The 144179-nt window shown below is 40.8% G+C and overlaps 1 protein-coding gene across 1 annotated transcript; it reads right to left on the bottom strand.

Annotated features, from left to right (window-relative positions):
• Positions 1-74427: 74427 nt before the first annotated feature.
• On the bottom strand, positions 74428-142539 carry SEC11A (SEC11 homolog A, signal peptidase complex subunit). The gene is made up of 6 exons (XM_089655278.1): positions 142426-142539; positions 120212-120321; positions 105451-105600; positions 104839-104958; positions 79772-79829; positions 74428-78210 (listed from the first exon to the last, which is right to left on the bottom strand). Exons 1-6 carry the CDS (start codon positions 142474-142476, stop codon positions 78160-78162), a joined length of 540 nt encoding a protein of 179 aa, XP_089511404.1. The 5' UTR covers positions 142477-142539; the 3' UTR covers positions 74428-78159.
• Between the last annotated feature and the right edge of the window lie 1640 nt (positions 142540-144179).

The following is a 144179-nucleotide window of genomic DNA, read 5'->3' as shown; positions in this document are numbered from 1 at the left end:
ATACAGATGTTTTTATTCGGAAACAGATACAATGTTTCAACCGCTGTAAATGTGAAAGTCAGAGAACTGTCAGAAATAGAGGAGCTCTGCAGATACACTTTTTGCCGGTTTGGAATTATTCTTATTTTCATCCTACTTCTTCTTCTTCTTCTTCTTCTTCTTCTTCATCCTCATCCTCAGAAGAAGAAGAAGAGGATGAGGATGAGGATGAAGAAGAAGAAGAAGAAGTAGGATGAAAATAAGAAGAATTCCAAGCCGGCAAAAAGTGTATCTGCAGAGCTCCTCTAAGTGTATCTGCAGAATAGAGGAGCTCTGCAGATACACTTTTTGCCGGCTTGGAATTCTTCTTATTTTCATCCTACTTCTTCTTCTTCTTCTTCTTCCTCTTCATCCTCATCCTCATCCTCTTCTTCTTCTTCTGAGGATGAGGATGAAGAAGAAGAAGAAGAAGAAGAAGAAGTAGGATGAAAATAAGAATTCCAAGCCGGCAAAAAGTGTATCTGCAGAGCTCCTCTATTCTGCAGATACACTTAGAGGAGCTCTGCAGATACACTTTTTGCCGGCTTGGAATTCTTCTTATTTTCATCCTACTTCTTCTTCTTCTTCATCCTCATCCTCAGAAGAAGAGGATGAGGATGAGGATGAAGAAGAAGAAGAAGAAGTAGGATGAAAATAAGAAGAATTCCAAGCCGGCAAAAAGTGTATCTGCAGAGCTCCGCTAAGTGTATCTGCAGAGCTCCGCTATTTCTGACAGTTCTGTGACATTCCCTCCATACAGCGGTTGAAACATTGTCTCTATTTGTTTCCATTTATGGAAACAAATAGATACAATGTTTCAACCGCTGTATGGAGGGAATGTCACAGAACTGTCAGAAATAGCCTATTTCTGACAGTTCTGTGACATTCACTCCATACACTGGTTGAAACATTGTATCTATTTGTTTCCATAAATGGAAACAAATAGATACAATGTTTCAACCGCTGTATGGAGGGAATGTCACAGAACTGTCAGAAATAGCGGAGCTCTGCAGATACACTTAGCGAAGCTCTGCAGATAGATACAGCGGTTGAAACATAGGCTATGTTTCAACCGCTGTATGGAGTGAATGTCAGAGAACTGTCAGAAATAGCCTATTTCTGACAGTTCTCTGACATTCACTCCATACAGCGGTTGAAACATAGCCTATGTTTCAACCGCTGTATCTATCTGCAGAGCTCCACTAAGTGTATCTGCAGAGCTCCGATATTTCTGACAGTTCTGTGACATTCCCTCCATACAGCGGTTGAAACATTGTATCTATTTGTTTCCATTTATGGAAACAAATAGATACAATGTTTCAACCGCTGTATGGAGGGAATGTCACAGAACTGTCAGAAATAGGCTATTTCTGACAGTTCTGTGACATTCCCTCTATACAGCGGTTGAAACATTGTATCTATTTGTTTCCTTCTCCTTCTTCTCATCCTTCTCCTTCTCCTTCTTCTCATCCTTCTCCTTCTCCTTCTTCTCATCCTTCTTCTCATCCTTCTCCTTCTTCTCATCCTTCTCCTTCTTCTCATCCTTCTCCTTCTCCTTCTTCTCATCCTTCTTCTCATCCTTCTCCTCCTTCTTCTCATCCTTCTCCTTCTTCTCATCCTTCTCCTTCTCCTTCTTCTCATCATCCTTCTCCTTCTCCTTCTTCTCATCCTTCTCCTTCTTCTCATCCTTCTCCTTCTCCTTCTTCTCATCCTTCTCCTTCTTCTCATCCTTCTCCTTCTCCTTCTTCTCATCCTTCTCCTTCTTCTCATCCTTCTCCTTCTCCTTCTTCTCATCCTTCTCCTTCTTCTCATCCTTCTCCTTCTCCTTCTTCTCATCCTTCTCCTTCTCCTTCTTCTCATCCTTCTCCTTCTCCTTCTTCTCATCCTTCTCCTTCTTCTCATCCTTCTCCTTCTCCTTCTTCTCATCCTTCTCCTTCTCCATCTTCTCATCCTTCTCCTTCTCCTTCTTCTCATCCTTCTTCTTCTCCTTCTCCTTCTTCTCATCCTTCTCCTTCTTCTCATCCTTCTCCTTCTTCTCATCCTTCTCCTTCTCCTTCTTCTCATCCTTCTCCTTCTTCTCATCCTTCTCCTTCTCCTTCTTCTCATCCTTCTCCTTCTTCTCATCCTTCTCCTTCTCCTTCTCCTTCCTCATCTCCAAGGGCATTTAAATTAAAGGTACAGTGTTCTGCACTAATTTAAAGGCTCTCTGAAGCCTAGAAACCCTTTTAATAAGTTAAATTCGTAGCGAATTAATTCGCATCGTATCGAATTTCTTCCTCAAATTCGGCGAATCAGCCGAATCGAATTTTTGAATAATTCGCTCATCTCTAATTACCATACCCAATACACTCTCATAGTGAATAATAGTGATCAGTCTCTGTGTTCAAGACAGTCCACTTCCATTTTTTAAATGGTGTTGTGATTCAACCTTCCACTGGTGAACATGTGTCTTGCTGCACATACATGTGAAAATTACTCCACAGCAGTGCACCACCACTTGTATCCACTTCCTTTTACTACCACACCATGACCCACCTTGCGTTTAGGGTCAGAAAGCGAGTTCCCAGATATTGGGTAATAGAAAATATCGCAGATCCTCACTGCGTCCTCTATTCTACTCCTGATGAACTCACAGACTGGATCTCTGCACTGGATCTCCTAGGTCCCCGCAATAGGCACGCTGCTTGCTAGTTCTGCCACATTGGTTAAAGGTTGTCAGCCATCCCTATTAGGCACAATGCTCCGGATGGCAAAGGCACATTTCTCTTGGGTCTGATGGAGTGTACTCTGAGTGTACAGTACTGGTCCCGGCCCCAGCACTGCTCTCCCTGTACTATCATCTTCCCTCTGACCCACAACCACATTATTCTTCACTTCTGTAGTATAGCCTGTGACTTAGTTTAAGAGCAAAGTCTCTGACTGTCACTGAGAAATCTCTTCAGGAGTAATTCCCCACAGTGACCACACTGGCCCCATACCTGCGGCTTCACAGCATCCCAATGGCAACTGCCAAATACCAGTCCCAGGCATTCAGCCATTGCTGCGCAGCGCTAGACTCCCTTGTGACAGTAGCTGCACTCCAGGGTCTGTCAGTAACAGGGGCGGACTGACAACTCATGGGGTCCCCGGGCAATAGGGGATCATGGGGCCCCTGTGTCCTTGCCCAAACTCAAAAAAGCCTATGAAAAAGGTACCAGGGGCATCTCATGGGGCCCCCTACTGACCCTGGGCCCTCGGGCAGTGTCCGAGTTTCCAAATGGTCAGTCACAGAAAGTCCCAGCATCCATGTATAACAGTCTGTGCTCACAAGGCCCTTGCTGCAGATCACCTTCCACTGTGATACCAGATAGGATCTGTAGACATCCCTCTCAGTCAGCTCTCAAGAGCACCCTGGGTTTCAACATTCTGGCTCTCGGGCCGCCCACCCAAGGCCTCCTGGCAGCTTCAGCCAGGGTGAAAACCGCCTCCCCTGGCTGGAACTCCCTTCTCACAGGAAGAGCTGTCATGAAGTTGACAGTTCTCTTGTACCATCAAGCAAATGAAGATGTGTCAAGTTATGAGAGCCAAGATATCATCTTGCTCATGAACTGAAATCTGCCGAAACAGGACTTGCAAATATTCTTAATTTTTCACCTTACTTTCACCTCTTTATCTTTCTGTTGCTTGTTGTCTCTTTGTTTCTTTATATTATCTTTTTTATTAAATATTTTATTTGCACCATTTTGACCTTTTCATTATTAAACCCTATTTTGAAAAGTGTTAAAATTGTGTCTAAGGCTCTAATGCAAACTAAAAGAATCCCTGTCTCTTGAAGAGGGCTGTTATATGATAAATCTCTGAATATACCTGTCTGTGGTGGCAGTGTGTGTGTGCACATGTTTATTTTAAAAGCATAATTGTTCTTACTAATCTTGTGACATTTTCCTGATTTTTGGTAAAAGCAGGTGGTGGCATTTTAAAGAGTTAATTTCTTAGTTAACTTAACCCAGTGACAATCGCTCTCAGGCTGCTGGCACCTAGATTGTGGTCCTACAAGCTGGAGATTCTTTGTGCAGGATGAGGCTGAGAGTGGTATTGTTATTTAAGTGATAGTGTGATGTGAAGTAGACCAGTCTTTTATCACCGGTTGGTGAAAAGGGCAGTGGTCTGACACAGCGTTCGTCACAGTGACAGCATAGTGCTCACGCAGCTGGGTGCAAGTTGAGTTATAGCATGGCATAGTAGAGGTTGGGAGACAGAGCGAATACAGTGTTCCCTCCATTCTCTTATCACCATATGTTGGCTGTGGCAAATTATACGTTGAACTTTGACTCATCTGGACTGGTTTACTCATCTTTACCAGTACAATACACAGACAAACTCCCAATTAAGGCTATGCTCTAGATCAGATGTCAACAACCCGTTGATTGGGGTCTACCTGTCAACCACAGAAAGGTGACAGGTAGACCGTGAACAGTTCCCTTCTACCCCCTTTCCCCCAGCCTCCTCTGCTGCTGCTGTCAATCTCAGTGCACAGTGGAGAGCGGAAGACAGCACAGCTCAGGACGGAGGGTGAGAGGAGGAGCTGGCCAAATTAACTTTTCATATTAACCCGCATGTGATTGGTTGCTAGGTCCTATCAACCAGTTATTAGCTTGGTAATGTGAAAAGTTCATTTGTCCAGCTCCTTCTCCCACCCTCCTTCCTGAGCTGTGCTGTCTTCCACACTGAGAATGACAGCAGCAGTAGAGGAGGCTTTGGGAAAGGGGTGCAGAAGACATTGCTGGGGGGGGGGGATGGGGTACAGAGGTAACTGCTATGGGGGAAAGGGGTCAAGAAGACATTGCTGGGGGGGTCCAGAAGTCACTGCTATGGGAGAAAGGGGGGGAGAGGACACTATTGGGGGGAGGTGATTTGCAGAGGACACTGCTATGGGTAGGGCCACCCCCATAGCAGTGTCCTCTACCGCCCTTCACATCACCCCCCCCACAATAGTGTCCTCTGCCCCCCTTTACCCAATAGCAGCGACCTCTGGCCCCCTTCTCCTCCCCCCAGCAATGTCCTCTGCCCCCCTTTTCCTCAAAGTAGTGACCTCTAGCCCCCCTCCCCCCCACCAGCAGCCCCCCTTCCCTCCCATTAACAGGTATTTTAAAAATCTGTATTCCCAGCAAATGGCTGGGGATCAGGATTTTTCTGCGCCCCCTCCCCCCCCGCCGGTGCCCTAAGGCAGCTGCCTAAGCAGCCTTACGATGTCACCCAGCCTGCGGCTGCTTAGACAGCCGCCTTAGGGCACCAGGGTAGCTAGGGGGCAGGAAAATCCCAATCCCCAACCACTTGCTGGGAATACAGATCTTTTAAATACTTGCCTTCTGATGATCCCCTTTATTGTCCTCCTGGAGCAGCTGAAAGCTAGCATCTCCTCCTCGCCCTCCCACCAGCGTATAGCTGTGCAGGAGAAAAATCCGGGAGATTGGTTCCAGTAAAGCCCCCCCCCCTTCCCCGCTGCCTGTCCCATCCTTTTTCCTCTTTTTTTCTGCTGCCTGATCCCTCCCCCAAGTGCTCCTCTTTCAACAGGGATCCTAAAGAAATTGTGAAAAATATTTAAAAATAAAAATGTAAAAATAAAAACTACTGACACCATCCACTGCCCTACTGACATCAACCTCTGGCCTACTGACACTGTCCACTGTTTTACTGACACCATCTCCTGCTCTACTGACTGACAACAACCTCTGCCTTACTGACACCGTCCAATGCCCTTCGGACTGACAACATCCTCTGCTCTACTGACACCATCCACTGCTCTACTGACTGAAAACAACCTCTGCCCTACTGACACCGTCCACTGCCCTATTAACTGACACTGTCCATTTTTAAGGTAGGCTACATTTGTATTTTTACAGTAACATTTGTTTATTATATTTTTCTACATTTTCCTTTCTAATTAGTTAGGCCTTGCTAGTTATTTTTTTGTTTTTGTTTAATGGCGCTGAACCCCGGTGATCTTTGATCTCTTTCATGTTGTTCAGGTAGATCTCCACTTCTCAAAGGTTGCCTACCCCTGATATACATAAATTAATATTAGCATGTATAACAAAAGACAGGTGAATAAAGCGATCAGAAATTCAATATGTTCATAGTCCTTTCTAAACATACAGTATATATATCCAGTAATCTTCATATGTTCCACCTCCACCAAATACGAAGAAAATAAACCACCAAACTGTGCTCAAGTGAATAAATCACTCTCCAGACCAAAATGAACACTTTAAGGCTAGGTTCACATCTGTGCGGGTTGTACCACTGCGGATCTGCACAGAAATCCGTGCAGCCGCACCACCCGCACAGAGGAATGTGGACCTGCGGGAGGGTGCCATTAATTCTAATGGCATGCCGCCCGCACTAAAAATTGCAACTGTACTGGAAACCTCAGTTCCCGTGTGGGCTGTGTTTTCCGAAGAAGTGCAGGGACTTCTTCCCTGTGTGTCCTGGGGAACGGGAGTCCATCCAAATGAATGGGTTCTCGTGCCCGCTCAAAATGCGAACCGCGCGGCCGCAGATATGTGAACCAGAGGTCAAAGAAGGTCATCATGTGCTTGATTGCTTTAAGAAGCTACACAGCTCCCACCAGGGTAGACAGTGTGTATCCTATTGAGGCTCCTCCACTCCACCATAGAAACCAAAGGAAAAACTAATATCATGCAGTGTGTTTATTAAAACCAATGTTGACAGATAGGTTAAAATTACATTCACATTTAAAAGTGCCTAGTTTGACAAAGTATATTCCACTTGTAATATTGCTCAAAGAAACTGCCACTCCACTCCTGCGCTGGAGCCAGTGTGTGTTCCAATTACTGGATCTGCGGGACTGGAAGTAACATGACCGGAAGTTATGCCTCGACGTATGTTTCATCAAGTGACGTCATCAGGATGTGATCCTGGTCACCATTGTAAAGGAAATTTGTAAATTCTGTATAAAATTGTATTCTATTTTGCATGCTTTGCCTATGTATTGTACACTGCACTCATTTTGCACACGGCACTTATAATGTTTTCTTTACATGTTTGCATTCTTTCAAATCCTGATTAGAAATTAGCCTGCCTATGTAACGCTCTCGTTGCCATTAAAGTACAATCGTGATATTAATGTGATACCTACGTAATCATGTATATAAAAAAAATCTTCAAATGTGCTGAATAAACAGAATAGTTATTTGGAAAGATGCTGAGAGAATCTTTTTGTGTCTGTTCCCTACTGCAGTAGTTATGAATTTGGAACCAATAATTAATATGAGGATAGGAGTTGCTATCTATAACATTTTCATTAATAATGTCCAGAATACCATATTGTTGAAGCCTTATATAGTTCATGGAGTCCCTCTCCAGGGTCAGATGGAGAGGCACTATTTAATTCATTTTTAATGTTCAAAGCAAACTCACCTACCCATGTCTCCATCCCTTTATTATGCTGAGAAATCACTTAGAAAAACACCCCCTAGCATTTCTGGCCATGACCATCTTGAGTAATGACTGAGATGATTCATGTAGCAATTACTTCCTTGAATCCATCTGCCCTTACCTATATACATACAGGCAGGAGGATGTGCTTACCTGAGGAAGCCCTTTCTCCTCTCCTGAAGACTCCTGGGATGTATGACATCATTTGCCTAGGCGTCGAAACTAGGAAGTAACTAAAGAAATGTAAAAAAAAAAATTAAAAAGTAAATATATACTTTACTTTACTAATACTAGCAGCATAAGCATTACAAATTGTCAATGCAGATTGAGAGAGTTAAGTTCCACTTTAAGCTTATTTAAATATTCACAAACCAGAACCTTGCATTACTTTTGTTACCCGAATTACTGTAATAACTTGGACTATAATAGGGGAAAATATACATTTCCTTGAACAGTAGCAAGATCTAGCATGCTTAAAAATGCCACTGAATACAAGCACTTTAATTATTGTTATGTTCTCATTTTCAGTTTTTTGGTATCTCCTATAGAACACAATTATCACTCATGGTACTTTGATCAGTTGCATGGAAATAGAAAAAAGATCATACATGTCCAGTCTTATTCATAACCTGATATATAAAGACACATATTTCAAACATAGTTTTGTTTTTTTCACATTACTTTATTTTAGGTGTAGTCATTTACTAGGTTATACCTTCTATGCAGCTAGTCTGTATGGAGATCAATTGCTTACACTGTAAGGCCAGATTGTGCAGATAAATCTACTAGTCAATAGGCTGAACCAAACAGTAACAATTACTAAAATGTTGAAAAACAAATGGTAACCATACGAAAGGATTTCCCTATATGATATGGGTTCAGCAATACTAATGTATAATAATGCAGAAGTCAAAATATCCCTTCATAACAGAGGTAGTCTGAAACTGAGAAGGGCTACAAAATTCTCAATTTGTTTTTTTATAAAACAATCTGAAAAGGGACATGTATTTCACTTCTAGAAACATTTTAGATTGTTATGGCACCAGTATTGTTTCATAGGGTATACAAATAATATGCTTAGTGATAATAATAAATAATATTCTTATTCCCCAAATAATGTATATCAATCATAAAGTCCTGTATCCAAAAGTCCAAAAGTTTGTAAAACCAAAGTCCCCTTCAAACAAAAATTATGTCCAAAAATTGTCCAAGAATGGTGATAAATTCTTCAAAATTTTGTAAAAGCTTGATTTACCTCAAAATAAAACAAAAATAGAAACCACATAGTGCATTATCCTTAGTGTATTAATAACATATAACTCATCCAGTGATAATTCACCAAAGTGAAACAGAAACGTGTAAACAGCAAACGTGTGCCAATACACTATGTATAGTGAAAAGCTGTGTAGGTGAATCACTCTTTAAAGTGCTTATAACACACACATAAATCACGTCTACTGCAGTAAGGAGTGAATACCCTTACCAATGTGTTTATCATTTAAGGCTTTAGATAAACATCCCCAAGTAGGCTGTATGATGGGACGAGTAATATTCTGCCAGTATCCTCACTTTCACCTCCTCATAATCCAATGTGGATCCATCCACACTATTTCCTCAGACCAATTCCATCATAACCGCCATCCCGATAACGATATATATATATACACACATAAAGAGATATATAGTATAATACCGCTACACATTCGGATCACAAATTTTATTGGTGCTGCTTACAATGTAAAATCTTTCTCATCGCATGTTTTCAAAGTATGAAAAACCTGAATGCCGTCCGTCCAGGAGAGTCCAAACCGCTGCAAACAGTCTTACTTCCACTCTCTAAGATGGCCGCCGCTTCACTTCCGGTTTCTCGTTTGCGTCTGACGTCACTTCCCTCTGACGCGTTTCGTCATTGGACGTAATCATAAAGGGTTTGTGATCCGAATGTGTAGCGGTATTATACTATATATCTCTTTATGTGTGTATATATATATATCGTTATCGGGATGGCGGTTATGATGGAATTGGTCTGAGGAAATAGTGTGGATGGATCCACATTGGATTATGAGGAGGTGAAAGTGAGGATACTTGCAGAATATTACTCGTCCCATCATACAGCCTACTTGGGGATGTTTATCTAAAGCCTTAAATGATAAACACATTGGTAAGGGTATTCACTCCTTACTGCAGTAGACGTGATTTATGTGTGTGTTATAAGCACTTTAAAGAGTGATTCACCTACACAGCTTTTCACTATACATAGTGTATTGGCACACGTTTGCTGTTTACACGTTTCTGTTTCACTTTGGTGAATTATCACTGGATGAGTTATATGTTATTAATACACTAAGGATAATGCACTATGTGGTTTCTATTTTTGTTTTATTTTGAGGTAAATCAAGCTTTTACAAAATTTTGAAGAATTTATCACCATTCTTGGACAATTTTTGGACATAATTTTTGTTTGAAGGGGACTTTGGTTTTACAAACTTTTGGACTTTTGGATACAGGACTTTATGATTGATATACATTATTTGGGGAATAAGAATATTATTTATTATTATCACTAAGCATATTATTTGTATATTGTGTACACCTCTAAGGGTAGGGGTGAAGTGTGCTGACACGGGATATTTTGGGTAGAGTGATTTATTAATAATATTATTGTTTCATAGGGGTTTATTTACTAAAGCTGGAGAGTGCAAAATCAGGCTCACTTCTGCATAGAAACCAATCAGCTTCTAACCTCAGCTTGTTTAATGAAGCTTTGACAATAAAACCTGGAAGCTGATTGGCTTCTATGCAGAAGTGAGCCTGATTTTGCACTCTCCAGCTTTAGTAAATGAACCCCATAGTCTTTTACTTGTATCCATCATAACAAAAAGTAAATACACTAAATGTTCAACATTTATGCCCTTTTCACACTTATTCTTAGACCATTGCCGTATGTTACATTGATATGGTATGGACACATGACATTTATTTATTTATTTTAGAAAGAGACTTAATAATTTGGATCCTCTTACTGAAGTCTAATTATCAGTGTGAACAAGGAACAAGATGGTAGGAAATGAAAGACCAAACCCCAAAGGTCATGTGCTAAAAAGCAAGGTCTGCTTATTAAGTGTTCTTAACCACTTACTGTTATCTCACATATATATTCTTATTATTATAGCCAAATTTACCACCCTAACTCCTCCCACAGTTTTTACACTACATAGACAGTAATATATGGAAAAGTGCGGATTGTTCCCGATTGGTGTGCTATTACTTTGTGGAACGTTTCGCCGAATGGTTCACAAAATATCAGCGTTTTTGTGGTGAAATTGGTCCCATAGGAATGAATGGTGGAATGTTCACAACTAGAGTGGGAGCTGACAAAACCTAGAGTGTGAGCTGAAAAATCAGGACATGATTTCTAAACTGCCATCACTCCCTCATTTTCAAGCCCACCTACACAAATCTTATATTAAAACGATCAGCTATCCCTGCTGCCACTAAAAATGTCCATGGCTAAGCCATAGTCCTGATAGTTTTCACAATATGACCATTTGTATGCAACTCATGCCGCCCATTGACATTCATTGAAACTCCACTCTAGCCACCTCAAATTTTAAGGGAAATCTATAAACTGCGACTGTGCCTTCATTTTTAATATTTCAGAGACATACTATGCATCAACATGTAGGTCTGGGTCTTGTGATTCTCACAATATAAAGCTCTTCAGTGTAGGATTTATAATTTTTAAACTACAACCGTTTGAAGATGGCAACCGCCAGTGAAGTGAGCAAGTTGGAGCAGTTTGCTTTTAACCGCTCTTCTCTGCCCTTGCTGTAGAGTGAGTTGCCAGGAACCCAGGTGTGTGAGCAGGCAGCAGAGTGGAGGCAAGAACACTTCACACAATTTCCCCAGAAATTGTAGCTTTTCTAGTTTAGTTAGAACCTCTAGCTCCCTTTCAAACTGCCTCAATAAAGTGACCCCATCACTCTAGGGTCAAAACTAAAAGAAGACATACTTGTAAAATTAGAGGCCATATGTATACTTTTCCAGCAGCATATGTTTTGGCACACCACTGGTTCACTGCCTGGTCAGTGTAGGTATGCTGTAGGTATGGGTGTGTGCAATTCCTTGCTTTGCAGGTGCATGCTGTGGCTCCCCATTTTGGCACATCTACTTTCTGCAGGATATATAAGCCAATGGGAAGAACCATTGTGTGTGGTGGTGGTGGAGGGGACAAGTATTTGACCCACTTCTTCTGAATCTGATCCCTTCAAAAGAAGTCCAGAAGTGACGAAACGCGTCAGCAGACATGACGTCTGATGTAATGGCACAAACCGGAAGTGGCAGAGCGACCATCTTGACTATTGGAAATAGCATTATAAACGTTCCAGGAAGCTGCTCTGGCTATGTCATGGGAATATGCGGCTGACAGATGAGATCCCAATGTAAGATTTAAATAAATGTTTATGCTCTTTTGATGCCACACTACATGGCTTCCTTTTTCTATTTATGAGGATGAGGAGATATTAGATGTTTGCTTAAAAGGGGAACCCCACCTGTATATACTGGAGTGAGAGTCCAGGAAGTAACTGCAACATTGGAGTGAGAGTCCAGGGTTACTACCTCCAACAAGGCTTGTGATTACTCTGAGAGGGTAATGCTTTTCGGCTATAGAAGTGTTCAAGAAGAGTGCACTATTTATATATTTATGTAATTTATTTTATTTATATTTTGTTGTGAGTTTTTATTTTATTCTATTTATTTATTTTCTTATTTATTTATTTTACAGTGTACACTGATTTTTCACATTTATTTATTTTTGGTGTACATGGAGTAATTTCACGATTCACGTGTTGCTCACGATTTGAATCTTTTTTATTTTGGCACCTTTTTGGGTGAGGTATATACTTATTATTTGGTAAAGTATATACCAGTTGTTATTTAAGGTAATGCACTATGTAGTTTTCCATTTATTTGAGGTACACACTTTATCTGGATTTGTGTGGAGGTGCAAGTTGGACACGGAAAAGTAAAATACATATATTTTTGTGGACTTTAATATATATATTTTTTGTGGATTATATATATATTTTTTGTGGACATTTTTTGGACTTTATTTAAATATAGATTGGCATAAAAAAGGTTTTGTTAATTTTTCACTTTCAGGGGTGAAAGTGTGACTTTTTGGGGGATTTTTTTAGTTTTACACAGTTTGAAGTGGATTATAATTATCATTGTGGATAACGAAATTAGATATACATCTGTAATGATGACCTCAGAGATAAAACAAACAAATGTGTTCTGCACCAAAAGAACTCTCCTTCCTTCATAAAGTGTAAAATAATAGTATCCTATATATATTCAAATCAACAGCCGCCTCCTTATAAACCCTGAAAAAAACTTTTATCAAACCAGAAAAATATTTCAGTTTGTAGAGGGGCTGTGATTCCTTTAAAAATAAACAGATAAAACACCCAGTGCAAAAACAAACATAAAAGGTGCCCAAAAATAAATAAACTGACTATAGTTACCCGGTCCTCTGACACATCACATTCAGAACGTCACTTGGCGTCTGACATCACTTTAGGTTGACTTGTAACCACACGTCTGATGCATTTCACCCTTCCAGAAGGGCTGAAGTAACTGAGAAAAATTTTCCCATGAACAAATTTGGCATAAGTCAGTCATTAGATCGACATCTGTCAAGTGGGAGTGGCCATATATAAATCAAAATTAGTCTGGTCCCTGCTGAACCTGCTGAATTTTGATCCTCTTAGGCTAGCTTAAGACACCTTATACACATTTTTGGCTGTCCTAAGAACACAACATTCTAAGTAATGAGTTTGAGTTTGTTTTACCAATCATTTTATATGCGGTTTCCGTAAACACAAAACAGTAGTGATGCTTTCACCATGCTTTATCCTTAGGGATCACAACATTATTCTGGCCTAAACTGGAAATCCCATCAGGATGCAGAATTAATTCATTCATAAGAATGACTAGGCTTCCTAGGGTCCCTGTGCATGTACAAATTCCAGGATAATTGCTTTAGAGATTAAACGGAATATAATCATTGCTAATATATGACGTGTATATAGAGACAGAATACCTGAGATAATTACAAACATGTTCAAACTAATAATTAATGTACCTCAATAGAGGTAAATTAAGCATTTATATAATGTGCAGATGTTACTAAACAAAACGGGACAGATGGCCTATAATAAACACATTTATAATGATATTATGTCCACATGAATAGATGGTATGGAGAGCAATTGTCATGGCTTGCTGGAAAGACTTCAAACACAAGAGTTACTATAATTAAAAATAATAAAATCTTAGGAAAAACTGAAAAATGTAGATTTATTCCTCGGTGAACCATCTAATGAAAGATTTATGAAATGACTGTTTTATTGCTTATAGCTACAATAGCAGGTACACGTTGTACATACAATAGTTGTAAATATTTTATTGTCTAACAAAAATAAATCTGTACAAAACAAAAACCTACAGCAAAATACACGCTGAAAATGATTATATGTGAATTGTTTTACTAACCAGAAGATTTGCAATGCATTACATCCAGTATTGTAATTTACAAACCTCTGCCACAATGCATAGGTAGCACTTTTTTCCAGGTTCATCTTTTCAGCTTCTAATATTATCTCTTGGCTTTGGTCCTTGAACGATACTTCACTGCTGATTCATTTATCAGTGGACAGGCATGTGACAGAAGAAGATGCAGAGTTTAAATAAAGTCCAAACAAAGCAAATAAAGTCCAGCTCCATGATCTATTTTGTTGATTTCAAGGAAAACCTTAGTGAAAATCAAAGGAGCATCCACAGCCTCTTTGGATAAACCACTAGAACATAGAGGCAGGCAAACAAGACAAAATAATAAACCAAAGAGCTTGAGGGTTCCCAATAGCATTGGGATTAGCCAGTCTATATGTCAACCATTGTGAAGAAAATGGCAGTCACAATAAGCATTATGGCATAGACAAAGTTTTTATTATGCATCCATCACAGCCAATGATCACATTAAAAACCACTAAAAATCCAGGAACGCATGGGATACAAGAACCCCCACTTATATATTCATCAGTGTGGTAGTAAGGCTGTGTGAAAGGGACGACAAATTATGTTGCTCATGTAGTGGTGATCCGATGTTCATCAGTATGGCAAAAGAACTGTAAAAAAGTGATGTCTAGGTGTCTAGGTGTACCGCTCATGTAGCGCTGATTACATGAGGCTGGAACCTGTGCAGGCGCCCTGGGGCTGGCGATCGTGCACACCGGAAGAGACACACAAGATGCAATCAATGTCCTTGTCCAGGGACGCTGCAAGAAGCTGAACTGGAATTGTTCTTTGGCCTCCGGAATCTACATCAGAGATCCAAGATGGCGGGGATGTTGCTATGACAATGCGTTTTGCACGTATGCGCTTTATCCAGTCATGGAAAATTCTATGAGTAAGCTCCTAATGGAGTAAAATGCATAAGAGGAGCAGGTGGGTCATGGTGTGTATCGGATAACACCAATACTTTTATTTTGGGCTTTTAGAAGTTGAGCAGCTCCACTTTTGCTTTCTGTTGGACGTGTTGTTGATGCTAATGATAGGGCCCCTAGTTTTTAGCGGAGGCCACATTGAGACAGTGCAAATGACATTCTGCCTGCTGTTCCTCTCCCCTCTCTCTTTTGCAGGTTTCCATGTGAGATTGCAGCATGCAGAGCTGCCCAGCAATGGATTTCTTTTTAGTTGGATTTGGTGGACAGTTACAGCATATAAAAAGTGCTGCTTCAGCAGATGCCTGAGGAGGACAGAGCAGCCAAAGGAGGAGGGATGATCTGCAGCTCCTTAGCTGCCACTGCTACTGTAATTATGATGTGATCCCTGAACAAAGCTTTGGAGCCATTCTGAAGATCTTTGGTGTGCTGATGACATACTTCTTGCTCAGTTGCCAGGCAGTCACTAACCTAAATACTTTGTGTCCCAGTCCCAAACCAAGCACACAAAAGCAAAGGAAGATTAATGTCAGAACTCTTTATTTGCATTCATGTTTCAGGGCTTTGACATAGAGAGTAATCAAGTCTTTAGATCAGCATGTCAGCTAAGCAACTAGCATTTTGATTAGAAGAGGTCAACAGTGGTAGTCTGTGTATATTCTCAGTACATATGTTCTTTGAACCATTAACAGTTCACTAGCATGTGTGGGTATGTAAAGGGTCACAAATAAAACAAGTTACTACAAAATTCTAACCTTAATTCAAATGCACCTTACAATCCCAGAATTTATTTTGCAGTGGGTCTTGTCTTAAGTGCTGTGGTCAGGATTCCATTAGAAACTTCTCAGTCACCCAGGAACTCTGGTCAAGCAATAGTTTTAAGGCAGAAGATAATAGGGAGGCATTTCCCTGGGGTTTGCTGTGACATTGCTGGTACATCATATTTGTATAATGAAATTAGTCTCTATATTAGGTGTTAGATGACAATTATGTAACTGTAACTAGTGTCACAGCAAACAGGTGCTTACTGCCCCTATACCCTGGGTGGTGGTGAAAAAAGTTCATTAAATAAAGCAAGAAACAAAATGTGTGTAAAGAACAGAGGTTTAATGCTATGGAGTATGCCATTACAGGTCTTTCACCAGTGGGTTGAACATTAGTTGACAACAAGGGTGACTGAGAATGTTTGGCCTGGTACTTTCATGGCAGGGGTGGTGCAACATACAAAGTGTGCAGCACTCTTGCAGTGACTGGTAGGCATAGGTAATGGTGAATAAAACAATAATTGTCCACTACGTGAAAGGAGAAGAAGAAACCTCTAAATATGTGGGGGAAATAGCACTGCTATCTCACTGACCACCATTCAAAAACACCAAAGATTCTCCAGACAGCCATGTGTACGTGATGACATCAACTCTCAATGCATTTTGGTACAATGCCTCCATCATTTCTTGCTCAGAATGTATAAAGTAGGTAGGACTGATTGGAGGATATATAAGAATCACCTGTAGTCTAGATATCAACTCATGCTTTATCTGACCTTCCTATAACTTGGAGGTCATACTATCTGGGCTATCTGACTACCTGATGAATATCACTTTTAATGAGGAGGCAGCACATATGATGATTGTCACTTAAAGAAGAATTTGAGCACTTCAAATCACATAAGCAATTCATTTGGACACTTAATGTTTTATAAGGAACTTTTTATTTACAGGTTTCTTATTCTCATTTTAGTTGATAGACACTTATTACAAGGAAGCAATGTTTATTTTTTGTTTTATTTAAAGCAGGATATATTCACTAAAAAGCAGCGTTTGGTGCAATCTGTTTAGTGGAATGGCTGCTGATAGCATACTAATCAACTTCACACGTTGGGAAGCTGAAAGAGTCATGATCTCCTCCAGTATTACACTGTGTCAGAACCTACAAAGGTTCTAACTAGCTACAGTATTTGTAATTTAGTGATCCAGCCTTTTGTTTGATGCGTTTGCAGCCGAATTTCTTAATGTTGAACTAGAACTTGTTGATGATTGGCTGTTAACAGGAAAACTTCGAGTGAAATATTTGCAACTCTCCAGCAAAGAAGAGCAACTAGAGGTAGCAGGGTCTTGGAGAAGGTTCTTGGAACTGTAGATAGATGAAGGGCATTGGTACAAACTGGAAATGGATCATAGGGATGTGTAAGTACTAGAAAAATCAAGACTGCAGGAGGAAAGAGTGAACCCAAATACATCTGTCCAGCTGTCACATCACTGCCAGCAGTGGGCAAAAACCTCCCAATGTTTTTACTATTAAAAAAATTGGGGAGTAAAATACTCTGAATTTCTGATTCTGAGGGACTGATTTGATGGCTTTCTTAAAGAAAAGAGTTTGCACATAGTGATGCATTTGAGCATAATGAAGACTTGTATAGGCATAATGTGGAAGCTGAGGTTTTTTTTTTTACTCCGACAATGACCCTCTGTCATGTACCTGGTCTTGAGGTCAAGATGATGAGAAGGCTTCCCTTGCAGTTGAGTGCACAACACCCCTGGAGATGGTGACAGGAGATGCTGAGCTCAAAGAAGCACCAGTTGCCAGCTGTATGGTAGTCGGATGGATCTGCAGTGGTGATGCCTCATCAGTTGGAAACTAGGCAGTGGAAGCAGCTGATCCAGGATGAGAAGTGCAGACAGTTCACAGCAGGCAGGATGAGGCAGGAGACGTGGTCAGGAAAGAAAGCCAAGGTCAGAGCAGAGTGGTCAAGCAGAGGAGTAGACAGGAGCATGGTCAGAGGCAGTCCAGGATCATACACAGAAGGTTATCAGGAACAGGTCCATGCTGAGGTCAGAGCCAGGAGAGAAGCAAGGGGAAGTTGAGAATCAAGCCAGGTCAGTAACAGGAAATCCAGAAGTAACAAGCACACAGGAACATGGTTATCAGGGAACTGAAGACCAGTCAGCAAAGTCCATGAGCATCTGTCCTTATAAAGACCAGAGGACACCAAGATCTTTTCCCATGTGGCATGTACTGTGAATGAATGTTTGTGCATCATGAACAAATGTTCATGCGCTGTAAACGAGTGCAACCATATTGGGTATTGGTAGGTGTGCCAGGTCTCTGAGCCAATCTTCTCTGGCTTATCCCCTGACACCCTCCATATACAGTATTTGGCTCAAACTTGAGTGTAAACTTGAAGCCTTGATCTGCCAACTTGTTACAAAAACCACCCAATGGGTTTTTTGTGGCTTCAGAACCAAAGCAGTTTTAGGTTTTGCCAGCTTTAGGAAACAAGACTGTGAACCTTTCCACCCTTTCCTAAATCTCTAGGTCTATAGGACCTCATATCCTTGAAGTGCTTATTTGGCTACCACCTGGAAAAAAATGATAATGTATAGTCCTAAGGTATTATTGAATCGAACGTGCACTACTTCCCTATGGATTTGTAGTCTGCTTACCGTGGCTTAAGCCACAAGGCCCTGCGGCCAGTGACTGCTGGTAGCACGGTAGCATGGATGTTGAAAAACATCATAGGGCATTGATTGCTGCTCCACCAACTGTAACTCATCCAAGCCAATCATCCAAAGTTCTAATCTGGTTTACATTGATTTGTGCTTTTATGGCTGACTTTATATTAACCACTCATTTCATGATCTTTCTCGCTACTGAGATGAGCACTAGAAATGGTTTATAGCTGCTCCCCAAGATTTAATACATTTTCTTGAAGTCCATATCAAATTTATGATCTGAACTGTCTTCAAAAGTTACAGCATCATCCATAGGCAATGGTACATGCTTGGCCAACTTTTCTATATTTTTTAATTCCTCCAAAACTATAACCTTTATTTCAATAAATAACAGAAAAATAAACAAACTTTTCTTTGAATGTGAATAGTATTTCAAGGACTTTGCAGTAGACTGAAATGGGTCTGCCCAATCTAATGCTTTCTTTAACAGCAATCATGAAGGGTAAGACTAAGGCAAAATCAAAACCTACAGCAATGTTTTCTTCCTGCTCCTCTTCTGATTCAGAAGGAGATTGGTGAGTATCCTACCCCCCATGTTTCTGAAATTGATGGAAAAGCCACAGATATAGAGAGCTGAAGAGTGGGAACTTAAAGGACAGTTTCCATCATAAGTGTCTGTAATGACACAGTCACAATAGTCCTGAACAGACTGTTGTATCATGGACATGATACATTGGAGCAAATTAATTTATCTGGAAAGGCTGGACAACCAATTAGAACCGAAATATCAGAGCTTCAACCAGGTAAGGCTGAGAACCTGGCTGGAAGACTGCAAGACCCAGTCTGGTAAGGGTAATAAATTACCCATCATAATGGTGGAAGAATAGTTTGGATCCTATGCGTTGGTGCTAGCCGCTCTTTTATTTATATAGTTGGCCCAATCGGATTGGTATGGGCAAAGCTACCCATGTATATGCTGCCATACTTATTTCAGGAAAATCCTTAATATTCAGCTTCCTTTTACAAAAAGGCATACCACATGGCATGACAGGCAAAACTGTAATATTTTAAGAAGCAAAGCAGATCTTTGAAAAAAGTGAAATAAATATTTTGGATAGAAGAGGAAAAGTGTAAGACTAGTGAAAGATTTTTTTTAGCTGTCTGAGAATTTACTCTTGACAACAGGAAGTGGGAGAGAAAGTCTACAATTGAGGGGAATCTCCCATTTTAGACACGTATGCCAAAACAGGTGTCCCCATTGAAAGATTTCCACTTACCTTTTGTTCTGGTGACAGCTGTAAATTTTTGGATTCCCAATCACTTTTTTGTCTCGATGACCAAGGTAGTCAACAAGGAAAGATTGTGAATCTCTCTAAGGGGGACACGGAGAACAATAATAACCTGACAGGGGTTCTAAACCATCTCTATTAAAAACAGGTTTTGGCTATACATGCATGTTAATTTTTTAAGTACAATTATTGTAATTGAGCAGACCTGAAGTCACATCGGGGGAGTAGGGAAGTAGAGAAAAAAAGAGACATCGTGACTGAGTTGTGTAGAGGGAGGAGAGAAGAGGCAATAAGAACAGACTGTAGAGAAAAGGGAGACAGGAGGCAGTATAACCAGATTGTAGAGAGACAAAAAGGAGAACGTAGGGCTAGATAATAAATTATGGTAATGATGCCTGCAAATGTGCAGCAACTGCAATGAAACCATGGTGGTCCATGTTCTTGGATTTGCCAGCCACTTCATCGTGTAAATTCATCCCTATATGTTGACATTTAATCAGAGTTTTGACTGCAGCCCTAACCATTTTTCCAGTTTTAAACTACCAACGACAGTAACTTGAGTCTGGAATTGTGAGGATGAGGTCCAGTCTACAGAAAAGTTTCCATTAATTGAAGAACAGAACTATTTATTAGGTTTATGGTCAGTTGTTTGGTCATGTGAATTTATGTGCAAAAAGGAATAATATGCTCTCTATGTGAAATAAAGCCAATTTGTGACCATTTAACTGCCTGTATGAATGCTTTCCTTTTGTAGGATATCAACATTCCTTTCTATACTTTAACACTCATTGATTTTTCATAAGGGGTTATTTTTGTAGTGCAGCAAACAAACATGATAGCATTACCACCATTAAACAGAATAGTTACAGTGTAATCTGAATGTTTGGGATAAAAAACACATGAAGCTTTAAACTGACAATTTGTCAGACACAGTAAAATGCATGATCCCATGCTGATTGCCTGTCATTAAGCAGATCAGTATTATTTGGTTGGGGTATTAGGAATCTGACACTTCAAATAATATATAATCATTGCTATGAATTCTGTAAAATCAAATGATCTTTATGATCAAAAGTTGAGATTTGTATTTTAATGTAAGAGACATGTCTGTAGTGGTCACACACTATTTGGATGAAAGTGTATTTTAATTATTTTCAACATGTTCTGATACTATTTCAGAAGACCGTTTTTGAAAGGGAATGCTTAACTATAATGTAAAATTCCTTCTTAACCATGCAAATGGCAATAGCAAAAAGAAAACTAAAAAAACACTAGTTTATTAACTCAATAATGGATGTATGTTTGTGCTCCATGTCCATGTTTGATTCATCTGTGGTTTTGCTGAACGCACCGAAAACTGGCAACAATCTGCAACCGAATCCAAACACTCACCCTTGGTAGAAAATTGTAAACAAAACAAAGCCTCTGATTGGCTGTCTCATTGACAGCTAAGCTACTGATTTTCCAGCATGCCCTGTCCAATCAGTGGCTTTGCTGTGAACAAGGCAGTTAATCAGATGCTTTGTTTTAATCCCTAGGGAAGCATATAAAGGCTCCATTATAACTGCTGCCATAATGGCAGCTGGAGAAGGGGACAAAGCAAAGTTAAAAGCAAAAAAAAAACAACACAGAATTAAGAATCCTGTAAAAATATAAAACACAAATACTTACTGGCTTTTAAAATAAAGTTTATCCATGCCCCTAGAAGTCAATCAAGGCATCCAGTGATGTATCTGTATAATTAAGTCTTTCAGCAAGGTAATCCACTTCAATCATGATAACCTGTCGAACGACGTGCTAACAATGATGCGCTTCCACTGCTAAATGACAGAGAGTATGTAATACTGATGGAAATCCCTGGTGGCTTTATTGACCAAATTTGGTAAATTTAAATTACTGGTTCCAGAGGTCTGTCATTTAATGGTGGGAGTGCAAGTCATCCTGATTGGCATTGTTTACCTTAATTTATTTTTCACGCCAGTAAGTAGGTGTGCGTGTTTTATTTTTTTGAAAGGATTTTTAATTTGATCTTGCTATTTTTTCACTTTAGGGAATGGATACTAATGTTCCCCTGTATTCATTCCCCTGGGTGGGAATAGATAACTCTTTGCCTCCTTGGTATAAAGGATGCTTCCATATTCTACCATAAACCACCCATTTTGTTACTGCTCTTGCATCTTGTTGTGGGCACATGGAAGTGTGGAAGAGGCCCTGTCCCTTAACATTTTGATAAGGGTGATTTGTAAGAGAGGAGGCTTTACTGCTTAACCCTCGCAAGGTACCCCCCAATATTGAAAGGCACATAGCCTGATATGCTGGTATGTTATAGGAATGGTAGGCTGCATGCTCACTGCTATCCTTTCGAGCCCACCCAGGTGGCTTGCCTGAATGGGGGCTGGATATCAAGGGGAATCTTTTTTTAATTGCTACATATCCCCCCTAATATGTATTGTTGGTAACATTAGATTGCCGAATTATAAACCAGCATTCTGGCTCATGCATGGGCTGCCTTACTGTTGTAAACTTCTAGAGCCACCTTCTACACTCTGTTATAAATATCAAGAGTACCCTCTTCCTTCTGCTATTTACGTATGTTTGGCAGAATCTGCAGAATTGTGCAATTAAAGAGAAGCTTCACCTATTTAAAAAGAAAATAAAAGTCAGCAACTGCCTTGTCCCTGGAGGGTGTGGGCAGGGAGGGGGCGCTGGACAAGTGACATCATTCTCACCTGACATCATGGGAACCCGGAAGTGATGGGATCACGCTTCAATAAATAACTGACTTCCTGAGGATGCCACGAGGCAAAACATACATAGAGGCATAGTCCTGTCATTTCTGGGTTTACATTATGTCACATCCAGCCTATCGGAAGCAAGGCTTGGAGTGCACGCCAGCCATACTATTGGAATTACAGGCTGCATAAGCTGGTGCTGGTTCTTTGGGCACCACTACATGTGAGTGTCACGATCGCAGCGTTAGACCCCAGCCCTTCTCACCAAACTCGTGACCGAAGGACTAGCCAATCTAAAACCGCGATGTCACGTGCGTAACAATGCCACACCCAGCTGCACGCTGCACAACGATTTTCCAGCTAATTGGACCACAATCGATGTACCGGCAGCCTGAGCGATTGTTAATGGGTCAGGTTAATTACGCAATTAACCCTTCACACTGCCACCACCTCCTTTTTGTACAGAGAAAGAGGAAACTCGGCGATATCCGCAATAACACTATAATGGTTGAGGTAATCATCTGTATAAAACAGTTATACAGAGGGTTAAACAAACACAGTAGCGTTCTCTTTAGAGGCAAGAATTCGTAAATTGCAATAAAGCGCTATAGAAACAGTTCAACACTTTCAGAAGGGAAGATTTATTACTAAAAGGTCAAACGGGTGCAATAAAAATATTTACAGAAAAAGATGTAACTAAGATATATATATAAATATACAGAGACTAACAGCACAACACAGAGATATCAGAGAGAGGTGAAAGGGTTAAGGTACTTGCCAAAGTCCTGAGTTAGCAGATCCAAGTTTCAGAGCGAAAGGGCACGGGTCTCCCCAGGTGGTACTGATGTTAGAATGGGAGACGTCTTCAACTCAGCTCTCTCAGGCCTGACAGCCTATTTTGTAGTTCCCCAGGAGGGGGTGTCTCTGAAGTCAAGGATCAATACCCCGTTTAGGGCGTGTAGGTATGGGCGGATACCTCAACTAGAGGCAAAATCTCCTGTAACTCATATTTTGGCCCATAACTTTCCATCTGCACAAGTGACATTCCACCCGCGGTTAGATTATTATGCAGACATGTCTGAGGATCGATTAGATATGAATTATGAAATTATACACCGAACGGTTCACGAGATCTATTTTTCGGCTTTCCTATGTATTCAAGACAATGCGAGTGACCTACCAAACTGTTCGCCTTCTAGAAGCCAATCTGACGATATGTCCGGTTTTTATGTAAGTCTCTCATATTCCAAGATATGAGGCATAGGGGAAAAATGGATTTTAACAAAGGTTATATGGTCGTGTTTCCTGGGAAGGTTCTGTGAACTCCGGGGAAAGCTTGCCTTATCTTATACGAGGTGTTAAATTGCACAGGTTCTTTGGACAGCTAGGCCCCGGCTCAGAGAGGTGTTTTATAGTGCTGGGCTCCCTGCTGGCTCTAGTCTGCCAGTGACCCACAACCAGATGTCACTGTGGCTGAACAGAGAGGAAGGGGGAGAATGAGGGGGAAATTTGTTTGTCAGGATGGTTAACCCCCTTGCCAAGATGGAGGTTGAAGCCAAAATGGTTGAACCGCGTCCATCTCTGGGTATACGCTGTTACAGTGAGTGTATTGATATACATTTATTTGCCATGCCATAAAAAATCCTACACTTAGAGCATATCTAATATATGTCGTTTATTTGAGTTGCTTGGAGCATCACCTTTATTTTGAGAAGAGTCTGGGATTATGAATCCATCTACTATTGGTATACCCAGAGTCTTGTTACCATCCAACTGGGGGCAGTTATCTCTGATTCCTTGGATCCGTATCACTTATTGGGAGACTGGGAGGTCTGATCCAGGAGAGCCTATTGCTGGTCGTCAACATAACAAAGAGATATTTGACCAGCTTAACCGGGGTAAATTTTTTCTGGTGAGTGAGAAATTCACTTATAGTCTGCACGTGGTGAAAAAGCATATTTTTTGGTCTACGGGACTACATTTTCATGGGACTGTCACGTTAATACATTATGTTCACTATATATTTTTTTGTGTAGGAACATCATTTGTTAGGTGATTTTACATAGTTACATAGGTAATCTGTCTGAAAAAAGACAAAAGCCCATCCAGTTCAACCATTAAAAAAAAAAAAAAAAAGTTATAATCCTACACCCACAGTTGATCCAGAGGAAGGCAAAAAACCCAGAAAAGCATGATCCAATTTGCTCCTGCAGGGGAAAAAATTCCTTCCTGATCCCCCAAGAGGCAATAGAATATTCCCTGGATCAACTTTACCTATAAATGTTAGTATCCAGTTATATTCTGTGTATCCAAGAAGAATCCAGGCCTTTTTTAAAGCAATCCACTGAGCTGGCCATAACCAACTCTTGAGGGAGTCTATTCCACATTTTTACAGCTCTTACTGTGAAGAAACCTTTCCGTATTTGGAGATTACATTTCTTTTCCTCCTGACGTAAAGAGTGCCCCCTTGTCCTCTGTGATGATCTCAGGGTGAATAGCTCTACACCGAGTTCACTATATGAACCACTGATGTATTTATACATGTTGATCATATCCCCCCTTAATCTCCTCTTTTCAAGAGAGAATAAATTCAGTTCCTCTAATAGCTGAGCTCCTCCATTCCTCTTATCAGTTTGGTTGCCCTTTCTCCAGTTCCCCAATGTTCTTGTTGTGAATTGGTGCCCAAAACTGAACTGCATATTCCAGATGAGGTCTTACTAATGATTTGTACAGGGGTAATATGGTATCTCTCTCTCTGCAGTCTATACCTTTTTTAATACAAGAGAGGATTTTGCTCGCTTTAGAAACCGCAGCTTGGCATTGCATGCCATTATTAAGCTTGTGATCTACCAGAACTCCCAGATCCTTCTCCACCATTAATTCCCCCAGTTGTACCCCCCCCCCCAGTATGTATGATGCATGCATATTCTTAGCCCCCAAGTGCAGAACCTTACATTTATCAACATTAAACCTCATTTGCCACACAGTTGCCCAATTAAACAGTGCATTGAGGTCGGCTTGTAAGTTGGAGACATCCTGTAAGGACATTATTCACCTGCACAGCTTGGTGTCATCTGCAAAGACTGAAATTGGATTTTTAATCAGAGACCCTGTATAGTTTATAAATATATTAAAAATAAGGGTCCGAACGCTGAACTTTGGGGTACACCACTTACAACCCCAGACCATTCAGGGTATGAAACATTAATCACTACTCTCTGAATACGATTTTTTAGCCAGTTTTCTAACCATTTGCATACAGATTTTTCCGAACCTGTAGACTTTACCTTACACATTAGCCATGTGTGGAGAATTGTGTCAAAGGCTTTTGCAAAATCCAAGTATACCATGTCCATCGCCACTCCTCTGTCCAAGGTTTTGCTCACCTCCTCATAAAAAGAAATCAGATGTTGAGAGTCCACTGTATTATTCAGTTGTTTCTATTTTTTATACACAAACTTGGTAAATGTTGCTGGAGAGATAAAAAGCATTGTGAATGCATTCTGAATTATATGCTTTACGATTTGTCTTTATGTTACAGAGCAAGTTTTGACTTTGTAAAATGTTTAGAAAGCTTCAAAAACTTAATGCAATTGCCTATTTTTTTACCCCCCTGTGAACAAGGCCTAAGAGATTGGTCAGCCTTTTCCAGGGGCCCTACAGCTTGACACTGAACTGCCAATTCTGCTCTGACAAGGAGAGAATACTATTAAATAAGAAAACGCACACCTACAGTACCTTAAAAAAGTATTCCTCCCCCTTGAAATTTTCCACATTTTGTCATGTTACAACCACAAATGGAAACGTATTTTATTGGGATTTTATGTGATAAACCAACACAAAGTGGCACATAATTGTGAAGTGGAAGGAAAATGATAAATGGTTTTCAAAATTTTTTTACAAATAAATATCTGAAAAGTGTAGCGTGCATTTGTATTCATCCTTCCTGAGTCAATACTTTGTAGAACCACTTTTTGCTGCAATTACAGCTGCAAGTCTTTTTGGGTATGTCTCTACCAGCTTTGCACATCTAGAGAGTGAACTTTTTGCCCATTCGTCTTTGCAAAATAGCTCAAGCTCTGTCAGATTGGATGGAGAGCGTCTGTGAACAGCAATTTTCAAGTCTTGCCACAGATTCTCAATTGGATTTAGGCCTGGACTTGGACTTGGCCATTCTAACACATGAATATGTTTGATCTACCCATTCCACTGTAGCTGTGGCTGTATGTTTAGGGTCATTGTCCTGATGGAAGGTGAACCTCTGCCCCAGTCTCAAGCCTTTTGCAGACTCTAACAAGTTTTCTTCTAAAATTGCCCAGTATTCATCTTCCCATCAACTCTGACCAGCTTCCCAGTCCCTGCTAAAGAAAAGGATCCCCATATCACGATGCTGCCACCACCATGTTTCACGGTGGGGTGGTGTGTTCAGGGTGATGTGCAGTGTTAGTTTTCCCCCACACATAGCATTTTGCTTTTATGCCAAAAAGTAAAATTTTGGTCTCATCTGATCAGAGAACCTTCTTCCACATGTTTGCTGTGTCCCCCACATGGCTTCTCGCAAACTGCAAACGGGTCTTCTTATGGCTTCTTATGGTTTTCTTCTTGCCACTCTTTCATAAACGCCAGATTTGTGAACAACTAATAGTTGTCCTGTGGGCAGATTCTCCCACCTGAGCTGTGGATTTCTGCAGCTCCTCAAGAGTTACCATGGGCCTCTTGGCTGCTTCTCTGATTGATGCTCTCCTTGCTCAGCCTGTCAGTTTAGGTGGATGGCCATGTCTTAGTAGGTTTGCAGTTGTGCCATACTCTTTCCATTTTCGGATGATGGATTGAACAGTGCTCCGTGAGATGTTCAAAGCTTGGGATATTTTTTTATAACCTAACCCTACTTTAAACTTCTCCACAACTTTATCCCTGACCTGTCTGGTGTGTTCCTTGGCCTTCATAATGTTGTTTGTTCACTAATTTTCTCTAACAAACCTCTATGGTGCCAGGCAGTGAGCACAGGGCCCACTAGAAGACATCGGGCCCTCAGGCCACCCTCATGAAGTCTTTTTCTGATTGTTTGGTCAGAGACATTCACACCAGTGGCCTGCTGGAGGTCATTTCGTAGGGTTCTGGCAGTGCTCATCCTGTTCCTCCTTGCACAAAGGAGCAGGTACAGGTCCTGCTGATGGGTAAAGGACCTTCTACAGCTCTCTCCAGGTCTCCTCCATGCTCTTGAGACTGTGCTGGGAGACATAGCAAACCTTCTGGCAATGGCACGTATTGATGTGCCATCCTGGACGGGTTGGACTGCCTGTGCAACCTCTGTAGGGTCCAGGTATCGCCTCATGCTACCAGCAGTGACACTGACCCTAGCCAAATGCAAAACTAGTGAAAAACAGTCAGAAAAGGTGAGTAGGGAAATAAATGTCAGTGGCCTCCACCTGTAAAACCATTCCTTCTGTGGGGGTTGGTTCATTGTTGATCATATAGGGCACCCTGTTAATTTCATTAACACCAATGCAGCTGTAACTGATTAACAACCCCCTCTGCTACTTAACTGACCAGATCAATATCCCAGGAGTTTAAATGACTTGATGCTATACTCTGATTAAAAAGTGTTTCAGCAGTATATATATATATATATATATATGTGTGTGTGTGTGTGTGTGTGTGTGTGTGTGTTTTGCTTTGCATTTTAAACTGAATGGGTTGTTTTACAAGGTATTGGTTATGTATACTCTAAGTCAGTGTTTTTCAACCTTTTTTGTGCAAAGGCACACTTTTTTCATGAAAAAAATCACGAGGCACACCACCATTAGAAAATGTTAAAAAAAATTACCTCTGTGCCTATATTGACTATATATAAAGTAATTCTCTTGAATAGTAATCAAACACAAAGAAATTATTTTATAATTATTTCATCCCCCCATATAGTATTTCATCCCTCATACAGTAATTCATCCCTCATATAGTAATTCATCCCCCATATAGTATTTCATCCCTCATATAGTATTTCATCCCCCCATATAGTATTTCATCCCTCATATAGTATTTCATCCCCCCATATAGTATTTCATCCCCCCATATAGTATTTCATCCCTCATATAGTAATTCATCCCTGATATAGTAATTCATCCCCCATATAGTATTTCATCCCCCCATATAGTATTTCATCCCTCATAAAGTAATTCATCCCTCATATAGTATTTCATCCCCCACAGTACTATTCCCCCCCCCCCCTTCTAGTAAGCCAAGTCCCCCGTGTCAATTCACTTACCTTTTGCGTTCCTCTCGCTGTCTTCCCGCGCCGTTCGGGTCTTCAGGGCGGACTGTGAGAGGAGCCTAGCTCCCCTCCCCTCACGTTCGGCACGCTGCCCCGCCTACACACATCCTGACAGCCACATCCGCAAGCCGGATTAAAAGGTCCGCGCGGACTTTTGGGGCTGCCAACCGAGAGGAGGCAGGGGAGCGGCCGACCGAGAGGAGGGAGGGGAGCAGGCGCCCGGCACACAGAAGAGCCGCATTAGACTGGGTAAAGAGCCGCATGTGGCTCGCGAGCCGCGGCTTGCCGACCACTGAATCATTAGATTCTAATGATTGGTCTATTTGTGAGCCGAAGCCACATGTTACAGATGAAATTGGAATTTTTCCCACGGCACACCAGACAATATCTCACGGCACACTAGTGTGCCGCGGCACAGTGGTTGAAAAACGCTGCTCTAAGTGACCTTTCACTTTACAAAATTGCTTTAACTTTCCAAGGTAAAAAAACCCTCAGTATTCCTTTAGTAAATCAACTGCTTTAAATAATCTGTATTTGCACCCAAACTGACCACATATTTTAACTCAATGCAACTTGAGAAAACTAACACTTTCTGTAAAATATTCTATTATTAATGGAGCTGTCAAATTTGTTTTAAAACTTCTCCATCTCAGCATGTGATAGCTGTAAGTGGAAAGAACAGGCATATCTCCCGCTGACTCCAAGTGATCTTATAGCACAAAAGACACAGCCAACAAATTATTCCGGGTGTCTGGATTAGTAGATGAACTGTTTTGCATACTGGCACTTCTTATACCAGAAACTGAAGGAAAATTGTTAGCAGGTTATATTTAGAGATTCACAAAACTCTGCTACTATGAAAATAGTTTTTCTTTTAGTTAGATCTACAGTAATTTATCCTTTAGTGGTATTAGATCTAAACACATTTTGCATCTAGTGTGTAAACGTCTAATCTCAGGTGTGCTGCATTTTTACAATTCATGCGTCTCACATATTTACAGTTCAGTAATAGTAGCATGGCCTGGATTGTTTATCTGTACACATTGCACTTGCCAAAAAGGTTGTTGTGTCTGAGCATATTTTCTGCAGAGCTTTACACTTTAGACTTATAGAGCATAGGTCTTCACACTGTTTATAATGTATGTAATTAACACACAAGAATTATTAAGGTAGTTTTTAACCAAATATTAGTCCAAGAAGTGGATTTGGACCCCTGTGGGCTATGTATATTAGGGTGCTAGTCATTATATTGGAAAGACTGAAAAATATTGGGCAGCAGTAATGAAATACATTGGAGCCTTTGATAAATATTTTAATGGAATAGATTTATGTTTAGATGAGACTTTTTATTATAAAAAAATATATATTTTATTCACTAAATAAAACCAGTGCTTATCATTTTGTATGTTGCTTATTCATTGCTAAAAACACTGCTGCATCGCATATGCGCCAATCAAGTCAACAGTTTAGCAACACAGTATAGAAAAACAGATTTGTTTCTAGTTTACAGAATTTCCACACTAATAAATAGAACAAATGCAAAAAGTTTGAAACTAGATTTAAATAGCTAGGTATAACCCCTGCATTATTCATTTAGCTCAAGGTGCCCTGGATAATTTTGCTTTGTGCATTTTGATCACGTTAAAGCAGATATATAAATACAAGGATTAAATTATGTGCATTTCAGGATTTCAGAGCCAATTAGTGCATCGATCTGTCACTTTTGAACAAAAGCGTGGGCTCGTTTATCATAAACTCCAAACAGCTTCATTAGCAAACCAGTCTTTATCCTAAAACACATGTTTTATATGTTTTAAGAAAATAGAAGATGCAAAAAACCTAAATCAATCTATTGTTCTAGCATTATTAGATATAATTCTTATTGAAAGGTTGTGTAGCCTGATCTTTAGAGCCGTGAGACTGTAGGTTAGTAGAATTGGAGTATTCAATGTCTTGACGCATTGAGTTTTATCAGCTTTCTATAAATATACCAATCCTTGATCCCAAATGAGTGGTCAGAGAAGACGGGAGCTGATGAAAGTGGTGACATCCCTTCCTAAGAGATTTAGCTGTCATAACTTGCATATAAAGTGAAATGCCTTAGAGAAAAGAGCTTTAAGGAAAAGCTTGATACTAAGATCTTGGAGTATGGAGGAGGCCAGACCTGACCCAAGCATTTATCCTCATCAGCATGCAATACATTGTTAAACCATCAGCTCTGCCCTCCTTAGTATTGTCATGTTAAAGGATATGTATATATTTTTATTTTCATTTTTTTAGATACACTTGAGAAAGAGATGAGCTGGAAGGAAATAATCTTATCAATATATTCTGTTTTAAAAATCATATTTCTCTGTTTAATTTGGAAATCTATATGTACATGGGGCAACCAAATTTGATCATTACATTTTGATACATTACATACAGTACTACACAGTAATTGTGCTTTACAACGTTTTTTTACATTTGATCTGAGTTGGCCAACACATTAAGGACATGCACTCCCTGAAGGCTGATGGCTAAAGTTATCCATACTCTGTATGAATTTTGGTCAGTTCCTAATGAACCAGATGAAAATCACTTAGTGAGTGGCCCTGTTGGCCCTCTCCTGCCTAACATCCTTAAACTGAAAAATCAAAGACGCCAGGTGGAAAATTGTCAAACAGCCGCTAAATCCAATCAGATGCAGATGGTGTTTGGAGTTTTGAAATGCAATAGCCACAGCAGGAGATTCATCTATCCGTACTGTAATCCCAAAAGATGGAGGAATCTGCTAAATTTTCATTGTTCAGCCCTCAAGCTGAATAAACAAAAAAATCTATCAGTGTATGGTCAGGTTTTCTTTAACTTTTGTTAAAGGTTAGACAGTAAATGCACTAAGCCAGCGAATGCTCCCTGTAGTTGCTAATCTTCAAATATCTATGTTCATTAAAATAATTAAATAAGGAATAATGAGCTTAAATTTAAAAAATCATTTTATGGTATGGGCACATTGCATATGCTCCAGATCTACATGGAAAAAATTTAATTGTATCTGTAGGCAAAACCTTTTTTTTAGTTTTGGACAGCGTGGGGAAGGGTTAGATCCTCTATCAAGTTTTTATTGCTTTCTTTGTGCCTGCTGGGGTGATTCACATCTTTATTTGCAACTTATGACCTTTATCACCATGAAGGAAAATGAGGGAAAATCCAAAATTTTTAAATTGTCCAAGACAACTGGCTAAGCAAGGAAAGCCCCTTACTTGAACTTCCTGTGGCATCTATTGATCAGGAAGTGAAGGGAAATTTCTACAGTGGCACACAGACAGCAAAACAATAATCAGACAAGTTTATTAAAAAGTTTATTAACAAAAAAAAAGTTTATTAAAAAAAAATTATAAATGCATATCATCTTGCATGTAAACAAATGTGCATTTAATATTTTTTTTACTTGGAGTCTGTAAAGCATCAACAGATCGCGGGTGTCATGCAGGACTCCTGCAGACCTATCAGTGCATCTGTCTGCTTGTACTTCATACAGGTAGGCAGATACACATTGACAGTAAGAGGCAATGAACTAGCACAGTGCCCAACAGCACCTTGGTAGTTCATTGAGGACTACAAGTCGACAGCCACAAAGGCTGTTGGTATTTGTAGTTTCCCAGTCACAGAACTCTGTGAATGAATGACACAGCCAGGTGGGCAGAGCCCCGCATGCCTATTTTTTTTTTTTTTCAATATTGACAGCTAGTGGGGGGAGAAGATCCCCCACTAGCTGTCACTAAATGCAGCGGAGCTGGCAGGAGTGGGGACATGTTAAACAAGTGTAACATGTAACATGTTCCAAAAGGTAAACTTATCATTTTTAACCACCTCCCATCCAGTCATTGTATATAAACGGCCGGACGGTGGCAGTGCAGGGTTGGGTGGCCGTTTATATATGGCCTCACCATACCCTGCTTGTGCGCGCTCCCTGGGAGCATGCAGCACCGTGATCCGGTGCCCACTGTGTCCTCCAGACACAGTGGAGCACTGAACGTCGGACGGGACCTCTGTACGAGGTCCTGATCATGTGATCACCGATTGGCCGATCAGTGATCACATGCAGAGTAGTAAGCAAGATGTCACTTGTGTCATCATTGCTTACTATGTATGAAATCTGTGAATGATCGCAGAGGTCACATGGTACAAGGCTTTTCACAACAGCCTTGTACCATGTGACAAGCTGTGACCAATCACAGCTCACTCAGTAGTTCTCAATGGCTGCAAGAATGCAGCCAGAGAGAAGGAGAAATGATTGCTTTTACATCCATTATGGGCGTAAAAGCAATTAGTGAAAAAAAAAAAAATCTTCATCACCCCCACAAGTAGTACACTGTACGGCTAGGGTGACAGTATGTAAAAAAAATAATAATAAATAAAAAATAATATAAAAAAAAAATTAAAAAAAATGTTTAAAAATTATAATTTTTGGTTATAAACTAATTTGGGTTATTTTATTTTTACTAAAAATATAACAGAATAAATTTTGGCCAAGATTTATGATGAAGTACTATTTATTTGCAAAATTTTATAAGAAAAACACTTTTTTTCAAAATTTTTGGACTTTTTAATTTACATAGCAAAAAAAATAAAAATCCCAGTGGTGAATAAATACCACCAAAATAAAGCTTTATCTGTCTCAAAAAATGCTAAAAAAATTCATATGGGTACAGTGTTGCATGACCACGCAATTGTCATTCAAAGTGTGATAGCGCTGAAAACTGAAAATTGGCCTGGACAGGAAGGGGGTAAAAGTGTCCAGACTGGAAGGGGTTAAGCCACCCCTTCTTCAACCAAAAATAAAAAAAAATTACTACAACGTTGTACTACATTTTACTACTAATACTGTTTATAACTTGGGTTAAGTGCACCTAAATAGAATGTGAAGCATTTATTTATGTTTAGTACAGGTCAAAGTGTATCTCAACACAAAAACAAAAACGTAAAATATTGAAGTATATCAGTCCTTAGATGTGTTTGTTGCATTAGTTAGACATAACAAAACACTTTTAATAGTATATTTAACAGACCGAAAGAGAAGAAATAAGAGAAGTTCATTATTCGGGTTTACAGCATATACTGTATATTGAACTGTACAACAAAATATTTCTAAATCAACCCATGGTAAAAGTAAAGGTAATGTGATATACAAAACAGTGCAATGCTCGTTCATCACTAATTAATCTATTCAAATGAATCAATTTGTTTCTGATGAGAAACAATAAAAGGTAATTTTTTTTTTACCAACCAATTTTGTGGACATGTGTTGCTTAAAAATAAATTAAGTTTTGCTCAAAATTGGCCATCTAGTTTTGGAAGAAAGTGTTGTTATTCTACCCAATAAGTTTAACCACTTGACCTCTGGAGGATTTACCCTCCTTCCTGACCAGGCCATTTTTTGCGTTACGGCGCTGCTTTACTACTGACAATTGTGTGGTCATGCAACGCCGCACCCAGATGAAATGTACATCCTTTTTTCCCCATGAATTGAGATTTCTTTCTGTGGTATTTAATCGCCTGTGCATTTTTTATGTTTTGCGCTATAAGCAAAAAAAGACTGACAATTTTCAGAAAAAAACAATATTTTGGACTTTTTGCTATTAAACATGTCCAGTAAAAAAATTTTAAAAATCAAATTTCGTCATAAATTTAGGTCAAAATGTATTCTGCGACATGTCTTTGCTACAAAAAAAATCCCAATACGTGTAAATTAATTGGTTTACATGAAAGTTATAGCATTTACAAATGGTGGTATAGATACTGGGATTTTTTTTCTCCTACTAGTAATGGCGGCGATCAGCAACTTTTAGCGGGACTGCGGTGGGCATTCTGACACTTGGGGGGAACTAACTTGGTGTCACTGACATCCTTAGTGACACCAATACAGTGATTAGTGCTAAAAAACAGCACTGACACTGTACTAATGACACCGGGCAGGAAGGGGTTAATGTGAGGGGCAATCAAAGGGTTAACTGTGTGTAGGGAGTGTTTTACTAGGGGGCGGGGGGGTGTGCTTCACTGTAAGCACACTGATTGGGATGGCTGTACTGTGCACAGCCATCCAAAGCAGTGTGCCCGAGCTGACAGGGAGGAAGACTGTTTGTAAACAAAACAGTCTTTCTCCCCATCGGTGATTGTCGGTAATCACTGGGCGCCGGCGGGTAATCACCGTCCGGGACCCAGTGATTCACATCCGCGGCCACAAATGGCAGCACTGGTAGGGCGCATTCACGGCTCGTTCACGCGCCCTATACCCGGAAATGCAATATCACGTATATACTGTATGTGACTTCTCGTATGTGACTTATTAATGTTACTTTAGATTACAGTGTTTTACATTGGCAGTTAATTTCTATCATATCATACCTCTATGCCTGCACCTTATGGCTCATTTTGGCTGTACTGACAGCTGATTTCTACATATCATTACCTCTATTTGTTTAATGCCTTGAATACAAAAGCTATCCAAAAAACAAAACCAGCGCTCAAATCTTCATGCTGACTAGGGATACTGTAACTGTCATTCACTGAGGTGCAGCCCTTGGAAGATCGGGAAACCTTGGTACTGGTGAAGAAAAGCAAAAACAGGGCGCACTCTCTTCGTGCATTACCGTGGTGAAACACAAGTTTATTAACACGTTCGGGGGAGTAGGGAGTTTGTCTTCCAAAACGCGTCAGCCTACCTCATTAAGGGTCTCCCGTCACTTAGGACTGTCACCGCTGGCTCCTTGTCTCCGTTTTAATCCCCTTTGGTTTGTGAGTATGCACTTTTATGCATTTTAATAAACTTGTGTTTCACCATGGTAATGCACGAAGAGAATGCGCCCTGTTTTTGCTTTTGTTTAATGCCTTGACCCTATGGCTAATATTTTAGAGATGTTCCCTTCCTGTGGCCTATGTTTGTTTTGGAAGATCTTCTTGGGCTGGCAAGCGCTAAGAGCTGACGTTGCTATTCATTTTGCTTGGATATCACACTCCCTTCTTTTAGGGTTAAGAGCGTTATCCAGAATTCATTCTAGATTTAAGTTAGCATTATTATTCATTATCATATTTACTATGACTGACTTACCTTACACTACACAGATAAGGTACTTTGATATATTGGTACTCATATAGCTACATATTTATTTATCTTTCTTTCTTATTTTAGAATGTAGCCTATATATTATGCACAACTGCTCATCTTTTTAACAAATCATTTTGGTCCTGAAGAAGCAGGGGTAACCCGCAGAGACTTACTCTATAGGACGCACAATGCATTCAAGAAAGACAATTCAAGTATATTGGTTTTTAGCCTTTGTATGTAATTAATAAAATAAGTACCATTTTTAATTTTATATATACACATATTTGGTTTATGTTGGTAAATTTGTGATGCCAGAGGCATATTTAAAGTCCCATTCAACTACTTATTCCAATGGTTCCAAGTGAACAGGATGATACCCTGATAGTTTAATTTATGTACTTACTACACACCTTCCTCCATTTGTCACATACCTATATGGACTTCCTATATGGAGGAAGTGGCAGTTTCTGCATGTGCTCTACTTCTCAAACTTCTCTTTGTTAAGTGTTATCTCTGGCTTTAACACTGTTTATGGGCACCACTTTAACTTATGCTGCTTCATTTTTTTTCTTTGCAATTGAATGGATATAGCCGTACCTAGGACCTGGGAGAAAACTGGAGGAATGAATGGGGTCTTTGATTTTAGTAACAGCAAGATCAGATTTTACTTCTGATTTATCGAAAGCAGTTTAGAAATTAAAAGATTACATTGGATCATTTGCTAATGAAACAGACTTAATAGGTTCCTGAAGAAAATAGAAGTAAACCCAAAAGAGCATCAACTGAAATAATGGTAATGTAGACTATGGAAAAACATAAAACACTGACCTTTTATGAAACGAAAGCAATTCTATAGGCAGAAATATGCAATAGGAATATGTCAGTCAAGCACGACTAAGCTAGCAGTACACCTTGGGGAATTTCTTCTGAGAACAAGAATCAATGTCCTTAGAGTCTTGTCTTCCTCTATCAGCTCTCACCCTCCATTAGGCTATGTTACATTGGAAGCTGAAATGTTTCACATTCTTTGTTCACAAAAACATTAAAAACATCAAAGACAGAAAAATGACTTTGATTCAAAACAACCCGCTTGTAGCAGAGTGGGTGTCAGGCTATCTGGAGGGAATGATGTACTGCAACTGCTGATGTACATCTTAACGTAGAATGTGTACGATCAAATGCCTAATCTCTTTGCTAGTTGCAAATATGTAAACTAAGTATATGTATAACTTCGGTAAAACAAAACTAACATACCAACAACAAACCATCTACTCACATAGCTTGCTATGAAGCGTATAGTAGTCTAAACAGTCTTATGGAGATCATACAAGATAATTTAATATGGGAAACACAGTGGCTAAATGGTTAGCACTTCCACCTGGCAGTACTAGGGTTGTCAGTTCACATCCCAACCACGGCACCACCTGCCTGGAGTTTGCATGTTCTCCCTGTGCCTTCGTGGGTTTCCTCCGGGTACTCCGGTTTCCTCCCACACTCCAAAGATATGCTGGTAGGTTCATTGGCTCCTGTCTAAATTGTCCCTATTATGTGTATGTATGAATGTAAGTTAGGGACATTAGATCGTACACCCCCTTGAGGGTTAGGGGCTGATGTGAATGTACAATATATATGTAAAGCACTGTGAAAATTGACAGCGCTATATAAGTACCTAAAATAAATAAATTTAAAGTCAAATATATTTTTATTGCGTTTTCAGAATATCAAAACATTACAAAGTTAGAGCAATAAATTGTACAGTAATATAGAAAACAGAAAAAAAAAGAACGTACAACATTGCCCGATAAGGATAAGTTATGTGGCTGTACAACAAAATCTGGGTCTGACCAGTACAAGCATAGACAATTGTAGGTAATAGGAGTGTCGCAGTGGTCGTCCCATTTGAGGTGCCTATGTGGGGCATACAAGATAATTTAATGTTCTTTGGGTCAAATGGTTTTTATTGATGTTTTTTAAGTAAGATTGTCACATCATAATATGTAAATTTATGTGAGAAAGAAGATAATGAGAACACAAATAAAATAACATGATGGGGTCCTGAGGAAAAGAAAGAAGATGAATCTATGGTTAATCAAAGTATAAGCATGGCTTCAGTAAAACAAAAAAGATTTAGTATTCATAACAAATATACAGGCTCATTAACATGACAACAACAAACCACTTACTACCATAGCTTGCTATGGAGCCTATAGTATAATGTAAACTGTCTTATGGAGAAACCTTCAAAATAATTTAATATTTTTTGGTCAAATGGTTTTTGAGATTTTTAGAAATAACATTGTCACATCATATAATTTAGATTTACAGTGGGGCAAAAAAGTATTTAGTCAGCCACCAATTGTGCAAGTTCTCCCACTTAAAAAGATGAGAGAGGCCTGTAATTGGCATCATAGGTAGACCTCAACTATGAGAGACAAAATGAGAAAAAAAATCCAGACAATCACATTGGCTGATTTGGAAAGAATTTATTTGCAACTTATGGTGGAAAATAAGTATTTGGTCACCTACAAACAAGCAAGATTTCTGGCTCTCACAGACCTGTACCTTCTTCTTTAAGAGGCTCCTCTGTCCTGCACTCATTACCAGTATCAATGGCACCTGTTTGAACTTGTTATCAGTATAAAAGACACCTGTCCACAACCTCAAACAGTCACACTCTAAACTCCACTATGGTGAAGACCAAAGAGCTGTCGAAGGACACCAGAAACAAAATTGTAGACCTGCACCAGGCTGGGAAGACTGAATCTGCAATAGGCAAGCAGCTTGGTGTGAACAAATCAACTGTGGGAGCAATAATTAGAAAATAGAAGACATACAAGACCACTGATAATCTCCCTCGATCTGGGGCTCCACGCAAGATCTCACTCCGTGGGGTCAAAATGATCACAAGAACGTTAAGCAAAAATCCCAGGACCACATGGGGGGACCTAGTGAATGACCTGCAGAGAGCTGGGACCAACGTAACAAAGGCTACCATCAGTAACATACTATGCCGCCAGGGACTCAGATCCTCCAGTGCCAGACGTGTCCCCCTGCTTAAGCCCGTACATGTCTGGGCCCGTCTGAAGTTTGCTAGAGAGCATTTGGATGATCCAGAAGAGGATTGGGAGAATGTCATATGGTCAGATGAAACCAAAATAGAACTGTTTGGTAGAAACACAATTTGTCGTGTTTGGAAGAGAGAGAATGCTGAGTTGCATCCAAAGAACACCATACCTACTGTGAAGCATGGGGGTGGAAACATCATGCTTTGGGGCTGTTTCTCCTCAAAGGGACCAGGACGACTGATCCATGTACAGGACAGAATGAATGGGGCCATGTATCGTGAGATTTTGAGTGCAAACCTCCTTCCATCAGCAAGGGCATTGAAGATGAAACATGGCTGGGTCTTTCAACATGACAATGATCCCAAACATACTGCTCGGGCAACGAAGGAGTGGCTTCGTAAGAAGCATTTCAAGGTCCTGAAGTGGCCTAGCCAGTCTCCAGATCTCAACCCCATAGAAAACCTTTGGAAGGAGTTGAAAGTCTGTGTTGCCCAGCGACAGCCCCAAAACATCACTGCTCTAGAGGAGATCTGCATGGAGGAATGGGCCAACATACCAGCAACAGTGTGTGCCAACCTTGTGAAGACTTACAGGAAACGTTTGACCTCTGTCATTGCCAACAAAGGATATATAACAAAGTATTGGGACGAACTTTTGATATTGACCAAATACTTATTTTCCACCATAATTTGCAAATAAATTCTTTCCAAATCAGCTAATGTGATTGTCTGGATTTTTTTTCTCATTTTGTCTCTCATAGTTGAGGTCTCCCTATGATGCCAATTACAGGCCTCTCTCATCTTTTTAAGTGGGAGAACTTGCACAATTGTTGGCTGACTAAATTCTTTTTTGCCCCACTGTATGTGAGACAGAGGTTAAAGAGAGCAGAAATAAAATAACATAATGGGATCATAGGGAAAAGAAAAATCTATGGTTAAGGCACATAACTTACATCTGGAAGATTAAGTAACAAGGCATAAATATGTTTTGGACCAAAGAATTATCTAACATAACCACTGTGTAAGAGTGTGGCACATCCTTGTCGTGGGGAGTTACTCTAAACCAGCATCTCTGTAGGATTATTTCTCAGAGCACTATGGCAAAGGAGGATGTCCTCAATCCCAAAGGGGTCAATCTGTAGTAAACCCTCCATGTCAACTGCTCCTCGAGTCTATATTCATGAAAAGTTGTAAGTTGTGAGGATTGCATTACATGTTGTCTTCCTAGATTGGTTGTTTGAATAAGTCATATTCTCTAAACATTCTCCAGCATGACCAGGACACCTAGCCTGAGATAGCTTGCTCTGGTCTGATGCATCTAGGGTCTTCATAACTATAAAATTAAAGAGTATTGAGGTGCATTCACTTAACAAAGGAAAGCATGCTTGATTTCCAATGTCTTGAGATGGTTACTCTTGATGCAAGGTGGCAATAGCATATGATACATTTTTTATGAAAATGGCAATGTAATTGTAAGCAGTGAAGTCCATCACACAAATAGATCTCCTACATAGTCTCCTATTTCTTTTACACAACTCCAACACATATTACCCATATAAGAAAAACACATTTTAGGTCTGCAGGAGTTCTGTACCTCAGAGAGTCAATCCTATAGCTTCTCTCCTGATAATAAGATGAGACTTCCAGACCGGAAACGTATCTGTATGTTGCTGGACTTTCGGTGGTTATACCGGAGTGATGCCTCGGGATCTCCCATTCCACCAGACATCTGCTGACTGGCCGAACAGCCGAACAAAGCTGGAATTGGCTTTGATTGGCTCTCCCTTATAGTAAACCAGAAGTGATGACTTGACATCACTTCCGGTTTACTTGGAAACTTTCGGAACCATTTTTAAAAATCTTTCAGCATTCAAAAACACCGATCTTGGTGTTTTGAATGCTTTAAAGTGCAAAGGAGGGATTTGGGGTCTTTTAGACCTCAGATCCCTACATAAGGAGAACCTGTCATGTGACTATTACTGTCACAAGGGATGTGACACATTCCTTGTGACAGCAATAAAAGTGATTAAAAAAAAAATTTAAGTGACAGTATAAAAAAATTAAAGTGCCCCCGTCCCCTGTGCTCTCACACAAAGGTAAATGCACACATCAGTCCCTCACGGATGCAGACAACGATCGTCCCACACATATGAGGTATCACTGTGAATGTCAGAGCATAGGCAGTAATTCTAGCACTAGACCAACTCTGTAAATCTAAAGTGGTAACCTGTAAAGGCTTTTAGAATGTTGCCTATGAATAATAAAATTAACATTGTTTGTCATCATTGCACAGGCGTGCGCAATTTTGAAGCATGACATGTTTGATATCTATTTACTCGGCGTAACATCGTCTTTTATATTTACAAAAAATTGGGTTATGTATTGTGTTTTTTTGCAACAACATTCAAAAAAAATGTACTTTTCCCCCATAAAAGTGTATTTTTTCCAAAAAAATTGCGTTTGAAAAACCACTGCGCAAATACCATGTGACATTAAAAAAATTCAAAAACCACCAATTTATTCTCTATGGCTTCTGCATTAAAAAATATATATCATAAAATATATTTTTTCTAGCTGAAAATACTGATTTTAAAATGTAAACAAAAAGTGCCAGAAATGGCTTGGAGATGAAGTGGTTAAGAGTAAAGTCCTGTATTTACATGTAAATGCCAGACAAAACAAACTTTGGTAAAAAAAACATGCAACATGAATAGCTGCTTTGGAAGCACTGGAGTAAAAACCGCGCACTAGTGCATAAAAACATTTAAAAAATTACAAATAAACATTTTAAGCAGCAAACACGAACAAGAAGATATCCCTCCTAGTGAATACAAATAAAAATAAAACTGTGTTGCACTAGTCCAGGGGTGCTTAACCTTTTGAAGAACGAGGGCCACTTAAGTGATTTGATAACCGGTTACGGGCCACAATTAAATGAAATGGTTCAGAATTTCATTTTTTTAATTTTGAATAGTATAATGAACATTTTCCTCCTGCAGTCGCTGAATGCCGGCAGGAGAGAGATGAGGAGAAGCTAGATTTCAGTAGTTGCAAGAAGAAAACGGAGAGGATCAGTTCCTGTATATGCCAGCCCCACCACCTCTCCTGTCCAAGTGTAAAACAGAATGTGACAGGGAGACCACATGAGCCCCCTGGAACATGTGGCAGGATTGCCATTGCGACCCCTGATGTTACACCATTGGTTGAGGAGTGTTTGGTAAGAACATATATCAGCTATGGTGTTTCACCCCCCCAAACCGCAAAAGTAAACAAGCCTCTACTGTCCTAAGCCCCCTACATGGCTGCTTTTACACTAATGCACTGTGGTTTACCCGTACCGAATTAGCTACACTTTGCCATAGACTTCTATTATGTCTTGCAGGTGTGGTGCACTTTCTGAAAGTGCACCAAAACTCATGCATTCAGGAAAGTGCACCAAACCAGCTGGATATAGTAGAAGTCTATGGCTCAGTGCAGCTAACCCACAGGAAAGCCACAGGTGCACTGCACCTGCTGATCAGTGAGAAAGCAGTCTAATAGTTGTTAATCCCTTTATAGGTACTAATATGCCCATTGCAAAAGCGCAGTGTATGTATTGTTTAATACACTGACCTTCTCTTCCTCTTCCAGCTTCTGCTGGCATCGCTCTCCTTCTCTTGGCTGCTAGAAAGGTCCCAGGCAAAGTGCACTTAGTATCACTCCACCAGGGACAGGAGCAGGCACTCTTGCTCCCTCCGTGGCCACCTAAAACGATTTAATAAAGCCAGGAAATGCACTCACTTATAGTGAAAACACATGAGAATTTAAATATATACAGTGGGGCAAAAAAGTATTTAGTCAGCCACCAATTGTGCAAGTTCTCCCACTTAAAAAGATGAGAGAGGCCTGTAATTGGCATCATAGGTAGACCTCAACTATGAGAGACAAAATGAGAAAAAAAATCCAGACAATCACATTGGCTGATTTGGAAAGAATTTATTTGCAACTTATGGTGGAAAATAAGTATTTGTTCAATACCAAAGTTTATCTCAATACTTTGTTATATATCCTTTGTTGGCAATGACAGAGGTCAAACGTTTCCTGTAAGTCTTCACAAGGTTGGCACACACTGTTGCTGGTATGTTGGCCCATTCCTCCATGCAGATCTCCTCTAGAGCAGTGATGTTTTGGGGCTGTCGCTGGGCAACACGGACTTTCAACTCCCTCCAAAGGTTTTCTATGGGATTGAGATCTGGAGACTGGTTAGGCCACTCAAGGACCTTGAAATGCTTCTTACGAAGCCACTCCTTCGTTGCCCGGGCGGTATGTTTGGGATCATTGTCATGTTGGAAGACCCAGCCACGTTTCATCTTCAATGCCCTTGCTGATGGAAGGAGGTTTGCACTCAAAATCTCACGATACATGGCCCCATTCATTCTGTCCTGTACATGGATCAGTCGTCCTGGTCTCTTTGCGGAGAAACAGCCCCAAAGCATGATGTTGCCACCCCCATGCTTCACAGTAGGTATGGTGTTCTTTGGATGCAACTCAGCATTCTCTCTCCTCCGAACACGACGAGTTGTGTTTCTACCAAACAGTTCTATTTTGGTTTCATCTGACCATATGACATTCTCCCAATCCTCTTCTGGATCATCCAAATGCTCTCTAGCAAACTTTAGACGGGCCCGGACATGTACTGGCTTAAGCAGGGGGACACGTCTGGCACTGCAGGATCTGAGTCCCTGGCGGCGTAGTGTGTTACTGATGGTAGCCTTTGTTACGTTGGTCCCAGCTCTCTGCAGGTCATTCACTAGGTCCCCCCGTGTGGTCCTGGGATTTTTGCTCACTGTTCTTGTGATCATTTTGACCCCACAGGGTGAGATCTTGCGTGGAGCCCCAGATCAAGGGAGTTTATCAGTGGTCTTGTATGTCTTCCATTTTTAATTATTGCTCCCACAGTTGATTTGTTCACACCAAGCTGCTTGTCTATTGCAGATTCAGTCTTCCCAGCCTGGTGCAAGTCTACAATTTTGTTTCTGGTGTCCTTCGACAGCTCTTTGGTCTTCACCATAGTGGAGTTTGGAGTGTGACTGTTTGAGGTTGTGGAAAGGTGTCTTTTATACTGATAAGTTCAAACAGGTGCCATTGATACAGGTAATGAGTGCAGGACAGAGGAGCCTCTTAAAGAAGAAAGTACAGGTCTGAGAGAGCCAGAAATCTTGCTTGTTTGTAGGTGACCAAATACTTATTTTCCACCATAATTTGCAAATAAATTCTTTCCAAATCAGCCAATGTGATTGTCTGGATTTTTTTTCTCATTTTGTCTCTCATAGTTGAGGTCTACCTATGATGCCAATTACAGGCCTCTCTCATCTTTTTAAGTGGGAGAACTTGCACAATTGGTGGCTGACTAAATACTTTTTTGCCCCACTGTATTCACCGGACTGGCATAGGCAGTAATGCCTGGAACGTAATAGAGTGCAATGGCATCAGCAGGAGGCTCCGCCCAATGCATTTCATCATCCAAAGGCGAGTTTTGGGCAACTCATAGTAATTCAACATAAATAAAAATTACAGGATATTATGTCAGAAACAAAAGTCAGAAATATTACACAGACAAACTGTGCATCGTGTAAGAGCTTTTACTACGCTGTGAGAGACAAACTGGGTTTTATCATGAAATAAAGAATACAGTGTATTATGTCACAGACATCAGCCAGAAATATAGCATACACCTGATGCGCTTTATGTTAGCAGTTTTACTAGCTCACAATTAAAGAGGGAGAAACAAGGCAGTTTTATCAAGAAATAAAAATTACAGTATATTATTTTAGAGTCAAAAGGCCAAAATATTGCTCAGAAACCCTGCACATCATGTAAGCCTTTGTCTACTAGGCCACAATGTAAGAGGGACAGAGCAGGCATGAGCCACAAATATTCCAAGGACACATTTCACACCATGTAATCTTTGTTACTAATCCAAAACTGAAAAGGTAGAGACAAGACAGGTTTTATTGTGAAATAAAATGACAGTGTATTATGTCAGAAGTGAACATGAGTTAGAAAAATTGCATAAATACATTGCTCATATCTATCTTTGCAGCTTATTAACATTCTGGTACAAACACACAGCAGGCATTATATGTTGTTAGAAACTGACTGAAATTGGCTTCAGACTCTCTGTTGTAATCTTTGAAGATTCATTAATTCACACTACTTGCAGCTACAGAGATCGGGGAAGGCTTTATTGTAAAGGACTTAAACAAGGCCAATGTAAAGTTTGTTGTCCACCCGAAAAAAACTCCAAATCCCATTTCCTTTTAAAAAAGGACTGTATTTGAGCCCTCAGTTTGTTTTCTGGTGTAAGATGCTCTACCCCCCTTGTTGTTGAAACCAGTGGCATCTTATTATCATCTTGGTGTTTCTTTCCTCTATGCCTTATTCCAGCCTCCATGGAGGCTTATCAACAGCCCTGCTCATTAACTGGAAACCATTGCTAGTCACTTGGGGTTTCAGGGTGTAAACATAAACTCATGGAAGTGAGCTCCTATCCAATCCATAATTATGGCATAGGAACTCTTCATATCTCAAACAATCTGGATGCCAAGAATGTGCAATAAAATGTGCATGCACTAGTGACATCACAAGAACAGAAATGCTTTAGAGGATTGGGAAAATAAATATAATATGCTGGTAAATAAGGACACATTAAAATGTTTATTTTACTGCAGATTTGAAAGTATATAAATATTTTCAAGTCCATAGTCATGAGCACAGGTGGACTTTAACCACTTCAGCTCTGGAAGGTTTTACCCCCTTCATGACCAGTCGATTTGTTTTGCTATTTGGCACTGCACTATTTCAACTGGTAATTGTGCGGTCGTGCAATGCTGTACCCAAACAAAATTGATATCCTTTTTTCAACTAGAGATTTCCTTTGGTGGCATTTGATCACCACTGTTTTTTTTTTTTTGCAATATAAATAAGAAAAGACCAAAAATTTTGAAAAAAAAACAGATATTTTCTACTTTCTCTTATAAAAAACATCCAATAAACTAAAATTTAGGCCAAAATGTATTCTGCTACATGTCTTTGGTAAAACATCCCAATAAGTGTATATAAATTCGTTTGTGTGAAAGTTATAGCGTCTACAAACTATGGTATATATATTGGAATTGATGCAGCTATTACTTTCTGACTGCCTATCAAATTTCTTGAGGTGCTAAAATGCCATTGAAGTGCAAAACCCCCCAACTGACCCCTTTTTGGAAAGTAGACACACCAAGGAATTTGCAGAGAGGCATGTTGAGTCCATGGAACATTTTATTTTTTGCCACAAGTTTTTGGAAAATGATAATAATTTTTTTTTTACACAAAGTTGCCACTTAAATGATATGTTGCTCACACATGCCATGGGTTTATATGGAATAACACTCCAAAACACATTCTGCTACCTATCACTACCAGTTTCGGAGGCCCTAAAGTTCCAGGATAGTACAAACACCCCCCAAGTGACCCCTTTTTGGAAAGTAAACACCCCAAGGAATTGATAAGAGGCATGTTGAGTATTTTGCAGGTATAATTTTTTGTCACAAAGTTTTGAAAAAGAAAAAAAGAAAAGAAAAAAATAAATTTTCGTTTTCTTTCATCATTTTCCAAAAACTTGTGGCAACAAATGAGATCTGCAAAATACTCACCATTCCTCTTAGCAAATACTTTGGAGTGTCTACTTTCCAAAAAGGGGTCATTGGGAGGGGGGTGCTTCTACTATCCTGGAATTTAAGGGCCTCTAAAACTGAAATAGGTAGTCAGGAAGTGTAAAAATGTGAAAAATTCATTGTGCGCTGCCCAAAATAATACTATGATATGCTGCTTAAATTATATGAAGCTGCTGCAGACAAAAAAAGAGAACCAGTTCCATTGGCAGCCATACATGCCCACGCCATGACACTACCACCACCATGCTCACTGATGAGATGGTATGCTTAGGATCATGAGCAGTTCTTTTCCTTCTCCATACACTTCTCTTCCCATCACTCTGGTACAAGTTGATCTTGGTCTCATCTGTCCATAGGATGTTGTTCCAGAACTGTGAAGGCTTTTTTAGATGTCGTTTGGCAAACTCTAATCTGGCCTTCCTGTTTTTGAGGCTCACCAATGGTTTTCATCTTGTGGTGAACCCTCTGTATTCACTCTGGTGAAGTCTTCTCTTGATTGTTGACTTTGACACACATACACCTACCTCCTGGAGAGTGTTCTTGATCTGGCCAACTGTTGTGAAGGGTGTTTTCTTCACCAGGGAAAGAATTCTTTGGTCCATGGTCTTCCGGGTCTTTTGGTGTTGCTGAGCTCACCGGTGTGTTCCTTCTTTTTTTTTGGAGATACTTTTGTAACCCTTTCCAGTTTCATGCAAGTCAACAATTCTTGATCGTAGGTCTTCTGAGAGCTCTTTTCTGCGAGGCATGGTTCACATCAGACAGTGCTTCTTGAAACCAGTAAACCCAAAACAGGTGTGTTTTTTAAGGGCAGGACAGCTGTCAGCAACACATCCAATATCATCACACTGATTGGAGTCAAGGTTGGCTCACTCCTGGCTCCAATTAGTTCTGGGAGAAGTCATTAAGCTAGGGCCTCACATACTTTTTCCTCCCTGCACTGTGAATGTTTACATGTTATGTGCAAATAAACCATGGCAACATCTAATGTTTGTGTAGTATTATGTTCAGCAGACTGTGTTCTTCTATTGTTGTGACTTAGCTGACGTTCAGAGCACATTTTATGCCCAATTCATGCAAAACTCCACGTAATCCCAAGGGGTTCACATACTTTTTCTTGCAACTGTACACCTACCTCCTGGAGAGTGTTCTTGATCTGGCCAACTGTTGTGAAGGGTGTTTTCTTCACCAGGGAAAGAATTCTTTGGTCCATGGTCTTCTGGGTCTTTTGGTGTTGCTGAGCTCACCGGTGTGTTCCTTCTTTTTAAGAATGTTCCAAACAGTTGTTTTGGCCATGCCTAATGTTTTTGCTATCTCTCTGATGGGTTTGTTTTGTTTTTTCAGCCTAATGATGGCTTGCTTCACTGATAGTGACAGCTCTTTGGATCTCATCTTGAGAGTTGACAGCAACAGATTCCAAATGCAAATAGCACACTTGAAATGAACTCTGGACCTTTTATCTGCTCATTGTAATTGGGATAATGAGGGAATAACACACACCTGGCCATGGAACAGCTGAGAAGCCATTTGTCCCATTACTTTTGGTCCCTTAACAAGTGGGAGGCACATACGCAAACTGTTGTAATTCCTACACAGTTCACCTGATTTGGATGTAAATACCCTCAAATTAAAGCTGACAGTCTGCAGTTAAAGCACATCTTGTTCGTTTCATTTCAAATCCATTGTGGTGGTGTATAGAGCCAAAAATGTTAGAATTGTGTCAATGTCCCAATATTTATGGACCTGACTGTATATTCCTAGATTGTAAGCTCGAAAGAGCAGGGCCCTCGAACTCCTCGTGTATTGTATTGTTACTGTATTGTCTCATGTACCGTCCCCCCACTTTATTGTACAGCGCTGAGCAAACCTATTGGCGCTATATAAACACTATATAATAATAATTTTATATATATATATATATATATATATATATATATATTAGAAAAGTTCCAAGAAAAAACTCTTAATCATAATAAATGTGACTCTTGTTGGTGAAGTCATCCCTCAATCCCGATGCTGTCAATCTCTGTATACATCAATGTGCACCACCACACATGTGCTGAATAGATGAAATCTCACCTTAGAACATTGACCTACAGATTATAATAGGTCAGTGAGCACGTTCCCCTCCTCTCAGGGTGATTGTATATGGGATTCCCACTTTTCTCGGATTCCCTCTTTATTTCCAATAATAGTAAGGGCTCTCCATATCCCCTAAAGAGGGAGCCAGGTGATGCCAAAGAGAGATGCTGGAGGTGAGGGAGGACACTGATAGAGCTGCTCTATAGAGCAGTACATTGGGACAGCAGAGGTCAGAGGATAGGGAGAGCCCTTAGTATCATTGGAAGTATACTGAGGAAATAACACCCTTTAAAAGCCTGAAGTTTTATTGGATTTTGGGGTCCTGTATATGACTAGACTGCCAAAAACGTCTCTCACATGTGGTATCATACTCGGGAGAACTAGCAGAATGTGTTTTGGGGTATCAATCCATATGTACCCATGGCATGTGTAAGAAATAACTTATTAAAGCACAAAAAAAATTTCATTTTCCAAAAACTTGTGGCAAAAAAGTAAATCTTCCATTCATTCAACATGTCTCTCAGCAAATACCTTGGGATGTCTACTTTTCAAAGAAAATATAATTTGGGGGGTGTTTGAACTGTCCTGGCATTTTATGCCCAACATTAGAAGCTTATGCCACATATCACCCACTCTTCTAATCATTTGAAGACCAAGCCTTTTCTGACATTTTTTATTTACATGAAAAAAAATTTTTTTTGCTAGAAAATTACTTTGAACCCTCAAACATTATATATTTTTAAAAGCAGAAGTCCTAGAGAATAAAACGATGGGTGTTGCAATTTTTTATGTCACTCAGTATTTGTGTAGCGATTTTTCAAACACAAATTTTTAGGAAAAAATACACTTATTTGAATTCTAATGCATAAACACAATATATTGACCAATTGTTTGGTAAGATATAAAAGATGATGCTACGCTGAGTAAATAGATACCAAACATGGCATGCTTTAAAATTGTGCATGCCCGTTCAACTACGACAAACTACATAAAATTGTAATATCCATAGGCAACGCTTTAAAAGCTTTTACAGCTTACCACTTTAGATTTACGCAGAAGGTCTAGTGCTAGAATTACTGCCGTTAAATTGATGTTTGCGGTGATACCTCATATGCATGGTGTAACAGCTGTTTACATACCGACACTGGACCGATGTGTGTGTTCTCCTTTGTCTGCGTGCACGGGGGGGGAGATGGGGTGCTTTTTTAAAAAAAATATTTATTTAACTTTATTTTTACACTGTCCCTTTCATTTTTTAATCACTTTTATTGTTATCACATTGAATGTATATATCACCTGTGATAGCAATAGAAAGTGAAAGGTACTCTTTTCTGAGAACTCGGGGGTCTATTAGACTCCATCAGATCTCTCTTCTGCCCTTAAAGCATCTGATCACACAAAGATCAGTGTGATCAGATGCTTTCACAATTAAAAATGGCACTGTTTATATCCGATGAAACCGAAGTGATGAAAAACTCGTTGCTTCCAGTTTCTTAGACCATAGAGATTACTGGAACCATTCTCCAACCAGCTCCATGGTCAGCTGGTGGTTCTGCTGTGGAAAATGGCAGAAGGGAGGGTGTAGGAGGGAACGTTCCTTCTCACTGCTTGAACTGCGAAATCAGGCCTGATTCTGCTAACAGTGCAGTTTTGTGTGCAATGTATCACAGGTGACAGTGATCAGAAAGTACACTACACTGCACTTCTTGTTATGGGGGGGGGGAGCGGAGGGGCTAAACATTAGTGCTGGCAGCGAATGGGACTGATCCTGCTAACACAGCACTTTTTGGGACACTGTACTAAGTAGGGACTAGTATAGTTCTGTTCATGATCAATATATTGATCCGTACAAACACTATACTAGTAATGACGGTGATCAGCGACCTATAGCATGAATGCGGGCAATCTAACACTAGCTGACCCTGGCTGGGAGGGGCACTTGCTGACCCTGACACTATCTGATGTCGCTAGTGGCGGGTGTCAAGTAGTTAAAAAAAATTATTCAATAATATTGTACTCAGTATTCTATTTTTACATTATTTTTGTATTTTGTTTACTATTTTTTTAAAAATACTTTCATCAGAGTAGTTCAATGTTACCATAGTAACACTGTACTACTCTGAGGGGGTGATTAGGGGTTTTTTTTTTTAACATTTGCATTGCAGGTGCAATAATGATCATTGCACCAGCAATGCTTCGAACTGTCATGAATGGATAAAGTTCATGACAGTTCAAATAGTTACAGCTAATCACATGGTACAGGGTGCTGTGATTGGCACAGGTACCATGTGATACTATGTGAGCCAATCACAGCTCACTAGTATCAGAAGCAAAGCTGTTATGATTGAAATTCATTCATAACAGCTTTGTTGACATTGTGATCATGTGATCGCATGGTGATCACATGATCACTGGGTCCCAATTACCGGTATCCTCATTCCCAGATGTGGAAGGGGCACTCCCCCTGTGTTGGTACAGGCACAGCGACGTTATTCAGATACAAATAAATATGTACATTTTTTATTTTTATTTTTTATTTATTTTATTAACTGTAGCATGTATTGCTTCAGAAAGCCAAGCCTGTTGCAATTTGTGCCCAGCGATAATAATATTATATTCCTTTTCCAAGGAAAAGAAGGATGAACAAGGTGAAAAATGAACAGGATCTCAGTAAAGCAGGCAATGTGCAGTTATTGTAACACATAATCCTTAGGGTAACTCCTTTGTGGAAAGTTCATTTTTACAAGCATGGAGGTTGTTCTGTTAGGTACGGGAAATTTTATTCTCAATAATTTCTAGTTCTCAAAGTCTTGTGTAATTAAAATTAGGCCATGAACATTTATTATTATTTATTTATTTCAGGTGCTTATATAGCACTGTCAATTTATGCAGTGCTTTACATATATACAGTATATTGTACATTCACATCAGTCCCTAACCCTCAAGGGGCGTACAATCTAAGGTCCCTAACTTACATTCATACATACACTAGCCTGTTGGCTATAAAATCAACTAGGGCCAATTTAGACAGGAGCCAATTAACCTACCAGCATGTGTTTTGGAGTGTGTGAGGTACCCCACGCAGGCACAGGGAGAACATGCAAACTTCAGGCAGGTGGTGCCGTGGTTGGGATTCAAACCAACAATGCTAGTACTGCCAGGCGGAAGTGCTAACCATTTAGCCACTGTACATTAAAAAAATCTGTGTGTGTACAACCATGTAAACTATAAATGGGTCCTCCGAGTCATCCCACCAGGCACAGCAACACAACACTTTTCAGGGTCTGTATTATTATCTTTCTACACCAGCCATCAGCATGTCAGTGTTAATTCAAAAATGTGTGATCCTGTTGAAGAATTTGCATATCCGATGAGTCAGAACAGTTAGAAAGAATGACAAGTTGAGAAAGCTCCTACACTAAAGTCTGTAATATTGCCTATGCTTAACAATGTGTTAAGCAGCCTAATGAAATGTTCATGAAGAAAATCAGATGGATTCCAAATGAAGGTGTTAGGAGATATATAGACAAAGGTGTATTAACCACTGTTACAGTTAATTAAACAAAAAAGCCTGTATATAGATATCAGTTTGCAATTAGTAAAATGAACTACAATAAATGTCCTAAATGGTATCTAAAGTCATGGCACACACTTTCATTTTGTGACATCAGTGTTGTAACAACAATACAAACAATAGTTATTTTTGACAATCCAATAAAGGCTTACTAGTAAAATTTATAAAACAAAAAAGAATTGTGCGCTGCCAATGTGCTGAATAAAGTGCTGAATAATAAGCTGCTGCAAACACGCGTTATGTGTGTGCTCATAACAAAACAAATCAAATAAAAATGTGTCGAGCTGCTATCAACAAACAATATTAGTAAAATCAATATAAAGACAAACTCAAACGTGACTAGAGTCCATGCAAAAAATGATGAAAAATTAATTCTTCAGAATTTAAAAAAAAAAGTGGAACATCTTCCTACTGGTGACTACACCCAAAATCCCAGTGCTGCAAGTCCTCAATGTATGTGAATCACCACAGTGAACATAGAAGTCCAAGTGGACCCTCACCTTCTCACATGGACCTGTACGTGGACACAGGTCAGAAAAGCATCTCCCCTATAAGTGGAGGTAACACATACAGTAACTTGCTCCTCTGCGGGCAATCTTCCCCTTGTGAATCACTGTTGAACCTTCCAATGGCACCTGATTTCAGTACAGCCGGCTCTGTAGGTAAAGCTCTTTGCTGCAGTGCTTTTCCTGCCCTGATTCCTTTCACATGTGTGGTTTGACAGTGCTGACCTATCTAGGTATATATATATACAGTTGCAAGAAAAAGTATGTGAACCCCTTGGGATTACGTGGAGTTTTGCATGAATTGGGCATAAAATGTGCTCTGAACGTCATCTAAGTCACAACAATAGAAGAACACAGTCTGCTGAACATAATACTACACAAACATTAGATGTTGCCATGGTTTAATTGCACATAACATGTAAACATTCACAGTGCGGGGAGGAAAAAGTATGTGAGGCCCTACTTAATGACTTCTCCCAGAGCTAATTGGAGCCAGGAGTGAGCCAACCTTGACTCCAATCAGTGTGAAGATATTGGATGTGTTGCTGACAGCTGTCCTGCCCTTAAAAAATGCACACCTGTTTTGGGTTTACTGGTTCCAAGAAGCACTGTCTGATGTGAACAATGCCTTGCAGAAAAGAGCTCTCAGAAGACCTACGATCAAGAATTGTTGACTTGCATGAAGCTGGAAAGGGTTACAAAAGTATCTCCAAAAGCCTTGATGTTCATGTGTCCACGGTAAGACAGACTGTCTACAAATGGAGAAAGTTTAGCACTGTTGCTACTCTCCCTAGGCGTGGTCGTCCTGTAAAAATGACTGCAAGAGCACAGCGCAGAATCCCAGAGTGTCAGCTAAAGACCTACAGAAATCTCTGGCACATGCTAACATTTTTGTTGACACATCTACAATAAGGAAAACATTAAACAAGAATGGAGTATATGGGAGGACACCACGGAGGAAGCCATTGCTGTCCAAAAAGAAGATTGCAGCACGTTTGAAGTTTGCAAAAGAGCACCTGGATGTTCCACACCACTACTGGCAAAATATACTGTGGACAGATGAAACCAAGATTGAGTTGTTTGGGAAGAACACACAACACTATGTGTGCAGAAAAAAAAGGCACAGCACACCAACATCAAAACCTCATCCCCACTGTAAAACATGGCGGAGGGAACATCATGGTTTGGGGCTGCTTTGCTGCCTCAGGGCCTGGACGGATTGTTGTCATTGATGGGAAAATGAATTCCACAGTTTATCAAGACATTTTGCAGGAAAACGTACGACCATCTGTCCGCCAACTGAAGCTCCGCAGAGGATGCAACAGGACAATGACCCAAAGCATACAAGTAATTCAACAAAACAATGGCTGCAACAGCACAGAATACGCCTTCTGGAGTGGCCCAGTCAGAGTCCTGACCTCAACCCGATTGAAATGCTGTGGCATGACCTTAAGAGAGCGATTCACACCAGACATCCCAAGAATATTGCTACACTGAAACAGTTTTGTGAAGAGGAGTGGTCCAAAATGACTCCAGATCGTTGTGCAGGTCTGATCTGCAACTACAGGAAATGTTTGGTTGAGGTTATTGCTGCCAAAGGAGGGTCAACCAGTTATTAAGTCCAGAGGTTCACATACTTTTTCCTCCCTGCACTGTGAATGTTTACATGTTACGTGCACTTAAACCATGGCAACATCTAATGTTTGTGTAGTATTATGTTCAGCAGACTGTGTTCTTCTATTGTTGTGACTTAGATGACGTTCAGAGCACATTTTATGCCCAATTCATGCAAAACTCCACGTAATCCCAAGGGGTTCACATACTTTTTCTTGCAACTGTATATGTGTGAGCACAGTCAAACCATGTGAGAAGGTGAGGGTCCACCTGGACTTCTATGTTCACTGTGGTGATTCACGTACATTGAGGACTTGCCGCACTGGGATTTTGGGTGCAGTCAACAGTAGGACACTTTTTTTGAAATTCTGAAGAATTGGTTTTTCATCGTTGTTTGTGTGGACTATAGTCACGTTTGAGTTTGTCTTTATATTGCTTTTACTTATATTGTTTGTTGATAGCAGTGCAACACATTTTTATTTAATTTACTTGTAAAAATTGTTGTGAGTTCTGCCTGTCTCCTGGCCATCTCTTGCCACAACTTCCTGGATTCCCCGCATGCTTTGCAGCTTACCCTTGCTCATTTCTTTGGTTTACCTTCAATTTCTAAGGGCTACATATCCCAGGGTACCTTGCTGCCTGAAAGTAAGGCATGACTCCGGCTTCCCATCCTCTCAGTACCTCTGCAGTTCAGAAGGCAGGTTCTGTGAAATGTGTGACACTCACAGGGCATAGTGAATACATGTCACGGACTTCAGGGGAGTAAATATGTGGGGATCTTCACAGAGAAAAGCAGGCCATACATAGGTTGAATTCCAAACGATTTTTCGATCGAAAACATTGTTTGTTCTGTAATCTGATGGTGCCACCAATTATTTCGAAAATCATTTTTCATGAATTTTCCAGCATGGCCGATAAACGAAATGGGGAGGAACCACGATAATCGGCCGCTGCCATTGCCCCACTAACAGAGCAAAAATCGGCTGATTATTCTTAGGTCCAATTTTCAAACAAAAAATTGTTTTGAAAATCGACCCATGCTTGGCCAGCCTTAATTTACAAACTTCAAGATCATCCAGATTACCAGGAGTGTGCTAGAAATAATTGAACTACAATAATGAATATATGATTTTAAAATGTGACCATAGGTATTATTATTATTATTATTATTAATATTATACAGGAATTATATAGCGCCAACAATTTGCTCAGCACTTTACAATATAATGGGAGACAATACAGCAACAATACAGTTCAATACAAGAGGGATAGGAGGGCCCTGCTCCTTGGAGCGTATAATCTAGGAGGGAGGGGATGTTTTAAATAAAATAAATCTCTATTGATAGTAACATGCTCCTGACATTTAACTGGATGCTGAGCAAAAGAAAAGTAAGGGCCAGTTCCTTTTATACCAGATATCATTTTATTGCAAACTGTAGCTGTAAAAATATAGCATGTAAAATATGCAGATCATGATAACCAGGAGCCTTACTATGAAGTTGTCCCTTACCTGCTTCTTACCTGAATGACAATACCTTTTAGTTGCTTATTTATCTACAAGGACTATTATATGTTCATTTTGTATGATTCCTAATTTTTGTTGTATCACTTTTTTCAGATGCTGTTTAATGTTGCCACCTTCCTAGTTTGCCAGTGCCAATTTCAGAGTCCCCCACTTTTTTAGGGATGCTGAGCAGTTTTGTATGTTACACGTAACTTTCCTGTTTGTCAGCTTATATAAACTTCCTTCAGCTATAGTTTTCTGGCTACTATAAACAACATGTACAAATACATGAGCGGTGTGCAGTGCAAGGACAAGGTCATTCAGTGCCCAGAAAAGCTGCACCCCACCTTCCTGAATGGAGTAGGAGTAGGGCTAATAACGGCGGGTGCGTCACACTGCTCTAAATTCTATGTAATGTTTGTGTTGTACACTGAAACAGAACAAATAGGTGTGGTACACCACAGCACACTAAAGAGTTTACAAATGCTGAACAAATATTGGGCTCAACGTGGCCAAGCAAAAATGTCCCTGCTTCAGCGATGTCACTGGAAGAAAAAAATGCCCCTCACTCAGTGGTGTAATTGGAAGAAAAAACTCTCTTGCATCAGTGGTGTAACTTGTAGGGAAATTTGTCCCTGCATCGGTGGTGTCACTGGAAGGAAAAATGTCCCTGCTCCAGTGGTATTGCTAAGGAAAAATGTCCCTGCATTGATGGTGTCACTAGACGGAAAAATGTACTTGCTTCAGTGGTGTTGCTAAGAGGAAAATGTCTCTTTGTTGGTGGTGTCACAGGAAGGATAAATGTCCTTGCATCTTTAGTTTTGCTAAGAGGAAAGTGGTGCTTCATCAGTGTCACTGGAAAGAAAATCCCACTGCATCAGTGGTGTCAGTCTGTGGAGGACCTCTGTCAGTGAGGTGAAGGTAGGGAGGGGAGCTGGATTCTATGAGGTACATGGAAATAAAGGGATCTGGAGAGCTTTGAAGGAAGAAGAGGGACTGAAGTGTTCTAAGGGAAGGAGGAGGTTAGCTTTTGAGGGTTCTGAGGAGAAGAGGAGACGTCTTGGGATGAGTTGTCTCCCCACCCTCTACATACTTATTCAGTTCAGACCTTCTTCTCAGCACAGCGCCCACCAGAAATGAAGGCAAAATATCCTTCCCATCTGATATTTCACATGACAACAGGAGACAGGAAGAAGAGCAGTCTACCCTCACTCTCCAGCGGTGCTGCACTGAGATGGAGATGTGTTCTCAGGAGGCACCCACTCTTCTGCCTACAGTAGGCTTCTATGGTAGGGGGTAGAGAGCAGAATACCCCCCTGCCTATAGATAAATTGAAATTCGTCCACTCCTAGCTGAACCAGCCAAATTTTGATCCATCTATGGCCGGCTCAAGTGCAGACAGATTGCTACACTTTAGAAATTCAGAATTTTCACACGTTCAGTGTGAGCTCAAGGACTCTAGTTAGTCTTCCCAGATCTTATCTTGGAGTACAGAACCATTTGTGAAGATGAGGAAAGAGTAAGGGATTAAGTAGTCTGGCAAAAGACAAATGGGCAGGTCTGACTACATTCAGTCTACAAATATTGTGTGTGCTGCCAGCCCACAACAGAACTTAGCTGCTAAGTGCATTTTGGAAGATCAATATTTTTCTGTTTGCGGGGTCTTTGAAAGCAAAAAAACACTGAGAAATGTTCATGTATTGCAGAGGTGTACTACACATGGTTTAATTATTTTTCCCCCCTGATGTACACTTTGCTAAGAAGCTTACCCAAGTACATAATGTTACAGTCAGCAATGTCAGCTGTGATTAGTCACAGCATAAGCCGATCAGGGGATATCAGCCTATGATTGACTGCCAGCACCTGCTGATCAGTGAGGAGGAACACAGGGCAGAGCTCTATCAATGTAGACAATACAGAGCTCTGCCCTGTCACCAGGGATGTGCTGGTTTTTGTTTCCCTGCAAAGAAGGAATAAAAACCAGCACATCCCTTAGTGAAAGCACCTCGCAGTACACACATAAACACTGGTTAGGCACATATATGTAACCCTTTGATCGCCCTAGATGTTTAACCCCTTCCCAGCCAGTGCCACCATTACTAGTATAAAAAAAAATAGATACGAATTCCAGTATATATACCATAGTTTGTAGACACTGTAACTTTCGCTAAAAGAAATATACAATTATTGGGAATTTTTTACCAAAAAATCTGTAGCAGAATATATATTGGCCTAAATATGTGAAGAATTTAGATTTTTTTATTGGCGATATTTTATAGCACAAAATAAAAAATATTGTTCTTTTTTTTAATTTTCAGTCTTTTTTTGTTTATAGAGAAAAAAATAAAAAAAACCAGTGGTGATTGAGTACCACCAAAAGAAAGCTCTATTTTTGTGGGGAAAAAATTATATAACTTCATTTACGTACACCGTTGAATGACTGTTGAATGACCATGAAGAGGGGTAAATCTGCCGGAGGTCAAGTGGTTAAAGTAGAACTATAGGCAAAAGTTTTTTTTTCATATTGAATAGCGTAAGGGTTATAACCCCTGTCAGATTCTTTTTTGCCATCTGTGTCCCATTGCGGAGATTTCCCTTCACTTCCTGTCTCAGAATCAAACAAGAGGTTTTAAGGGAATTCCTCAGGGAACCCCAGGTCACCAGAACTAGTGTCTCCATTGGAAGATTTCCCCTCTATTATTTTTCTGGGGGCAACCCAAAATTTTATTTTTTTACTTTCACTTTCAATTATAATGGTAAACAGGGCAAATAGAAAGGGTGAATTTCCGTAATGGTGGCACAGACAGCAATAAGAACTGAGAAACCTTCTAATCCATCTCCACTCTATCCAAAATGTAAAAAAAGTTTTACCTTTAGTTATACACTCATCGGCCATTTTTTTTAGGAACACCTTGCTAGTTCTGGGTTTTGCCTTCAGAACTGCCTTAATTCTTTGTGGCATAGATTCAACAAGGTGTTGGAAACATTCCTCAGAGATTTTGGTCCATATTCATATGAGTTACTGTTGCATTTGTATAATCTTGAACCAGTTTACCCATTTTCCTCTGTCATCAACAAGGCATTTTCATCCACACAACTGCCGCTCACTAGATATTTTCTCTTTTTTGGACCTTTCTCTGTAGACCCTAGAGATGGTTGTGCATACAAATCCCAGTAGATCAGCAGTTTTTGAAATTCTCAGACTAGCCAGTCTGGCACCAATAACCATGCAACATTCAAAATCACTCAAATCCCCTTTCTTCCCCATTCTGATGCTCAGTTTGAATTCCAGCAAGTTGCCTTCACCATGTCTAGATGCCTGAGTTGCTGTCATGTAATTGGCTGATTAGCAATTTGTGTTACCAAGCCATTGTACAGGAGTACCTAATGAAATGGCCAGTGTGTGTGTTTTAAGTCCTCCAAATTAGATATCACAAGGGCATTCCAAACAAATATGAATAGAATCAGCTAGGATCAAGTCTAAAATTTTATTTTGCATTTACCTGTTTTATTTGCAGTTCTTTCTGTAACTGCACTTACTTCTTGTTGAATAATTAAGAATAAATAAATACATTAAAAAAATTATTCCCTTGGTTGTGAAAAGTAGATAAGAAAGTTATAGTGGGAAAAACATTATTGTCCAAAGGACCAAACTCCGGTTCATTATGTGTACAAAGGATTTGCGTGCCTTCATGAAAGATGTTGTAGTGACCAAGCAACCCACATTTTAGTTTCAAGACAGTGACATAACAGAATGACAGCTTCCATCATGGGTGTTTAAGGCAAAATCCATTTAATTTGCATCTTTAATATCATATGTCCATCAAATTTCCTTCTGAGGTTCAGTTGAGCTATATTTCACAATAGGAATACTGTAAGGTCCAGTTTACATATTTGTTAAAGGGACATGAGCAAAAATGCTTTAAGAACATTTCTACACATTACTTGACCTGCAGGTAGCATCCGGAATGTAAGACAATCAAAGCCTTTTGTTGCGAAAATGCTTTATTCATCTTTGTACATCAGTCTTAACCACTCTGCATTCCCGGGGCTCAAAGCGAAATGTTCAAGATGAAAGATGAATAAATACGTACAATACTCTTTGGGGAAGTGTGCTTCATCTGTGGTCAGCATCATGAAAAGGAAACAGTTCAATGCCTGAATCCACTTGTTTGTTCCCAAAAGGCTAGTGTAACCTATTATAAAATGGATTTGATGACACCCAGCTGCATTCCTTTTATTGGAGAAGATGCTTATTGTTCAAACAGCGGAAAACAATACAAAATTACAAGGATAATGTATGTGATCTTATGCCCTATATTTATACTTATGATGGCATACTTTATTTTGTAATCTTTTTTCATGTTAAATAATAAAAGGAGCTAGCATGAATATTAGTACAGTAATGTGTACTGCAGAATGTACAGCCATTCAAAGAAATATACTGACATTAGGGGGGCCATGAAGGGTAGGACTGGCACACTATGGAGGGGTGGAAAGTTATCTAAAAAATTAGAAATGATACAAAATGAATATATAATAGTCCATGTGCATAAATAAACAACTAATAAGTATTGTCAATAAGGCAAGAAGCAGGTGATCTGGTTTGACACTTATGGTCACTTGGGTGTTTCTTCTCTGTAATGAAATCTGAAATAATGTTACTAAGGCTAGCCATACATTATACAATTTTCTTGAGAAAATTGCTTTAGATTTACCAAAAAACATATAATATGAGGTCAAACCTAAACAACACTTTCAATTGTATCCAATTAGGCAGGCCCTTGCACTTCATAGTTAAAGGTAAATCTAAAGGAAAGTGGGCAGAAAATTGTAAGAAAATTACAAGCCTGACACCACAAAAAAGCCCAGTGACAATATGCCCGACAGCACCTTGACACGCCTCGCCAGGCTTTTTTGTGGTATTGGCGCAGTAAAGGCTTTTTTTCTGGTAACTCAACCATGCAGCTCATTTATGTTCAAGTATTGTCTTATTGTGCTCCTTCAAAACAAAAACACCATCTTTTTCCAGAGCACCCTGTATTTCTCCTGAGGTTACTTGTGGGTTTTCCTTTGTATCCCAAACAATTCTTCTGGCAGTTGTGGCTGAAATCTTTCTTGGTCTACCTGACCTTGGCTTGGTATCAAGAAATCCCTGAATTTTCCACTTCTTAATAAGTGATTGAACAGTACTGACTAGCATATTGAAGAATTTGCACATCTTTTTTATCCTTTTCCATCTTTATAAAGTTCCATTACCTTTGTTACGCAGGTCTTTTGACAGTCCGTTTCTGATCCCCATGGCTCAGTATCTAGCCTGCTCAGTGCAACCACATAAGAGCTACCAAACCTATTGACTATTTCCACACAGACACTGAATGCAATTTAAAAAGCCACAGATATAGAAAATTAACCTTTAATTGACATTTTTAACTGTGTATGTCACCTTGGGTGTCTGTACCAAGCCAAACATTCCAGGATATGTAAACTTTTGATCAGGGTCATTTGGGTGATTTCTGTTATCATTATGGCTTAAAAAGGAGCCAAACAACTACGGGATAATAAACGGATTCATATGATCATCATCCTTAAATAAGACAGTTTTTGGCATGATTAGTCATATTTTCAACATCAATGCCAAAATGTCACAATTTATGCCAGGGTATGCAAACGTTTGAGCACAACTGTATGTAAATACCTGAATGTCCATAACCTGGCTGCAGGGTCACTTTAATTTATTTCAAATGAGGTACAATCTCAGAACAATACATGGGCACAATAGGGTGCCTACACATCAAAACCATTAGAAACATTTTAGGCCAGTTCAGGATCACTCTAATATAATGGACATAAAAGATAGTGGAAAAAAACGTATTCTTCCATAAGGAAAAAGTCTTAACATAAAATGAACTAAAAAGCACTTACATTTTCTCTTTAATGTAAACTAATCTATAGTGTTGTTTTGGAAAGTACACCCAAAAAAAGGTAGTATGTATTGGTTTGTGATGTGTCTAGTGTACAGTAAATACACTATATTGCTAAAAGTACTGGGACGCTTGCATTTACATGCACATGAACTTTAATGGCATCAGTCTTAGTTTGTAGGGTTCAATATTGAGTTGGCCCACCCTTTCCAGCTATAACAGCTTCAACTCTTCTGGAAAGGCTGTTCACAAGGCTTAGGAGTGTGTCTATGGGAATGTTTGACCATTCTTCCAAAAGCGCTTTTGTGAGGTGAGGCACTGATGTCGGACGAGAAGGTCTGGCTCGCAGTCTCCGCTCTAATTCGTCCCAAAAGTGTTCTATCGGATTGAGGTCAGGACTCTGTGCAGGTCAGTCAAGTTCGTCAACCTCAAACTCGCTCATCCATGTCTTTATGGACCTTGCTTTGTGCACTGGTGCGAAGTCATGTTGGAACAGGAAGGGGCCACCCCCAAACTGTTCCCACAGAGTATGAAATTGTCCAAAATGTCTTGGTATGCTGACGTCTTAAGAGTTCCCTTCACTAGAACTAAGGGGCAATGCCCAACCCCTGGAAAGCAACCCCACACCATAATCCCCCCTCCACCAAACTACACTTGGCACAATGCAGTCAGGAAAGTACCGTTCTCCTGGCAACCACCAAACTCAAACATGTCCATCGGATTGCCAGACAGAGAAGCGTGATTCATCACTCCAGAGAACACATCTTCACTGCTCTAGAGTCCAGTGGCATCGTGCTTTACACCACTGCATCGAACGCTTTGCATTGCACTTGGTGATGTAAGGCTTGGATGCAGCTGCTTGGCCATGGAAACCCATTCCATGAAGCTCTCTACGCATTGTTGTTGTTTTAATCTGATGGCCACACAAAGTTTGGAGGTCTTGAGCTATTGACTCTGCAGACAGTTGGTGACTTCTGTGCACTACAGCATGTGCTGATCCCACTCTGTCATTTTACGTGGTCTACCACTTTGTGGCTAAGTTGCTGTTGTTCTCAGTTGCTTCCACTTTGTTATAACATCACTAACAGATGACTGTGGAATATTTAGTATCAAGGAAATTTCACAGATGGACCTACTGCACAGGTGGAAACCTATCATGGTACCACTCTTGAATTCACTGAGCTCCTGAGAGGGAACCATTCTTTGACAAATGTTTGCAGAGGCAGTCTGTATGCATAAGTGCTTGATTTTATAAACCTGTGGCCATGGAGGTGATTGGAACACCTGAATACAATGATTAAGAGGGGTTTCACAATACTTTTGCCAATATAGGTGTCCGTTTATGAACCAGCGGTAATAGATCGCTGCTCAGTTCTCCGGCATTCTCGGAGAACACAGTTCTCCTGTGAATGCCTTTTATGAAGCGGTGTAGATCAGTTCTCCGAACGAAGGGAGAACGATCTACAAACGCTGGAAAATGGTCTACAAACATTGGAAACCAGCTGATTTTACTATAATCTCACGAGATTACAGTAAAGATCAGTTTACTAAGCAGAAGTAAATTTATCGCTGCTTGCGGTTCCTCCGATTCTCCAGCTCTGGGCTGGAGAATCTGGAGGGAGAACACAGATCTCCAGTGAAGGGCTGAACATGTTCTCCGCTGATCTCCTGAGTGTCATAAACTGTGAATGACCAGAGAATAGCTGCGATCCTCTGACTCGCAGCTATTCTCTGTGTCATAAACGGACACCATAGTGTATGTTTAAAAGGTGTGTTGGATTTGCATAGAAAGAATGAATGAGACTATTTTTGTTTAACCAGCCCTGGCATTAACTAATGAAATCTATCATCAAGCAGAATTCCCTTCTTCACTTTTCCTGGTAACAGATGTCTTTATGAATTGCAAATCGAAGAGAGAAAAAAGTAGAGATAAAATGTAAAGTAAATGCAGAAATAAACTGATATTCTATTTATGCAATCATGAAGATGCACAATTTTTTTAAAAAATATGAATGTGTAAGAAAATAAGCAGTTGATGCGTGTGACATTAAGATGTACTTTTCCTAAAGGGTTTGGGTGTAATCTTTTGTGCATAATTAACATACATAATTTATTATATTTAAACATGTTTTCCTGCTTTGAAGAGAGATGTGAACTTTATTAAAAAAAAAAATAAATAAATGCATGTTATGTGCTTTGATTAGAGTTTGCAAAAAAAAACTTCATTCAGTTTTCAACTAATGGCAAAAGTACCACAAAAGTGTGCTGCTTTATACTGTATATGACAGGGACACAAATAATGTACTTACATGCCGAGAAAAGCAGTTTAGTTGTCTTTAATAAAATCTATGTACTACTATCTCACTGTGACAGTGCTTTTCAAGATGACTGAATTCCTAGTTCTGCCCTTGTGATACCAGCTGTGTTAGGTGCTGGTGCACTTGTGCAAATTTTCTCTTAAAATGGCCAAATGCATGAGCTTAGTAAGAAGTAGGATATATGCGCAGTTTGAATACTTCCTAAATACTCAGAAAATGTACCATGAATTTGCACACAAAGTTACCTTCTTAGTGTAATTCTACAACCTTGAATGTACTAAAACAGCTATAGGCAGTTTACAGTCTCTAATAAAATGGTGCATGAATATGCAGACAAGTCTGCCATCTTGGTGTGGAATATATTCTCTAATAATTACATGTGGGACCATCCCTACCCTGCACATGCAGTGCTGTCCTATTATTGTAGGGTTCCATCCCATAGATATGCTTTTGTTTTCTGTGTTGCTGTAGGGGATACTTTCCACCTCCTCTGTTCCCAAATACTGTATATTCTCTCCCAACAACTTACTGACCCTCTGCAATGTAGCCTAATTCTCCTTCTTCACTTTCATATGCCCTTGCTGGATGTGAAATGGTTATCACACCCACTATTCTCCTTGCTCTTGTTCTTCTCCTACTTCCTTCCTCACTGTTCTCTAAACCTCAAAACAAAAAAATTAATATATTGCAGTTTGCCAGTTCTTAGATGTAATGGCTGCATTAGTATTTTCAACCTTTTTACTTCCTGTCTATGTTCATGTCTACACTAAATTCTCCTTTGTATTCATGGGGCAGCCATGGTTGTAATTCAGGTTGGTATTCAAACATGTCTGCCATGGTTCATCTCCATGGTACAGTGGTGGGACTAGTAGTTTACATGCACAGCTACTGGCATCATTGACTGACTCTATTTAACAACACCCTATTGTTCTGGTCTTTCAGACAAGAGATCCTTTCGCTGGACTGCAACTAATTTTTCACTCCTAAGCATATAAGCTGAAGAACCTTCTACATAACCTCTACCAACTACCACTTAAAATACACTATATACACTAAGATTTGCCAGTACGCCTGAAACACCCAAGAACAGCCTGCTTCAATAATAGTACACAGTTGCCACTAACTACTGCATGTAGTACCATCCTGCTAGCATCCCTTTTTTTTTTTTTTAATAAATATTTATTAATTTATCAATTCAAATCACATTAACATTTCCATTAAAAAGACATTCAGACAATATATTCCTATTAGCATAAATTACACTGTTCAACAAATTTTTATTTTTTGCCAGTTTTGGAAACAAAAGGATCCATTTCTTAATGAATTTCACATTCTGAGTTCAAATATAACAATGAAATTTGTCAATTGGCTCTAGTTTTTCTGTAAACGGAAAGTTTTCTACTATAGGCGTAATGACTACATAATGCACAATAATTATATAGATAGATGTCTTTCCACAAATATAAAGCAAGTGATTTTGACTACATAACAAAGCCTAAATGGCATAATATATTGCATAGGATTACCAAGAAAAATTATAGCCATAAGCTAAGTTGAATCATTTTAATACTTAGGATTCTCACTAGTTTTGTCTTCAGTTTGTGTCGGTTTTGCTTCTCTTGGCTTTTCTCTTGTATTCGAGGAAAGGGCTATCTCTTACAACTGCACGTGACTACACGCTTCAGGTTCTTCCTCACTTGACTCAACCACGAAGGATTCTGGTGCTTTAGGAATTGGTAGCCCCTCTCCATGAGGAACAGGACGTATTGCCGATGGAATATTTGGATAGTGCACAGATAACTTTTTCTTCTTATTTAGCCCTTTTACAATTGGAGGCACCATACAAAAGTAACAATTACTAACATGATCTGTTGTCTCTCTCCAAATCATTGGCACAGCGAAAGGCATAGATGCCTTTTTTCCATTCAACCATTGCTCCAGTGCCGTCCCACAAGAATTGCAGCATATATGTGGTGCCCAGCTCTTGTCCTGATCTCCTATCTTGCAGCCAAAATACAAGTTGTAGGCTTTCTTAATCATTCCTGTTATCCTCCTTTTTTGTGAGATAAAAGTTATTTCACCGCAGATATAGCAGAAATTATCTGCTTTATTCACACAAGTTCGAGGCATTACTGAGTAGCCTATATAAGCATAAAACGAAATGTAAAGACGCTGTCGAACTACAATCAGCTACAGATACTGCAGCTTTTATGCAGTGAAGTGATGCAATTAAAGGCTAATATTGCATCATCTCAGTATACATGCAATTTTCTATTGGTCACCAGTATCAATTGCGCAATATGCAGCTGAAGTTGCATCATAATTTTGAATGGCTTACGTCATTAGATGGGTGAATATATCATGGAAACTAGAGCCAATCAACATTTTTTAGGGTCATTTTCGTTTTCAGCACCCCAAAATTATGTAAGATTAGCTAAGTTTATGCCCAAAACTTTTTACCTGTTGAACAGTGTTATTATTTAAATCCCTCACCCCCCCCCCCCCTCGTTTCTACCCCCCTCCCTCTCCCACTCTGCATTTACACCATACATTTCTATTCTTTCCAGGGTCATTTCAAAGGGTTTTATTTTCTCATAAGTTTCACTCTTTCTCTATATTCTTCCCATTTTTTCCACCTTATTTCATACAGCTCCATCCTGTCTATATGCGTATAATACAATTTTTCTGTCCCACGGATCTTATTCATTCTACCCGTCCAATCCTCCTCTGTTGGCACCTCTTTTTTTTTCCAAAACCTAGGTATCAAACTCTTCGCTGCACTCAGATACTGCCATATCCCTGAGTTTTTGTATAGTTTCATTGGAAGCTCTGTGATATGGAGAAGACATAGATCTGGATCTAATCCGATATTGATTTTAGTGATTTTCCTTATTATATAAATTATTTTCCTCCAAAATACCTGTATTCTTGGACACTCCCACCATATGTGATACCACGTACCCACTTCTCCACAACCTCTCCAACACAACCGTGAAATCTCTTCATTCAACTTATGCTCTACATTTGGTGTAATGTGCCATCTCATCAAACATTTATAATTTATCTCCACCTCTCGGATACTGATATTTTCATGTATTAATTTAAACACTTTTCTTTGCTCCTCCTCATCTATTTCTCTTTCCATATCTCTTTCCCATTTCTCTATATACATTAATTTTGTGTCAGTGTCCATTTCAATTAATATTCTGTGTACTTTTGCAATTCCGTGTTTCCCATCTCCCCGTGCATCCAACAATCTCTCCAATGGATTCCACTCTTTTCTTAATCTCATAGGCTTTGGGAGACTCTCAAAAAAATGTTTCAGTTGATGATATCGTAATCTATCCATTCTATTAAAAACTTCACCCTTTTTTTCCTCCAACTCTCTATATGATCCCAATTCCTTTCCAACCATTTTATCTCTCAATTGCGCCTCTTGTTTTATTATCCATTTCCCTGCAACATTTTCCTTCCCCGGTATAAAATATTCCGTGTTCCTTAGTGGCATTAACTGTGAATTAAAAGCCCATCCCTCTTGTCTGTGTAACATTTCCCACACTCTTAATACATTAAAAGTATACATACTTGTGCTATCCTCTAATCCCCTATATTGTGCAGGCACCCATATAATCTTACTTAAATTTGTTCCACTCAATATATTTTCGATTTTGACCCAACTTTTCTCTGGATTATGAGTCCAGTCAAAAATTCTCGCAATCATCACCGCTTTATAGTATCTCCTAAAATCTGGAACACCCAGTCCCCCTCTCTCTTTACTTCTTATCAGCGTTTCGTAACGTATTCTAGGCTTTTTATTCCTCCATATGGATCTTATTATCATTTTTTTAAGTTCTTTGAAATGTGCCTCTGGAAGTTTAATTGGAATCATTTGAAATTTATATAATACTTTGGGCACGATTACCATTTTTATCAAGTTTATACGTCCTATCCATGACGGTTTTCCACCTCCCACCCTTTTCAACTCCTCCTTAAGCTCATTTAATAGTGAAATATAATTAGCTTTATACAGATTCTTAATTGAGGCTGATAGTTTTATCCCTAGATATTTTAGTTCTTTATCTCTCCAAACAAATGGGAATTCCCCTTGTATTTTTTCCTTTTCACTGTTGTTAAGGTTTATATTTAAGATTTCAGTTTTTGCCGGATTAATTTTCAAGTTTGATAATTCCCCATATTCTTTCAATATCTTCATTAAATTTGGAAGTGACATTCTAGGGTTTCCGATATAAAACATCAAATCATCCGCATAAGCCGCCACCTTGTGTTCTCTATCTCCTATCCTTATTCCCTTTATATCTATGTTCTTCCTAATCACAGACAGCAAAGGCTCAGAGGACAGGACATATAACAGTGGGGATAGTGGGCATCCCTGTCGTGTGCCATTTGACATCTCAAAAAGCTCTGATCTTCCTCCATTTACCATGATGGCAGCAGTAGGCCCTCTATACAACCCTCCAATCCACTTTCTCATTCTATCTCCCATTCCCAACACCTCCAAGGTGTCCATCATGAAACCCTAACTCACTCTATCAAATGCTTTCTCAGCGTCTATTGACATCAGTATCATTGGGGTTTTCCCTTTTTTTCCTTCCTGTATGAGCAACAGCGATCTCAGACCGTTGTCTCTGCCCTCTCTCCCTGGGACAAACCCCACCTGATACCCATGTATCCACTCCGGCATCAAATCTTTCAGTCTATTTGCCAAGACCTTTGCATACAATTTAGTATCTACATTCAACAGCGCTATTGGTCTATAGCTCCCACACTGCGAGAGGTCCTTATCTTCCTTATGTATTAAAACTATATTAGCCTGTAGGGATTCTCTTCTTATATCCATCTCATTTCCTAAAGCATTCATATATATCTTCATCTTGGGTACCAATAGCTCTTTGTATTTTTTATAGTATTTTACCGTGTATCCATCTGGACCTGGGCTTTTTCCCTCCGCCATACCTTTTAACGCTATTTTTATTTCCTCTGATGTAATTTCTGCTTCTAGGGAATTCAACTGTATTTCGCTTAGTTTTGGTAGACCTGCCTCTTTTAAGTATGACCTTCTTTTTTCTCTATTTACTATTTCAGTTTTACTTATTATATCCTGGGGTATGAGGTTATATAGCTTATTAAAATAATCCTTAAATACTCTAACAATGTCTTTAGTTGAGTGCACTAGTTCGCCCTTGGAATTTCTTATTTTTTCTATGTAATTCCTTTTTTTCTTTTTCCTTAGAGTTCTCATTAAATACTTTCCTGGCCTGTCTCCCTATCTATACCTTTCACTTATTACTTTATTAACCACTTGCCTACCAGGCACTTATACCCCCTTATTTACCAGGCCAATTTTCAGCTTTCAGCGCTGCCGCAATTTGATTGACAATTGCACGGTCATGCAACATTGTACCCATATGAAATTTTGATCATTTTTTTCTCACAAATAGAGCTTTCTTTTGGTGGTATTTAATCGCCATTGGGCGCTTTACTTTTTGCGCTATAAATAAAAAAGAGCAAAAAATTTGAAAAAAAAAAAAAAAGTTTCTTTGTTTCTATTATAAAATTTTTCAAACAGGCATTTTTTCTCCTTCACTGATGTGCGTTGATGAGGCAGCACTGATGGGCACTGATAGGCAGCACTAAAGGGCACTGATAGGCAGTACTAATGAGGTGGCACGGATAGGCGGCACTGATAGACAGCACTAATGAGGTGTCACGGATAGGCGGCACTGATAGGTGACACTGATGATGGGTACTGATAGACGGCACTGACTGGCACAACCCCTGGGCACTGACTGGTGGCACTGACTGGCAGCACTGCTGGGTGGCACTGGTGGGCAGCACTGGTGGGTGGCACAGGTGGGTGGCACTGGTGGGTGGGCACAGGTGGGTGGCACTGCTGGGCACATGTAGGTGGCACTTCTGGGCACAGGTAGGTGGCACTGCAGAGTGGCACAGGTGGGTGCACTGCTGGGCACAGGTGGGTGATCTGCTGGGCACAGGTGGGCGGAGCTAGTGGGCGCACTGCTGGGCGGAACTTGCGGGTGGCACTGCTGGGCACCGATCATCAGGGCACTGATCATCAGTGCCCTGATGATCGGTGCCGATCCCCGCTCTGACAACTGCCGGTTCTCAGCAGTACTTTCCTCACGATCTGACAGTGTGAGGAAAGTGCAGCCGAGAACCGGCACTTGCATTTCCCTCTTATCAGCGTGTCATTGGACACCGCTGATCAGGTGGTAAAAGGCCGCTGTGATTGGCCTTTTACCACATCACGTGATCAGCTGTGTCCGTAGGACACAGCTGATCGCCGGGTGCGCGCCCCCTGGGGCGCGCAGGAGAGCGCGTTCTGTGGGGACGTCATATGACGTCCACTCAGAACTGGCCAGCCGCAGTGAAGCCGTCATTCGGCTATCTGCGGTCGGCAGGTAGTTAAAGACTCTTCTTTTTTCCTCCAATACATTCTCTAGTTCTTCTTTATTACTTCCTGGATTGTCTTCTTTAACCTTTCTTTTTTATGAGCCTGTTCAAGATCATATATTTCATTTAACAGTCTATTAATCTTTTCCCTCCTTTCTTTTTTGCTCCCATTGCAATGAGTAGTCCTCTAATATAAGCCTTATGGGCCTCCCATACTACTGCGACCGACACATCCTCTGTTTCATTCTGCTCAAAAAACCATTTGATTTCTCTCTCGATCTTTCGATCGATTTCTTCATCCATAAGGAGTGCCTCATTCATCCGCCACACATAGCCCCCTCTCTCCTCTCTACCCCATCTTGACTTCATTGCAACGGGAGCATGATCCGACAGAGTACTTCCTCCAATTTTTACTTCCACCACAGACTCTATAAATCGATGTTCTACCAGTATATAATCCAATCTAGAATAAGTCTCATGTACATGTGAAAAAAAGGTATAGTCTCTATCTTTCGTATTCCTGATTCTCCATATATCCACTAATTGACACTCGTGCATCAGTTTCTTTAATAATCTCAGGGACCCGCTCTCCTCCTTCCTAACACAGGAAGTAGTATCCATCCGCGGGTCCATACAGACATTAAAGTCTCCAGCTATTATCATGCATCCGCTTTTAAAATCCATCAATCTCTTTAATACTCCCCTCAAGAATGTCTCCGGTTTCTTATTTGGGCAATATATACTAGCTATTGTGCACTCAATTCCCTGCAATTTACCTCTCAAAAACAAAAACCTTCCCTCCGGGTCTGTTATTCTCTTCTCCTCCTCAAACCTTATATTCTTTGCGAAGCCTATGGCAACCCCTTTTGCTCTTTTAATTGGTGAGTCCGCATAATACCATGTCGGAAAATATCTAGTCTTCAGCCTAATCTTTGATTCTAGCTCTAAATGTGTCTCCTGTAGGAATACCACCGAGGATGCTCTATGTTGTAATTCTTTAAACAACCTGAATCTCTTCCCAGGACAACACAACCCCTTTACATTGTAGGTTATAAACTGGACTTCTTCCATCCTTCCCTTCTCCTCTTTACTTCTTTTTACTCCTATCTTTCCTCTTCCTTCCTTCTCTTATCCCGCAGTTTTGCTACCCCCTTACTCATTGCCCCTCCCATATCCTGCCTCCCCTCTCCCACTAAACCCCTCCCCCCTCTCTCCAACCCTCCCCCACCCCCCCACCACTCCCTCCCCCCACCCAACTAGGCCTACTATTTGCCTTCTAATCATTTGTGCTCCTAATACCACGTTTGATTTTTGGTCCTGGGGTTGAACTCTGACCATGTGCGGTTCACCTTCCCTCCATTTCCCCCAGTGTTCCCCTATCTATCAATTCTCTATTTCTCCTTTTAACTTGCTGCCATTCCTCCTTTCCCACAGCATTTATCCCTCCTTCCTCCTCTTCCCAACCTGGAATCTCTAGTCTCTGGATATTAAGTTTATCAAAAAAGTCTTTCAGTTCCTCAGGGAATCTTAAATATGCAGTGACTCCATCCTTCCATCCAATTAAGCACATCGAACTACTCCATCTCTATTGTATAGTTTTTTCATCTGTTCTAATAGTGGTTTCAATGATCTCTTCCTCCACAATGTCTCAGCTGTCAAGTCTGCAAAAACCTGCAAATTTTTCCCTTCATATTTAATACTAGTTCTTCCTTTTATCTTCTTCCATACCTCTTCTCTCTCTCCATTTTTATAAAATTGTACAACTACATCTCTCAGTCTCTCTTCCACCCGGTCTCATTGGAGCCTTCCTATCCTATATACACTGTCCAATTCAATAGTCTCAGTGCTGGGTTTATTCATAATGGCGTTTAAGATTTTACATATTGTCCCTCTTAGATCGCCACCTTGTGCAAGCTCCGGGACTCCCTTTATCCTGAGGTTATTTTTCCTATGCATGTTACCTTGTATCTCCATCTTATACCGCAGCTTTTTTTGTTCTTTCCTTATCTCCATTATCTGATTTCTTAATTCTGGGATAGCTTGAGCATGTTTTTTAATTTTTTCTTCTGCTTCTTCTACTCTGGACAATAGATGTCCCAGATCCTTACGTATGATCCCCATCTCTTGTTTAATAGATTTTTCCAGATTTCTAAACATTTCTGCCATCTCTTTTTTATTTGGGATTTGTAGTTCTCCTTCCTTTTCTCTTAGCTCTGTTCCCTCTAGTATTTGTTGACTATTATTATCCATTTCCACAGGAGACCTGGAGCTCTTATCCATACTATTTTCCATTGTGCTTCTTTCACCTACCCCGAGTTCTTTCTGGGGTCACATTACCCTGGGACGTGTATTTCCTGATTGTTCCAGATTGGGAGTGCTTGGGTCCACCCCCTTTACTATTTTTACTCTTCATATTTTCTTAGAGGTCCGGTCTCTCTTCTCTTAAGAACTCTAGGGCCTGTGCTGTAATTAGTTCTTTAAAGAAGTTCAAATTTCTTCTAACCCCTTGGGAATCCCCCCTTTTCTTTATATGTTCCTCTCCTACTTTAACACTGTACAATCCATATACGGGTTCAATATACAGTCCAGACCACTCTCACCCTCCTTCCGACTGCTTATTTTTCAGAAAGGTTACTCTTCAGGTTCGTTGTCCTCTGTTCAGGGGTCACTTGTTTTTATTCCCTTTTTTGGGGGGGTTCCCCCAGGTCTCTCTCTTCTTTTGCCCGCTTCCTTCACAGGTGACCAGCAAGCAGGGTGCTTTTGCTGTTGAGCCGGCGTCTCCCCGACTCCTTAGGGCGCCGACCGGCTTTCTTCCCTCTGTTCTGCCTGCTCTGGGTCCTCGTGGCCTGTCTGTGAGAGAGCCGGCGTCTCCCTCTAGCTAGGGAAACCAGCCGGCTTCTCTTCCTCCCAGTACTCCCTTGCGGGAGGTCACGTGACCGGCTCGCGTCCACTGAGCTCCCAGCAGCCCGCTGCCTCGGACAGAAGGCTCCAGCTTTCCCACTGCCGCAGTCCCCAGAAGCTCCGTCCTCTCTGCTTCTCTGGCGGGATCCCCCCTCTCACAGGTAGGGCTTGCGTGGGATCCTCAGCAGCGTTTATCGGGGCCCATTGAGGTGAAGGTGGTTATCTTGCAGAGAGTGCTCACATCGCACTCTCCCTTGCCGCCATGATCAGGCTCCTCCCCCCGCTAGCATCCCTTTTTACCTGTAAAAGTCCCCATTTACTTGTGCACCCCTCGTATTTATGGAACCAAGTCCACAGCACAAGTGTGCAGCTAACTTTGTGCAGCAAACCCCCTTCTTTTTATATGATTTAGGAACAAAAAAAAAAAACCTCAAAAACCTAAAAATTGTATTTGGTAAACCTAAAGTAATAAATACATTTTGGTAACGTATGTATGTTAATATAATTGTGTATATTTTGTAATTCTGTCTGGAATATATAAATTACAACACAACATTCAGAATGGCATGATGCATGTAACGTCTGCAGTGTACAAAACGGTGCAGTGCAGAACATTTATAGCACAAAGAGTTGGGACAGTCCAGAATGCTTCATACTGTAATAAGATGGTGCAGAAAACAGAGCTCAGTATGAAACAGTCTGGGGCCAAAACTCACACAACAGAAGGGTTGATGTACCAAAATTGGAGAGTGCAAAATCTGATACAGCACTTCACAGAAAGCAATCAGCTTACAGTTTTTTTTTTGTCACCATAGCTTAATTGAACAAACTGAAGTTAGAAGCGGATTGGCTACCATGCACAGCAGCACCAGATTTTGCACTCTCCAGTTTTAGTAAATCAACCCTATTGCCTACCTTTTACTTTTCCCTTTGAGACCCTGTTATAAAGCAAGGCAATGCAATGCAATGCAATGTCTGGCCAAAAGTATCTCTTAGAACGACTTCAGAAAAAACACAACTGACCACTTAGAAAGGATTGCACTTTAATAAAGCCATACAGATATAATGAACTTTTTTTAATTTTTTTTATTATTTTATCTACATCTCGGCAAGCTGCCATCAAAATCCCAAACCTAAAATTAGAAGGAAGGAAGAGGATTATTCCCCTAACAGTTTATTTCATAACTGAGGACCATAACTAAGATATCAATTGTACATATCAACAGGAATATTTACACAGATTTCAAGGTAAAGTGCCCCTTGAAAGACTTGCCTGCAAACACAAACTGTGTGGAGATATGAAAGTATAGATAGAATGCACAAATACAGAATAAAAATGACATCGATCTTGTGAATGCATGCACACCCTCCCCATTATTTGGTATAAAGACATTCAATATTAATTTCTTCACATTAGGGCAGTCTAGTTACTTCTTGATGATACATTCATACAGGGGGATTCAATAAAGCATTAGCACCACTTTCTGGTGGTATGGCCCCTCAAAATATCCTGCACCAAATTCAAATGCCCTGCTCCAGTTTGGTAGCTTTACCAAAACACGAGGCAGATTCAGGTAGTTACTAAGAGCACCACTTTTACAAAGTGGCACTATTACTGCACCAAATTCAAAAATTATCTCCAGTTTGTAGAAAACAAAACTGGGAGGTAATGAAGAGCAACCATAAGTTGGTGTACAGAGACAGGCAGACAGCCTATCTCTGTACATTGTATAGCAGGACAACATGCTTGTCACTGCTACCCCCCTTCCCTGCCCTCCTGCCACTGGTTGTTAAGGATGCTGTCAGCTTCAGATGACTGTCTCCTAGCCTGCTAGTAATGCAACAGTGAGCAGAGGCTGATGGGGAAACAGACACTAGTTCCCCATCATGTCTGCTCTCTCCTTGTGACTGACAGCAAGCAGAATCCATAGTCTACTGTAGGCTGTCTATTGGCTGTGGATCCACCTGCTTCCTGCAATCAATCACAAGGGGAGTGGATCTGACAAGGAAACTAGTGTCCCTAAATCCTATCAGGATCTGTGTACCCAGCTTAAAAAATTCTCGCCTGCTACATTGTCTACGTGACAGCTGCAGTGTCAGAGAAGGAGTCCATCTACATTGAATATAGAGTGTCTGTATGGACACTCTAGTCTCAGTGCACCTCCAACAGTGAGTGCCCCAAATTCACATACCTGTGTATACCAGGTTCATGAATCTGTCACCCGCACCAGCATTTCTCGTGCTGATGCATGATAGAATTCTAAAGGATGCGTAGACAAGCTTTATGAATTTCCCTGAGAGTGGCTTTACTATAAGGCTACATTCACACCTCTGCATTCTAGTGTGGTGCATTAAAAAAAAATAAAAAAAATCATACTTTCTGTTAAACACACCTTCTAAAAGGATGAATGTTATTGCATGTAAAATACACTGCTCTGCAACTGCACCACAGAAAAAAAATCAGATGTGTATGTGTAGATTACAGGGTTACTCCACTATCAGAGTAGTTCCTGTAGCTGTCACAGTCTCAGCAGCCTGTACACAAATATATACTTGGAGACAAATTGAAGAGATGAGAGTTGTTCACATATTTCTGATGGGTCCCTGCATGTCCCAGCTTCTGTATATATTTTACCATATGAAAGAAAAAAAAAATGCCCATGGTAACCAATAAAGAGGGATGACTTGTCCAGAGCTCCCATGAGATTCTTCTTCCTCAGCACAGCAGATGTATTTAAACACAATCCTGGACCAGCAGACTATAGTAAGGGTGATAGAGTCATTTCTTCAGATAAGGTAATGGCTACCAAAAAGTGCAATCATCCCTGAAGATAAATCACAAACAGGCTAATGGTCTTTATTTTAAATGCCAGAATTGTACTAATCGGCTCATTTAAAATGGAATTAGTTAAAACTTGGGGAGTTGTGTAGCTATCCAACCAGTTGATGCACATAAGGAACATAAATACCTCTAAAAGAGTCAATTCTGAAAATAAACTTACATGGAATCCTTTAGTAGAAATCGGAAGGTACTGCATACCTGAAAAGTATGAGACAGCTGGCTTAGCTATTAAAGGAGAACTTGTATTACATGCTCTCGTTGCTTAGGGCCTGTGTCAACAAGCTTTGGGTTTGTGCTGATGGCCTCAGTTTGAGATGCTTCTGATTCATTCAGAATCCACTGACAGGTGCATCTGGCCTGCGGCTGACCTCTTTCAAGAGGGTGTTGAATTCCGATAGATGTGTATGGGAATGTAAAAAATGCTTGAAGCATACAGGTTGACATAGGCTCCTAGTTTTTCATAAGATTTGGCAGAGTTGCCATCAATTTTAGCATCTGGCCATTTTGTTACTTTAATTTTAATTCAGGCTGATCATAAATAACTATTTCCTTTGTAGGCAAATTTCACCCAATTCCCTAATCAGATGACATTTGCCTTCAAAGTAAATAGTTTTATGATCAGCTTGACCATTCAGATGTTACAATGGATAAGAACTGAAGTAATTCCTCATACAGCAGCATCATAACAAGACTTGTAATGGATTGTCCCTTCATCCTAAAACAAAACTTTTTTTTTTTTAAAGCAGAAAATACATGGATTTATCAGTCAATTAAGTGTTCTGGCCCAGAAAGAAAGGGTAGTCAACAGGGTGATGGAAGACAGGAAAGTAATTATCCCATCTTCCAGGGAGCAAGACAAACTTTTAAAAACAAAAACTACATTTTAAAGAGGAAGTCAAGGCAATTTTGTTTTCAGCAGCAGCAATCCTTACACCCTAATCAATGTGCGTGACCTTTCACATTACTGCTTTGTAGCTAGCATTCTTAACGTATTAGGCAAGACAGCTCAGCTCCTATAGGCAGTAGCTGTGGATCCACAATAACATTGCAGTAATCCCATTGCATGCACCATGGCTCAGAATGTACATTGGAAGTTGAACCTCTCCGACACCGGCAGCCCTGCACCTCTCCCTCGGCCCATAGAGGCTGGCTATCGTGCCTACTACTTTGCTGAGCAGATCACCTAGTGTCATGTGGCTACAAATGTTACCAACCTCAGCATCTGCAGCAATCCCCATTCTAGGGTGCATCTGATGGAACCGGATTTTAAAAGACAACTTTTGAAGGTTTTTAATGCATTTACTGGGGAGTTTCCCTAGCACACCAAGCCTTTATTCTGATGCCATGACTTGCACACATATTGAAAAGAATCTAGAGTTTTATGCTAGCAAAACTTTTAGCGGAAAATGTCTTGATATAATCACTTCTTTTTATTACACCAACATTATCTAGATTAGACTTTTTCCGACTGTAGCCATACTACTGCAAACCACAATTATTCTTAAATAGGCACTTCCGAATAAAATGTAGACAGGTTTCATATTTTTAACAATGAGGGACTTTGGTATTAAATATAATAAAAAATACCACTCAAAGTACAAAAAAAAAAAAAAAAAAAATGTAAACAGTGCAGAAGATATTCATAAAGGACCCGTATGAAGCCACGGAGGTAGAGAAACCGTGGCAGAGATTGGGCCCAAATTTTTCAAAATCTCTCTGGTTGATCTTTGCATTAATGAGAAGTGAGCACATATACATACACATGTATAAAAAGAAAAAAAAAAAATACTGGTTTCATATGTAAAACTGTACACTGCTAGATGAGATCTGTCCTTTTTGAATTCTCATTCTGACAAGTTACAGGTTGGTAACCACAGACTAAATCTGTGCCGATACTGTTCCCGAATTCCAGATTGTTATTCTCGATGTACAAGGACAAACAGTCCAAGCAGGAACAAAACTGCATACTGAAAAGACAAAGAATAATTTATTACATATAGCTGCTTTCCTTTTACGGTTAGTTTTTTAGTAACAAGTTCAAACAAATGTATAATATACAGAAAACTTACACAGACTTGCTCAGAAAATAATTCTTATTTTACTTTCTCATTCTAACTGTGGTAACCCAGATCAACCAATAATAGTTCACTCTGCCATAGTCAGAACAATATGTTTCTGTTTGGTTGAAAAGTAGAAATACACCCAAAGCAATCAATAGGAATTCACTCTGCTGAAGTCACTCTACAAATAAGTTTCTAATTCAAACCCTTTCAATAACATTTTTTTTTAATTTTTACTCTGCATCCAAAAATACCCTTTTGGGATCTAAATGATCCTGAAATGTCATAGCAGCTGCAAACACTATATTATGGATAACTCTTCCTTCAGTCCATCATCAATGCTGCTGCCAGGTTCATCCACCTTATCAACCGTTCAGTGTCTGCTACTCCTCTCTGCCAATCCCTCCACTGGCTTCTGCTCACCAAACTAATTAAATTCAAAATACTAACAATTTGCAATGCTATCCCCAAATCAGGCTCCAGCTACATCACAAACCTGGTCTCAAAATCCCAACCTAATCGTTCTCTTCGTTCCTCCCAAGGCCTCCTGCTCTCTAGCTCCTTTGTCACCTCCTCTCATGCTCACCTCCAGGACTTGTCCCGAGCCTCTCCCATCCTATGGAACTCCCTAACCCAATTTGTTTGAACATCTCCTACTTGTTTCCTTTAAGAAGATCCCTAAAAACTCTTCTCTTAAGAGAAGCCTATTCTGCCCTCGCCTAACAACTGTACCTTTTTTTTTCTCCATCAGCTCGTCCCCCACAGCTATTGCCTCTACACTCTTAGATTGTAAGCTCTAATGAGCAGGGACCTGATTCCCCCTGTATTGAATTGCATTGTAACTGTACTGTCTGCGCTCATATTGTAAAGTGTTGCACAAACTGTTGGCGCTATATAAATCATTCTATGCTTGAAGGTAAAAAACCTTCTGTGTGCAGAAGCCCCCCTAATACTTACCTGAGCCACCAATCCAGCAATGTGCACGAGAGCCTTGGCTCTCCGGGGACTCTCCCACCTCATCACAGCCAGCGAGCAACTGAAAAGGGGGCGGGGCCGAGCAGCAGCTGTGTATGTGAATGGAAACGCAGAGCAGCGGCTCGGGAGCGAGCCTGCTTGGGTGCCCCCATAGCAAGCTGCCTGCTCTGGAAGCACTCGGCAGGAAGGAGCAAGGAGCATTGGCGGGGGACCAGAGAAGAGGAGGATCGGGACTTCTCTGTGCAAAACCACTGCAAAGAGCAGGTAAGTATAACATGTTTGTTATTTTAAATATTGCCTGCCGATTTACAGGACCTAATTGCTTTTTCATCTGACTAAATGAAGCCCAAGTTTTTGTTGATATCTGACACAGCTTAGTACTCATAGAAAACCTATTGAATAAAAATACAGTAACACAGATTACTATACAGCTTCAAGTAGCTTCAAATGGAATAAATGGTTACAATTATTTTGAGAAGGGAAAACACCTTACCTTAAATTTAGGGTAGTCATTCATGAGAATGGTTACAATTCCTATATAGGGCACAAACCTGAAATATAAGGAAAGGAGTACATAAAATACTGTCAATTCATATTCACAAAAGTTTATTGAATGGCAGGTAAATACTGTCACCTACTGAACCCCATACTCAAGTACACAAGTATCTGTGCATAGAAACTATATGTAGATGCAATGTGACACCGCCTATAAACACCACATTTTTCTACCTTGGGCCACTCTATAGTGATAAAAGCACTCTGGTGGTGAGGAGCAACAGAACACCATGATCATTGTTAGTGGCTATAGCCACTGGCAATAACTGCATGAAAAATCTGACAGGCTGGTTGTACCAAAGTCATACAACAATTGATTTAGGTACAATCAGCCTGCCCATACAGTCAGGTCCATAAATATTGGGACATCGACACAATTCTAACATTTTTCGCTCTATACACCACCACAACGGATTTGAAATGAAACGAACAAGATGTGCTTTAACTGCAGACTGTCAGATTTAATTTGAGGGTATTTACATCTGAATCAGGTGAACGGTGTAGGAATTACAACAGTTTGCATATGTGCCTCCCACTTGTTAAGGGGCCAAAAGTAATGGGACAATTGGCTTCTCAGCTGTTCCATGGCCAGGTGTGTGTTGTTCTCTCATTATCCCAATTACAATGAGCAGATAAAAGGTCCAGAGTTAATTTCAAGTGTACTATTTGCATTTGGAATCTGTTGCTGTCAACTCTCAAGATGAGATCCAAAGAGCTGTCACTATTAGTGAAGCAAGCCATCATTAGGCTGAAAAAACAAAACAAACCCATCAGAGAGATAGCAAAAACATTGGACGTGGCCAAAACAACTGTTTGGAACATTCTTAAAAAGAAGGAACGCACCGGTGAGCTCAGCAACACCAAAAGACCCGGAAGACCACGGAAAACAACTGTGGTGGATGACCGAAGAATTCTTTCGCTGGAGAAGAAAACACCCTTCACAACAGCTGGCCAGATCAAGAACACTCTCCAGGAGGTAGGTGTATGTGTGTCAAAGTCAACAATCAAGAGAAGACTTCACCAGAGTAAATACAGAGGGTTCACCACAAGATGTAAACCATTGGTGAGCCTCAAAAACAGGAAGGCCAGATTAGAGTTTGCCAAATGACATCTAAAAAAGCCTTCACAGTTCTGGAACAACATCCTATGGACAGATGAGACCAAGATCAACTTGTACCAGAGTGATGGGAAGAGAAGAGTATGGAGAAGGAAAGGAACTGCTCATGATCCTAAGCATACCACCTCATCAGTGAAGCATGGTGGTGGTAGTGTCATGGCGTGGGCATGTATGGCTGCCAATGGAACTGGTTCTCTTGAATTTATTGATGATGTGACTGCTGACAAAAGCAGCAGGATGAATTCTGAAGTGTTTCGGGCAATATTATCTGCTCATATTCAGCCAAATGCTTCACAACTCATTGGACGCCACTTCACAGTGCAGATGGACAATGACCCAAAGCAGACTGCAAAAGCAACCAAAGAGTTTTTTAAGGGAATGAAGTGGAATGTTATGCAATGGCTAAGTCAATCACCTGACCTGAATCCGATTGAGCATGCATTTCACTTGCTGAAGACAAAACTGAAGGGAAAATGCAACAAGAACAAGCAGGAACTGAAGACAGTTGCAGTAGAGGCCTGGCAGAGCATCACCAGGGATGAAACCCAACGTCTGGTGATGTCTCTGCGTTCCAGACTTCAGGCTGTAATTGACTGCAAAGGATTTTCAACCAAGTATTAAAAAGTGAAAGTTTGATTTATGATTATTATTCTGTCCCATTACTTTTGGTCCCTTAAGAAGTGGGAGGCACATATGCAAACTGTTGTAATTCCTACACCGTTCACCTGATTTGGATGTAAATACCCTCAAATCAAAGCTGACAGTCTGCAGTTAAAGCACATCTTATTTGTTTCATTTCAAATCCATTGTGGTGGTGTATAGAGCCAAAAATGTTAGAATTGTTTCGATGTCCCAATATTTATGGACCCGACTGTAGATGGCTTGAATCTCCACTGGTCCCTGATGACAAGATTCGAACCATCTATGGCCAGTATATGCATGATGTGTAGCAGTGCCATTTCCTGTGAACACCCCTCCAACACACTGTACAATAGTGCCCTATGCACCCGCACTGCAGCACATCAAAATGAACATAACATATAAAAAAAAGATATTTGCCTGCGTTGTCATAATAGGGCTGATTTAACAAAATGCTGGTTAGAGCCTGACACAATGCAGTGCAAAAGTATGAACACATCATAAAGTTTGACAACCGGCTTTGTAAATTATTTGTCTAAGTTTACCAGTATGGCCATAAATCACAGCATCATCTATTATGTGGGATGGGGTGATGGAGCAAGGAGGACAATAAACAGGCAAATGATATACTTCTCTATCCAGGGATGCACGATTTAGATATCCCCATTCCCAGGGCATGCAGTTCCAGGCGCTAGTCAGGTGGATTTTTATACATTTAGCCCTGCTGCAGGCAAGCAGCTTTTGCTCCTTTCTGGGCAACAAGCTTCATGCAATTTGTCATGACTGCGTGCAGTGAATCATGTGACAATCATGGCAAATCCTCACTGCGTTTTAGGTGCCATTGAAAATAATGACACCTGAACCAGCATTTTGCGATTGTAGTGTATTTTAAGATTGCGGGCAGAATTGCAGCGATTCTGCCACAATTCCAAAATTCCCAAGTGTGAACAGGGCCTACTGGAGTGGACACTGGAGCTTGATTGGGCTGCTCAGCAGGCACTAGTACGGAGAACTCAAATGCTTCCATGTGTGAGGGTAATCTGAAGGAATAATAATAAAGTTTTATTTTTCCTCACTGGGGCCGGCACCTTATTTACTTGCTCATCAGATGCGCTTCTGCTGAGCGTTGAAGGAGCCCGACGCTCCCTTTTCTTAAGTACCCAATCAGTGCTCATTACACCGCAAGGTCTCTCCCCTCCCTGCTAGTCCCCGGGTGCGGTGCTGGAGACAAACAGGGAGGCGAGTAGGAGATAAACAGCGCAATATTAAAAACATTCAAAGTTTAGGTTTCCATACAGCCTCATTTGTTTTTAAAAGCCCCAGACAAACCCAAAAGCACTTAAGATTTAAATATGGTTTTGGTAAATTTTTTTAATCAGGACAAGTACATTGTCATGAGGGACAAGTAGATTGGAACCCTGATTTAGTCCTCGGACAAGCATTTATTAAAAAATAATTTCCACAACCCTGCTTTCCTAGTCTTAAGTTACTATATTACTTCAGCAAAGTCAACCATGGAAAATACATAGGTAAAGTGATATTAAGCCCAAATTTCGGGTATAGATATTTTTACATAGTTGCATTGGTCCACCGCTTAGCGTGGGCATCATACAGAGAATGCATTGCATTCTCAACAAATATAAAGTGTTGTCTGATTGGATGAGGTGGAGAGGGTGAATTCACCACCCCATCTCTCCACCTTGCCCATTAGAGAAAGCTTTGTATTCACTGAGAAATCGCACTCACCTCCTGTGCTCAGAATGCAGTACGACAGACGCTCAGCACATGACCTGGAAGCACATGGAGATCACTGTAGTCACGGTGTCTGCTACAGTGATTTCCAGCTTCTACAGCAGTGTTTCTTAACCTTTTTTGAATCACAGACCCCTTCAAGAATCTGATGAAAACCAAGGACCCCTCAGAGATATGATGCACACAAAGTTTGAATCAACAATCTTAACAAAAAACTCACTCCTTTTCATGCAAAAAGTAAAGGCCAATCCTTACAAAAATGAAATACAATCATCTTGAGCAAATTAAACAAAACAATTTTAATTCTGCTTAAATCTACTACTACTAGAAAATGAGAATTAGCACTTACTAATATGGTATGGCACAAGATGGCAGTTGTTCAGAGAATGAGGATACAAATGTAAATGCTAAAAACATGGGCAACAAGTCAAGAGACGCCTAAGGGATAAGTTCACCTTTCGTAACATGTAACATCCATATTCAGGGTGTAACATATAACATGTTACAAATGAACTGTTTACTAGTGCAATGATTTAGAGGCTCCAGAAACAAAAAATAAATGCATTTTTTTTACCTGAAAAAGTGTGCATTTATTATTTTTTGTTAAAAGGTGAACTTCTCCTATAACAGTTGGTACTATAAGAAGTGGCAGGGTGCGTTTTCTTTAATTTCTCTAATTAGGAAACTATTAAAGTAGGACAAGAAGGGGAGGCAGTATAGTGAATGTAAATGTTATATTTTATCTTACCCTCACAGACCCCCTAAAACCCATCCAAGGACCCCAGGTTAAGAACCCCTGTTCTAGAGGGATCTCACAGGTATGGAATAAGCATAGTTGTATTGGTCCAGGCATGACAGATGTAACTACACTGCTCAAAACAATTAGTCCTCATGCGCACTGGACATTTTTACAGCTGATATTTTTTGGCTTTTGACATTTTTTCGACAGCTAGAAAACCCCTCAGCAAGTTATCCTATGTGTCCAAGCACACAGACTGTAATCAACATTTTTTGGCAGGGACGTTTTTCGGCTGGAAAAAAACCCAGAACTAGTTGGTTTCTAGAGGAGTTTTTTAGCTGTAAAAACGCTCTAACACTGAAAAACTGTAAAACAGCAAAAAGCTGCAAAACACCGAAAACCGGCGTTTGACTTTTGTTTTACCAAAATTACATTTTTTTTGGGAAAAAAACACTGAAAAACGGCGCTAAACATGGCAAAACGCAAATGCAAAAACGCTAAAAAAAAGCTGAAAAACTCACATTTTGAACGTGACTTTACACAGCTAATGTTACCAGCGTTACCAAAACACCAAGTGTGCATGGAGACCTAAAGGAACTCTTTGAAAACACATCAGATCTCAATGGGGAAAAATATCATGCTGGATATCTATACTGATATGGACTGGGTAGTGTATTAGGAACTTAAGGATGCCCTATCATTTGATGGAAATAAAAATTATCAACCTACAGAGGACTTAATTCAAAGATACCCCGAAAATCAAAGTGAAAAAATTATGCAGCAGGCTAGTCCATTTTGCTGAAATTTTATTGCAGCAACTCAAAATGGTACTCAGTAGTTTGTATGGCCCCCACGTGCTTGTATACATGCCTGACAATGTGGGATGATGTCTTGGGGTATTTCCTCCCAGATCTGGACCAGGGAATCACTAAGCTCCTGGACAGTCTGAGGCATAACCTGGCAGCGTCGGATGGACTGAAACAGGATATCCCCAGAGGTATTATATTGGATTTAGGTCACGCGAGCATGGGAGCCATTCAATGGCATCAATTCCTTCATCCTACAGGAACTACCGGCATACTCTCACCACAGAAGGCCAGGCATTGTCGTGCACCAGGAAGAACCCGGGACCCACTGTACCAGCGTAGGGTCTGACAATGGGTCCAAGGATTTCATTCCGATACCGAATGGCAGTCTGGGTGCCATTGTGTAGCCTGTACGTCCTCTCCATGGATATGCCTCCCCAGACCATCACCAAAACCGTCATGTTGAACGATGTTACAGGCAGCGTATTGTTCTCCATGGCTTCTCCAGACCCTTTCACATCTGTCACATGTGCTCAGGAAAAACCAGCTCTCATCTGTGAAAAGCACAGGGGGCCAGTGAATCCCCCCCAAACGAACCCTTTTTTGAATGTAGACACCTCAAAGTAAGCCCATTTGTGCCATAGTTTTTTTTTGGAAAAGAAGACGCATGCTGGTATTGAGGTGGTTAAAACATCAGATTTTGTAATGGTGGACTAGATACATTGCATTAATAATGTATAGGTCATACACAGAGAGTAGAGGCAGTGACAGGGTTATTGTACAGATCAAATACAGAGGCAGGAGGCAAATGAGGGGGTTAATGTGCAGGATAAGGAAGTAAAGCAGATAACATTCTGGTCACAGAGAAAGCATGGAGATGAGATTTACAGAAGTGGAGGGAAGTGAAAGGGTTAAAAATGACCCTACAATCAGTTAAAACCCCTTACTATTAGTTTATTGCTGATCCTTCATTCATTCCCCATGTATTGAAAAATTATCCTTTCTCCCCTTACTCCCTTGTGACAGGAAGGGAAGGGCTCCGAGATGTAAACATAGGGAGTGTTTACATTTGCAATCTCTGTGACAGGTCATCACAGGAATCACATGTTACAGAGCCGGTCTAATCAGCTCTGTACATTGTGTCTGATTCCGGCAAATTAATGACGGCTCAAATGTCAGTCATTCAAGGCTTGCATTTTTTTTTTTCTGAACTGCATTTATAAACAGCACTTTAGAAATACGTCCACTATGCCACTGTTCTTAAACGTATGGTGGTAGTGAAGTGGTTAAGGGACTGATATTTACTGTAGTTCTGGAGAAGGGGGATACTTTGTATGCAAGAACCTACCCTTGGAGATGTGGACTACAGTACCTGCCATGTATAAAAATAGACTTAAGACTTTGTTTAATGATTTTAGCATGTATGACAAAATACTGCACTACAGAGGAAATCACAATAGTTGGAAAATGTCCCGCTCATCTCACACGAAAACAAAGATAAGTGAAGATAAATTCACAAGCAGCTAGTAGGAGGAAACTGTCAACATGCACGGACTATTTGATAGACATATAGCACAGGAACATAGTGTATGGGTTTAAGGTTCACATGCAACTGGACAAATGTAATGACTTTGTTGACCTTGCTCCATCAAGGACATGCCACAGTTAAGGACAAGCAAGTATGTTTATTATAACAAAGCTGATTAAAATGTCATTAAAACATTCACTGATATATAAAAATAGTGTGTATCAATGCAAAACTAGTACAGAATAGATATTACAGACAAACTAGAATAACAGAATACTGAAAAACAAATACGACATATCCTAAGCTGTCTGAAGGACTCTGGGGAGAAGAGCACACTCTAAATTCATGCCTTGGTTCAGCAGATGTGAGTAAGAGACGTGCTTGTATTATGTGAGAATTATTCATGGTGTGTTAATGATGCGAATCACTGACAGTGACCTATGGATGCATCAGTGCTGAACTGTTAATAAATCCTGTGATTCTCCTTTACAAATGGTATACATCAGCAGTGCATGACTTTGTAACATGAAATGCTGTACTGAGTAACAGTGGGGGGTTAAGAGGATATGAATATAGTGGTTTAGGGGTATAACTGCTTAATATACTAAAATAAATAATAACGCTAGATTGACAACTATTAATTGTACACAAGCATAGACACAATGGTGTAAGGGGGGGGTCAATGTTCACAAAGCAGGTGCCTGCTTAAAAGTAGTGCATCTTCAGAGCACCCTGAAATCGCCAAACTCCATATTAAAGGACAAGCTCACCTTTCGGAAAAAAAATACATGCGCTTTTTTCAAGTGAAAAAATATGCATTTATTATTACTGTCTGCAGCAGCCAAGCAAGTCTCCTGCAAATCTGTCAGTATATCTGCTTGCTTGTACAGGATGTACGAGTAAGCAGATATACTGACAAGAAGAATGAACTACCATGGCACTTCACAGCACTAAGATTGTCAGGACTTGTAGTCTCTCATTCACAGATGACTGTGAATGAGTGACGCGGCCATGTGGACGGAGCCCTGCACGATCATGTTTTTAAAAAATTGACAGCTAGCGAGGGGGGAGAAGATCCCTCACTAGCTGCCAAAGTGGGGATCTGGGGGAGTGGGGCTGGTCTGATAGTAACATGTTACACCCCGAATATGGGTGTAACATGTTACGAAAGGTGAACCTAACCTTTAAGCAATGATCAACTACACTGTTCTTGCCCTTAAGGGCCCAACTCCACCACCCCCCTTCCCTTCCTACTGGTTGCAGAGAGCCTCACCTACCAGCTGTGAGGACTAGCCTACGTCAGTAGGAAGGTGCATGGTCTACATATGTCTAATAGAATGCCCCCGAGAGTGGCTAGTGACGTAATATTCATGGAGTCCGTCCTCTGAACTGTAATGTAAAGGGGCACTGTGATATAAAGGGGACTACACTGTAAAGGGGCACTGTACTGATTACAGTGTCCCTTTGCAGTGCAGTTCCCTTTATATCACAGAGCCCCTTTACATTACAGTGCACCTAGAAATCTAATCACAGTGCCCTCTATATATTCAGCAACGAGATGGCCCAATCCAGCAAAAAGACAGCCCCATCTACAGCAGACAGACAGCCTCAACCGACAAACCGACATCCCCATCCAGCAAGAGACATCCCTGTCCAAAAAAGTAATTCCCATATATAGCAAAGAGGCATCCCCATATATAGCAAACAGACAGCCCTATCCAAAAGTCATCCCCATACAGCAAAGAGGCATCCCAATCTATAGCAGACAGCCCATTATATAGCAAACAGACAGCCTAATCTAAAAAAAAAAAAGTCATCTCTATACAGCAAAGAGATAGCCCAGTACAGCAAAGAGACAACCCATCCAGTAAAGAGGCAGCCCAATCCAATGCCACTACAGAGTGGGACTGTTTGGATGTCACAATGTGCCGGCCGGTGAAGGAGAGAGGCTGCTATTGTCCCTTCAATGCTGCTGTGTCTGTGAATCCCCTGCAGTGCTTTCTGCTTATCGCTGGAGCAGTCTCTCTTCCTGTTGGCTCTTCTTTTGGCATAGCCGCATAGTGGGAGGTGAGCGGTGGCCGTGGTCTGTGTTAGCACTGTCCAGACCATGGTCGCCGCTTACCTCCCGCTGTGCAACCCGGTCAACAGGCCACTCTTCTTAGGCCTGGCGGCCGCGGCCCACCGGGCGAATGTCTGATATGCCCTATGGCCAGTCCGGGCCTTCCTGGGACTGTCTTACAAGGCTTCAGGAGAGCCCATGGTATTTAATGACTGAATACAGTTAAACGTTTACCTTTGTTATCTCATATACATAAAAAAATCATAAATTCAATTAGAAAAGATGCATGAAATCTAATGAACCTGCACCTCATTACAAATCGGCACTAGATCAACCCTTCATCCTAACTTAAATAGTTGCCGACCACAGGTAGCCGAATGCCGGCTGCACTGTGGCTGGCCAGTTCTGGGAGGCTGTCATATAATGTCCTCCCAAAACGCGCTCTCCTGCGTGCCCCAGGGGCGTGCACCAGGTGATCTCCGTGATCGCTGTGTCCTACGGACACAGCTGATCACGTGATGTGGTAAAAGGCCATCACAGTGGCCTTTTACCACGTGATCAGCCGTGAACAATGACACGCTGATCACCGGGAAATGCAATTGCCGGTTCTCGGCTGCACTTTCCTCACGCTGTCAAAGCGTGAGGAAAGTACTGCCAAGAACCGGCAGATGTCAGAGCAGGAATCGGCACCAATCATCAGGGCTGATTGCACTGATGATCAGTGCCCTGATGATTGGTGCCCAGCAGTGCCACCCACAAGTGCCCACCAGTGCCACCCACCAGTGCCTGCCTGTCAGTGCCCATCAGTGCCACCTGTCAGTGCCCATCAGTGCCACCTATCAGTGCCACCCATCAGTGCAGTCTCATCAACGCACATCAGTGAAGGAGAAAAATTACCTGTTTGCAAAATTTTATAATAGAAACAAAGAAACTTTTTTTTTTTTCAAATTTTTTGCTTATAGTGCAAAAAGTAAAAACACCCAGCAGTGAGTAAATACTGTACCACCAAAAGAAAGCTGTATTTGTGAGAAAACAAATGATAAAAATGTGATATGGGTATAATGTTGCATGACCGCGCAATTATCATTCAAAGTGCAACAGCGCTGAAAGCTGAAAATTGGCCTGGTAGGGAAGGGGGTATAAGTGCCCGGTAGGCAAGTGGTTAAGGACTCAGCCCAGCACCATAAACTTAAGATCAGATTCTGAATGTGATTTCTCAACAAAATGAATGGGCACTGGTAGAGTTGTTAATATTTGGTTGAAAAGAGATGTGGTACCATGCAGTTTTGCCTCAGCAACATACAGAAGTCCACAAACTCAATGAAGTCTTCACATACAATGCAAGACCATCCCTACTGCATTGTTAGTAAGGACATCAATACTGCACACAACTAGGAGTATTAGGGAGATAATGTGCCCACGGTCTAGGCTAGTTTTTTCATACCCCTAGTTCTGATTTAAAGTGTATTGGGATAACACCTACATCCAGCCAAATTAGGATAAACACCTACATGTTCCCGTATTCACATAGCAGAACTTAAAAAATATTTAAACATTTCTGCGTACATTTTTACTCTCTGAAAACTCCAAAGCATAAAAACTGAAATAAAGTCAGGGATACCCACCTATTCTTCAATGGTCCAACGCCTGTGAGGTACGTTTCTGGCATCTTTTCCCCCACGTCTTCTGGGTGCTGGTCTCTGATTCCATCTTTATTTGACCAGTGCAGAATAATGTCACTCCCATGCATGCATGGGAGTGCAGTCATCCCAGCACAGATTTGTAAATGGAGCTGCACATGAGCTCCGTGTACATTTTGCAGAGGATTGCAAACAGGCAGATAAGTATATTTTACTGCAAAAGAGACCTTGTATGTCTCTTCTGCAATAAAGAAACTGTTTGCAATTTTTTTTCAGCCTTTAGTTCCACTTTACGTTTTCCCCTGCCAGGTAAAGTTCGATTAATGTTAGGGAGGGGACTGGGGAGCGAATGCTTACAATTATTAACCTCTTCTGTATAGTGATGGCAGATATCATTTGTAAACTAGATTTGGACAATGTCTGTCCAAACACAGGGTTAAAGATCTCAGGGCTTGTGTTCTGCAATATATGTTAATGAGAAGAAACTCAGACCGTCCCCACTTTGACCCGTAATTTTCAAATTGTGCAAAGTAGCTTGCAGTCTGCCCAAAGGCATGCTCCAAAAAATAAACTAGAAAGATAAGATTTAAAAAAATTTTTTTTTTTTGCATACTGTGTGAATGAGAACACAAATTACATAATGGCGTTTTCCCAAATTTTACATCATAAGTGGAACCACACGTTAAAAATTTACCATTTCTATCTACAAGGTTGGGTGCAAAGAAAGACCCTTTTTATTATTTCAGAATCAAAAGAATTTGTACACAGGAATGAACCCTTGTTTAGGGCTTATACAGTTTTGTGACTTCCAGGGAAATTTTCATCCAATTCTGTATGAATTTTATTGCAGCTAATCAGTCTAAAATGAGCAAACAGGAAGTCAAGGAATCAAAGCATATCAATAAAAATGTGTCAATCTATGTAAGAATAACAAAAGCAAAAAGGAAAAATATTATTGTATTTGTGACGCTGTGTAACAAGAAGCATGCTGTCTGGTTTCTGTAGCTTAACATGACCCACAGAATCTGTCATACTGATGCAATCTAATTCCTCATTTAAAAATGCTCAGAACTTATCAAATCATTTCCATTAAACCAGGTTGGCATTTGAAAGGTTAACTTACATACTCATGACAGTTGTCTGCATAACCTAAAAATGTGGGGTGGACGAAAACTACTAACAGTGAAAGTTGATTAGTTTCTGTACAATTCATGTAGGTATTTATATAAATAAAAAAATAGCAGCCCCAATACCCTCAACATGTGCAACTGATTTGTAGATACCAGTGTAATAGTTTACAAACATATAATATATGGGAGGGGAAAGACTTTTGTATTCTTCAAGTTCATTGAGGGACACAAAAAACACAAAACATTAAAGTGGAGCTTTTGTCAGAAAATTACGTCCTGCTAAATCACTTCAGGCTGGCCCCTTTTGCAGGTATAGCTATGTAAAAAGGTTTTAAAAAGTGTCTACATAGGTGTAAAGTCCAGTAATACACTGTCTCACCCTGCTCTGCACATGCTCAGTTGCTTTCCATTTTTAGGCAGTTTTAGGCAATGCCGAATTTGTAGAAGGCGATCCGTTGAGAGCCTTAAAGTGTTACTAAACCTATAAAAGTAAAATCAGTCTGTATATGCAGTAAAGCATGCTTTTTATACTCACTGTGGAACCTAAGGGGTTAATCCTCTGCAGTGTGTAAAAAGGCTGTTTGATCCCGTCTTCTCTGATCCGCCCCTTCTTCCTGTGTCTCCCTCTTAACTCCTGATAAGACATATCATGTGAAGACACTCTACACATGCTCAGTTTAGTGTGTATTGCTAGAGGGATTTTTTTTTTTTCTTGGGAGAGTGCATGTGATCAGCACAGGGCCAATCAACACTGTCAAGACAGGTCAGGGGTTCTGCGTCCTCCTAGAGCAGAAAGAAAACTCCTTCTACAAGCTTAACCAGTGCTCGGCTGGACATGGATAGACACAAGACTGCTATAATTGCTGATGAGAAAAGGTATTCAGTAGGGATGCATCGAAATTTCGGTGGCAGAAATGTTTTGGCCAAAAATACCCCTATCGGCCTTGGGCTTATATGAAAATAGGCACCGATATAAATGCTGAAAATAACCCCACCCTGCTGCCACTCAGTGGTTCTCAGCCCTACCCGAGAACCCATCCAACGTTCCCAGCGCTGGGCGTAGAGATCAGTGAAGGAAAGATAACCTCCACTCATCTCTATGCCCTTGGTGGACCAGAGCGTCGTCATTATGTCACTACCGGTTCCAGGGCATTGTAAACAAGGTATTTTTTTGTTTTTTTCTTTAAAGCACTAGATCATTGTTTTTATTTTTTTTATATAATGCTTTACATTGTAGAAGAGAGATGTGGGGTCTTATTGACCCCATATCTCTCCATAAATAGGACCTGTCACTGCCTATTTATATCACAAGGGATTTTTGCATTCCCTGAGATAGGAATAAAAGTGATTTTAAAAAAATTACACATTTTAAAAAAGTACACTATAAAAAAATAAAAAAAAATGTTTAAAGTGCCCCCGTCCCCCCGTGCCAGTTGTGAACGCATATGTAGGCCACACCCACAGATGTAAACTGTGTCCAAACTACACGTGAGGTGTCGCCACGAATGTCAGAGCAAGAGCAATAATTCTAGCACTAGACCTACTCTAACTTTAAACTGTTAACCTGTAGAAAACTTTAAAGTGTCACCTATGGAGATTTTTAAGAACCGTAGTTTGGCGCCATTCCACAAGTGTGCGCAATTTTAAAGCATGATATATCAGGTATCTATTTACGCAGTGTAAGATCTTTCATATTCAACAAAAAAATTGGAATATATATATATATATATATATATATATATATATTTTTTTTTTTTTTTTAATTTATCATAGTGTATTTTTTTCCAAAAAAAACAGTTTGAAAAATATATACATTTTTAAAAACTGTCCATTTCGGTTTTCAGTCAAGTGCCACTAGTATTTAGCAGTTAATATTTACTAAAATAATTGCAATTTTGTGTTCTGTGTACTGTGGGAGACCAGATATAGTGAATGCAGGGTCCTGGGTTTAGTAACACTTTAAAGAGGAATTAAACCCTCCTATCCTTTTTCCTGTAACTGCCATTGGTGTTGCATTTGTGATCAGTTATGACAAGCCATTTGATGGTTTGATAGTTTGGTTGAGGACACATGCAAATATGTGACAGTTAGCAATCCCGGCATTCCAGGAACATAATGGTTTTTTGAAACCATTTAGTTACGCTTTATGATTTATTGCTGTTCAGGGGCTTTCAGCTTTAGCAAAATGGCAGCCTCCAGCAAGAAGAAAAAAGGAACAATGCTGGAGGCAATTTACAGCACACACTAATTTTGGAAGCATAATTATAAATGTGGAATGTGTGTTCCTTGCTGAAGAACATGTTTTTAACAAGTTGTTATGGGTAAAGTCCTGCTTTAAGCCAAACTTTCCTCCCCCCGACAAAAACAGATAACCCTGCTTCCAACTGTCATACTCCAGTTATGTGAATAACCAGTACAACAGCCAGTAACACAGAGGTACAGGACATGTGTTTGAACATCAATAAAAAAAGATTGTAAAGTCAAAAAACAGGATTTTTGTACTTACCCTAATTTTTTTATTTTTTAGTTGACACAGTTAATTCTATGACAACATGGTTATATTGCTGTCTACAGGAGAAACAAAGCTACTAGTCAGCCAGATATTACCCCTCCAACTCCCATCACTCTCCAATTTTGGGGAAAAGCAATGGTAGGAATGGATTGTGAAGACAAAGGTGTAGGACCTGTGCACTCCAAGAAAAAGGATTTTACAGCAAGTACAAACATCCCATTTTCTTTATCACTCATTAAAGAGAACCGTTAATTCTGAGACAAGAGGGATGACCAAGAGCAGTCCAACACAGTAGATGAAATGCTAGCCCTACAAAACAACTGTGTACAACTCTGGTAGATTGCAGCTCAAAAAGTTGCCTGATGGAAGTTACCTAGATAGCAGGCATCAGAGGAGGTCAGAACATCCACCTGGTAGAATTTTGAGAAAATGTGAACAGAGGGCCAGGTGGCAGTTTTGCAAATCTTAGAAACAAATGCCAGATACTAAAAAGCCCAAGGGTCACCCAGGGATCAAACAGAGTCTGTCTCGACAGGAAAAGGTGGAATCTTATCTTTAGGCCTATGGGCTTAAAGATTAGCTGCTTATATCAACTAGTAAGAGTGGAAGAGTCAGATTATCCCTTACAGGGACCTTCAGTAATGACAACGGAGTCAGTCCTTCAGAAGGAAGCCTTAGCTCAAAGATAAACTCAAACAGCTTGCACCACATCCAAGTGAGGGATATCTGTTGGGAATGAACAAAGGATATAAGCACAATGTCCTAGTTAAGGTGAAAGTGAGAAACCACCCTAGGGAGAAAGGAGGCCATAAGTCTCAAGACAACATTGTCTTTGTGTAGCAGTAGTACAGATTCCTTACAAGACAAAGCCGATAAAACAAACTCACTTCCAGAGGTGATGGTGACATGGAAAGCTAACTTGTGAATGAGAGTAGACAGAAATCTCTGAGAAGTTTAAAGGATGTTTTTGAAGGCCTGAAAGAGCTAGGTTGAGGTCCTGTGGAAACAGGTGGAACTATGTAAGAAACACTCTGTACAATGGCTTTCACCAAGGAATGAAAAGGAAAATGGTCTTTGGAAAAGAATTGCAAAAGCAAACACCTGCCTTTGAAGCCAATTAAAAATAAACATTGATCCAGCCCAAACTACAGTCCAGGGTGTGTTCCATAGAGTATGTCCTGGGATGGAATTTCCTAGCCTCGCACCATGCAAAGTATGCCTTTCAGGTGTGATTAAAGAACTTGCAAGAAGTGCATTCCCTTAGTTTTAGGATTGTCTGAATAACAGAATCAGAGGAGCCCCCATCTTTTAAGACCTGAACTTCAACAGCCTGCCATTAAAGCCAGGGACTGTGAAGCAGGATGATAGACCACTCTTTCAGACAGAAGACCCAGGTAATCTGGGAGAGCCCACAGGAAGTTCGCTTTGAGACTAATGAGGTTTGAGCACCACATCCACCTGGCCAATTGGCCCGATGAGCATCTCCAGGATGCCCTCGGTTTAGATTCTGCCAAACTGACAAGGAGCTTCAGAATGGGAAAGGCATTAATCAGGTTGACCTGATCCTAGAGTCACCAGGGCATCAACTGCTATGACTAGAGGGTACCTGGGCTTTGATGCAAACCTGCTCAGTTTGTTTTTGAATCTGGAAGAGATTAGGTTCAAGCTCAGCATTCTCCATTTGCAACAAAAGGTCCTGCTCTCTAAAAACAAGACAACATCCCTGGTAGCAAATGTGTCAGCCATCCAACAATTAACCAATAATCTGATCAGGCCCTTCCTCTGTGGTTATTTTTTGGATGGTTGACACGTCACCAGGGATGTCATCTTCCTTTTAGCATGCATGTGAATGTATTTGTATATTTGCTGCTGTTCGTGAGGTAGGTTTCATGACCCTTAGGTGGTAACAGTTTTCATATAGAGAAATATGTCTTTTGTATGATATGAATATCTTAGAGTCTGTATTACAGATATTTTCTCCTGTCTTGTCCTGATGAAGTGGGTTTTGACCCCATAAACGCATTGAGAGAGTATATGATGGAAAAGCAGATTTGTATCCAAATATTTACATTCAAATTTTTGTATTGGCCTATTTGGGAGAAATGCTGTATATTTTGAATATACTATAAATATGATAAACAAAATTTTACATGTGTATTAAGGAATTATCTTTTAATGTAATGAATACAAATATATACAGTCAGGTCCATAAATATTGGGACATCGACACAATTCTAACATTTTTGGCTCTATACACCACCACAATGGATTTGAAATGAAACGAACAAGATGTGCTTTGACTGCAGACTGTCAGCTTTAATTTGAGGGTATTTACATCCAAATCAGGTGAACGGTGTAGGAATTACAACAGTTTGCATATGTGCCTCCCACTTATTAAGGGACCAAAAGTAATGGGACAATTGGCTTCTCAGCTGTTCCATGGCCAGGTGTGTTATTCCCTCATTATCCCAATTACAAGGGGCAGATAAAAGGTCCAGAGTTAATTTCAAGTGTACTATTTGCATTTGGAATCTGTTGCTGTCAACTCTCAAGATGAGATCCAAAGAGCTGTCACTATCAGTGAAGCAAGCTATCATTAGGCTGAAAAAACAAAAAACAAACCCATCAGAGAGATAGCAAAAACATTAGGCATGGCCAAAACAACTGTTTGGAACATTTTTAAAAAGAACGAACGCACCGGTGAGCTCAGCAACACCAAAAGACCCGAAAGACCACGGAAAACAACTGTGGTGGATGACTGAAGAATTCTTTCCCTGGTGAAGAAAAACACCCTTGACAACAGTTGGCCAGATCAAGAACACTCTCCAGGAGGTAGGTGTATGTGTGTCAAAGTCAACAATCAAGAGAACACTTCACCAGAGTGAATACAGAGGGTTCACCACAAGATGTAAACCATTGGTGAGCCTCAAAAACAGGAAGGCCAGATTAGAGTTTGCCAAACGACATCTAAAAAAGCCTTCACAGTTCTGGAACAACATCCTATGGACAGATGAGACCGAGATCAACTTGTACCAGAGTGATGGGAAGAGAAGAGTATGGAGAAGGAAAGGAACTACTCATGATCCTAAGCATACCACCTCATCAGTGAAGCATGGTGGTGGTAGTGTCATGGCGTGGGCATGTATGGCTGCCAATGGAACTGGTTCTCTTGAATTTATTGATGATGTGACTGCTGACAAAAGCAGCAGGATGAATTCTGAAGTGTTTTGGGCAATATTATCTGCTCATATTCAGCCAAATGCTTCAGAACTCATTGGACGCCGCTTCACAGTGCAGATGGACAATGACCCAAAGCATACTGCAAAAGCAACCAAAGAGTTTTTTAAGGGAAAGAAGTGGAATGTTATGCAATGGCCAAGTCAATCACCTGACCTGAATCCGATTGAGCATACATTTCACTTGCTGAAGACAAAACTGAAGGGAAAATGCCCCAAGAACAAGCAGGAACTGAAGACAGTTGCAGGAGAGGCCTGGCAGAGCATCACCAGGGATGAAACCCAGCATGTGGTGATGTCTATGCGTTCCAGACTTCAGGCTGTAATTGACTGCAAAGGATTTGCAACCAAGTATTAAAAAGTGAAAGTTTGATTTATGATTAATATTCTGTCCCATTACTTTTGGTCCCTTAATAAGTGGGAGGCACATATGCAAACTGTTGCAATTCCTACACCGTTCACCTGATTTTTATGTAAATACACTCAAATTAAAGCTGACAGTCTGCAGTTAAAGCACATCTTGTTCATTTCATTTCAAATCCATTGTGGTGGTGTATAGAGCCAAAAATGTTAGAATTGTGTCGATGTCCCAATATTTATGGACCTGACTGTATGGTTTTACTTAAAATCTGTGATGGATGGCACCTCAAAAAAGCCTGTAGTTTTTCTGGGTAGGGTATTTGGTATCCTATATGAAACAGAATATACAGCCGTCCTCCTTCCCCTTTTAAATCTGAGTTTGAGAGAAATGAACAGAACTCTTCTTAGCTTTTGATTTTGAGGTGGGGCGAAAGGATTCTTTTTTTCGTCCAACAATATTTTTGCTGAAAAAGTCCAGAGGAGCTAAAGAGGCTATGGCCATCGAAGGACATGTGCAATAGCAGCTTTTTTTTTTAGTAAATACGCATTTTAGCCAACGGTTCCTCCGCATAAGTACTGACAGGAGGCCCATTCTAGATATCAGGTGTACAATATCCCCAAGCCCCTCAACATAGTAGTGCAGTACAAGAGGCATAGGTTCAAACTGCTGAAGAACCAAATGATCAGCAAAGATTGAACTGGGATCTCTACACATACCCTTGGACCACTCAGAATTTGGCAGATAGACTTGACAGCAATGACCTGTTGCAGGGCAGGGCCTGCTAGGAAGAATAAGGTCTTGGAAAGGGCTTCTAGACTTATTCACAGAAACCTTACAGACTGGATTGTTCTTGACAGGAACAGGAGTCTTTTTAAGAGCAGAAATGGCCATATCCACACTGGGAACAGCCTACTTCTTAAAGCGGTAGTAAACTTGTAAAAAAAAAAAAAAAAGTCTCCCCCTGCAAGATAATATAATGTACTAGTATGCATTGCATACTAGCATACAGTATCTCACAGAAGTGAGTACACCCCTCACATTTTTGTATATATTCTACTATATCTTCATGTGACAACACTGAAGAAATGACACTTTGCTACAATGAAAGTAGTGTGTACAGCTTGTATAACAGTGTACATTTGCTGTCCCCTCAAAATAACTCAACACACCACCATTAATGTCTAAATCGCTGGCAGCAAAAGTGAGTACACCCCTAAGTAAAAATGTCCAAATTGGGCCCAAAGTGTCAATATTTTGTGTGGCCGCCATTATTTTCCAGCTCTGTCTTAACCCTCTTGGGCATGGAGTTCACCAGAGCTTCACAGGTTGCCACTGGAGTCCTCTTCCACTGGTGGATGTTACAGACCTTGCGCTCCTCCACCTTCCACAGATGCTCAGTAGGGTTTAGGTCTGGAGACATGCTTGGCCAGTCCATCACCTTTACCCTCAGCTTCTTTAGCAAGGCAGTGATCGTCCTGGAGTTGTGTTTGGGGTCGTTATGTTGGAATACTGACCGGCGGCTCAGTCTCCGCAGGGAGGGGATCATGCTCTGCTTCAGTATGTCACAGTACATGTTGACATTCATGGTTCCCTCAGTGAACTGTAGCTCCCCAGTGCCAGCAGCACTCATGCAGCCCCAGACTATGACACTCCCACCACCATTCTTGACTGTAGGCAAGACACATTTGTCTTTGTACTCCTCACCTGGTTGCCACCACACACGCTTGACACCATCTGAACCAAATAAGTTTATCTTGGTCTCATCAGAGCACAGGACATGGTTCCAGTAATCCATGTCCTTAGTCTGCTTGTCTTCAGCAAACTGCTGGCTTTCTTGTGTATCATCTTTAGAAGAGGCTTCCTTCTGGAACGACAGCCATGCAGACCAATTTGATGCAGTGTGTGGCGTATGGTCTGAGCACTGACAGGCTGACCCCCCACCCCTTCAACCTCTGCAGAAATGCTGGCAGCACTCATATGTCTATTTCCCAAAGACAACCTCTGGATATGACACTGAGCACGTGCACTCAACATCTTTGGTCGACCATGGAGAGGCCTGTTCTGAGTGGAACCTGTCCTGTTAAACTGCTGTATGGTCTTGGCCACCGTGCTGCAGCTCAGTTTCAGGGTTTTCTTGGCAATCTTTTTATAGCCTAGGCCATTTTTATGTAGAGCAACAATTCTTATTTTCAGATCCTAACAGAGTTATTTGGCATGAGGTGCCATGTTGATCTTCCAGTGACCAAATTTAACACACCTGCGCCCCATTCACACCTGAGACCTTGCAACACTAACGAGTCACATGACAATGGGGAGGGAAAATGGCTAATCGGACCAATTTGGACATTTTCACTTAGGGGTGTACTCACTTTTGTTGCCAGCGGTTTAGACATCAATGGCTGTGTGTGGAGTTATTTTGAGTGGACAGCAAGTTTACACTGTTATACAAGCTGTACACTCACTACTTTACATTGTAGCAAAGTGTCATTTCTTCAGTGTTGTCACATGAAAAGATATAATAAAATATTTACAAAAATGTGAGGGGTGTACTCACTTCTGTGAGATACTGTATGTTGTGAAACAAACCTTAAAACAAAGCCTTCCAGCGGCATGAGGTCACTACCGACAGGGCTTTCATCTTCACCTGTTCTTTCTGGGTTCCTAGGCTGCGGCTGCTTGAATGGCTGAGCCGCCAATGACGTCACTCCCACGCACGCATACAGAAGTTTCGGCCATGGCACACAACTCTGAAGGAACGGCATACCCGTACTGTTGCTTTAGAACGGATGCGCCGGGTATGTCACTGGCTGCTACTCTGCAGAATATCTCCTAAACAGTGCAGGTTTAGAAGATATTTTACCTACAGGTAAGCTTGATTATAAGCCTGCCTGTAGATAAAAACAGAAACAGTTTACTACCACTTTAAGGAACTCCTCCTCAATGGATCATTGCTGGGCAAGTGCTTGGTGGCAGTAAGTAACTAATCTGAATTAGGCCAGTCACCATACAAGTTTCAGTGTCGAGTGCACTGGGAAGGTTTTGGAAGGCTGGAGGCTTTTGAGGGATCCCAGTCTGGTAAACATAGAAAATTCAGACGTAGGCTGCTCTAGCTCTAGATGCTTGTGTCCCATCATTAAGGGCTGAAATGGTATCTTTAAGCCTAGCAGTAATATCAGCAGACTGAGGCTACTCAGGCAAAACTAATCCAAAAAGATTAAGTTGCGCTCCTCCTCCTCAGCTGAGCATACAGAGACAGCTGTAGGCAAATCAGAGACTCTGTAGAAGAAGTACACTTGCATCCCCTGTGTTTTGAGTTAGCTATCACAGAAGTGATTTTAACTAGATGTCTGACATGGTGGCAGAAAACAACTCCTGCCTAGGTAACACACGGAGGGAAGTCACACTTGGGAAAGTAAGAGAAGATTCCAAGAAGTAGCAAAATAAGCATACTCCAGGCTATTTTGCTTGATTTAAAAAAAAAAAAAAAAAAAAAAAAAAGGATCTTGATAAAAGCAGAAAGTCCAATAGAAAGGGCTTGCAAAAAACACTGTAAAAAATGTAGGGCATGATAAGAAGGGTTAGTGTACAATCTCCTGTAGGCACCAGTGGAATCCTCCTGTCTCAGAATTAACCCTCTGTCCCCCCGTGAACTTTAAAGAAATCTTAGTGGGTTATTTTTATTATCCATTCAGGGACACAGAAATGTTTGCAATTCTTACAAAGGTGGGCCATCCAAAAGCGGTCCAACTGGAGGGATGAGCAATAGACACCAACAGATCCAACAGATGTATAGATTGGAGTACAAAAGTATCTGAAGGCATCAATGTCCTGAAAAAAGTCAGATAGAGATGGGTTAACCAGCTATGGAAATCGTCATGACCAAGAAAAAGGCACAGAGGATCAACGTTGTGCTCCCTGAAGGATCCATTGACCTCAATCAACGAAGTGGAGGGCCAACCAACCAAAAAGTGGAACATCATACTACCTGCATAGGTGAAAACTAGACCAACTAACATGGGTAACGAAGAAGGACATGTTAAATGGGCCAAGTTCCAAAGGAAACACAGATTTTAACAGATATACTGGGGTTCATTTACTAAAACTGGAGATTGCAAAATCTGGTGCAAGTGTGTATGGTAGCCAATCAGCTTCTAACTTCAGCTTGTTCAATTAAGCTTTGACAAAAACAACCTGCAGGCTGATTGGTTCCTAAGCAGAGCTGCACCCGATTTTGCACTCTCCAGTTTTAGTAAACCAATCCCACTATGTAAAATAGGGAAAACCCATTTAGGCAGAAAAAGCTTAAAGTGTTACTAAACCCTGGACCCTACATTCACTATATCTGGTCTCCCACAGTACAGACAACATGGAAATGCAATTATTTTAGTAAACAAACTGCTAAATACCCTTTCTTATCAGCAGTTAGAGCGGTCTTGTGACTTCAGCAGAGCACTGGTTAAAGCTTGTAGGAGTTTTCTTTCTGCTCTATTAGGATGTGAAAGTCCTGACCCTCTGTCTGGACAGTGCTGATTGGCCCTGTGCTGATCACATGCACTCTCCCCAAAAAAATAAAAACCTCTCTAGCAATACACACCAAACTGAGAACGTGCATGTGACTATGGATTCAGTCTGTATCAGGTGGTCATTTCAACAAGAGGAGGGGCAGAGAAGAAAGGCTCAAAACAGCCTTTTTACACAATGCAGAGGATTAACCCCTTAGGTTCCACAGTGAGTATAAAAGAATGCTTTACTGCATATACAAACTGATTTTATTGTTGTGAATTTAGTAACTTTAAAGCATTCTTACCCCAGGGTATACAGGAAAGATAGCTTGTACAAACCGAACATGTTCAGAAAGAGGACCAACCAGTCAAGAGCTAAAGTTTTAAAGTAATGTTAAAGTCATTCTTTAATAAAAATAAAAAATATATGTACCAGCAATGATATTACAGAGCGGTCTATTTCCTCTTCTTTTGGTGGTCCCCTTCCAGCGCTCTTCACTCCTCCCCAATTCCCGGTGCCCACATAGCAAGCTATGTGCTATGGGAGTACCCTTGCAAGCACGCTTCTGAATCGGGCTGTGGGTGTCCAGACACACAGTGTGGCTCGGCCATGCCAATACTCCCTCCTCACAGGATTTGATTCACAGCAGCAGGAGTCTATGGCTCCCTCTACTCTTGGTGAAGCCTATGTATGCACAAACACTGCTTTTGTGGCAAACTAAAATTGTTCATTCATCCTGCGAATCATGTCAGCCAAATGTTTAAAGGCAACCTTTCAAGTGGTTCTACTGGAACTGGAAGGGTAAGGCCCTTATGTTTAGCTGTTCCTAAATACTGATGTCAGTATTAGTAGTGCATTTTTGCTTTTATAGAACTAATTTAAAAACTGAAAAAAAAAATCCCCAGCATTTATTTTATCGCGATAGGGTTGTATTGTCAGCTAACAAAGCAGATTACATCATTTGTATATCAGTAGTTTTCTCTGCTTTAAGTAGACAAATATTAGCTGTTAGGCGTCATGCACACAGGACGTTTATTCAACTCTTCTAGAAGCCAGCAGCATTTTTGCAGAAAACATTCCTGACGCTTTTAAGTGTCTAAAGCTGTTACAATCTTTTACAGGTGTCAAACTCTTGGGCATTAAATCATTTTATTGGCCAGAAAAATTGTTAATTCTGGCCATGGAAATGAATTAATGCTGAAGTGCTAAATGTGTCTAGCTTTCAGCAACTTTAGGTAGCGTAAAGTATTTTTCTGCCCAAACTCTGCTGCTCCTGGATGCACTGGCAGTGTTTTTTTTTTCCCGTCACTAAAACCTTTTAAAAGTCTCTGTGTGCATAGACACATAGGATAACATGGAGGGGCATTTGGAAGCAGTAAAAAAAGAACATCCAATGCCCCTAAAAGTGGCTGCAAATACGCCCTGTGTGCATGAGGCCAGCAACCATGTCAAGACAGGGTGACTTCTATACAACATACCGGCTAAAAAATTATCTGCTCGTACCTTTCCAGCTTCCAGTGTGATAAAATACCGCCTTTTTGTTGCTTCCTGGCTTCTACAAATATTCAACCAGTTGAAAGGGTGCTTTACCTGCACCAGCTTTTCAAAACAATCATTTTTATTGCTGTCACAAGGAATGTAAGCATACCTTGTGACAGTAAATGCACAAGACAGGTACTCTTTATGGAGGGATCTGGGTTGTATAAGACCCCAAATCCCTCGCTTAAAAGCATTCAAAATACCAATGTCGGCGATTTTGAATGCTTTTGATTTTTTTAAAATGCCGCTGTTGACATCTGGGTAAAAAAAGGTTTAGGGGTGAGAAGGAAAGGACTGTTAGACAAGGAAGAAAGTAGGGAAGGGGACCACAGAGGCCCCTAAATTGTAACTGCACTTAAAGTGTTACTAAACCCACAACAGTAAAATCAGTCTGTATATGCAGTAAAGCAGCTTGTTATACTCACTGTGGAACCCAATGGGTTAATCCTCTGCATTGTGTGAAAAGGATGTTTGATCCTGTCTTCTCTGATCCTCCCCTTCTTTTACTGTCCCTAATCCATTTCCTGATAGAACAGAACCTTGGGGGGCAAGCTGAAAATGCTTAGTTATCTGTGTATTGCTCAGGAGTTTTTTTTTTTTTTCTGTGAATGCATGTGATCAGCACCAGGCCAATCAGCATTATACAGTGTCAGGGGTCCTGCAGCCTCATAGGACAATCGGGGAGGATGAAAACTCCTTCTACACGCTTTAACCAGTGCTCTTCTGGACACTCATAGAAGTCACATGACTGCTCTAACTGCTGATGGAAAAATGTATTTAGCAGTTTGCATTTACTAAAATAATTGCATTTCCATGCACTGTGGAAGACTGGATACAGTGAATGCAGGGTCTTGGGTTTAGTGACACTAACATCCTCAAAGTTGAGGGATAGAGATTTTCATGCTTAGGCAATTATTTATTTTGTAACTATAAAAGATGTGTATTATAATCTTTAGAGTAGAAAAAGGGACATTATCTATGAGTTTATAGAATGCTGAATCCTTGAGAACATGGCAACACTGAATGCGCCAAGAATGCCGTTTATGCAGACTGCCCTCAAATGTAATTTTGTGGTTATAGGAATGACTGATTGACAGAATCTCAAACTCTGCAACGAAGATGGCTTAACTGCTTTCATGTATATAAAATCCTTGGAGTATTTTTTTTTTGTGCTCAACAAAAATAGGTTGTCACACTTTAAAAACTAAAACACTCCTACTTCGGACTACTAGAACAAGTCATGCACAAAACAATTGACATAGTAACACACTTTATACGGTTATTGCTTATATAAGTTTTCTGTATTAACAGCAAATGTACATCAAATTTATTTTTATCCCATTTGCCAATAGGTTTGATGGAATACACCTTACGTGGAAATGCTGTACCCCTTCCAGTTCAAGGCATAATTTTATAAAGCACTGCTGACAGTTTATAAACTTACCCTCTTGCCCTTCCCACCACATCCTTCTTCTCCAGCCAGTTCTGTCCCTGCTTGTACAACCCTCGATCATCCACGGCATTGTTGTCTCCCTTTGTCAGAAATTTGATGTCTCCATTTTCCCTTAATCAGAAATATCTATTATTATAAATGCAATATATGATGCAGTACAAGGATGTAACAAAATACAGTCCTTCCTTATAGAAGGCCCTGGTTTATTCACCAAATAAAGCCTGGCTGTACATTGCCCAATTTGGACAGGTACGGATTAGGTCTGGGAAGGGTTAAGACAGGTGTGTGAAGGCATTCCCATCATTATTCCAAAGTGCTATTTACCAAATTGTGAAAAAATCTTTGCGCATGCTGTTTCTTTGCTTTCACAAGGGAAGGAAACGTTGACTCGCATGTGCTGTCAGTGAACATTAGCTAAATTACACAAATGGCCACACTGGGGCTCCACGGGGATCTGTCTAAAGACTAACATAGGTACTAGTAGGCTCAACATAATACCTGCACTTCAGTAAGATTGACACCTTAGAAAATGTTTCAAGATCAAGTCCGGATCATTTTTAAAATCTGACTACTCAGATTTCATCAACTTAAGCAGGCACTCACTTTTCATGAATTTTCAGAACACGATGTACAATCGGTATCTCTCTTCCTTCTATTCTGAATACCACTATTTCACCCACTCGAATAGGATCATCCACACGATTGGTCAAGAAAAGCAAGTCTCCCCTGTGGAACGCGGGCTCCATGCTGCCACTGTGGAGAAGATGATGTACAGAGTTAGCACAATTTTTAATCACTAGGAGATTGAGGAACAACATTTCTGAAGCAGAGCATATTTAACCAGATCTCAGACTAAATAGCAAATTGCATGCCTAGGAATAATTTTACCTGCCAATATATTTATTATTCTAGACATCCAAATTTGTGATTTACACACTGCCAACCTGCAGAGCCAGAAAGAAGGGTGGCAACACTTTGTCCATTAGAGACAAGGAATACAGGCACACCCCTGTGAAAAAAACGCAAAACAAAAAACAATTGACCTATCTGAGACTCTGCTACAAAATACATAAATATGTTAAAAGAAAATTATGGGGTACATAATAAAAAAGGACAAGAACACATACTCCCCTCCATGCTACAGCATCTGTCTGACAGTCCAGTTGTCCCAAGCTGGCTCTAAGACCAAAAATCGATTGATCACATGACTGCGGATCAATGAGCTCTCGTTCTGCTCACAGCAGAGAACAGTGACTGCAAGTCAATGCTTCCAGCACTCGGTGTAGAATCAGGCTCGGAAGGGGGCAGGTGTGGCTGACTCAGGCGCACCATGAAAAGGCGGAGCCAGTAGTCAATCAGGTAGTTGGATGGATCCCAACAGTATTGTTGGGATCCTTATAGAACTTTGCATGGCACTGCCCCATCAGCTGATGGGCAACAGCCCGCTATCAGCTGACTCTGGGTCACAGGGGAACCAGTATATGCACAAATATGTAAAGCCCCACTTAAGAGACATATTTATATCAAACATCACAATCTATGGAGCTTGCTACTGGGTTCTAACACAAATGCAAACACAAGCAGCTAAACTTCATTCATTTTTCGATTACATATGCAGATATAAGAAAATAATTACAGACTCAGTGGGGTTTATTTACTAAAGCTGGAGAGTGCAAAATAAGACTCACTTCTGCATGGAAACCAATCAGCTTCCAGGTTTCATTGCCAAAGCTTCATTGAACAAGCTGAGGTTAATAGCTGATTGGTTTCTATGCAGAAGGGAGTCTGATATTGGACTCTCCAGCTTTAGTAAATAAACCCCAGTATGTCGTCTGCACTGGCTGCTAAACACTGCAATGTAGTTTTAAGGCCTCACAAGATTGCACTTTGCGACGTTTGTAAAATCATGAGAATTTGTGCATGTTCGTGAAATGATATACATTTACAAAACAGGCAAAAAACATGTCATGCACTTGCTATTCAGTGGTAACTGCAGCCCAAATGCAGTAGGCGTGTTTTCACAAAAAAAAAAAAAAAAAAAAAAAAGCATGGTTAAATGTTTGGCGCTTAAACATGCATGAGCCAGTTTGCCGCACTTGTCATGCATAGGGCAGCCCAATTAAAATGAATGGGCTGACCTATGCAGAAAAAAAATGTACAAAAATGCATATAGTGTGAAAGAGACCTAAAGTTTCCTCAAAAAGTCACTGGCTTTACCCTGACACAAATCCACCTGCAGCACATGTGAGATCTTAAATAGTGGCCGTTTCCAACATGAAACGTTGCTGAAAAAAGAACAACTGCTATTGGTATGGGCAGACCAGTGGCTAATTGCACCATTTAATAGCAAAACCTAGAAGCACTAGGGTTATTGGTTTGAATCCCAACCACGGCACTACCTGCATGGAGTTTGCATGTTCTCCCTGTGCCAGCGTGGGTTTCCTCCAGGCACTCAGTTTTCCTCCCACACTCCCAACACATGCTGGTAGGTTAATTGGCTCCTGTCTAAATTGACCCTAGTCGATTGTTTAGCCAACAGGCTGAAGTAGAGTAAACAAAGAAAAACTAAGTGTATGGTTACTTTTACCATGCCTTGTTCTATGCGGTGTCTCTGGCCAAGGTGGCCTCTTGCTAGAGGCAGGTTTTTGCTTCTTTATGTCAGAGCCTCCAGCAAGGGGAGCAGTGAGCAGTACAGTATTGACATTTCAAGTCCCCCTTTAAATCTGAGACTAACAGAGGCAGTAATGCTTTTGATCTCATACTGCAGATATGCAGCTAGCTATGAGGTTGTAGGCACCCTAACATACCAGGAGATGCCCTCACATATTAAGAGGAATTACAGAAAAATTGTTGATTTTCAATGTACTGCTGAGGCAAAACTAAAACTTTTAAAATGTTCCCTATAACGTAGCAAAATTTTACTTTAATTATTATCTCCAAATAAATCCAACACAGATAATAGAAACAAAAAAATGGGAAAAAACACCACCCCTTACCATATAAACAAACACCATAAAATCACAGAACAACCTAGGGGCTTCAACATTACAACATGAACAAAATTTGCTTACATCTTAAACACAATAGGAATACTTTAGCTTTTTTTTTTTAAATATCTATATACACGTCTCTACAAGGGTTGTATGAATTATCTTCCAGCTTAAAAACCTATTACACTATAAGCTGCTTTTGTAGAAGTTGCCCTGCGGTAATGCATCTCTATTTGTGTCATCTATTTTGAAGTCTGTATCCTATAGCTTCCCAGCCAAACTGCACTACACGGAAGAGTCTAGCTATGCATTTGTTGCACAAAGCAAGGAGATCTTAGGCTGTAATGAGAGTTATTTAAAAAAAAAATATATTCTTAAAGTGGCCATGTAAAATTTGCAGATTCAGTTCTGTAGCAGAGATATCGGACACGTGCTAGTTATAGCAGAAGGCTCATTTATCAGAGTGCAATAAACAAGGTGTCTCATGTCCACATTACCTATTCATTAGTCTAATAAAAAAAAACAAAAAACAACTCTTTCTTATTATACATGACCTTCTGCCCAAAGCACAAGAAAATGATCACAAGGTCTCTGCCTTTTGGGTTATTTTAGTCTTTATAGATTGTAGAATATATTATCTACACCAAACATGCCTGGGAGATTTACATATGGAACAGATGTTGAAAGAAGTACATTATGCAATACTACGAAGCAAGAAGCAGAGCTTTACCATGTACTGTGAATCGATGACAGCTTAATATAGTAGATTTTTACGAAGATCCCAGCTCATGTCCCTCAACACCATGGCATGCTTAAGCCAGCAAAACATGGATCAAAATTCGTCCAGGTCAGCAGGGACCAGATAAATTTTGATCCATGTATCAAATGTGGTTGTACAGAGGTCAATCTACCGATCAACTTCTGTACAAGCGCCTTTTCGGATTTCCCAGCTTGATCAGCACTGCAGGCTATATGATCAATGTATTCTAATAACTCCCTGCTGTCAGAATACAAAGACTCAGCAAGGAGGATTCCTGCACCCAAGTCGAGTGTCAAGATGGGGGAATCTGGTCAGTTTTTTCATTCAACCCACTGGCTGAACAAAAAAAAAACCTAACCCAATCTATGGGCTGCCTTGCAGAAGTCTATAGTACCAGATTTATGCTTGAACCCAGAGCCAACAGTTTTAGCTGCAGATTTTGGGACACAAGCCATGCAGGAAAGAGTAAGTCACAACCTTAACCTGGCCATATACCGCTCAAATTTCAGACGATTCAGACTGTTGACACCACCACAATTGTCGAACAGTGACTGCATCCTATCAGATACAGTCACTGTTCAGGTATCAGGTATATTAGGCAGCCATAAGTGTCACATCTGCTTCAATACACAGCAGCTGTGTAACACTTATTACTTCCAACCTTCCCAACCCTTCCAGACATCCGATGTTAAAGTGGGTCTAAAGCCAGAACATTTCTTACCTTACTGCATTTCCTGCATTAAGGTAAGAAATGTTTTAATGCAGTCTGTCCTCCCCTTCCCTGTATGAGGTGTAAGAAAGGGGAGAAGAGATCCAGTGCTAGGCATGGCAGCATCTCCTCTCTCCTCTTCACCCAGGACTCTAGCAGCAGCAGGAGCCATTGGTGGCTGCATAGACACACACAGCTTGGGAGCGAGTATGCACTGTGTGCCCACATAACAAGTGGTTTGCTATGGGGGCACATAAAAAAAAGTAGGAGCGAAAAACGGCAGCGGGGGACCCTAGAAGTGGAGGTTTGGGGGGCTCTCTGTGCAAAACCATTACACAGAGCAGGTAAGTATAACATATAACCCTAACACAAAATCTGCTTATATTCTAGAGGATTTTTGAGCAAACCTTTGTACAAACATTCTTAAGAATAATTGTATCTAAATGTCGATCGAAAAGTACTTCAAAGTTTTGATTGCTTTTAACATTCAATTTTGGAATGAATGGAATTTCCTGAACATAAACCACATACACTGTTAGAGTTTTTGTGTGAAAAAAAATCCATCCTGCTCGAATTTTCTCATCAGTGTGATTGGAAATAAACATAGATTTGATCCCAAAATGGTTAGGGAATTGAATAATTATTCTTTAAATGAAAAATTTGGAATGAAACACTACTATTGCAAAGCCAGATTTAGACTACATGTCCCCTTTTATTTGATTAGACTCATGGTTTTTAGCCCCAAAATCTCTAGAATGCCAATGGAAATCTGTAAAAACACAGATTTCTGACCATCACAATCTGGTTATTGTTACTAGTTTGTATGTAGCCATCTCCTTATGTCAAAAGGTTGAAAAGAAGAGCTAGTGCACTGTTTATATTAGGAAGCTGTCATGGCAATACTGAGAGAGCAAAGAGAGTGAGATAAAGCTGTCAAAAATCCGACTACAATCTAATATGAACTTTGAGGATGAATTTCTCTAGTGTCTGCAGCTACAGAGGTCAGTAAGGGCTTCTTTTAAAGTAGTCCTAAAGGCTCAAAGTTTTCGTTTTTTTTACATTAACGCATTCTCTGCATTAAAGTAAAAAACCTTCTCTGAACAAGATCCCTCCAGCCCCTCCTAAACACTGAGCCAAATCTTGATCCAGCACTGTGCTCGAGAGCAGCAGCTGCCTCTGCCCTCTCTCTATCCTCACAGGAGAGAGGCAGCAGTGGGAGCCATTGGCTTCTGCTGTGGTCAACCAAATCCTGTGACGAAGGAGCATGTCCAAGACGTGCTAACTGCGTCTATGGACGCAGTTGGCCAGACTCGGGATCAAGCCCACATGAGTAACCCCACAGGAATTGGATTCCTATGGGGGTACACTCCAAGAGAGCTGGCAGGGGACCCAAGAAGAGGAGGATCAGGGCTGCTTTATGCAAAACCATTGCACAGAGCAGGTAACTATGACATGTTTACTATTTTTTAAAAATCTGAATGCTTAGAAGTCACTTTAAAGTTCATCCACTGCCTGGTACAAATATGTAAATTTAGGCTTTATTCACATGGTTGTGTCGTCTCACCAGTTAACGTTAACAGCTTTAGATCTATACGCAGATCTGGTGTCATTGTCCCGCTTTCCCCTACTAACCTACCTCTTCCTACCATTACCCATCTGCTACACTCGCCCCTACTCATGCTTTCTCTTCTTTTTTTCACCTTACCATAGTTCTAACAAAGGATTACCAACCTGCAATATCTAACTCTACATAAACTGTAGCATAACTCACATCCAGTCTATAGACCCTCTACCATTATACACAAGTCTGATAACATATTAGGCAAACTAAATCTGAGAAATCTCTTCTGTCCAGCTATACCATTTGATCTTCTTTTACTTGCTTTTATTAATCAGTAGCCCTTTCTAACCTTGGCAATTATATGTTCACTCATATAATTATTTTGAAATAATCTTTACCTTGCAACTGTAATTGCTGTCTCTTTGTTCAGAGCAACCTTTATTAAACCAAATTCAATAAGAAGTATTGAAATAAAGTTATGCAGTGAAAGAGCATGTGTATTTTCTGTTGCCAGAAAAAAATGTAAAAAGGGCCTGTTTGTATGTGCCTGAACTGTTAAATCTTTGTAACAAAAATGGTACCACTAGTAATCGGGTTTAAAAAAAAAAAAATGGAGATGAGAAATCAAGCTGTGGGACAAGTAGAATATTATCAAAAAGGAACATGTATTTTCTTAAAGCGGAACTAAATTGTATCTCAGCACCACAAACTGCTTTAGTCCTCATGCACACTGGGCGTTTTATAACCGGTAGCGTTAGCCTGTATAAGTCTCGGTAAAAATGCGAGTTTTTTAGCATTTTTGCATTAGCGTTTAACCGTGTTTTTCGCATTAGCGGTTTTTACAAAATACAAAAATAAAATGTTGGCTAACAAAATAGCTCCGAAACGCTGGTTTGCAGTGTTTTGCCAAATTTAACAGCGTTAGGAGTGTTTTTACAGCTAATAAACTCCTCTAGAAACCAACTAGTTCTGGGTTTTTTTCCAGCCAAAAAACTTTGATGAAAGCCTATGTGTTTTTGAACACATGGGATAACATGCTGGGAAGTTTACTGGGTGTAGAAAAAAACGCCAAAAGCCAAAAACAGCAGCTGTAAAAAAGTCCAGTGTGCACGAGGCCTTATTTTCTTAAATCAGTTTAAAAAACAGCCCCCCACATTTATAGCGGTGACCATCTTGAGTAAGGGCAGATGATTCACATAACATTTATGGAATCCATCTGCCCTTAGTTTATCATGCGTTCATCAAGTGACTGGACTGAAGCACCCTTAGATTAGGCAGTATACACATCTTTCCTTTACATGCTAGTTAGTATAGGGCTTAGAATGGGGATGGGAGCAGGTTTAGGCTTAGACAGGTTTAGGCTGGACTTCTGCTTTAAGGATTAAAAATTCTTTAGTTGTTCAAGGTAACTTAGTACAGCAGATGAAAGACACCCCATGTAGACTTGGAAGATGTCTAGTGGCTACATCAGCTAAAGATGGCCAGACTAACAGATTCCTCCATCTGCACAAACGAAGTGGATGGAGGAATCCCCCCACTGGGACACTGTACTCTGCCAACTGCACTTGTTTCTGTCAGAATACAGGCAGTCCCTGGGTTACAAACAAGACAGGTTCTGTAGGTTTGTTCTTAGGTTGATGCAAGTTGGCACAGATCGTTCCAACAGTTGGTACTTTTTTTTAGGTGCAACTCCAGCCCAAAAAAAATTTTAAGTTTTGGATAGCAATGGGAAGGATTAACTGGCCATACAGTGATGTGAGATTGTAACAGTAGTGGTGTGAACCTCCTGCGCTCCCAAGTGTTTCAACTGTATAAAAAACACCAGGAGAAGCTGCTAACATTAAATCATATACCAGTGATTGTGATAAATAAATACAATAAAAAATGTAGCGCTACTCCTTTAGGTACATACACACACACATATATATATATAATAAATTAATTAGTGATGTGTAAGCTCAAAATTACATCAAATTAAATAAAAAGTAATGTGATAGTGATATCAATTAAAATTAATTGGTGCCCATTACTCATTAGATCTACAAAGTTAAATCAGATAACTTAAAACATGTGAAAAAACATTTTCATATATATATATATATATATATATATATATATATATATATATATATATATAATTCTGTGAATATAAAATCACACGTGCCTCTCGTGTAGTGAAAAAACCACAATATAGCAGTAAATAAAACAGTGCTCTCAAAGGGCTCTGAGGAAGTCACATGACATTGTGACGCAACGCGTCGGCCTGACGTGGTGACGTATTTCCGGCGTGGCGGCCATCTTGGTACACCTGTACACCCAGCTGTACACCCATACATACATGCCCTCATCCGAAAGCATGAGGTTTTGAATTGGATACGGCTGCCACGTGAGTGAGAAAGTTTTTTGTTATCTGTCCCTACTTCATAAATAAAATATACTGCACTATGGGAGGATCTATTTTATGTCTCATTTGAGAGATTGATGTTTTTTCACATGTTTTAAGTTATCTGATTTAACTTTGTAGATCTAATGAGTAATGGGCACCAATTAACTTTAATTGATATCACTATCACATTAATTTTTATTTAATTTGATGTAATTTTGAGCTTACACATCACTAATTAATTTATTATATATATATGTGTGTATGTACCTAAAGGAGTAGCGCTACATATTTTATTGTATTTAGTGATGTGAGATTGCTGACAGATCTGCTGGACAGTAGGTGGCAGCATGCGGTGAGCAGCAAGATGGCCGCTCAGCAGTTTCCGGGATCAGCGTGACGTCACGCCGCCTCCATTCCTAAGTATGAGTCATATGCAAGTCAAATGTTTGTAACTTATGGATTGCCTATACACTGATCAGCAACTGCTGATTGAGAAGTTTTCCTACATTTGCCTTCAACAGAAGTCGGTCAAACGATCGAGCAGGGACAATCAAACACACAGTGACGTCACTCTCTCCACCTAATCCAATCACAGAATGCTTTGCATTCATTCAGAAGATGCAAAGCATTCTCTGAATGGCACGCATGCTGAGCAGCCGAAAACCTATGTTCACAATGCATCAGGCCAGACGCTGAGCCCCAGCTTCCAGGGGCAGTGGCCAGGTATGGTATATGTATAGTTACATTGGTCCAGCTAGGAAAAACATAACTATTGATAAAATATCTATAGCTGGAAGTCTTCTTTAAAAAATCATGTGGTTTCACAGAGAACATTACGCCCTCTTCATGAGGATGAAGTTTCAGTAAAAAGAACAAGGAGTTTTGTAAGAGATAGTATTGCCCCTGCAGAGCCCTGACATCATTGAGTCTGTCTGGAATCACAAAAAGAGACCGAAGCAACAGAGACAGTCTAAAGCTACAGAAGAACTATGGTTAGTGCTCTTAGAGGCTTAGAACAATCTACCTGTCAAGTTCCTTAAAAAAATTGTATGCAAGTGTATTTCAGAGAACTGATGCTGATTTAGAGGCAAAGAGTACACATACCAATTACTGATTTGATCGTTTTTTATTCTATGAATGCATTTGTATGTTGTGAATTGACAAATACTATTAAATACACTATTTAAGATAGCATCCTCATATTACAGCATTTTTTCCCACAAGTGTCTAAAACTTAAACACAATTTTACAAGCTAGCACTATGTATTGTGCCTATTCCACAAATAGTTTCTATTTATTGTTCTGTGAGGTATAGATTTACATCAAAGAACACCTGCAGTTTGTCTGTGGTGTCAAAGGGCAAGTAGGTCCATATCTTGAAGAACGGACTATTTGCTTTTCCAATCCATGCTTTAAGAAAAATACATAAAACCTTTTGTTAGCATTTTACAACCACCTTCCCTGATTGCTCTTAAAGACTGAGCATGCTGCCACTTCACAAACATGCTTCCTGATATTTACACAAACAGAAGGGTACATCATATGAAGACCAGACAACACGTCTAACTGACCTTTAAAAGGTAATCTTCACTAATTTGACAGGTTTCGCAAGTATTTGCTTTATTAAGCCATCAATCACAATAAATAGATCTATGCACCGAGTGGCAGGAAATAGAAATAAATAAATGGGCAATTGTGATAAGTAAAGGGTAAGGTGATTAGCAATGAAAGCTTGAAGACAGAACTGAATGATCTCGCAGAATGAATATTATCTGTAAAATTTGCATAATTCCGATTAGCTACCAGTCGATGAAGCAAAGATAATAAATGCAGGGCTATTAATCTGAGAAGTACATAGATAAATTCAAAATAACTTCTCTAAATCTCTCCTAGATTTAACAATAGGTCTAGAGAAGCACAGTCACTAATTAAACCATTTCCTGATCACAGGGCTATGACTGAAACTCAGAACCAGTTAATTTTAGGATCTGAAGCTATGGTATTAGACAGCAGATATAGTATATAGATGTCACAAAGCCAGGGGCGGACTGACCATTTGGAAACTCGGGCACTGCCCAAGGGCCCGGGGTCAGCATGAGATACTGGGCGGGTGGCCACTTTTATGCATGTTTGAGTTTTTGGTACGTGGGTGCACTAGGGCCCTGGTTGCCATTGTGCTACATGCTGGGGTCCAGTGCACTCCTTTGCCTTTAAGAGGGGTGGCTCCCTCAGGTCCACCTGCCCATGATCTATCCATTAAATGCATGTGCCTCTACTATGGGGACTCACAAATTTTAGAGTTAGGACCACAGATTACCAGGGTGCCGTGTCGTGGCTCTGTGGCTTACGTATGTATTTGCAAATGTGTGCTAACTAAACCCCTGTTATAAACGCATACTGTTAGACAGGTTAATTCGGTTGTTAGCAAGCTGGCTGGCAAGTTGTCCAAGAACATTGTTCTCTCCCCTTTATTCAGCATGAGATACCCCTGGTTTGGGCAAGGACACAGGGGCCCCATGATCCCCTATTGCCTTGGGGCCCCATGAGTTGTCAGACCGCCCCTGCACAAAGCTTCAAGTTTAAGGTCCTCGTTTCCTTACAGTTTGTAAATGAAAAAAAAAAAAAGAGCAAAGGTTACAATTGCTGAGCAGTTAAGATGAACCTGCCAAGAGGAATGGGGAGTTGCCCATTTGCTGATTTGTTTTTGAAGGGACAGACTGAGGATGGCCTGGGTCTTGGCTTCACCCTCTAGTACAGGGGTAGGGAAATACTGAAGATGGATATTTACCTGAATAACATGGAAGATAATTAAAAAATAAATAAATAAATAAAATAAATCACCAGAGTGCAGCATGGTTTTTTTTGGTTTTTTTTAGGGAATAAACCGGTTTGGCCCCCATTAAAAATTAGAGTAAATCCGCTCTTGCTGAGGGAAAAAAAAAAAAAAAAAACATTTCCCTCTGGGGATCTCTACATTGCAAGGATTTTAACAAACTTTGCTGCAGAGTCCTACTTTTTGGTATTCTGAATAAATAACGGTTTGTCTGTGTCCATGTGCAGTGTGAATCTGTATGGGATTTTATAATTCTCAATCAGCTGCTGAACCTGCAGCACTCTAATGAGGAACGTGGCAGGGTCTGTATATCCCTTTAGAAGCGACTTCCCTTTGGTAGTATCTCACCAACAAGGATACTTTTGTTGCAGGGGATGCTCAAAATCTGACTTGTATCTTAGTGCAGACTTGAGAAAATCAATGAGCCAAATCACACAAGCAGGAAATGAAGTTTCTGGTGAAGGGGGCTGCATTCTGAACACCATCTGTTTACAGCAGGTAGCCACATTGCATAGCATTTTACAGAAAATGATAGCGCTGACTTGTCCTATGTCACAGTTGTACACACTATATTTTATATTTTTTTAGTTTGCTACTTTTTTCCCACGAAAGTGGAGTTACCCTTTAAGGAAGGACTGGCACAAGAACACACCCAAGGCAGCTTTTTTCCAAGAAAATTAGTTTTAAAACCATTCTGTTATCCATCCCAACAGCGGAGCGCTATTCCATATTAGTCATCAATGAACATCAAAAGTTTAAAGTTGAAGGTGATACCATGCATTGGCGAACTTAAAAGTGGATGTAAAAGCTGAATGCGTACTATGCAGGAAGGTAAAAAACCTTCTGTGTGAAGCAGCCCCTCTAGTACTTACCTGAATGCCATTGAGATCCAGTGATATGCACAAGAGCCTCAGCTCTCCAGAGACTCTCACTCCTCATTGGCTGAAACAGCGGGATCACAGCCAGTAAGTCAAAAAGGAGAGAGAGGGAGCGTGAATGAACACACAAAGCAGCGGCTTGGGAGCGAGCCTGTTTGGGTGCTCCCATAGCAAACTGCTTGCTCTGGGGGCACTTGGCAGGAGGGAAGGGTCAGGAGCACCAATGTGGGACCCAAAAAGAGGATTGGGGCTGCTCAGTGCAAAAGCACTGCATACAGCAGGTAAGTATGACATGTTCGTTATCTTTTGAGTTTGGTAGTTTTCAAAACAGCTACTGGTTCATCAGTAGCATAGAAAGACAGACTGTTACCATTAATTTTTAGGAACATTTTAGTAAAAGGTCTTCAAGGTTTCTAATACAGTGCTGAGATCGATTACATTTCTACATAAGTGCACTAATGAGAACTGTTTAACAAAAGGGTTAATCTGTACTGATAAAAATGAATTTCCCTTACACCTATCTGTACTTGAAACGGTCACACCATGCAAGGTATTGAAGAGTTATAGAATATAACATTTCAAGGAAACCGGTCATATGCCTTAAATCCGGGCCAGCACAAATGCATGGCCCTGAATATGGCTCTATGCCTTGAAAGCCTAAAAAAAATCTAAACATATATGGGTAAAGTGCTCACCTCCCTACTCCCATAATGCAGTGCTCCATGCCTCACTGCCCTGTTCACAGGACTAGGTACTATCACATTCGGGGGTATGTGGGAGAGTGATGCTGTGTTAGGCAATGTAGGGAGGGCCTAGGTGTATAGAAATACCTCCTTTTTTCTCGGGGGTCATATGAATCACTGAGGAACCTACTATATAGAGGCACTAAAGTCCCAATTTTACTTACCCAGTCTATGACGACTGTAGTCAGAGCATGGCAGTTGGTAATAAGCAAACAACCCCATACACTTGGCAGCTGGTCCCCTGATACTCCTCTATGGCTCAATCCATGACTCCCCGAATTTATGTCAATACCTAACCCTAGGGTGTGGGCCTCCAAAGGAATCAAGACATTGGAGCGCATATGTGAGGGGGAGGTTACCCGTTACCCTTAGGTCCTCTAATGCTCTGAAGCTGAAGTTTGGTCTACCTAACACCCACTTTTTCCACTACCTCCAGAATGGACACGCCTTCTCCTCCCAGCTTGTGTCAACATGCCTGACCATTGTAAGGTCTGACATGGAATCCCTTTCTCAAGTATACAAAGCCTTACTGCCTTCCATTCATGTGGGTTTGGAGGGTCTTCATGCAAAGTGGCAGGTTCACTTTCCACAAATGGACACGGAGGATTGGGAGGCTATCTGGAAATACCCATTTCTGCAATTGGTACCAGTTAAGGATAGACTCAACAGTTATTGCACAGAACATACTATACGCTTCAACGCTTAAATAGACTTTATCCAGGGGTCTACCCCCACTGCTGGAATTGTACTCAAACAGACGCTGACTTTCTACATATGTTTTGGATCTGCCCTGGGATTCATAGATTTTGTGATGAAGTTATGAAATTTACCTCTGCTCTAACTACTGTTTCCATACCGTTGACTGTGGAGGTCTGCTTGCTTGGATTGGTAGGTCAATTAGCTTTTGGCCCGAGCAACTAAGACCCTCCTTGGCCTCCTGCTATTTTATGCATGAAAGGCCATTGTGCTGAAATGGAAGATGCCGGAGATACCCTCCTTAGACTTCTGGAACGCTCTAGTGAACGCCTCCATCCCCCTGTACGAAGCCACATATGAGTACCGAGGCTGCCTGGTTAAATTCTACAAAGTATGGCATCTGTGGACTGAGCCCTCTGCCACTAATGCATCATCATAATTCTAGTATTTATGTAATGGTTTTACTTCTGTACTTCTATGTGGGGGTCATGGCCTACAGAGTAGTTTTGTCGGTATCTTGTGGTAGTATGGGAGCAGTTTCTTTGGTCTCCTTCATTCTCATTTGTCTGGGCACTGTGGCGGAGATGACTGTACAACAGCATCAGTATCTTTCTTCTTAGTAGGACTGAGCAAAAGTCTCATACTACAGATTTTTTTTTGCAGCTGTTTTTGAAGTGTTCTGGTTAGTAACCTATGTTAGATGTGAATGTTGCACCAGGGAATGCCCAGACGCTCTGTTTTATAAGTTTTTTTTTTTTTTTTTTTTAAATCAAATAAACAGATTTTGAAGAAAAAAAAAAAAAAAGAAGAAGAAGAAACCTTTTTTATACCAACATATAACCCCTGAATAGTTGTGACAGCCTAAAGGGGGCAAGGAACATAAATGTACAGCATGGCAGAAAAAGAAGCCTGCTACACAACTGTGGTGCCATCTTTATTTGTACCATGACATGACAAGTGTCCTTTAAAAAAAACTTGGGGATGCAATGCACTACAAATATTGAAAGAGTGTGACTTTATACTGCATTTTATCTTACCCTAGATTTAAACACGAACATACAGTTTATACTCCGCAGTCCACTAATAGAACAGATGCAGTCTCTGAACCGGAGTAGGCACCCAACAATTCAGAGCAGGGGAAGAGTCAAAATGAATCTCTATGCATGTGCATTGTTAGTACTCAAAGTATTAGTCATATCATCAGAATGATGACAACCAGGAAGCTAAGGAAGAGCTCAGCAATAGCAGCCTACATGCAGATATGAGATGGCAGGCTTCCTTTTCACACAGAATGAGAATTTAATATGTAAGCTTAAACTGGATGAGTTCACTCCTCTTCACGTATCAGCAAGATTCGAAAAGGCTGCAATATCAAGTCCCTGTCTCTTCCTGTATGACTGATGCATCATCAGTGATAGGCACTAAAGGGTAATGAAATAAGTAATCAGCAGTGATGAAGAGTAATATAAAAATAATTAAGAAATATTGCTATGCTGTGGCCAAGATAAATTTTTGCATCTTGGCATCTATTCAGACAACTTGTTTTGTGGATATCAGATCACTAATAAGCTCTTTTTAAGAGCATATTAGTGATCTGATAGAATTGTACATAAAAAAAAATAAAAAAATTGAAAACGTATCTGTAAAGTTTACAACTCCAACCATGTTTCTCAACTCTTATATTTTTTTTTTTTAAGGTGGCAAATATGGGACTAGCATTGTTGCATGTCAATAAGATTAGGAACTGAAATACACAGTAACAAAATAACAGCCCTGAGTATATAAGAAGTACTGATACTTATACATACCTCAGAACAACAACTATAGGACTTTCGCTGCCAGTGACCACCATGAGACCTTTCCAGATCATCAGTGCAGAGGATACAATCATACCAAAGTTTAACACTTGATAGTACAGCTGAAAAGAAAAGGACACAATGCTTTTACTGTCTTATGATGTCACAGTTAACAATATTTTGTTTTGGTAAAGAAAAAAAATAAAATAAAACAGGAACCAGTATTGGAATGAACCAGCTGTCACTGTTAACCTCCATCTCAGAAAATGTTAGTTATCTGGCTGTCTTGTTACAGTACTTGAAGTCCCCAAGCTGGAACAAATATGCAGGCAATGACAAGTGACTTTTCTGAAATGTTTACCTGTTTTGGATTACTGGCTCTGAAATAAATGAAGCTGAAATCCGGGTATGTTTTATTGCATTAGTTACATACTTCAGCTTAGATCAATGTACAGTGGGGATCGAAAGTTTGGGCACCCCAGCTAAACATTTGTATTAATGTGCATAAAGAAGCCAAGGAAAGATGGAAAAATCTCCAAAAGGCATCAAATTACAGGTTAGACATTCTTATAATATGTCAACAAAAGTTAGGATTTTATTTCCATCATTTACACTTTCAAAATAACAGAAAACAAAAAAATGGCGTCTCCAAAAGTTTGGGCACCCTGCAGAATTTATAGCATGCACTGCCCCCTTTGCCAAGCTGAGACCTGCCAGTGTCATGGATTGTTCTCAATCATCGTCTGGGAAGACCAGGTGATGTCAATCTCAAAGGTTTTAAATGCCCAGACTCATCTGACCTTGCCCCAACAATCAGCACCATGGGTTCTTCTAAGCAGTTGTCTAGAAAACTGAAACTGAAAATAGTTGACGCTCACAAAGCTGGAGAAGGCTATAAGAAGATAGCAAAGCGTTTTCAGATGTCAATATCCTCTGTTAGGAATGTAATTAAGAAATGGCAGTCACCAGGAACAGTGGAAGTTAAAGCAAGATCTGGAAGACCAAGAAAAATATCAGACAGAAAAGCTCGCAGGATTGTGAGTAAAACAATTCAAAACCCACGTTTGACTGCACGATCCCTCCAGAAAGATCTGGCAGACACTGGAGTTGTGGTACACTATTCCACTATAAAGAGATACTTGTACAAATATGGTCTTCATGGAAGAGTCATCAGAAGAAAACCTCTTCTACGTCCCCACCACAAAAATCATCGTTTGAACTTTGCAAATGAACATATAGACAAGCCTGATGCATTTTGGAAACAAGTTCTGTGGACCGATGAGGTTAAAATTGAACTTTCTGTCCGGAATGAGCAAAGGTACGTTTGGAGAAGAAGGGGCACAGAATTTAATGAAAAGAACCTCTGCCCAACTGTTAAGCATGGGGTTGGATCAATCATGCTTTGGGGTTGTGTTGCAGCCAGTGGCACAGGGAACATCTCACGAGTAGAAGGAAAAATGGATTCAATAAAATTTCAGCAAATTTTGGATGGTAACTTGATGCCATCTGTGAAAAAGTTGAAGTTAAAGAGAGGATGGCTTCTACAAATGGATAATGATCCTAAACACACCTCGAAATCCACGGGGGAATACATCAAGAGGCGTAAACTGAAGGTTTTGCCATGGCCTTCACAATCTCCTGACCTCAACATAACTGAAAATCTATGGATAGACCTTAAATGAGCAGTGCGTGACAGACAGCCCAGAAATCTCAAAGAACTGGAAGACTTTTGTAAGGAAGAATGGGCAAAGATACCTCAAACAAGAATTGAAAGACTCTTGGCTGGCTACAAAAAGCGTTTACAAGCTGTGATACTTGCCAAAGGGGGCAGTACAAGATATTAACTCTGCAGGGTGGCCAAACTTTTGCAGACGCCATTTTTTTGTTTTCTGTTATTTTAAAAGTGTAAATGATGGAAAAGCCCAGCGACGTGCGGGTACAGCTGCACGAAGCCCAGCGACGTGCGGGTACAGCTGCACGAAGCCCAGCGACGTGCGGGTACAGCTGCTTGTCCGCAAGTAGTTAAGTGTGACAAATATGCGAAAAAAAAATAAATCAGGAAGGGGGAAAATACTTTTTCACAGCACTGTACATATTTCATACCTGTGAAACCACTGTGAAAGTCAAGAAGTATTGTAGTAGTCAGCACTACAGTTGCAGTCTTCTGGGTCCTGTGCATGTTTTTTCAGTAAACACAAGGCATTCTGTGATTGGACAAGGTGGAGATGGCAATCCCATTGCTCTGCCTCTCCACCTCCTCCATTCACAGAACGCCTTGTGTTGCTTGGAAAAAATACAAAGTGTTCTGCGAATGGTCAGCATGCAAACAGAGCAACATCCTGTTTTAACTATGCAAAAGGGCAGTTGTTTGGCACAAGACACGGATGACCACAGCAATCACTGTAGTAGCACCAACTGCTAAAACGATTCTCCACTTCCAGTTTGCTAAAGCCCTGTGTAACAAACAAATATCATTTTTAATTTTTTTTTTATACTTTCATGATTTTTCATGTATTGTTGCATCACAGTACTGCTGTTATCCTGTAGCCACTTCCTGTCTACATGCATGGTCTACTAACCACGTTTAAGTAACGAGTGATGAAATGGCCACTTGTAGTCTCTATCAGAAGCCTGTGTAACAAGTTGGCAATGCAGGAGCACAAATGGGAGACAAAGGCAGAGCAATGTCACCCTATATTAGAAATCACCTGAATCAGGTCCTTCCTAGTAGAGTCACCAGGCATTTTTTAATAAATCTAGCAGACTTAATATAACTGCAAAAGTTATTTAAAAAAAAAAAATCATCATATAAAGGCTTACAAACGTTGAACAAAAAAGTCACTGCACCCAAAGGAAACTGTTGACTAACAACATATTGGAAAAGGCAAACATTAGATCGGCAAACAGTGCCTACAAATAAAGTTGAGCTACAAATCATATGTACATTTAAGATTATTCATTGTTGATCTAAATTAATGAAAGTATTGATTTGTCATAAGGAACAGGTAACTACAACCCTACATTTACCAACATTTCAAATCTATGAAATTAGAATCACGTTCCACAGACTGTCTGCAGGTAATGGTTTTATAAGTGATTACACGCATGACTACGGCCACAATTAGCTGTGGGAGCGGTCAGCCTCCCATTGTTTTTAAAGGGTATTCCTTCTGCAGCTAGTCATCAGGAACCTCCACTAGGGCTCCTGCATGTAAATGCTAACAGTCCTATACGCAAGTGTGAATGGGGCCTTAGAGTGTAACTTTACCCAAAACAGTTTGATAACATGTAATGTTCTTTAACCACTTGCCTCCTAAGGATTTACCCCCCTTCCTGACCAGGCCATTTTTTGTGTTACAGCGCTGCCTTACCTTAACTGACAATTGAGCGGTCATGCAACACTGCAGCCAAATGAAATGTATGTCCTTTTTTTCCTCCCGAATTAAGCTTTCTTTTGGTGGTATTTGATCGCCTGTGCATTTTTAATTTTTTGCGCTATAAGCATAAAAACCCAACAATTTTGAGAGAAAAAAAACCACAATATTTTGGACATTTTGCTATTAAACGTGTCCAGTAAAAATTAAAAAAAAAAAAATCAGATTTCGTCATAAATTTAGGCCAAAATGTATTCTGTTACATGTCTTTGCTAAAAAAAAAAAAAAAAATCCCAATACGTGTAAATCAATTGGTTTACGTGAACGTTATAGCGTTTACAAAGGGCAGTATAGATACTGGGTTTTTTTTTTTACTAGTAATGGCGGCAATCAGCGACTTTTAGAGGGACTGCGGTGGACATTCTGACACTGGGGGGGAACTAACGATGTCACTGACTTTCCCAGTGACACCAATACAGTGATCAGTGCTAAATAAATATTAATAAAAAAAAAGCACCGACACTGTACGAATGGCACTGGGCAGGAAGGGATTAATGTGAGGGGTGATCAAAGGGTTAACTATGTGCTGGGAGTGTTTTACTAGGGGGCGGGGTGTGTGTGCTTTACTGTAACCACACTGATCAGGATGGCTGTGCTGTGCACAGCCATCCCGAGCAGTGTGCTCGAGCTGATAGGGAGAAAGACAAAAACAGTCTTCCTCCCCGTCGGTGATTGGCGGTAATCACCGGGCGCCAGCAGGTAATTACCAGCCGGGACCTGGTGATAGACATCAGTGGCCACGAATGGTGGCATGCGTAGGGTGCGCGCGCCCCCTACTCATAAATGCAAAATCACATATATATACGTGATTTGCGCACAGGTGCCGCCATGTAACGGTATATCTGCTATACGGCGGCGTGGAAGCGGTTAACAAAGGAACAAACATTCCATGTTATTAATTATGCTACCAAAATTAGTGTATGCTGCAACTGTCCCCAGCATTGCTCTTGTCTCTTCTTGCCGGAGGTTGCCATTTGTGGAAGCCTAGAGCACCAATGTTATTTTAGTCAACTAAATTAACACTATTTTAGTCAACTAAAATATGACTAGGGGGTTTACTTACTAAAAGTTGGCTCACTCAGCTGTGCATGGTAGCCAATCAGCTTCTAACCTCAGCTTGTTCAATTAAGCTTTAGCAATAAAACCTGGAAGCTGATTGGTTTCTACGCAGAAGTGCACGAGATTCTGAGTGAACCAACTTTAGTAAATAAACCCCTAGATGACTAGAATATGACAAACTAAAATGGCCTTTTAGTCAAAAGACTGACTAAAACTAAATCAACATGTGACATCAAAATGAACACTGCACTATCACATAAGCCTAAGTAAGGGCATCTACTAAGTTGCTGAAAGAAAAAAGAAAAAAAAAAAAAAAAAGGCTTTTCTTTTTTTTTTTCTTAATATTTTCTTAATATTTAATGTTTGTAATATATTCAGGTAATAGCATTACAGCCAAGAGTAAAAAAAAAAATATATAATATATAATATTATATATATATATATATATATATGTAAGTAAAGTTGCACCACATTTTTGTTTATTATTTTTGATTGCTATGAAACTATTTAAAAAGATGTTATATATCACAGTGGCTAAATCTGTGTCTGTAGTGCATGTTCAAACATTAATGCCATAAATAATAACTTATTAGATTTTTTTCTTTACTCCAGGAGTATATAATGAGTTTGGAAATTCTGCAGAAATGCTTAAATAATGCATTTTTTAACTAAACCCATTAAATTTTAGTCGGCTAAAATATGACTAAAATGGCATTTTAGTCAAAAGACTATAGCTAAAACTAACTCAAAATTTGATGTCAAAATTAATACTTCCTTAATGAGGACCCCCCCTTTTGGTTTCAAAATCTATATGTCACATTCTGTAATTAACCTCTTCCCATCCGCCCATTCTACATAGACGGCAGACGGGAAGCAGTGCCGATGTGGGCTGATGTTCCTGTACGTCAGCCCTCGTCGATGGCTCGTGTGTGGCTCACACAGCGTGCACCCCAGAGCCCGGTAATCAGTGTGTCACCTGGACACAGAAGATCACATTACTGTTGTGTTCAGGCAATCATGTGGTGTTTTACCATGTGACTACTGTGACTGATCACAGCACTCACATAGTAAACAATGAAACTGAAAGTAAAGATCGCTTCTCTCTGCTCTCAGTGTGAGAGCAGAGAGAAGCAATCTTGCAGTGTGAGTTCACAGCAGCCTGTCAGGCTGCTTGTACACTCACACACTGCAGTGCCAGCCACCCCACGGCCCCTGTGTCCCTGATCACTGCCCCAGAATATCAATAATAAATAATGCAGGGAGGCCTTGTCACTTGTCCCAAAACACCCCCTTACACCATACCAGCGCCCCGATCACCGCCGTGCCCCATTCCAGCGCCCCGATCACCGCCGTGCCCCATTCCAGCGCCCCGATCACCGCCATGCCCCATTCCAGCGCCCCGATCACCGCCGTGCCCCTTACCAGCGCCCCGATCTCCGCCGTGCCCCATTCCAGCATCCCGATCACCGCCATGCCCCATTCCAGCGCCCCGATCACCGCCGTGCCCCTTACCAGCGCCCCGATCTCCGCCGTGCCCCATTCCAGCACCCCGATCACCGCAATGCCCCATACCAGCATCCCGATCACCGCAATGCCCCATACCAGCATCCCGATCACCGCAATGCCCCATACCAGCATCCCGATCACCGCAATGCCCCATACCAGCACCCCGATCACCGCAATGCCCCATACCAGCACCCCGATCACCGCAATGCCCCATACCAGCACCCCGATCACCGCAATGCCCCATACCAGCACCCCGATCACCGCAATGCCCCATACCAGCACCCCGATCACCGCAATGACCCATACCAGCACCCCGATCACCGCAATGCCCCATACCAGCATCCCGATCACCGCCATGCCCCATACCAGCATCCCGATCATCGCCATGACCCATACCAGCATTCCCGATCACCACCTTACCCCATACCAGCATCCCGATCACCGCCATACCCCATACCAGCATCCCGATCACCGCCATGACCCATACCAGCATCCCGATCATCGCCATGACCCATACCAGCATCCCGATCATCGCCATGACCCATACCAGCATCCCGATCATCGCCATGACCCATACCAGCATCCCGATCATCGCCATGACCCATACCAGCATCCCGATCATCGCCATGACCCATACCAGCATCCCGATCACCGCCATGACCCATACCAGCATCCCGATCACCGCCATGACCCATACCAGCATCCCGATCACCGCCATGACCCATACCAGCATCCCGATCACCGCCATGACCCATACCAGCATCCTGATCTCCCCATGTGCCATACCAGCATCCTCATCACCGCCATACCCCATGCCAGCATCCTGATCACTCCATATGCCATACCAGCGTCGTGATCACCGCCAAACTCCATGCCAGCATCCTGATCATATGGGTACAGTGTTGCATGACTGAGTAATTGTTACTCAAAGTGTGATAGTGCTGAAAGCTGAAAATTGACCTGGACTGGAAGAGGGTGAAAGTGTTTGTACTTGAAGTGGTTAAAATGTGTGCACTTCCAGCCTTGATCGTATGTCTTGGCTCAGAGAGAAGGAAAAGCTGACAGAAGCTTTGGGCTCCAAGCACAACAGCATTTTTGAACTCCTAGAAGCGATTAAAAGCATTTTTTTTTGCTCTTAGAAGCTAAAGAGTGTTATCCTTTATGGCCATGCACACTAATTTAGGCTATTAGCATTTTTGAGCTTCAGCATCTAAAATCAAAATAGTTTTTGTAGAGTTTTTTTGGAGCGTTTTTCAGGCAGATAAAAAAATTCTACTAAATCACTACTAACAGCTTTTTTCTAGCTTTTTCACGTACTGTAAAAAATGCTAATAAAATGCTAATGCTCCTAAAAGCTTCTAAAACTCTAAAAAAATGCTAATATTACCAACGTTTTTTGAGCTAGTGTGCATGGAGCCTTACAGTGCTTAAGTTCATAGAGCTACTGAAGAAAAAAAAAAAAAAGAGGAGAGAATATCATGGAGATTAGATAAGTTACTGCCCTTGTAAATTTAACTTGGTTATGGCTCTCTGGCAGCAGAGTTTGTCCTGCCACCTCTTCTGCATTTCTTTTCTCTCTCATCTATCCTTCCTTGGCACAGTCTGTGCAATTCCTGTTTCCTCCCCCCTCAGCAGCATTAAATCTTAACTGTCAGCTGATCAGCCTCTAGTAACTCACTGATCGGCACAGTAGTCAGAATACAGGACAACTGAGCATCTGCACAGCATAATGGGACCAAGCCTTACAGTATTTTAAACAGTATAGACAGCTTCCCCCATCCTCTGGAACTCTCTACCCAAAATTTATCAGACTATCACCTACTCTGCTCACTTTTAGGCGATCTCTGAAAACCTATTTCTTCAGTGAAGCCTATCTTGCCCTCAGCTAACAATGGAATCTTCTACTCCTCCTACTAGTCCATCCCCCCCAGTTATTACTTTTTGTACCACTAGCCCCTCCCTCTTAGACTGTAAGCTCCAAGGAGCATTGCCCTCCTTTCCCTCTTGTATTGAACTGTATTGTTGCTGTATTGTCTCCTGTTATATTGTAAAGCGCTGAGCAAACTGTTGGAACTATATAAATCCTGTATAATAATAATAATACTTGTAATGTTTCACATAGCTATACCTGCAAAAGGGGCCAGCATAAAGCGATCTGTCAGAACTTTATTTTTGACTAATGTTCCACTTTAAGTCAGCTCTAGTATTTATTTTACATGTCAGATCAAAGAAATGCTATTATAGAGAAGAAATTTGCAAAGAGAAGGCTTGACTGACTGAAGGGATGAGAGGTGTATGGATACAAAGTGTCAGAAGGTTCAGTGAAAGCTGTCGAAAAGCCAAAAAGAAAGTGAGAGGGAACATTTAAGCCTAGTTTACACTTGTGGTTGGGGGCTGTAAAATGAGGCGGTAGAGCTGCATTTTTACCGCCACCAAACCAGCCCCTTAAGCTGTAAATTCAGGTGCATGCTGTGTAGACCAGCATACTCTGGCAGATAATTCATTACTTCAAGCTTATTATAACTGTACATCAACAGTATCTCCAAGGATAAACACACATATTTTGAGATCGTCATCCAGTGCAGGTTGTTCATCGTGTTCACTGACTGCTTATTTTCCCAGCATCATCCAATTACTTGTAGGGAAGAAATGGGCAGCACAGTGGCTAAATGGTTAGCACTTCCGCCTGGCAGCACTAGGGTCGTTGGTTCGAATCCCAGCCACAGCACCACCTGCCTGGAGTTTGCATGTCCTCCCTGTGCCTGCGTGGGTTTTCTCCGGGTACTCCGGTTTCCTCCTACACTCCAAAGACATGCTGGTAGGTTAATTGGATCCTATCTAAATTGGCCATAGTATGTGTATGAATGAATGTAAGTTAGGGATCTTAGATTGTACACCCTTGAGGGTTAGGGACTGATGTGAATGTATATTATATATGTAAAGCGCTGCGTAAATTGATGGCGCTATATAAGTGCCTGAAATAAATAAAAATAAGAAATGTCAAAGTACTAGACAGCGTTAGTCAGATATCCATATCAACATGGTCAAGGGGGTGAGATGTGTCAAATGTTGACATGTTTGCTCCAATCACAAGATTTCAACAGATCATAAAGGAATGTCTCTTATAACCAATAGCTACCCCAAATTTCAAATATAGGAGGCAGTACCTGAAAGGAATGTATCAGCTGAGTTTGATGGATCACTCAGTGGTTACCTCTGTAGCATATATTGATTCTCCAACATTTACACATCTTTGGCCTGATGTCATTAATTTGGTGAGCAGCTACTCTGTTTTCCTCTGAAGTTTTGAGATTTTAATAGAAGTCAAATCTATTGTCACTTGCTGTTGGACTTATAAAGAAATAGATTTAGAAATGCATGACAACCTGTAATAAATAAGTTATTGCCAGCTTTTGACAGACAATATGAGATTTCCTGCATGTAAACAAGAATTTGGTGATATTATGATGAAGGCAAATGAAACCTGCTCAGCTTTCTTTAAACATCTTCAAAGATTGGTGTTGAAAGAAATTAGACTAAGGTGGGATGTAGCATTACTGAATATCTGTGAGAGAGGATTCCTCGGGGTCTTAAAAGATGAGGAGTAATGTAGTCATCTATTTTAAGTAAATGTTAATGGAACTGAGAGTCGCATATGAACAAACATTTTTTGGATAATATTCCTATGGAGATAAAGACGACTCAAAAAGGAACTTGAGAAATGTAAAGATAAAGAAAATGATTTTTTTTGGATATGATGGAAACAATTAGAAAGAGTAGTAAGATTCAAGAAGACTAGTAGGCGTAGGAAGCAAAATTTCACAAAATTGGGGATGAGGGTACAAATTCTGTAAATTTGTCTAACAGGACACCAAAGCCAGCCATAGACAGTTCAAATCTTGGCCAGTTCAGTAGGGACTGTCCAAGATTCGAACCAAGTATGGGTAAGACTGAACGTACCAAAGTTGATCAATCAACTTGCGATTTACTGCTATAGCAGCAGGAAGGCTTCCCCATCGGGAGAACACAATGGTTCTGCGGAAAAGAAAATTGCTTGATTGTGACTGTGTTGATGGGGGAATCCATCAATTTTCTTTTCTGCAACCCATGGTTTCAGGAAAGAAAATCTCTCCATCTATGGCCAGCTTTATAGATACGAGAAGGCCTCTATTACTAATAAAGTGGAGAGAAAGGAGCAGTAGTAGTTTTGAATATATTTTACCATCAAAATTAAACTCTGAAGCAAATGTCAGATGGATATACACTGCTCAAAAAATTATAGGAACACTTTTTAATCAGAGTATAGTATCAAGTCAATTAAACTCCTGAGATATTGATCTGGTTATTTAAGTAGCAGAGGGGGTTGTTAATCAGTTTCAGCTGCTTTGGTGTTGATGAAATTAACAACAGGTGCACTAGATGGGCAACAATAAGATGACACCCAAAACAGGAATGGTTTTACAGGTGGAGGCCACTGACATTTATTTCCCTATTCATCTTTTCTGTTTTTCACTAGTTTTGCATTTGGCTAGGGTCAGTGTCACTACTGGTAGCATGAGGTGATACCTGGACCCTACAGAGGTTGCACAGGCAGTCCAACTCCTCCAGGATGGCACATCAATACGGGCCATTGCTAGGTGTGCTGTGTCTCCCAGCACAGTCTCAAGAGCATGGAGGAGATTGTAGATACTCAAGGAGAGCTGGACAGAGATGCAGAAGGTCCTTACCCCATCAGCAGAGCCGGTATCTGCTCCTTTGTGCAAGGAACAACAGGATGAGCACCGCCAGAGCCCTGCAAAATGGTGTGAATGTCTCTGACCAGAAAATCAGAAACAGACTTCATGAGTGGCCTGAGGGCCCGATGTCCTCTAGTGGGCCCTGTGCTCACTGCCCGACACCATAGGCCTGAGTGTAGTAGGGAGAATTAGCAGGTCCACCACTGGCACCGTGTGATTCAGATGAGAGCAGGTTCACCCTGAGGACATGTGACAGACGTGAAAGGGTCTAGAGAAGCAGTGGAGAACATTATGCTGCCTGTGACATCGTTCAGCATGACCGTTTTGGTGGTGGGTCAGTGATGGTCTGGGGAGGCATATCCATGGAGTGACACAAATATTAATAAAATAAAAAAAATTATGCGTGCAAAAACCTAAATTGTGATCTGTAAAATTAATCTTCTAAACAAATCCAAAAGGTCACTAAAAATCATCCAGTGTCTAAAAAATATTATTCTTATGTAGTGAACTGTCCAAAGATATGCGTAGCCATACACAGTTCTTCCTTGTTTCCATATTACCTCAAAATAAAGAAATAAAAATAGTGCATTATCCTTATAACTTAATATGCCTACAAAACATCTCAGTGTACGGATGTAGAAAAAATATATAAATAAATCAAGACCCTATGTGCTACCAGCACTAAGTGACTGCAAACGTGAAAATCTATCACAGCAACAAAAAGTGAAAGTGAATGCACAAACAAAACAAAAACCCAAACACAAGATCTCCTGTTAATCAATGTACCTTACCAAATTGATAAAAGAAACCAAGTACAAAACATGCTGCAAATCCTCCCTTCAATTGCAAACAAAATGGATGTGAACTCATACACTTAAATAATAGTGAAAAAGGTGTCTTCTGTGATCCAAAACCTGTCACCCAGTGCAGCTTAAAGGACAGGTAAACAGGGTTTAGAATAGACCACCAGCTATCCCGGATCCTGTCTTCATATGCTCCGCACAATAATGATGGTACCACAAAGAGAAAAATAATGCAATAGTGCAAGACCTCCAAAGAACTTAAAGGCACTTTAATAGAGCTGCTTACATTTAAAATTGCAGCGTTAGCACAGCTAAAAACCAGCAGTAAAAGTATAAAGCTCCCTATCTCCCAGATGGATAAACCACTTTCAAAATGGCCGATTCAGAACTTCCGGCTACGTCGTCTGACATCACTTCCTGACATGTTTCGTCATTTCGACTTATTCATAGTGATGCCCTGGTCCAGATTTGGAAAGAAATACCCCAGGACACCATCCATTGTCTCATTAGGAGCATGCCCTGACATCGTCAAGTATACATACAAGCATGTGGGGGCCATACAAACTACCATTTTGAGTTGCTGCAATGAAATTTCAGCAAAATGGACTAGCCTGCTGCATCATTTTTTCACTTTGATTTTTGGGGTGTCTTTGAATTCAGTCCTCTGTAGTTTAAGAATTTTCATTTCCATCAAACCATGGGCATCCTTACGTTCCCAACTCATTACCCAGTTCATATCGGTATAGATATCCAGCATGAGATTTTTCCCCAGTGAAATCTGATGTGTTTTCAAAGTATCCCTTTAATTTTTTGAGCAAAAATTAAACAGTGACTCCACCAAGGTTTATAAGAAAGAACTGGAGGGTTACAGCTACCATGGTGTCTCCTTAGGAATTCTTGATAGGAGAATGGTTGCTAATACGATTCTGGATTTCCAATAACTCCTATTTTTCATCACTTACCAAAAGTACACCAGGCTGGTGAGCATTTGAAAGGGAGGCCAATCGTAGACTGCTTTGGGAAAAAATATAGGAGACTGGGTGGATTAAATGCTACAACCCATAGTCCAGGGGTTACCTACATATTTGTGTGATATCAATCATCTTATGCAAAAGTTGAATGAAAGCGGAAAAAGGATCATAAGGGGGTACGTTGTGATGTGGCTGCACTACTGTATATTGTTTAGTTCCACGTAGGTTAGGTATTGAAGCTTTGCAATGTTTATCTTACAGGGTTGTAATGAGAAAGGAAAAATATTTTGGGGACATTTAGGAAACTTTCTCTAAGAACTCCCTACTACACTCAGGAAGTTGTCATCCATCACATATTATAAGAGCTATACCAAGAGGGCAGTTTAGTGCTTAAAAACTTGTTCAGACAAAATGAAGATAGAGGATCTGAGAAGTAGGTTTTAGAATAGAGGATATAATAGAATTTAGAACACTCTTAAGGACATGCTAAAAATATCAGTAGAGAAGATTTTTTAAATAAGAAAAAAAAATTATATATACACACTATATACTATAGTATTTTTTTTTTGCCTTCCTCTGGAACAACCGTGGGTATAGGATTATAACTTTTTTTTTTTTTTCTATGGTTGAACTGGATGGACTTTTGTCTTTTTTTCAGCCAGACTAACTATGTAACTATAAATAAACTGAAGAAAGCACAATAGTTTTACGAATGGATATAGCATGGAACTTAGGACTGAAGTGGAATAGGAAATTGGCAAAAAGAGCCACAATTCTTAATCAACTAGGATGTCCACAACAGTAAAATCCACTGGGAATTGGTTAAAAAAACAAGGGGTATATAAATGTGGTTTTTTGCATTGCTTGTGTTATAAACCATGTAGAAGAGGCTAATAAAGTCCTTATGTGGGAATCAAATGGGCATTATTTACAACATGTAAACAATAACGGAAACCCAGTCTGCCTGCCTTCCACTTAAATTACCTTACAGACCTCCAGTCCAGCAGAATTCTGAACTTTGTATCTCTCTCCACCCATACACATCCTGGAGGCCAGAAGGAGATGATGGAGGAGGAGAGAGCACAGCCTGTACCTCCTCCCAGTTATCTCCTATTCTACAGCCCTGCCTTGCCATTCAAGCCAATGTGTGATTGGAGTAGCCTCATGAATATCATTATCCTAGTCAGGATGTAATTTCTGGAACTAAAAAGAACTCCTGAGGTCCAGAGATCCAATATTTATTCTGATTATCCACAGTTTGACTGAAATTACCTATGGAAATAGGCGGAGCAGTGGTCACTGGGATAGGAAGATAGATACAGTCAGGTCCATAAATATTGGGACATGAACACAATTCTAACATTTTTGGCTCGATACACCACCACAATGGATTTGAAATGAAACAAACAAGATGTGCTTTAACTGCAGACTGCCAGCTTTAATTTGAGGGTATTTACATCCAAATCAGGTGAACGGTGTAGGAATTACAACAGTTTGCATATATGCCTCCTACTTGTTAAGGGACCAAAAGTAATGGGACAGAATAATTATCATAAATCAAACTTTCACTTTTTAATACTTGGTTGCAAATCCTTTGCAGTCAATTACAGCCTGAAGTCTGCAACGCATAGACATCACCAGATGCTGGGTTTCATCCCTGGTGATGCTCTGCCAGGCCTCTACTGCAACTGTCTTCAGTTCCTGCTTGTTCTTGGGGCATTTTCCCTTCAGTTTTGTCTTCAGCAAGTGAAATACATGCTCAATCGGATTCAGGTCAGGTGATTGACTTGGCCATTGCATAACATTCCACTTCTTTCCCTTAAAAAACTCTTTGGTTGCTTTTGCAGTATGCTTTGGGTCATTGTCCATCTGCACTGTGAAGCGTCCAATGAGTTCTGAAGCATTTGGCTGAATATGAGCAGATAATATTGCCCGAAACACTTCAGAATTCATCCTGCTGCTTTTGTCAGCAGTCACATCATCAATAAATACAAGAGAACCAGTTCCATTGGCAGCCATACATGCCCAGGCCATGACACTACCACCACCATGCTTCACTGATGAGGTGGTATGCTTAGGATCATGAACAGTTCCTTTCCTTCTCCATTCTCTTCTCTTCCCATCACTCTGGTACAAGTTGATCTTGGTCTCATCTGTCCATAGGATGTTGTTCCAGAACTGTGAAGGCTTTTTTAGATGCCATTTGGCAAACTCTAATCTGGCCTTCCTGTTTTTGAGGCTCACCAATGGTTTACATCTTGTGGTGAACCCTCTGTATTCACTCTGGTGAAGTCTTCTCTTGATTGTTGACTTTGACACACATACACCTACCTCCTGGAGAGTGTTCTTGATCTGGCCAAATGTTGTGAAGGGTGTTTTCTTCACCAGGGAAAGAATTCTTCGGTCATCCACCACAGTTGTTTTCCGTGGTCTTCCGGGTCTTTTGGTGTTGCTGAGCTCACCGATGCGTTCCTTCTTTTTAAGAATGTTCCAAACAGTTGTTTTGGCCACGCCTAATGTTTTTGCTATCTCTCTGATGGGTTTGTTTTTTTTTTTCAGCCTAATGATGGCTTACTTCACTGATAGTGACAGCTCTTTGGATCTCATCTTGAGAGTTGACAGCAACAGATTCCAAATGCAAATAGCACACTTGAAATGAACTCTGGACCTTTTATCTGCTCATTGTAATTGGGATAATGAGGGAATAACACACACCTGGCCATGGAACAGCTGCGAAGCCAATTGTCCCATTACTTTTGGTCCCTTAACAAGTGGGAGGCACATATGCAAACTGTTGTAATTCCTACACCGTTCACCTGATTTGGATGTAAATACCCTCAAATTAAAGCTGACAGTCTGCAGTTAAAGCACATCTTGTTCGTTTCATTTCAAATCCATTGTGGTGGTGTATAGAGCCAAAAATGTTAGAATTGTGTCAATGTCCCAATATTTATGGACCTGACTGTACAGATGCTAAAAACGTTTGGTCTGGTGTTGAGCTTTATATAATGTCTTATATGACCAGAAAGTTCCTAGAAGGTATCATCTGCAGGAATGGATGCATTTTCAATGGCTATCCTTATATATTTAAACCCTACATTATGATATTGGAACATAGGGAAATATGGATATTACAGAAAAGCAAGGTTGATCAAGAGTTTAAATGTAACAATCACATGCAGGTATATCAAAAGATATCCATTAAGATTGCATAGACAAAAACAAGTCCAAGAAATAAGTAATCCTTTTTTTTAAATATAGAGCCATTGGCTTTGCTACCACAAAATAAATTACATATTGACATACAGTATGTTATTTGAAATGTATGAGAGTCATGTGAAGTAGCAGTGGGAGAATTCCAGTTCTAGGCTCAGCTCCATTCTAATCTCTGCTCTACTCCAGGTTTAGAGCAAATCTAAAAAGTGTGATCAGCTCCGCTCCCACTGCAGGCAATGAAAACAGTTCTGAACTCCAAAGGCAGAGCCTTTGCAGCCCCAGGGAGAACATACAGTACTTTATTAAAGCCAATGAATCAACAGCGCATTACCCAGAATTTTCGCAAAGAGGTCGGCAGTACCGTAGTTCTCCCATGACAGGGTTATTTAAAGGATTACAATCAGAAGTTACAAGGAGAAACAGGAATATAGATTATGTCAATACACAAGTCATTTGGGACATGTTCTCATGCATTTTCCAACACAATAAATGCACAGTCAATTAAGATTTTGTTTCACAATAGGACACATTTCTATTAATTAGTGTTACTTCCTGTAGAGAAAACTAAAGTTTATATTTAGCAAACAGATATTTTGAGTTTTTCCTACAGTGTTTACCATAATTTCTATGATATTTCAATATTTTTACATGCTTGTCTGTCAATATGAGGTGTTTTTTTGCTTTATTGTAGGAAAGCAAAGGCCAGGTTCAAACATGTGCAGCCTGAGATTTTCGTGAGCATGAGAGCCCATTCATTTGAATGGACTCCCGTGCCCCGGGACACCCAGGGAAGAAGTCCCTGCACTTCTTTGGAAATCGCAGCCCGCATGGGAACTGAGTTTCCCAGTACGGTTGCGATTTCCAGTGCATGCCATTAGAATTAACGGCAGCCGCCTGCGGGTCCCGCACTCCTCTGTGTGGGTGGTGCATCTGCAGGTATTTGTGCGGGTCCCGCAGTGGCACCACCCGCACAGATGTGAACCAAGCCTAACTCCATGTTTAACCACTTGCCTACCGGGCACTTATACCCCCTTCCTTACCAGGCCAATTTTCAGTTTTCAGCGCTGCCGCACTTTGATTGACAATTGCGCGGTCATGCAACATTGTACCCATATGAAATTTTGATCATTTTTTTCTCACAAATAGAGCTTTCTTTTGGTGGTATTTAATCGCCACTGGGCGCTTTACTTTTTGTGCTATAAATTAAAAAAAGTGCAAAAAATTTGAAAAAAAAAAAAAAGTTTATTTGTTTCTTTTATAAAATTTTTCAAACAGGTATTTTTTCTCCTTCACTGATTTGCGTTGATGAGGCGGCACTGATGGGCACTGATAGGCGGCACTGATGGGCACTGATAGGCAGCACTAAAGGGCACTGATAGGCAGTACTAATGAGGTGGCATGGATAGGCGGCACTGATAGACAGCACTAATTAGGGGTCACGGATAGGCGGCACTGATATGCAGCACTGATAGGCGGCACTGATAGGTGACACTGATGATGGGTACTGATAGACGGCACTGACTGGCATCACTTCTGGGCACTGACTGGCGGCACTGACTGGCACAACCCCTGGGCACTGACTGGTGGCACTGACTGGCAGCACTGGTGGGTGGCACTGGTGGGTGGCACTGGTGGACAGCACTGGTGGGTGGGCACATGTGGGTGGCACTGGTGGGCACAGGTGGGTGGCACTGGTGGGCACAGGTGGGTGGGCACAGGTGGGTGGCACTTCTGGGCACATGTAGGTGGCACTTCTGGGCACAGGTAGGTGGCACTGCAGAGTGGCACAGGTGGGGGCACTGCTGGGCACAGGTGGGGGCACTGCTGGGCACAGGTGGGGGCACTGCTGGGAATGGGTGGGCGGGACTAGTGGGCGCACTGCTGACCGGAAATGCGGGGGTCACTGCTGGGCACCGATCATCAGGGCACTGATCATCAGTGCCCTGATGATCGGTGCCGATCCCCGCTGTGACAACTGCCGGTTCTCGGCAGTACTTTCCTCACGATCTGACAGCGTGAGGAAAGTGCAGCCGAGAACCGGCACTTGCATTTTCCTGTGATCAGCGTGTCATTGGACACCGCTGATCACGTGGTAAAAGGCCGGTGGGCTCGGCCTTTCACCACATCTCCTGATCAGCTGTGTCCGTAGGACACAGCGATCACGGAGATCGCCGGGTGCGCGCCCCCTGGGGCGCGCAGGAGAGCGCGTTCTGGGAGGACGTCATATGACGTCCACTCAGAACTGGCCGGCCGCGGTGCAGCCGTCATTCGGCTATGCGCGGTCGGCTAGTGGTTAATGTCCCTACCCCTGGTTTACATTTGTGAGGTATTGCGGGCCGCGATTTGCACGAGAGCCCATTCATTTGATTGGACTCCTGTGCCCCGGGACACGCAGGGAAGAAGTCCCTGCACTAACAGTTTGTTTGGTCCAAGTTGGCATAAACTATTTATTGCACAGGTCCGCTTGCTGGGCACACTGTATTTACTGTCTATAGCCTTAGCTACACACAGTATACAGCACTGTGTTCTGGTATAGGGATGGGAACTTCCTACCCCACTACAGAAACAAAATTGAGTAAGGCTGAGTGCTGTTCACATATTCACAGGAAGCTTTGTATTCTATAAAAACACACAAATTAATGAATACAGAGCCTGCTCGGATTGGCTGAAGTTGTGACATCATCAGCCCGCCTCTCTGACACAGCCAATCCAAACAGGCTCTGTATTCATTAATAGAATACATCACTTGCCGTGATTGGCTCATATGACGTCCTCCCATTCTCTGCGCATGCACGGCGATGTGCTGTGTCCCTCGGACACAGCTATCACTGATCACGGAAAGAGCCGAAGATGTCGGCTCGGTCATGTGATCAGCTGTGTCCAATCACTGCTGATCACATGTAAACAGGGAAATGCCGGTTATCGGCATTTCTCTCCTCTCGAGCTGTCACGCTGACAGCTCGAGAGGAGAGGAGAGCCGGTAATCGGCTTTCCGCGGAGGGGACATGTACACTGATCATCAGGGCACTGATGATCAGTGTGCCCTGATGATCAGTGTAGCCCCAGCAGTGCCAGCTGTCAGTGTCCATCAGTGCCACATCAATGCCACATATCAGTGCCCATCTGAGCTGCCTTTCAGTGTCACCCATCAGTGCCAGTCAGTGCCGCCCGTCAGTGCCATGTATCAGTGCTGCCTTTCAGTGCCCATCAGTGATGCCTGTCAATGCCCATCAGTGCCACCTACCAGTGCCTCCTCATTAGTGCCCATCAGTGCCACCTTTTTCATATGAGTACAGTGTTGCATGACCGCGCAATTGTCATTCAAAGTGTGACAGCGCTGAAAGCTGAAAATTGGCCTGGGGAGGAAGTGAGTATAAGTGCCCTGAAGGCTAGGGGTTAAATGGTGTTGCCTCAGAAGGGGGGTAGTCTTATATGACGAGTATAGCCCAAAACCTATGTTTTAACTGGAAAATTAGGGGGTCGTCTTATACACCCAGTCGCCTTATACGCCGGAAAATACGGTAATACAAAATAACAAATGGATACTCACAAACAAAACTCTATAGTAGGCTAACAGCAAAATACTTTGGTATGGGATATCCGGGTCCCTTCCTGCAACCATCTGGTGGAAAAACTGACACGTTTCAGGAGCTGAACCCATTTTCTCAGCCACTTTTCAAAGACTGCCACAAGTGTAAACGAGCCCTAAGTTTAAAAACACTTAAAACGCACTCAAAACTTAAAGTGGTTCTAAAGGCAGAAGGTTTTTTCCTACCTTAATGCATTTTATGTATTAAGGTAAAAAATCTTCTGGGTGCAGCTCCCCCCAGCCCCACCTCGATCCAGCGATGTGCATGAGAGCAGCTCTCCCAGGTCTCTGCCTCCTCATTGGCTCATACAGCAGAGGAAGAGGATTGGGGCTGCTCTATGCAAAACCACTGCACGGAGCAGGTAAGTATAACATATTTATACAGTTGCTACATGGTTAGCAACTCCGCCTGGTGGCGTTATGGTTGTTGGTTAAAATGACAACCACGGTACCCCCTGCCTGGAGTCTGCATGTCCTCCCATTGCCTGCATGGGTCTCCTCCTGGTACTCCGGTTTCCTCCCACACTCCAAAGAAATGCTGGTAGGTTAATTGGCTCCTGTCTAAATTGACCCTGGTATGTATGCATGTGAGTTAGGAATCTTAGTTTGTATGCTCCTTGAGGGTTAGGGACTGATGTGAATATACAATAAATACATGTAAAGTGCTGTGTAAATTGAGAGTGCTATACAAGTACCTGAAATAATAATAATGTTTAATTAAAAAAAACAAACTCTTTTACAGCCACCATAGTATACTTACATAGGCATCAGCGGGAGTTTACATACACTCCTGGGTAAAACTGCACCAGCTGTCGGTTTTCACATGAAGTGATCTGGACACCCATCTGATTGCTTCCACAGACCCCTGGAGTGCCCCCCCCCCAAATGTTTCTTAGGCTTCGTTGTCCCACCTACAGTTCCAGGACCAGCATGGTGGGTGTCACCAGGTTCTTTCCCTGATCTTGCCTAGCTAGCAAGAACCTGGAAGCGGCAAGGATTACACCACTTCCATTCACTGCGACCTATAAAGAAGCTAATGAAGCATGAGCTGTGCTCCATTATCTTCAGTGAGGTGCAGGGGAGAAATCAGGGGTCTAATAGACCCCAGTGTCTCAGTAAGGCCCCATGTACACAGGGACACTTCTGAACAATGGAAACTGACTGCTGGAAAACGTAGGTTAAAAAACGTCTGTTTATACGCGTTTGCGTTTAGACGTGTTTTTTAAAGATAACCTCAGGGGAGACCTTCCAAAGTGCCCAGAATGCACTGAAAAACAGTAAAAAATTAACTATTTCAGACATTTTGAGAGAAATAGAGAGAGCAGAAGCAGAGAGAGCAGTATTTGTTGAGATTACCTATCTTTTTTTTTTTTGTTTTATTGTGGTGTTTGGATGTGTTCCAGCTCATTTCTGTGCAGAATGTATTGCAGAAGTGTCTAACATTTTCTTTCATGCAAAACCTCAATGTATGGTGTACCAGGTCCATTTGAGTACCGGGAAAATGCTGTGCATGCATTTTTCATGATGAAAAAAGGCTCTGGACAGTATCTTGAAATGGAAGAGTTAAAAAAAATTTTCAAATGCAAACACTTATAAACGCGGATAGCCGCATTTACGAGCGTTAGAAATGCTGATAAAATCTACTCCTGAATGCAAGTTTGTTGCGGTAAAAAAAAAAAAAAGACTGTAAACTCAACTGCCTGTAAATGACTGTAAACGAAGATGTGTACATGGACACATAGGAAAACATTAGGGAGAGTTCAGGGGCTGCTGGAAAAAAAAAAAAGAAAAAAAAGCTGAACAGCTCCTAAATGTCTCCTAGATTGTAAGCTCGAAAGAGCAGGGCCCTCGAACCCCTCGTGTATTGTATTGTTACTGTCCTGTCTCATGTTCTGTCCCCCTACTGTACAGCGCTGAGCATACCCTTTGGCGCTATATACTGTATAATAATAAATGTGAGTTTATCAGCTGCAGCGTACATGAGCCCTAAAGAGAACCTGTGAAATCAAAATGTTATCACATAGGTGGGGCTTATCAATAAAGTAAAAAAAATGCAAAGTTACACCAAAGCACTTAAAACCCCATCAAAAAATGGACAAGGTGGACCTTCCATTCATATGCCCCTCCTTCATTCATAGGCTGTACTATAATTTCCATCAATGAAAAGCATTCTGTGATTGGAGGAGGTGGACCTTTCATTTATCCCCCCTCATCCATTTACAAAACGCTTTTTTTTGTCTAGGCACAGGTGACATAGAAATAGCCTCATCCAACCTTTTGGCTGCAAGGAAGACCACGTTTCACTCCAAGGACTACTAAGTAGTGATGATCTCTGGAGGGATCAGACAAGTCCAAACCCCCCTGAGCTATCCCACCAGGAAGCTGTCAAAGCCGACAGCCAATCATTTCCCTCCCTGCATCTGCACATGTACACACTCCTTGCATACATGCGGGGGAATGCCTCGACCGCCTATGATGGCTGTCAGCTTTCCGGCTTATCATACAGCATCAATTATTATGGAAACAGAGTTTTGTTTACAGAGGGAGGGCAAACATCCATTTCATAGGGGGGACAGCTGTTCTGGTGACAGCTGTCAGAGGAACTCCTCCCATTTTGGCGAGATTTCCTCTCACTTCCTGTTGTGTCTCCAGGAGAGGAAAGGAAGGGAAATCTTGACCAATGGGACGTACAAACTGACAGGGGAACGAAGACCTCCCTGATTAATGGGCATCCATCTGGTCAGACTTGGACATTCACTAGACCCTGAAAAGGCTGTGCCTTCTCTATAATGAAGAATGGGACATGACACACACAGAGCACTTCCTGTACAGACACTGTGTCCCCGGACTGTCGGTGATGTCCGGGGAATGACACACATCCGGCTCCTGTACACAGTCCGCTCATCCCTCACCTGCCTCTTGTTCATTCTTCGCACATCGTCCAAAAAGTCCATGGACAACATCTTGGACACCTTTCTTCAACCGGCGCCAACCGGAGGCACCGCGGCACCGGAAACTGGCCTAATTAAGACTACATCCGTTTCCGAGCGGAAATGCCCAAGTCGCCATGTTAGTAGTGGGGAGTTCCTGGTCTTTCTGCCAGTACTAGCGGAGATGTGGTTATTGACGCTGATGAGGAGAGAAAAAAGTGTTCCTGTGGATGACACACTGTTATAAATGGATTATTATTATTATTATACAGGATTTATATAGCGCCAACAATTTGCTCAGCGCTTTACAATATAATGGGAGACAATACAGCAACAATACAGTTCAATACAAGAGGGAAAGGAGGGCCTGATTCTTGGAGCTTACAATCTAATTACACAGAACTGTTATCACATAGGACATTATCTATGCAGTTTGCGTTTGAGCCGTTTCTGCATTGCATTTTGCATTTTTGTACCTGCATTTTTGACACTTTTTTAATGTGTTTTGCGTTTTTAATTTTTTTTTATTTTTCTTGTTGCTAGGCAGATTTAAAATGCATCAAAAACGCACTATATGCTTTTCTGCAGCGTTTCCATTGAAATCTATAGAACCAAAAACGCAACTTTTTGCGTTCAAAAAAGTCCCTGACCCTTTCCAAAAAACACACCGGGTGAAAATGTGGACATGTGAACATCTCCCTTAGGAAATCATGTTAAATGGAATGTAGTGTGTTTCTGCAAAACGCTTCAAAAAACGCATAGGTGTGAATCTAGGGTAAAGGTGGATGGCAAAATAGACAATGATTAGAGCTGCAGGGAGGGATTTACCGAAAATGGAGCTGATGTATGTTTGTGTGCGTGTATATATATATATACAGCGAGGAACAGAAGTATTGAACACCCTGTGATTTTGCAAGTTCTCCCACTTAGAAATCATGGAAATTCACATTGTAGGTGCATTCCCACTTTGAGAGACAGAATTTAAAAAAAAAATCACATTGTATGATTTTTAAAGAATTTATTTGTCTTGCACTGTTGAACATAAGTATTTGAACACCTGAGAAAATCAGTGTTAATATTTGGTACAGAAGCCTTTGTTTGCAATTACAGAGGTCAAACGTTTCCTGTAGTTCTTGACCAGGTTTGCATACACTGCAACAGGGATTTTGGCCCACTCCTCCACACAGATCTCCTCTAGATCTGGCAGGTTTTGGGCTGTCACTGAGCAACACGGAGTTTCAGCTCCCTCCAAAGATGTTCTATTGGATTTAGGTCTGAAGACTGGCTAGGCCACTCCAGAACCTTAATATGCTTCTTACGGAGCCACTCCTTGGTTATCCTGGCTGTGTGCTTCGGGTCATTGTCATGTTGGAAGACCCTGCCACAACCCATCTTCAATGCTCTGACTGAGGGAAGGCGGTTGTTGCTCAAAATCTCAAAATAAATGGCCCCATTCATCCTCTCCTTAATAAAGTGCAGTCGTCCTGTCCCCTTTGCAGAAAAGCACCCCCAAGGCATGATGTTACCACCCCCATGCTTCACAGTAGGAATGGTGTTCTTGGGATGCAACTCATCCTTCTTTTTCCTCCAAACACGACGAGTGAAGTTTAGACCAAAAAGTCTACTTTGGTCTCATCTGACCACATGACTTTCTCCCATGCCTCCTCTGGATCATCCAGATGGTCATTGGCAAACTTCAGATGGGCCTGGACATGTGATGACTTGAGCAGGGGAAC

Source organism: Staurois parvus, unplaced genomic scaffold (genome assembly GCF_062004578.1).
Source record: "Staurois parvus isolate SC_StPar_1 unplaced genomic scaffold, SC_StPar_1.0 ptg000832l, whole genome shotgun sequence".
NCBI classification, from domain to species: domain Eukaryota; kingdom Metazoa; phylum Chordata; class Amphibia; order Anura; family Ranidae; genus Staurois; species Staurois parvus.
This window is presented reverse-complemented; position numbering and strand designations above follow the sequence as displayed.

Coding starts and splice junctions, on each gene's coding strand:
- SEC11A (XM_089655278.1), bottom strand. CDS start 142,476: ATGTTGTCCATGGACTTTTTGGACGATGTGCGAAGAATGAACAAGAGG. Junction 120,322..142,425: donor GAAGAATGAACAAGAGGCAG/GTGAGGGATGAG, acceptor TTTTCTTTTCAG/CTGTACTATCAAGTGTTAAA. Junction 78,211..79,771: donor ATGACTACCCTAAATTTAAG/GTAAGGTGTTTT, acceptor TTGTCTTTTCAG/TATGCAGTTTTGTTCCTGCT.